Raw genomic sequence first — 144179 nt, forward strand, 5'->3', positions numbered from 1 at the left:
AAAGAGAAAGAAAACCACTTCCCCTGCCTACCATAAGTTCTCCAACTGGAACCCAGTAAATTAGACAGACAAAAGACAGATTAACAAGAGAAAAACAAACAGAAGTTTACTAACATGTATATTTCACATGTATCTGAGAGAAACTCAGGGATTAGTAACTCAAAGGGGTGGCTAGACCTTGGGTTTATATAGCATTATAACAATGCAATAATAATTTTTTTAGAGCAGCTGCAAGACAAAGGGAAAATACCTCGAGATTCTAGGGCTCAAATCATGGGAAGACAACTATCTGGGAAACTAATGGTAGATAAAGGCTGGTTAGTAAAGTTTGTTATGTAGATTCCTCAGGTGCTGTCTCCAGGCTGATAAGGGGCTAAAGTTGTTCTTTATGTGTTCTTCCTGGGGGAGGGGGAGGAAGGGCATCTTTGTAAATTTCTGTCTTGCTTTTAGATAAATAGGAGGAGAGCTTTTTATCATATTTGCTTTTTTTCGATTGCCTTCAGCTCAAAATCATCCTTATGCCAAAGTGGCATGTTTTGGGTGGCAAAGTCTTCTACCCTTCAAAGGACAAGATTTTGTTTATTCCTCCCCAAACTTAACAAAACTCTCTGCATTTGAAAATGTGAGAACAAGATAACTTTTTATGAGATATAAATAAACTTTTTCTAACTAATATCAAAAGCAAGTCCATTAGCCCATTAACCAAGGTAAAATCAAGACAATATTATCATATTATCAGGAATACTATAGGTGGGAAAATATCTTATTGGCCTATTAAAGAAGCTTCATATCAAAGATAGTTTCCAGGCTATACTAAGTGTCCTGAAAGATTAATTTTAACATAAATATCTTGAAGCTTAAGTATCCTTTATGTATTTCAATGTTAAAGAGAAACTATAAATTCTTTGTATTTGCTTTTTTCCCTTTTGAGATATCAAATGTGGCAAATAGATAACAATTTTAAGAAAGTCTTATGACTTCAAAAAGTTAAAATTTCAATGTGTACCCTAAATCTCTACCCAAGTATCTTAAAAAGACCTCATGTCCTCCTCTGCTTAAAACCTTCCAACAACTCCCTGCTGCATTTCCCTTAAGGTTCAAACTCATCAGCATGTCTTACACAGACATTTGAGGATCAGGTTTCCTCTTCACTCTCCATTTCTTACACCCAAATCTTCAACACTATTATCATCTCTCTGTGTACCGGTTCTGAGCACTTTATTCTCTCTTCTGACTCCCTGATTTGCAAATGCTGTTTCTATATCAGTGATGCCTTTCCAGCCTCATCTATTGGCAACCTAACAGTTAAAGCTTCAACCACCCAGAAATCCTGATCGTGTATCTTCAACCCTCTCCAGCTTACATTAAAAAGGAAAAATTGTGGTGGAGACCTCCTTTGTGCTTTACCTAGTTGTGCTGGTACTGCACTGAATTTTTGGGGTTTTTTGCACCGAATTTTAATGACTGATTTCCTCATATCTTCTCTCTACCAGAAGTCTAATTACTTGAGGCTGAGGACAGTTGGATTTTTTTGTTTGCTTGTTTGTTTTCAGTAGCTTGCACAGAGATTGAAACATGGTAGTTTTTTAATAAACACACATTAGATAACTTAATTTTCAAAAATTTTGAACAGCCACAGTGAATGTATTTCTGCATCTGTATGGGTCTGGATTACCAAGCCTACAGGCTCATTCTGCTATCTTTATCTTCTTTTAAGTCTCTGCTTAAATGTCATCTTATCAGAATGGCCTTTCCTAATCTCCCTATTGAAACATATCACTCAATTCTCATCTATTACCCTCGTTCTACCCTGCCTTGCTACATAGCAGTTATTATTTTCTGAAATACACATATATATATAATTTTTTTTCTGTCTCTACCCCTGGAATGTAAGTTCCTTGAGAGCAGAGTCTTTGTTTTGTTCTCTACTGTATCTCTAGTCCCCAAAATCATGTCTGAAACATAGAGAGTATAAATTTCATTCATTTAATAAATATTTATTGAGTGCCAGGTACTCTTCTAAGTGCTTAGGATACATTGGTGAACAAAGTAAGTTTTTTCCTTTGTGAGTTGCCAGCGGGAGGAAGTTGTGGGGGAAGAAAAAAAATAAAAAATCAACATAATAAATGAGGAAAATATTTCCTAGCTTGGAAGATGTTACGAGAAAATGAATGTAGAGTAAAAAGGATCAGGTGTGTGAAGGGGACAGTTTACGCTATTAAATAGGGTGGTCAAATAAATGTTTATGAATAAATAAATGTTTATTGAATAATACATATTTGTTCAATGAATGAATGAATATCTTATATTTCATATAGTAAGCTATATTATATATATGTTTAAACTAGGATTAGTTAAGTAACTTTAGCTCACTAACAACATGAATGAAAACCTTTGGAATAGAAAATTACTTTGTTTGAATGGGATATTTTACCTAATGTAAGAAAAAAAGTTAAATGATTCATCCTACTCAGTTTAGGCAGCTAGAGGAGGAGCAAACTCTCCTAAATTATCAGTCCATCGCTCTTTCCATTACATCAGACTGGTTCAAATCCAAACTTTCATTTCTGAGTTGACCTACTAGCCTTACAGAAACACAGCACATCTTGTGTATGTAGGTAAAGTCAACTTGTTTTTCTGTATGTCAGTCTTCCATGCTATGAAACAGGATAAGGAAGAACAGATTTGCCATCTGGTATGCAGGCATATCACTAGAAATATAGTGTTCCTAAATGAACTTTCTTCTAACTTCCCACTCTTGTTCATTTGTCTTATATATCTATGTAATTACTTATTCATATATTCAAACATTTTTATTGAATGCCAATTCTTGTCCAGGGACTGTGCTAAGCACTTAGGATGTAGAGACGATTGCCACTTGATTTAACAAAGTCTATCCATTAATTCATTCCATAATTATTTGTTGACTATGTACTTTGTGTCAGGCATTGTTCTAGGTGTTGGGAGGGCAGCAAAGAACAAAAAATGCAAATTCACTGCTCTCTTGTCAGTTGCATTTTGGGAGATGAGACAAATAATAATCAACTAAACATATAGATACACAATATGTTAGGCTGTTAATTCCTAAGAAGAGAAAATGAGGAAGGAAATGGAGTGATGGGATACAGCCGCCTATTTATTTATTTATTTATTTATTTATTTAGAGTTGGTATTTTAAATAGAACTCTCCAAGAGGCCTACCTGAGCAAGACTTGAATGAAGTCTTCTGAGCAAGACTTGAATGAAATAAAGGAGAAAACCCTGTAAAGATGTAAAGAAGAGGGGTGCTTGGGTGGCTCAGGTCATGATCTCACGGTTTGTGAGTTTAAGCCCTGCGTTGGGCTCTGTGCTGACAGCTCAGAGCCTGGAGCCTGCTTTAGAGTCTGTCTGTCTGTCTCTGTCTCTCTCTGTCTCTCTCTCTCTGCCCCTCCCCAACTTACACTCTTTGTCTCAAAAGTAAATAAACATTAAGTTAAAAAATGTGAAGAAGAGCATTCAAGACAGAAGGCACTGCCTGAGGCTGACTGTCTTTGGCAGTGGGTTCTAGATACAAGGCAGCCTATCTCAGTGGTGTGCTAGAGCCAGCTTAAACATGCCCTCAAGAGCCAACTATGCTCACTTTTTCCATGTTTAGTCACATTTGTAGCTTGAAATCGACCTTGTGGAAGTATTTATGTCATGAAAATCAACAAACATAACAAATCAGAGTTTTTCTCCCAAAGAGACTCTGTTCCCATGCACTGAGGGAGGGGAGACTGGTAGAGGTGAAACCATTTACTTAGGGGCCAAATCTGACTTCTGTGAGATCAGTTCTCTTGGTGGAGACCTAGCCAAAAGGTTCTAGTTGTTTCTTTATGTATCCCTTCCTGGACCCCAACACTTGAGGTGGGGGAGTAACCTTAGTAGTCACTGCTCCCAGTTATTGGTAAATGGCATCAATGAAAAAGCCCTTCCTCCCTACTCTTGCACTTATGTGTCACTCCCAGTTTTTTAAAATGTTTAGATAACACCTGTTTTATCATGTTCACAGTACCACCAACAGCCAAACCTGAAAGAATAAAAAAGCTAAGTAAAGGACAAGAACAGAAAATACTACCAAGTGAGTAGGGCATAATAATAGCAATAATAACGTTAAGGTACCCAAATAGAAATATACAGTGCATTTGTTAAGTCCCAAAATACTCAATATAATAGAACTGTTATCACAGTTTTTAAAGCTTTATGTCAAGTATTAACATGATAGAAATGATAGTTAGGCAACTGATACATTAAAAGAAATGTCATACAACTTGTTTTTTTCAATTAATTGAGTGTATGCAGTTTCAATTAATAAGTAATATGTATATGTATATACGTAATATGTAATAAGAGAGAATCTTATTTTTACCCATTTTATATAAATGATAGAAGATTTAGTTTATAAATGGGGATCCTGTACAGAGATACAGTAGTTAAAAACAAAATAAAGTGTTTACTGATTATAACCCTTTGGTTGCAAGTAATAGAAACAACTTGAATGGCTTACAGAAAAGAAAGAGAAAGAAAGTGAAAAGAGTTAGTTAGACTCATGGGTGAGAACATCATTACACCTTAGGAAGAACTGGACCTAGAAACTGGAAAGCCTGATAGACAGGCAATATAGCCTTTGTTAGTGTTGCTCTCTCTTTGTATCAGCTTCAATCTTTTATTCCTTCATGCAGACCAGTTATCTCCACTCCTAACTCACACGATAGAATATAGTTGTCCAGTACTTCTGAGTTAGGGTGTTGCCTTTCTAATCACTTAAGAACACTGAGAGTTTTTCCTCCTGTATCTAAGTTTCTAGGTGGAAGAATTTGATTGACATACTTTGCTAGGCTGCCCATTCTTGGCCTAATTAGCTATAACCATAGGAACTGGGCTCTCGCATTACAAATATGGCTGCTGAAAGCCCATCATGTGAAGAGAGTCAAGGAATTGAGAGAGAGAGTTCGTTCACAGAGAAAGAACATGTATTTTGGGGCTAAGCAAATATTCTATAAGTGCCCCCATCAAAACACTTCATACCAAATTCAATAGTAGAAAGGGACTCAAAAAAATCACCTAGTTCAATCCACTGCCCTGTGCAGTGATCTCTTACATCCTCTCTCTGATGGATACATTCAGCCTCTGCTTGAGCATATAACAGAGAGCTGACTAAAGCATGAGGCCGCTCATTCCACTGTGAGGCAGTTTTATTGTTAGAAGGTTCATTCTTGCACTGAGCTGAAATTTGCCTCTCTATAACTTTAATCCCTTCTACTTTGTGGAACAATAAATAATATGCTTAAGTCCTCTTTTTACATGACAGCCCTTCACTTATTTGAGGACGACTAACATGTTCTTCACTGGTTTTCCCCAGGGTCAACATCTCCAACTCCTTCAAACATTCTTTCTCTGATATGGATCCCCCATCCTTTGCTATTTTAATAGCTAGTTTGCTTTTGATTGTCTAAAAAAGACGTTCCTACTCTAAATGTATAAAGCAATAAAGGAATCACCCTGGCTCACATCACTGGCAAGTCTACTAGAGTCAGTCTTCAGAAACTAGGTGATCCAGCAGATCCCTTCCTCATTCATTCTTCAGCAAATGCTTGAGAAGCATCTACTCTGTGCCAGACATTTGTATTAGGTGCTTGAAATACATCAAGGCCAAAACAAACTGCCATTCTAGAGCTTATATTCCAATGAGAGGGGGACAGATGGTAAGCAATACATATAAAAAAATAAACTACATGGTACATTAGAATGTGGTAAGTGCCTTTAATAAAAAGAGTAGAGCAAGGAAAAGGGGACTGAGATGATTGGAGCAGGGTGGCAGGTGGCTGTATTTAGTAGTGTGATCAGGGTGCATCTCCCTGAGATTTGAATATAGGCTTAAAGAAGAGAGAATTGGGGGAGGCATGGGAAGTAGGCAAAAGTATTTGCAGGAAGAGCAGAGAAACAGTTTAAATGAAGGCCCTAAGGAAAGACAGTGCTTGGCATGTTCCAGGAACAGCAAAAAAGGCTAGCACATGGCAAAGAACGAGCGAAGGGGAAAGTCATCAGGATTGAAGACAGAGGACAGGGGACCAGATCATCTAGGATTATAAGTTTTTATAAGGATCCTGCCTTTTACTCAGAATGAAATCAGGTTCCATTTCAGGGGTCTGAGCACAAGAGTGACACGACCTTACCTACATTTAAAAAGAGTCTTCCTATCTCCTACTCAAAATAGATTGTTGGGAGGTAAAAGTTTCTTTCTGTCTTTCTGTATGTTTTACATTTAGGTAAGTTCATTTTGTGATTATAGTGTGGTTGTTTGCAATGATCAGAGCTGCATACCTCCGCATTTGTGTCCATCAAGAGGGAGATGATGATTATTACCCTCATCAAATGATAGCAAATTTCATGCTGATAGACCCACTCCTGAACCAATCCCTGGGCTCAAAGGAATGCCATATTCTGATTGGCCTTAACTAAGAATTACCCGAAACTATCACTATGGAAGGCCAATGATTACCTTGATTGGCTTCTCCATGAAGCTGGAAATAAAGGCTCAACTACTCCACAGTAGAGAATAGAACGAACATTGAGCTGCCAACAATAACGCCCTCCAGAAATATACCGGTCTAATGATTACTGTTTTCTTAGCACTTATTCTAAGTAAACATAATCTATGGGCAAAATTTGAGTAGAATACTTTCATTCCATTAACAAATCCTAAGATCGTAATTGTTTTTGCTCGATGCTTTATGATTTCTTTAGAGGTTCTGTCATCAAACCATATATCCCCTAATATGTAGAGTGTTTTGCAGCTGTTTATTTTTTTTAAGGTTTATTTATTTATTTTGAGAGAGACAGAGAGAGAATGCAAGCAGGGAAGGGGCAGAGAGAGAGGGAGAGAGAGAATCCCAAGCAGGCTCTGCGCTGTAAGTGCAGAGCCGCATGTGGGGCTTGAACTCATGAACCGTGAGATCAGGACCTGAGCCGAAACCGAGAGTCGGGCACTTAACTAACTGAGCCACCCAGGCACCCCTTTAGCTGTTTCTTTTAACCTAAATATGAGACCTTATATTCCTTTCAATATCATCTTGAATGTGGGTTCTATCTTCCTGACACAGGTTATCTGTCATTTGCAAATTTGATAAACATACTTCATTGTGAATATTAAATAAGGACAAAATCATATTCTTCTTTCTTTTCTTAAAAAGCCACTTTGTTTCTCTAATAGAAAGTGGGTGTAGGGGGTCCGGGGATCATGGACGGAGGTGACAATGCTCCAAGAGAGACATCTATTGTAAAATAATTAAGAGATTTAACCAAATCTGAACTATTTTCAGCTCTCATTTCTCGGTGTTTCATTTCCAGTGTTAAGGAGCAAATGTATCCAAACTACTTAGAAAACTTTAGAAATATTAAAAGATTTTGAAAAGGCCGATGGTTTCCATCTGTTATTTGGTTTCTTTCTTTGTGAAGTTATCAAAGAAGAATTTAGTCAGGAAGAGCTACTCATTCCAGGAATGAGCTGAAAACCTGCATTTTTATTTGCAAATCACTTGTCAGTTATCATTTATGTGGCTATTTACATAAAGCTACGTGAATCATAATGCAGATTTTATATTTATAACATTTCAGAGTTTACAATATTTTAAAGCAAAATGACGTTGTTTCCTTTGTATATAGCATGTTTTTTCACCTTTTACTTTTCTGTGTATTTTTCTTTACTTTTCTCATTCTCTTCCCTACTTTAGTTCTTTATGCATGATCATTCTAAAAACTGCTGATCCACTCAAACTATTGTGTTCTCTTCCAAGAATAATCTCTATTATATGCACAGTATAGGAAGGACAGCCAGCTATGCTGAGCTTTTTTCAGTGAGCATGTAGATAAGCAGTCACTTTTGCTGAATACAAAAGAGGCAATGTTTGTGCAAAGACAGTCCTTTGCTCACTGCCATCTAATCCTTTCGTTTTTTAATGTAAAATGTATTTTTATCAAAGTAACACATGCACAAAGCTTAACAAGTAAATAGTTCTGGAAGGTTTATCACAAAATAAACAAAACCAAAACTATACTCTTCTGTCTCACCCTTTCCTTATCCCCAAGTACCATGCCCCAGAAACAACCACTTTGAACTCTTTTCCCTGATTTTTCTGGTATTTACCTCTATGCTTCTGAATAATATACTCACTTGCTATTTTCTCACCTATCAATTCTAGACATTATCTGTTGACTTTCTACTTTGGAGTATGAGAATTCATATTCCCACCACACACACACACATACACACACGCACACATCCATACTTCTCTTCTATCCTCTCATGATAGTGTTTCATAATATTAATTTTCTTAATATTCAGTGCTCGCATTGTGTGAAGACATAGCTATTTTTTACAACTGATCCATAGAGTGCACTGTGACTTATTTCCTTACAACTTTTTATTTATCTGAGTTAATTTCTTACCCTATGCTTGCCAACAGCATTACAAAACTGCTCAATATAGTCAGACATTTTTGGTCTATATAAGTTCTTTGTTTTGTCTTAGAGACATCTTTCCTGGGGCCCTCTGGTCTCCTATCATATTGGAACCCAAGAACTGCTATATAGCTGTGTAGCTGTTGGCCTGAGTGTTCTTTGATCAATATCTAATTTATTTCTCCTCTCTTACACGTTGGATGTCTGGCTTCCAGGATACCATGTTTTCTTTACTGATATATTCCCTCATTGGGAAATACATCTTCCAGAAGATATCAAAGAAGAAATGCATAGGGAACAAACTTTTTGACATATAAATTTAGTGTATTTAGAAGCATGTTTAATCTATTTTCACACAGATTGATAGTTTTGAAAGGAATCCTTTTTCTCAGTAGTCAGGAAGCTTTGTGCTATGTTTCCTAGGGAAGGAGATAGATGGGCATTGACAGGTGAAAAGAGTACGTGAGTACAGTTTTATCTCTAATTTCTCTTATTGTAAGTGGGGCTGAGCATTTATTTTTGTTTTTATTTTTCTGTAATATTTGTTCAGATTCTATTTGTATGCTTTACTTATTTTTTCTATTTGGCTGTTGACTTTTTTATTTGTAGTAACTCCTTATATATTAAGGAAATCAGCCCTCTTTCTTACAATAGGAATTGCTAATATTTCCCCACAAGGGCTCACTAACCTGAAAGACAATTTGATAGTATTTTTTAAAATTTAAAAATGCATTCTACCCAGGAATTTAGTTTGTAGTATAAAATGACTTAGAAACACAAATATTGATTGCAGAATTATTTGTAAATACTAAAATTGGAGGCAACCTAAATGTTCATCAATGAGATCCAGTGAAATACATCATGATTTACTCATTTGGTGGAATATTATGCAGCCATATACAAAGAAAGAGACAGTTCTAAATGTACCAGTAACGAAAGATTTCTATGACATATTTTTAAAGTTGAAACATAAGTTGCAGAAATGTGTACTGTAGTTATTGCTTTGAAATAAAAACAGATACTATGTATCTAATCAATTTATGCATTAGAACATTATGCAATAAACTGGTAAGATGGGTTGCTTCTGTAACACAGCAGCTGGGGAGAAGAAATAGGTGCTTTTTCTTTTTGTAACAGCTTTATTGATATATAATTTATATGATATGAAATTCACCAATATTGAGTATATAATTCAATAAATTTTAGTATATTTGGTATATGTACAACTATCACTACAATCTAGTTTCAGAACATTTCCATCAGCCTAAAAAGAAACCTATGTTAATTTACAATTATTACCCATTTTGTCTGTAGGTATTTACCCTTTCTGGGCATTTTGTATATGCTTTTATACCTTTGGAATTTACTTTATCTATTTTGAATTTATATCACCTATTCAAAGATAAATATCAAAAAAATAAATGATCTAACTGATCACATTATTATTCTCTCTTCTCATAAGAAGAAACAGCTTTATGAAAACGTTAAAGGAAGTCTTTGGTACTATATGCAGATGAGAGGAGACAGGAATAAAATCAGAACATTATGAACAAGATCCTATTTCCTACTTTTATTGCATCCATATTAGACCTCGTTTTGTCTTAGCATACACTGAAATTTAGATTTAATCATTGTTCACATAAGTGTAAATCTCTGTAAAAGGTCAAAACATTTACCACTCAGAAGGGAAAGAACAAATTGTTACACTGAAAAAAGATATGGGTATGAAAATAATACTGTACAGGCACTCACTTTTTATTACCTTTTTTTTTTTTTAGGAATCCATAAACACTAATATAATCTTGTCATATATTACAAAGTTTGGCCATGTGCTAATGTTGAGATTAATAATCTGTCTCATGGTTAACTCATAAAAATCATGTAAATTTAGATTTGGATGAGGTTTCAAAACTTATCTATGACATTTTCCCAGATTTATTCCACTAGATACCAGCCAATCTAATTACTTCAATGACATCTTTAACCTTTGTGAAAATCTCTATATCGATTTATTTATATGAATACTGTTGATTGTTAACAATCCAAGAGCTAAATTTGTTACCGGTTTCTTGTCGAGTGAATAACAGATAATAAGTAAAAGATCTATGATGATAGCAGTCTTTATTGAATATTTACCATAACCCATCACTGAACTGGAGAGATACTTTACATACATTAAGGCATTTAGACCTCACAACCATCTAGGATGAAGTCCCTATTTTAAATCCCTTTTTCATTTTCAGTAATAAATCCCATATTTTCAGTAACAGAAACTTTTTCCTGGAGGAGTTAGTGAACATACCTAATGTCACACAGCTGCTAAATGAAAGAGCTCAAATCTGAAACTAGTTTTTAATCAACATGTTTTTGTGATATACATTGTTACATTAGCCTCTTTTTGACTCCATGTTATATTTTTGTCCATTTGTCTTACTCCTTCTTCTTTGACTTTGATATTTTGTCTAGTATTTTATATGTCTTGACTTGTAAAGAACTTTAAATCTTTTCTAGAAAGTGGAGGGTTTAAATAAACAATCATATTGAGTATTATTTGTTCATACTCTTGTACTTTATTAGGAGAAAAAATAGAGAAAAACGTGGTTTTGTGAATATTATAATATCTTTTGCCATTTAAAGACAAGCTTCCCCTCATGGAGACAGTTTGTCTTTGACCATGCATCAATATTGATTGAGTCAATATGGAGAATACAGAAAATTATGCTAGAGTTCCTGTCCTTTGGGAGCTTACATATTTAATTGTTGAGGGAAAATACATGTACAACACCACAAATATATGAAAAGTGATAGGACTGATAATGGGTCCTTTATATATTGTAAGTCAATGGTGAAGGCAAAGACATTGTTGGAAATAGATTTTTTTTTAAATATTTATTTATTTTTGAAGGAGAGAGAGAGAGAGAGAGAGAGAGAGAGAGAGACAGAACATGAGCGGGGGAAGAGCAGAGAGAGAGGGAGACACACAATTCAAAGCAGGGTCCAGGCTCTGGGCTGTCAGCACAGACCCCAATGCGGGGCTCAAACCCACAAACCGTGAGATCATGACCCCAACTTCACCGACTGAGCCACCCAGGCGCCCCCGAAATAGATTTTTTTTAAGGATTGCCAATCGCTGAGGTAAATAACATTTGTATACTTTTAAGAGTTCTATAGCAAAATATTTGGACAAGATGCTCTTTAAGGTCTGTCCACCTTAAAAATAGTATTATTTTATGAATTGTATAGAACGTACCGGTTAGTGCAGTGAAATACCAATCAATAAAGGAGTAACAGGGTTGCATGTAGGAGGTATAGACCCAGAGTGGGCACTGAGAGTAACTGGAGAAATACAGAGAATACTTGTCCTGTGTGTGTGTGTGTGTGTCTGTGTGTGTGTGTGTGTGTGTGTTGTAGTTCGGGGTGATGGATGGAGAAGACGGTAAGTTGCTGGCCAGAGTCATCCCACTAAGCACATTTCCCCAAAATGGATGCTTGTTCAAATTTTGTCGAGCCCCTGAAAAACATGTTAAAGGAAAGGTCCAATATACTATTAGAATTAAAATGAAGACTGTGAGATACACAGAAAAGGGAGTCAATTTGTGTGGCCCATTTCAATGTTCCTTCCATCCCTAACCAATGAAGACTGAGGCACCACTCTCATCCCCACTTTCCCTTTCGAGCTCCCAAATGGTAGATCCTAACTATCGCTGCATTTTTCATACCTACTCTTTATTACAAGGCTCCACCTGTGTTCTTTTCCATCCAAGGTACTGTGTTTCCTGTAAGTGCTCATTATCATTAGCTGAGGTGAGAATTACATTCTCTCCCAGTTGGCAGGGAACTAAAAGGGTCTGGAAGCAAAAATCTAGGTTCAGTCTGATTTGTACAAAGCAATGGTTTCATTTAGTGGGGTAAAGGTTTTGTGTGCGTGTGTGTGTGTGTGTTTGTTTGAGAGGATGGAGAGGGTCTGCAAATAAAAGATGGCGTAGGAGGACAGCTATAAAATGGTTTTTCCTTTGCCCAAGTAGGTCGAGGGTGGCCAAGTTGGGACCTGGTTTGGACTTAAAAGTGGAGGCTGCTTGGTGGCAGTCGTGCAGTTCTGGGACCACCCCCGTGAGATCCAGGGCAATGGGTGTGAAGGGTTGAGAGGTGTTCCATCCACGCTGCCCAAGAAAGACATCAGGGACTTCTCAGAGGCGCGTGCAAAAAGAAGCTAGGCCGCCCTGCTCCACCGCAGCAGGCCTGGGCCCACAGGGCGGAGGGCGGAGGGCCCCAGGCGCGCGACCGCGAGGAGGAAGAGGCGGCGGCGACGGCGCCCACTCCCCCTCGTCCCCGCGCCCCGCCGCTCGCCTCCCGCAGCCGGGCGCCGGCGCGCTCGGCTCTTTCCGCCGCCGCCGCTGCCGCGCGCTGCCCCGTGCGCTCCGACACCTTCGGCAATTTCCGTCGGGCCCTGGCCGCCATTTTCTAGCCGCTTGTGTGTCTCGCTGGCTGCGTGGCTCGGTTCTTGTGAGCGAAGCTTTGTCCGGTTCGGCAATGGACGGGTATGTAATGGGGCCGGGAAGGAAGTGTGTGAGAGGGGATTTGGACCCTCCTTCGGCCCGGTTCGGGGTCGGCCAGAAACCCTCCGGCGGCCCCTCCCAGGGCTGGGCTGCCGTTACCCAACCCCCGCCCCATCGCACACACCCCTCCCTTCGCTTCCCCCGGCGGGCTCTGGTCGAGAAAATGAGAAGAAAGCGGGCTCGTAGACTGGAGAGGCATTGGGGCGATGGCGGGGGCGACGACCCCGGAGAGGGAGCGGGCACGGACTTGGCGGCGGGGGATGGGGTGGGAACCCCAGAACGTCTGGCCCGTCCCTGCCCCCTCTAGGAGCCATTTCGATCCGTAACCTGGGACCCGAACCCTGGGTAGCCGCGCCTGTGGGAGCGAATGTTGTGGCCAAAGAGAGAGGCCTGTGTGGGGGTTGTTAGGGGATGGGAGAAAGGCGTCTGTGTGCACCCCAGCCGTCCTCCACCTGCCCGGCCTCGCCCGGCGGGCCCAGGCTGGGGGAGATGCCGGTGGCGGGAGCTCGGGGGAAAGCTAAGTGGGAGCCGCTGGGGAAGGGGGGGGGGGCGGGGAGGGCGTGCGGCGGCGGGAGGAAGGGGGAAGGCAGATGTCATACTCCTTTGTTTTCACTTGAGTCTGGTAGTGGGGGCGGGAGACCGAAAAAAATGCCTTTTTGTGGGGGCCTAAACGTTCAAGGCTTGGCAAAAGGGCCCAGAAATTAAATCATCTGAAAAACCCAAGTGTTTGTGGTCGGCATCAGTCACATGGGCAAAGGCCAACAGCCATGGCAGAAACAAGAGCAGATAGTCAACACAGGGCCATTTTTTTTAGCCACTTTGACCGGTTTCGGGAAAAACAAAAAGCCAGAACCGTGCTGCATCTTTGAGAGCCCTAGTGCAGATAGAATGCTGAGTGAGGTGAGGGCAAGGGCTTTGGGAAACGACCGGGACCGGGGTCTCCCTGGTACTTAATGCTCTACATCTGAAAAGACTCTTAATGATTTAATTGTTGGAAAGGAGGCACCCTTGAGGGCGAAAAGAGAGCTGTATTGGGCCCATTTGGGGGTATAAAAACGAATCATTTAAAAAGTACATCTATTAGAATCAGTGGCAGTATATGGAGAGTCCTGTAAGATATGAGTTTATTTTAATTAAGTGTTTGGAGTTCGGTGTTTTTAAAAGATATTAAGGGAAGACCATATCAAAGTGAACAAAGTCACCAAACTTAAGTTGTCCGAGAGGTTATCTAGAGATAATTTTCCACATGAAATCTAGATCTAAAGAAGTTTGCTATTTCCCCAGGTTAACATGAAAATTGACGGCAAAAGTTGGCACTGGAATTCATGTTTTCTGATTCTGTCAGGATAACTAAAGAATTGTTTGAAGTTTTAAACTATTAATCTAAGTATACTAGCTTTGTGGAAATGGCATTATAGTTTCTTCGGGTTTTGTTCTTTTTGGTATTTAATAGGTTATTAAAAAATACCAGGAGTTTAGTGATTTCATCTTAAGTTTGAAAGCAATTTTTAGAAAACTGAGTTTAAAATAGTACAAAGAATTGTCACTGACCATCTGTGTATCTGTTTTCCATTTGCATGGTTAGTGGAAGATTTATGAATGGTTAACTACCCTAAAGTTTTAGAGACCAACAGTGATCATTAAAAGAATAAGAGGTTGAAACTATTTTTTTTTTCTTTACAGAATTGTCACTGAGGTTGCAGTTGGCGTCAAGGTAGGAAAAAATTGTTTGCAACTAATGAAAACAGAATGGCTGAATCTACTATTACCATCAATGGAAATTTTTAAGTTAGCTTTTGAAAGTTAGAGTTAACAAAACCCAAGTGTAAAGTGTTTCATTTAATTTTAAAAGTTGGATTATATAATTTACAATCTAAATAGACAAAACTAAGTTTTTCTAGAAAGTCTGTGAGAACATTCTAAACTAGGTATGAATGGTGTTCAGGGAATGAAAAATGCTTTCAGACATGACTTGTGAATATAAAAATGATATCCCAATTTTCTGAGGGGAAGTTATGGTTTTAAGTGGGCAGATAAGTGATTTGACATAAATCATATAATTTTATTAATCTAAGTGTTTTTTAACTTTTGATTATGAAGACTAAAATGTGTCAGTAGTGAGCCACATTAGAAATCAGTTATCTTGATCTTTAAAACAAGCGAAACTTGTTTCAGTAATTAGCTTCAAATTAGAGTCAGAAGTTAAGAGCTGGTTTGTCTTTCTGTTAAAGGAAAATAGCTGTTATGGTACAGATCATTTGGAATCTTTCCCTCGCTTTTTGGCCAGGAAAACTACTCCTTTAGACCTTAGTTCTAATACTTAGGCCTTTGATTTCCTTGAATCGTTGCACATTTTAACAGCATAATATGTTAAAATTTTTGTTTGCAAACCTGTCTGCCATGTTTGGGCATGGTCCTTGTCTTCTGTCTTTTTAATTTTTCAAGCCTGGCACAACATACTCCAAACCTGATATACAAATACTTGTTGGATGCAGTAACATTTCCCCCTTTCAAATGTGAGTAGTCTTGAGAGGCTGTGTACTTAGTATAGTGATGGTGACTGTTCACAGTATTTTTTGTGATAGTCTTTAGAATACTTTAGGGAATATTTTGTATTTCCTTGCTTATTTTCTGTCCTCTGCCCTGTAGTACACTGGATACTTTTCCGTGCTTTAAATTTTTTTTTAATGTTTTATTTATTTTTGAGAGAGAGAGGGAGGGAGACAGAGCACCATTGGAGTGTGGGGCAGAGAGAGAGAGAGAGAGAGACAGACAGACAGACAGACAGACAATCTAAAGCAGGCTCCAGGCTCTGAGCTGTCAGCACAGAGCCTAACACGGGACTTGAACCTATGAACTATGAGATCATGACCTGAGCCTGAGGTTATGACCTGAGTAAAAGTTGGATGCTTAACCAACTAAGCCATCCAGGCTCCCCACTTATCATGCTTTAATATTTAGGCTTATTTGTTGAGTTTCTACTATGTACATTGGGGGGGAAAGAGCTTTTTCTGGGGAAGGCATTTTTATTTGGCAGTGTTATTTTGTAAGTTGAGGTAGTTGCAGGATTTGAAATTGGGAATAGCTGAAGAGTGCAAGATGTAAAATGTATAGTTAGGTATCCTGTGGAATTTTGTAAAAGAATGAATAACCCAAGTCTGAGTTGTTCACTGTCAGTGGGTGAGGAGAGAAGGAATTCAGACAGGAGCCACCATGAGTAGGCCCAGAGATAGGAGGAGACTCAGGATTGGATGTCCAGGTATGGTTTATTGGTTCTACCAGTTTCTGTATTAGTGGTTTGAGGAGAAAAAAATGGAAAATGATGTAAAAATAATTGCCAACCATTTTTTTTATCCTTTGTTTAATATAAATTTTGAATAACCGAAGTTTTGTTTTATGAACTTTTCTGAGGCAGTGGTTAAGAATTTTTGCTTTGGAGTCATGCATATGTACAAGTAGTTAAGTTCTCATTGTATATATATTTCTATGTGCCCTTAAAAAAATTCAAAGTGGAAGGTATGTCTCCCCAAATCCCAGTCCTGTTTCTCAGGTGTAGGTAATTATGTTAAATTTTTCTTGGTGCTTTTTTTTCCTCTGAGGTGTTACCATTTTGTATATTATCAAACATTAGCATCCTTGCTTACTTACACAGATGGATTCATAACACATGTACTGGCCCACATCTTGCCTTTTAAAAACATAACTTTATTGAGATTCAATTTGATACAAAATAAACTGGACATAATTTAAGTATACAGCATCTATGAGACCATTATCACAATCAAGATAATGAACATATCATTTTGCCCTTTTGTAACCCTTCCTTCTCTGCCTTTCTTTCTCCAACCAGTGATCTGCTTTCTGTCACTATAGGTTGTTGGCATTTTATAGAATTTTAAATGAATCCGTATGTACTTCCCTTTTATTTGGTCTTATTTCACTGTGATTATTTTGAAATTTACCCGTGTTGTCTGTCAATAGTCCATTCCTTTTTATTGCTTACTAGTATTACATTTTATGGATATACAGCAATTTATCATTCAACTCTTGATGGACATTTGGTTTTTTTCCAGTTTTTGACTATTGTAAATAAAGCTGTGAACATTCCTGTAAAAGTCTTTGTGTGAACTTTTCGTTTGTCTTGGGGAAATACCTTTGATGGGAATGGTTAGATCATATGATACACATATGTTCTTAACTTTTTAAGAAACTGCAGACTATTTTCCAAAGTGGTTGTATCATTTTACATTGCCACCAATAGGGTATGAGATTTCCAGTCCTTCTGCATCCTTTCCAATGCTTGTCTTTCTGATTCTAGACATTCTAGAGGGGGTGAAGTGGTAATCTTGTGGTTTTAATTTGCATTTCATTAATGTCTGTTATGTTAAATATCTTTTCATGTGTTTTCTTTTGCCAGCTGCATATCATCTTTGTTGAAGTATCTCTTGAGATTGCCTGCCCACTTTTTAAATTGGGTTACTATTGAGTTTTGAGAAGCCTTCATTCTGGTTATAAGTCCTTTATCAGATATGTGGTTCATAGATTTTTTTTTTTTTTTTTGCCATTTGTAATTTCATTCTCTCAGTAGTGTCTTTTAAAGAACAGCAATTTTTAATTCTGATGACCTTTACCATTTTTGTCTTATGGCTTGTGCTTTTCATGTCTTGTCTAAGCCATCTTTGCCTAACCCAAGGTCACAAAGATTTTTTTCCTTTGATTTGTAATAGAAGTTTTATAGTTTTGGGTTTTGCATTTGAGTTTTTTTTTTTCTTTCTTTTCTTTTTTTAATATGGTGCATTTCTTTTTTGGGGGGTATGGAGTTAAACTTTTTCCAGCACTGTTGAAAAGGCTGTCTTTTGTTCATTGAATTGCTTTGCACCTTTGTCAAAAATCAGCTATCTGTATGAGTGGTTCTATTTCTGTACTGTATCCTTTTCCATTGACCCATTTTTGTCCATGTAGATGCCAAAAACATACTGTCTTAATTACTGTGACTTTATGTTAAGGCTTGACATCAAGCAATCATGGTTTTCTTTATTTTTTTTTTAAAGTTGTTTTGGCTCTTCTATGTCCTTCATGTTTTTATAGGAGTCAGTTTCTACAGAAAAGCTTGCTGGGATTTTATTGGAAGTAACTTGAATGTAAAAAGCAATTTGAGGTAAATTGACATCATGACAATGTTGAAGTTTCCCACTCATGAACACAATTTATCCATTTACTTAGATCTTCTTTAATTTCTTTTAGCAGTGTTTAGGTTTTTTAAAATTTATTTTGAGAGTGAGAGTGCACATGTGTGCAGGAATGAGGGAGGGGCAGAGGGAAGGGGGGAGAGAGAATCCCAAGCAGGCTCTGTACTGACAGAAGCCCGATGCAGGGCTCGAACCCACAAACCGTGAGATCATGATCTGAGCCGAAATCAGGCACTGGATGCTTAACCCACTGAGCCACCCAGGCGCCCCAGCAGTGTTTAGTTTTCATTGTACAGTTTTTGTACATTTTTGTCAGATTTATTCCTATTTCAGTGTTTTTTGGTGCTGTTATAAATGGTATTTTTAAAATCTCAGTTTCTAGTTAGTAGTGGAGAAAAATACAAATATTTTGTGTATTGTTCTTGTATTATTCACTCTTGCCAAACTCACTTGTTAAGATATAATAGTTTTTTTTGTAGACGCTATCAGGTTTTCTACATAGACCGTCTTACTTTTTCCTTTCCTATCTGGATGCCGTTTTTTTTCCTGTGGTATCTTAGTACAGTGCTGAATAGAAGTGATGATATTAGGGTGAACACCTAAATGCTATTCTTTCTTAAATGTTTGGGCAGTTCACCAGTGAAGTTGTGTGGGCCTGATGTTGTTTTCTTTGTGGAGGTTTTAAATGACACATTTAGTTTATTTAATAGATCCAGGACTACTCAGGTTATCTATTTCTTCTTAAGTGAACTTTGGTGATTTGTGCCTTCCGTGTGAATTAGTCCATTTCATCCAAGTTACTGAGTGTATTTGCATAGAGTTGTTTATGATAATTACCTTTTTATACTGTTGATGTCTGTAGAATCTGTAGTGCTGTCACTTTTTTCATTCCTGATATTGATCATTTGTGTCTTTTCTCTTTTTTTCATTGTCAGTCTAGCTAGAGATTATTGATTTTATTAGTCTCCGAAAATCAGCTTTTGGTTTCATTGAGTTTTCTATTTCCTATTTTATTGATAACTACTGTTTTAATTTTCTTCTGCTTTGCATTTAGTTCTTTTTCAACTTAGTTATGTTGAAGCTGGTATTGTTGACGTGATACTTTTCTAACATAGAGGTTTAGTGCTATATATTTTCCTTTTTTTATTTAATTAAAATTTTGGAGAGACAGAGCGTGAGCAGGGGAGGGGCAGAGAGAGGGAGACACAGAATCTGAAGCAGGCTCCAGGTTTTGAGCTGTTAGCACAGCTGGGCTTGAACTTGTGAACTGAAAGATCATGACCTGAGCCAAAGTCGGACGCTTCACTGACTAAGCCATCGAGGTGCCCCTATATATTGCCCTCCTAAGTACGGCTTTCGTGGCCTCTCTCAGATTTTTTTTTTTTTAAGTTTATTCATTTCGAGAGAAAGAGAGAGAACTCCAGGCAGGCTCTGCACTGTCAGTGCGGAGCCGGATGCGGAGCTGGAACTTGGGAACTGTGAAATCATGACCTGAGCTGAAATCAAGAGATGCATACTTAACTGACTGAGCTACCCAAGCTGAGTTACCTAAGCACCCCTGCATCTCTCTAATTTTGACATGCATACTTTTTATTCAGTTCAAAATGCATTGTAATACATTTTTCTGCCCCATGTGTTATGAGAAGTATGTTATTTATTTAATTGCCAAATATTATGAGTGTTCCATAGATCTTTGTTACTTTTCTCGTTTAATTTTTTTTTTCGTTTGTTTTTGAGAGAGCTAGAGCCCTCGCGCACTCGTGCACACGTGCACACGCACGTGGGAGAGGGGCAGAGAGGGAGACACACTCTGAAACAGGCTCCAAGCTCCAAGTTGTCAGCACAGAACCTGATACGGGGCTTGAATCCATGAACTGTGAGATAATGACCTGGGCCGAAGTTGGGTGCTTAACCTACAGATGCCCCAATGTGTCTATTATTTTAATTCAATTCCATTGTGGCTAAAGAACATATTGTAAGACTTGAATCTTTGTAAATTTGTTGAGACTTGTTTTATGATCCAAATATCATATATCTTAAGTTTTATGGGCACTTGATAGAGATGTGTATTCTGCTCTTGGGTAGTGTTTTATAAATGTCATTTGTTTATTGATAATGTTGTTGAAGTGATCTCTGTCTTTGATTTTCTGTGTATTGTGCTATCACATTGAGAGAAGGATATTGAAATTTCCTCTTTTACCTGTGCATGTCTAAGTTTCTCCTTGCAGTTCCAGTTTTTATTTATTTATTTATTTATTTATTTATTTATTTATTTATGTTTTTTAAGTTTATGATTAGTACATGAATGTTTAGGATTACTATGTCTTCTTTGTGCATTGACTCCTTTTTTATTATGTAGTGACCATTTTATTCTTGGTAATACTCTTTGCTTTAAAATCTACTTTTATGATATAGCCATTCTGGCTTTCTTTTGAATAGGGTTCACATGGTATATCTTTTTCCATTCTTTTACTTTCAACCTATTTGTGTCCTTAGATTTAAAATGTGTTTTTTGTAGATAGCATAAAGTTGGAATTCCATTTTTACATCCAACTTACACTCTCTTGTTTTGACTAATAAGATTAGTTTTAAAACTACTACTTTGCTGTTTTTCTGTTTGTGCTTTGTGTTCTTTGTTCCCTTTTTCTGCTATCTTTTGGATGGATACTGTTTTAATTCCATTATATCTCTTGTTAACTGATTAGCTTATAACTCTGGTTATATTGGTGGCTGGTTTTAGGAGTTGTATCATACATCTCTAACTTACAGTCTTCCTTCAAGACTTATTTCTTCTCTCTTGGCCTCTGTACTATTGGTATCATATATTTTACTTTTGTATATGTTACAAGTCATATATTATTTGTTGAAACAGCCAATTATCTTTTAAATACTACTTAAACAATAAGAAAAATATTTTCTATATTACGCACAACACAGTTGTGTGCATGCATTGAATATTCGGGGGGATTTTCCACAGATTCCCAGAGCTGCCTCTGTGCAACTCTCTTTGGTACTTTGCTGCAGAAACCCTACTTGCTTTGGTCTCCATGGATTCATGTCCTCTTAGGGAGTTTTGAAGTTTGGCCATTTTCTCCACCTGGGCTGTGCCATGGCCTGGTCTTTCAAGATAGTAAGCTGGGGCAATCATGGACTGACCTTACTTGTTTTCTGAATTTCAGGGATCATTGTCCATCATTGTCTGGTTCTTGAAAACCATTGTTACACATGTCTTGTGTAATTTTTTTTTTTTTTTTTTTTTTTTTTTTTTAAGTTTCAGTGGGAAACTCGTGCATATTACACCGTCTTGCCTGGAAGTACAAGTCCACCTACTTTTTCCTTTTTTCAAAAAAAATTACATAATGTGGTCTGTAGTTCTAGATCTGCCTCATTCTTTGTTATATGGCTACACCACAATGTCGTTTCTATGTTGATGACATAGTTTGATTCTAGTTTGCAGTTAAAGAGTATGTGGAAATATTTACAATGGAAGTAAAAATCCTGTGTCAAATGAAATTTACAGTTTAAAAGTTTATGAAAACCAGAATGCCAAAAGGATTCTTTCCACAACTATGTATGGGAATGCCTGTTTCTCCACACCCTTATTAATTCTGGGTTTTGAACAATTTAGAGTATCACCTAATTTTAGGCTAAAAAATTGTTTTACAATTTATATTTTGAAATGGGTGATATTTTGAGAATTTGACTTTATATATCTTGTCTTGTGAACTGCCTTTTTGTATACCTGACCTATTTTAATGATCATCTTTGTTACATTTCTGTGTAAAATTCATTTCCTGTACACATTGTAGGTACATTTTCTTACAGATTATTACTTTGAATTTCTTCATGTAGTGTTGGACATATAGATTTATTTGTATTATTAAGGAGTATAGTTTTTTTTTTATTTGATCTTAATGTTTTTAGCTTCAGGTCCTTTACTTTTTAGATGAGATTATAATAGTTTTGAAGATTCAATGTGATTATGCATAAAAAGTATTTTTCATAAACCAGGTCCTTAGTTAATATTAACTGATTTGCACTACATATAGAATATCTGAATTTTATAACTTTAGGGTTTGTTGAAATTTCATTTTTCATTACCCTTATAAATTTGATGTAGCTACTCAGTTGATTTTAGACTTCTTTTTGGTTAGCTTAGTGAGAGTATAAAAAGAAATATGTGAGTTTTTTTTAAAGATTTTTTAAAAAATTTATTTATTTATTCTGAGTGGGGGCAGAAAGAGAGGGAGAGAGAATTCTTAGCAGGCTCCACACTCAGCACAGAGTCTGGCAAGGGGCTTAATCTCATGATCAGGAGATCACGATCTGAGCTGAAATCACAAGTTGGGTGCTTAACCAACTGAGCCACCCAGGCGCCTCAGAAATTTGTGAATTTTTAATGAACAGATTTGTTGCATTTCTGTAAAATGGTTTTTTTGTTCTTTGTAATTTGTAATTAACTTCATGGTTTCATTTCTATACTCTTAACCATTTTGCCACTGAAATCGCAGTATAATCGGCCTTTTACTGAGGAAAACAGAAATGAATGAAGTGATTGCACAGTAATTCAAGATTATACTCCTTGTGGTAAAATGTTAACTTTTTGGATGGATATTTTAAACAGTGAAATTGGTGCTAGCTCTCATACTAAATTAACTACTAAATGAAGCCTTTAAAACTGGACAATAGAGGACATATTTGTTAAAATAAGTTATTAGCATTTTCCATGTTGGATCTCACTGGTATTTAGAAAGCACTGTTTGTAAATTGCTGAACTTAACTGTTTGAGATGTGAATTCACCAACATGGGCTTTTTAGATAATTGCAATGAAATAATGCTAGATGTTACTTTTTGTAACGATTGAATATAACTGGTTGTTTATAGTAAGTATGTTATTAAAAACTTCTGTTTGGGCTTTTAGAGTGTGATTTTTCTTAAAATGCTACATATGCATGCTTAGGTGTTTATATTTGAATTGCAAGTTACAGACATTTATAGTGTGTCTACAAAATGCCAACACTGTTAACTGGCAATTCAGAAACACTGAGAATATGTGCTCTTTGAGGGTAGAGGTAGGGACCTTATTTGTTTTATTGCTCTTCCATCATCAGTAGTATGTGTTAAGTAGTACATACACACTAAATATTTAACAACTCCTAATGGGTCTGGCTTCAGTATGCTTATCATCTCAAGCCACTTACCAGTGAAAAGGTAAACATCAATTTTATTTCATAACATTCTTCCTTTTTGCTGGAGATCCAAAAGAGCTGTGTCTTCTAGGACCTCATCTGGTTAAAGAGATAACACAAGGTTTAAGCAAGTGCCTATGGCTGTTATAAAAGAGATTAGTCTGGTTTGGTAGGATCAGAGTAGACCTCACGAAAGTAGTGAGTTGTGACCTGTACATTAAAAATAGTTGGGGAGAGGAGGTGAGTAGTGTATGTTGAGGGAATGACATGGCCAGAGTTGTGTTGATGGGCTGGCACAAATTGAGAACCACTGAATAGCTTTTGTGTCAGTAGATTTGTATATGAATTTGAGAGAAAGATGGCACATAGGTTGTAGAAGGTCTCAAGTGCAGGTTATGAAATCTGTACTTCATCTGGTAGGCACTATTCTGCAAATACTGGTAAGTTCCCATATGTAAAAAGTAGCTCATTATTATCCTCTTGTTAGAATTTGGAGAATTAACTCCAAGAAGACTGGCTTTGGTATTACGTGGGGTGCTATAAATTAGAATCATGAGTCTCTATAAATTTAGAATTTAAACTCTTATGTGGTCTCTTTGTGTTGCTAAAGTGTAATATTTAGTTTTGGACATACTGCATTAGGGGCTTAAGGTGGTTAAGTAATATTTTTACTTTAGAAGTGGTAAAAGTATCACAGAAACTTATCATGAAAGATGTGTTTTTGAGCAATGATTTTTTTATACCTATTGTGAAATTTGAACATAGAAAAAGACCTGATAGTTATGAACCACTATTTGTCACTTAGTCCCAATAATCAATAAACCATTGCTAGAATTTGTGATATTCACTGTACTTTTCTCCTATGTTATTTAAAAAAAATTTTTTTTTATGTTTATTCATTTTTGAAAGACAGAGAGAAAGAGCACAAGCAGGGGTGGGGCGGAGAGAAAGGGGGACACAGAAACTGAAACAGGCTCCAGGCTCTGAGCTGTCAGCACAGAGCCCGACGTGGGGCTCGAACTCACGAACTGCGAGATCATGACCTGAGCCGAAGTCGGATGCTTAACTGACTGAGCCTCCCAGGCGCCCCTCTTCTATGTTATTTTGAGATGAGTAGCAGATACAGTATTTTACTTGTAATGTTTTGGTGTGTCTCATAAAGATAAGAATTTTTTTTTTTTTTTATCTAACCAGAATACTGTTAAGGACAGAAAAAAAAACATTCCTTAATGTTATCAAGTGCCAAATTAATGTTAAAATTTTTAATTTTGGGGGTGCCTGGGTGGCTCAGTCAGTTGAGCATCCGACTTTAGCTTAGGTCATGATCTCATGGTCTGTGAGTTCGAGTCATGTGTCCGGTTCTGTGCTGACAGCTCAGAGCCTGAGGTCTGCTTCTGATTCTGTGGATCCCCCTCTCTCTGCCCCTCCACCTCTTGTGCTCTGTGTCTCTCTCTCAAAAACTAAATAAAAACATAAAAAGAAAATTGAATAAAAAAACATTTTAATTGTCTCATAAACGTCAAAGTATTTGTTACAGGGTTTTTTGTTGGTTTTTTTTTTTGTTTGTTTTTTTTGGTGAGAAGGAGAGATCAGGATGAAACAAGATGAGCAAATTCAATAGGTTGATAAGCCTTTTTTTAGTTTTTTTTTAATCTGCATGTTATCCTTTCGTGAAGTTTGTTTTTTTTAACATTGCATTTTATTAAACATTTTTTTCCATGTTTTATTTTATTTTTGAGAGAGAGAGAGACAGAGAGAGACAGAGAGGGAGCAGGGGAGGGACAAAGAATCTGAATCAGGCTTCAGGCTCTGAGCTATCAGTACAGAGCGCTGCACAGAGCCTGATGCGGGGCTGGAAATCACAGGCAGTAATATCATGACCTGAGATGAAGTCGGATGCTTAACCAGCTAAGCCACCCAGGCGTCTCATTGCATTTTATTTTTGAAGAAAACTTGTTGATTCCACAGAATTGCCCCCCGAGTCTGCATCTACTAATTGTTTTCTGATGTTACAATTTAAAATGTTCATGTATCTGTCAATTGGTGTTGGATCTATCATATTCTTTTTGTTTTTGGTAATATTTTATAAGTGGTGGTATGTTTTTACATTAGAAGACATATTTGATTTTTGTGTGTGTCTGTAATGTTATTCCCAATAATATTTCTTAAAATAACTTCTTTCACCTTTTTTGTGTTCATCATTGTCTGGTCAGCATAGTTCAGTAGACATCTGTTATCAGTATTCTTAAAGGATATGTAAAAGAAATGTATCTTAAAGTTCACTTAAAATTTATATGATGGAAAGACAGTATTAAAGTTCAAGTTAAATTGTAGTTATTGATGGTAGACAAGAATTTTTTAGTGGAGGTCTTGTCAAGAGTATGTGATTTAGAATTTGCTAGCAGGCTAGAGTATGGCCTCTCTATAACATTGAAGGTAATCTCTGAGCTTTAGTTTAACAAATTTTTAAATGGTCTTAATAGGACTTACCTCAAAAGTTGTTTTGGAGATTAAATGAAATAACATGTAAGATTTAGCACAGAATGGCACATAAGTGCTCAAATGAGGATCATGGTTGTTACTGTAGCTCTTTACTCTGTACACCTCTGATTTGGGAGGAACACCACAGTGGACTCCAGATATGAACTTTTTTAACTGGCTGTTAGAGACAAAATTTTTTCTTTAAAAATTAAAATTAAAATTTTTAAAAAGTTTATTTATTTTTGAGAGAGAGTGTATGCACACATGTGCCAGGTAGGGGAGGGGCAGAGAGAGAGGGAGATGAGGATCTGAAGCCAGCTCCCCGCTGACAGCAGAGTCTCTGATGCAGGCTCAAACTCATGAGCCACAAGATCATTATCTGAGCTGAAGTCAAATGCTTAACTGACTGAACCACACTGGTGCCCCCAAATTAAATTTTTTATTGAAGTATAGTTGACATACATAGTATTAGTTTCAGGTGTACATAATTTTTTTCAATAGCTTACTAATTTTTTTTAGTAATCTCTGTAATCTCAAGTAATCTTTAGTAATCTCAAGACCCTGAAATCAAAGGAGTCGCATGCTTTTCCAAGCTGAGCCAGCCAGGTATCCCCTCAAGTGTACATAAGTTTTTTTGTTTTTGTTTTTTTTAACATTTATTTATCTTTGAGAGAGAGAGAGCATGAACAGGGGAGGGTCAGAGGAAGAGGGAGACACAGAATCTGAAACAGGCTCCAGGCTCTGAGCTGTCAGCACAGAGCCCGACGCGGGGCTCGAACCCACAGACTGCGAGATCATGACCTGAGCCGAAGTTGGACGCTTAACCGACTGAGCCACCCAGGCGCCCCTGTACATAAGTTTTTAAGAGAGCTTTGAGTCCAGGTTAAAAATAGCTGGGCAGATAACCCTACAGAGAGAATTAGTAAATTAAAACATAAAAATTACTCAGAATTTAACACAGAGCAACAAAAAAGCAGAGGTTAAAAGAGGAAAGGAAGAGAAATTCTAATAACAAATTATCTAGACTACCAGATTGCAGGGAAGTGGAATATGAAAGTTTAAAAACCTTCTAATTTACCAAAATTGATGAGCTTCATGAATTCTTAGATTTAGGAAGCACAAGAAAACCTAGCCACATCACAGTGAAAGAGCAAGCCATTAGACACACGGAAGAGCTTTAAAGCAGCCATAGAAAAACCCGATTTCCCAAGAAGGAGTAACAACTGTAAAGATACAATATGCTTCTTCAGCAACATGGGGGTCCAGAAGATGGTGAAATAGTATCTTCAAGGTGTTGAATGAAAATAACTACCTACCTGTTATTTTGTAGTCCGCTAAATTATCACTTAAAGAGAAGAACAAAATAGTTATTTCAGAAACCCCTTTTCCCTTCACCCTCCCCCAAAAAAGGCAATTGAGGAAATTTATCAACAGACTCAGTGAAGAATTTCTAGAGTTTATGCTGTAGGAAGAAAGCTGATGACTCCAGAAAGGAGGTTTGGGGTAGGTAACGTAAGGTTAACCAAGAAGTTGGTAGGCCTGTGGGTAAATATAATTATTGACAGTATGAGAAAGTGATAGCAGTGATTGTTTGATTTGGGGTTTAAAAAGTTGAACTAAAAATATTATAACAACGTGTAAGAGAGTAGTTGAGCAACTGATGTTTAAGTTCTGATGCTTCTAATATTGTTTTGAGCTATGGTGTCCATTATAGTAGCCACTAGTCATACGTAGTCATTGAGCACTTGACATATGGCTAGTCTAAATTGATCTCCAGTTGTAAAATGTACATAAACTTCCAAGACTTAGTATGATAAAAAAAATGTAATTTTATATTTATTACATGTTAGTATTATTTTGTGTTCAATAAAATTGTGTTTTTTGTCTTTTAAAAATATGGTTATTAGAACATTTAAAAGATCGTCTTACATTATAAGATCATCCTATATGCTCATCTTACATTTCTTTTGGACTGTACCAGTCTGGAGGGTGGAAATTTTAAGACTAAAGTGAATCAGATAAATTTGTATTTTAAAATTGTAAGGGTCAACACAGTAAACATAGGGATAGAATATATAACTTCTAAAATAATTGGAGAATGGGGGTGACTAAAATTAAAGACATTTAATCCAAAAGAATTCAGGGGGGAAAAAAGTAAAAAAGGTCACAAAGTGAACTCATTTTAATGGTGTTAGGAAAGGTTCATTGGAGGGTTCCTTTCAGCCTTTAAATGTAGAATTTTGAAGGTATGCAGTTGGACTTAATTTAACCCTCATTATCTCCCAAAGTCTCCATTTTCAAATACCATCACATTGGGAATTACAATTTGAATGTATGAATTTTGGTGGTCATTAACATTCAGTTCGTTGCATCCTATATTTCCCTCCACTTCCACCCCAGGTAACCACTATCTTTTTGGTGTTTGCCATTCCTGTGAATGTCTGTACTTTCCCTGTGTGTGTTATTTATGTTTTGTGTCATAAGCAATATATGGTTTTGTTCTACATGTTTAAACTATGTATATGTGCCACATGCTGCTTGTATTCTCTAACTTGTTCTTTTTGTTCAATGTTATTATTTTTTAATTTTTTAACATTTGTTTACTTTTGAGAGCACAAACAGGGGAGGGGCAGAGAGAGAGGGAGAAACAGAATCTGAAGCAGGCTCCAGGTTCTGAGCTGTCAGCACAGAACCTGATGCAGGGCTCGAACTGTGACTGTGAGATAGGTCATGACCTGAGCCAAAGTCAGACGCTTAACCAACTGAGCCACCCAGGTCCCCATTTTTGTTTTTTTTAACCCAGGTTTACACGTGGCTCTAATTCATTTTCATTGCCATATGGTATATGATTATGTGAATGTACCTTACCCTACTGACAAATATCGAGGTTGTTTCTAGTTTTTTCATGTTATAAATTACTGCTGTGACTATTCTTGTGCATGCATTAATAAATGCCACTATTCAGGTTTCTCTGGAAGTGGAATTGCTGGATTATATTGTGTGTCTGTTTGCAAGTTGATATTGACATGTTGCATTCCTAAATGGTTGTGCTAATTTATACTTTACTAGCAATGTATGAGGATTCTTGTTTCTGTACGTCTTCTCTGATAATTGGCGTTGGAATTTTTAATTGTCAGACTGAGGAACATGTGAATAGATCTCTTGTTTTAGTTTGAATTTCCTGAGAATGGATACATTTTCTTATTTATAGGCCATTCTTGTTAAATACCTGTTCATGGATATAGTCTATCCACTTTCTTTTTAATGTAGTTTTTATCCTTTTTTTAAATTGTTTCCTAGGAGTTTTATACATTATGGGTCCTAAAGCCATGTTACTTACATACATTAACTCCTGTCTGTGGCTTGTGTTTTGTTTTTTTTTTTTTTATTGAATAGAATTTGGAAATTTTAATGTCACATTTATGTTTTAGTTCTAAGAAATTTTTCTTTAACTCAAGATCTTATATATAGTGGTTTTTATCATGAAAGTTTTGAAATTTTGGTTTTCACATTTAGGGCCTCAGTCTACCTGGAATTTAACTTTAGTATATGATAAAGGTTTAATGATTTTTTCCCCCCTTATGAATAACCCATTTAGTACCAACTTAATTGAATAGTTCATGTTTTTTCCCCACTGATCTGCAGTGTCAGCTGTCAGATTTCCATAGATGGATGGAACTGTTTCTGGGCTATCTGTTCTGTTTCATTGTTTGTCTGTCCTGTACCAGTACCACAGTGTCTTAATTTAGTGTAGCGTCACAGTAAGTCTTGGAACCTTGTAGAGTGAATTTCACAACTTTGTTCTTCAAAATTGTCTTGGCACTTTCTTTACCATGTGTATTTTAAGATCAGTCGGCTGAGTTCCATGAAGACTTTTTGGTTTTGATTAAATTGCACTAAGTTTGGGGAGCTTGACTGGTTCAGTCGGTTAAGCATCTGACTCTTGATTCGGCTCAGGTCATGATCTCATGGTTCGTGAGATGGAGCCCTGTGCAAGGCTCTGCACTGACTGCACAGCGTGCTTGGGATTCTCTTTCTGCCCCTCCCCTGCTCCCGTGCATGCTCTCCCTCTGTCTCTCAAACATTTAAAGAAGTTTATAGGATAATTGTAATACTATATTTACATTATCAATAAAATAAGATGGCAGTGCTTGAGCTCAAAGGTAGGAAACTGTAACATTTGAAAAATTTACCTTTCTTCCCCATAATATTTTCTGCAATTATAGAGGTTATGCTTAATGCGTTAGCCAAAAAGGAAAGTAAATTAAATCACCAGTGATTTTACCAAAGTTAATCAGCACTGTATGTACTTCCCATCATTTCCTCTATATATTGCAAAGATTTTAAGCAGCCTATATATAAAGGGTGAGGAAAGAGGGACACGTCTTTGATAAATAATTCAATTTCTTCCAAAGTTACTAGTTTATTTACTGCTTTCTTAGAAAATTATATTTTACTGGGTTTCAGATATCTCAGAATTCTATAGCATTTTTAAATTCCTTTTTATTGCTAATTTTGATCATTTGTATTCTGTTTATTTCTCTTGTCAGAGACCTTATTTTACTGGTCTGTAAAAAGAATCAGCTTTTCTTTTTTTTTTTTTTTTGTTTCTGTAATTGATTAATCTGTGCTTTTATCCTTATTTTTCTGCCTCACATGAAATTTATTTTATTGTCTTTTAGTCCACTTGAGATCCTGAACTCATTGACTTTCTTGTTTAAAAATGGATTCAGGGGGCGCTTAGTCTGTTGAGCGTACGATTTTGGCTCAGGTCATGATCTCACGGTTCATGAGTTCAAGCCCTATGTCAGGCTCTGTGTTGACAGCTCAGAACCTGGAACCTGCTTCAGATTCTGTGTCTCCTCTCTTTGCCCCTTCTCTGCGTGCGTGCTCTGTCTCTAAACTAAATAAACATTAAAAAATTTTTTTTCTCAGACTGTCTTATAGTACTGTACTCACCCTTGTGATGAAATAATGGCTATGCGAGGAGATGAAGTGAGGTGAATGACATAGGTGCATTGTGATGTAGGATGAGGATGCTCTTGACCTTCTGACAATACCTCAGAAGAAGGATCATCTACTTCCAGGCTATGGTTGGCCATGAGTAACTGAAATTATAGGTAAGGGGGGACAACTGTATATGACTTGAAAATATTTTCTCCCATTCTGTAGGTCCTCAGATTGCCTTTGGTGTCAAATCCAAAATATCATTGCCTAGACTCTTGTTAAGGAGCTTAGCACCTATGTTTTCTTTGAGTTTTATACTTTCAGATCTTATATTCAAGTATTTAATTCATTTTGAGTTAGTTTTTGTGTATAGTTTGAGATAGTAGTCTAGTTTCATTCTTTTTATATGTGGCTGTTCAGTTTTCCCAGCACCATTTATTGAAGAGACTGTTTCCCCATTGTATATTTTTGGCTCCTTTGTCATAAATTAATTGACCATATATGTGTGTGTGTGTATGTATGTATGGTTGCATTTCTTTTCTATTGATATATGTATCTAGTTTTTAGGCCAGTACCATCGTGTTTTGATTACTAGTTTGAAATCAGGGAGTGTGATGCCTTCAGCTTTGTTCTTCTTTATCAAGATTGCTTTAACTCTTCAGGGTCCTTTGTGGTTCTGTACAAATAGTAGGATTGTGTGTTCTATTTCTGTGAAAAATGCTGTTGGAATTTTGTTTTTTTTTTTAATTTTTTTTTCAACGTTTTTTATTTATTTTTGGGACAGAGAGAGACAGAGCATGAATGGGGGAGGGGCAGAGAGAGAGGGAGACACGGAATCGGAAACAGGCTCCAGGCTCCGAGCCATCAGCCCAGAGCCTGACGCGGGGCTGGAACTCAAGGACCCGCGAGATCGTGACCTGGCTGAAGTCGGACGCTCAACTGACTGCGCCACCCAGGCGCCCCGCTGTTGGTATTTTGATAGGGATTGCATTGAATTTGTAGATTGCTTTGGGTAGTATGAACATTTTAATGATACTGATTTTTTTCCAAACCAGGAGCACAGAATGTCTTTCCATTTATTTGTGTCAATTTTTTTCCCTTTTTAAATTTTTTTAAAACTTCATTATTAAACTTTCAAGATACATAAAAAGTAGTGTGAATGGTAATGGTACAGTAATACACAAATCCTTCCTGTTGGAGAATATTAAAGTAAATCTCAGAGATCATTTCATGTCCTCACTAAATACTTTATCTTGTGTCTCTAACATAATAATCTCCTAAGGATGATATTGATACCATTATTATACCTTAATAAAATTTAAAATAATTTCTTAATATCTAATTTCCAGCAGTAAGAATTTTCCATTTGCCTCAGAAATGTCTTGGCGCCTGGGTGGCTCATTCAGTTAAGTGTCTGACTTTGGCTCAGGTCATGATCGCACAGTTTGTGGGTTTGAGCCCCGTGTCAGGCTCTGCGCAGACAGCTCAGAACCTAGAACCTGCTTCAGATTCTGTGTCTCCCTCTCTCTCTCTGCCCCTTTCCTGCTTGTGCTGTCTCTCTGAATAAATAAACATTTAAAAAAAAATGTCTTTTTTTCCTCTTTCAAATCAGGATCCAAGGAAAGTCAGTATGCTGGTTTGGTTAATGTCTTTTAAGTCTCTATAAAGATAACTATGAATCAGTTTACCTTCCATTCCCTTTATTGCTTCTTCTTTTATTGCTTATTAGAGAAACTGGGTCACCTATTCTGTACGGTTTTCCACTTTGTTGATTTTGGTGATTATACTTCCATGTCATTGTTTTACATGTTCCTCATGTCCTATTTCCTGAGGTGAGGCTTGATCAGATTCAGGTTTAATTTTTAGCAGGAATATTTTGTAGATGCACTGTGTGTTTTTCCTGTTGTATCACACCAGGAGGAACATATCTCATTATCTTTTTGTGACGTTAACATTTATCAGGAGGTTCAGGTTTGGTTAGCATGATGTATCCAGTATAGTGCTCCCATTATCCTTTCATACCTTCTTGATTTTATTAGTTAATAATTGCAGTTTCGTTGGGTATTGCAAAAATGGTGATCCACTCCTCCCCCCGCCCCCGCCTATTTTAGATTTTTCTGTTAACTTTTTACGTCAGTATTTTGTCATACTGGAATTCCCTTTTTATAAGAAAACAGGCTTCTACATTTATTTCCCAGTCTTATTGCAATGATCATTCTTTAAGAAGTCTTTAATTTTTCATTTCGAGCTATTGAGAGCTTATAACACCAGTAGCTATGATACTTACTTGCTTGAAGTATCATTTCTTGTTCTAGATCTTAGCCATTTCTTTAAAAAAAATCCTGGTTTCTTTGGGTGAGTAGTGGTCCTTAAGAGACCACAGTAACGTGGGTGCAAAGGTGCTAATTGCTGTTAGGTGGTCATTACTTCAAAGCCCTTTTAGTGAACAGAGCTAGCAAATAATTTGGAGACATAATATTGTGAGCTCATTTGTTATTTCCAATTTAACTTTACAGTTTTTACTTTTCTGATTTTATATTTCTACCTCTTGTATAAATTGAATAATTTTGCTTGCTAACATTAAAATTGTAATATATGTACATATATATACACTAGTTAAAAAGGAACATCAGTATTACACTGACATTATAATTACTGAATACAGTTTAAACTTTCTTTGCAGTTATTTTTGTCCTTATAGTATAAAAACAGAATATCAAAGTTTATTGAAAGAATTCTGTGTGTGGTTCTACTACCAAGCTGATAGGTTTCATGTTTTCATTTGGTTTTGATTTTTAGGGATTTTTTTCCCCCTAACATTTTTGGCTAAATTTTCCCAAATCAAAAGTAAAATAAACTACATTTATAGAAGTCTGGTTAATACTTCCTGTCCACTCTCCTTTGCTTTGTCTATCCCATTATAGGTGTCATTTTCATCAATTTTTGGCTTATCCTTCTTTAGTGTAATGTAAACAAATGTGAATTGCTTCCTACATTCTCCTTCCCATCACCCTAGAGAGAGTGACAGTGTATACAGGTTATAACAGCTACAACTTCCTTTTTAATGATAAGTTTATCCTGGAGATCACTCCATGGCTGTACAGGGAAATTTTTGTCTTTTTTTTTTTTTTTGTACTGCTGTATAGAAAATATATGAGTGCCTCCATTCCCGATAGCTTGTTGAATAGAGTATATTGTTTAGTGATTGGGGTTTTGCCAGTCTGATAAATGAGGTGGCACCTAAATGTAGTATTAATTTGAATTTGTTTTTTTCTATGATCAGGGTTAAACAGCTTTTCATATTAATCTTTTGCCCAGTTTTTTAAATGGGGTAACTAGTCTTTCTAAAATTTTATAATCGTCTGCATTTGAAGTTTATATTCTCATTTTGATCCAAGTTATATAGGAATTATTTCAAAATTTCATCTGATTAAAACATTGAATTTTCAGAGTGCTGCCTGGGTAGCTCAGCTGGTTAAGTGTCTGACTCTTTGATTTCAGCTCAGGTCATGATCTCAGGGTCCGGAGATCAAGCCTCTTTCTGCCCCTTACCCACTGTATCTCTCTCTATTTAAAAAAAAAAAAAAAAAAAAAAGTAAAATAAAACAATTGAATTTTGTTCAATTTTTTTCCCCTCAAAATATCTTATTCTGTTTGAGCAAATATGGTTTGCACAATTTCTTCTTTATGGAATTTATTGAGTTACTCATTACATAGATTATGATCTGCTTTTGAGACTTTCACAGGTATTTAAATACAAGGATGAATTGCACATAACTGAAACATATCAGTTGGAGAATTTAAAAAACCGTAGTATACTAATATACTAGAATGCTACGAAGCTGTTGATAAAATGAACTAGATTAGTAGCGTTGATCTTTTTTTAAAAAAATCTCTAAGCTGTTTTATTAAATGAAAGGAGAATGGTGTTAAGCAGCAGGTATGGTGTGATTCTGTTTTGTATGAATATTAAAAATGTAGATATATATACATTTTTGGAAAGGAATTGTATTGAATTTAAGGACAAATTTTGGACTGTGGAGAACTTTACGTTTGCATCATTTTGGACTTGAAGTTTCTAAATTAATATTTGGAATTAATTAATATGGAATGTTTTCAGTGCTGTTTTATATGCTTATGTGTTCCTTTTAATATCCCTCTACCCTGCTATGAGTAGTGACTGCCCAGAATTATTTTATCTTTTTCATATTTTGTCATGTAAATGACAAAAATGTATTGTTTTATATTTTTAGTTTTGTGAAAATGGTATGCCTATTTTCTGTTTCTCTCACTTGTGTTTTACTTTAACAGTGTTTTTAATTATTAGTCATGCTTTTGTATATAGTTATGTAGTAACTCTTTGCAATGTAGTATTCATCTGTTAAAATACCCTGATCTATCTCTTTTCTTGTTGGAATTCCTCTGGGTCATTTACTGTTTTTGACTTTAAGAATAATGCTGCTCTGAACATATTTGTACTACTTGGTTCATGTGTGCAAAAGTTTTTGAGGGTACATATCTAAGGACAAGTATTGCTAGGATGTACAGTGTGTTAAACTTCATAAGGTAGTACAGATTATTTGTCGGTGTTTTGCTCCAGTTAATGTTAACAGTAGTATACAAGAGTTCTTACTGTTTCAGATTCTCATCAGCACTTGGTCAAGTGTTAAATTCCTTGGTTTTTGCCATCTTGGTATGTAATAATTTCTTTGGTCTTTCTTTATATTTCCCTAATTATTAATGAGGCGTTACATCTTTATTTTCTCCCGACATATTTATGGTCATTAGTGTTTCTTTTGTGAAATTTTATGAAATATCTATTTATGTCTTTGTCTAATAAAAATTTGAATTTAACCAACTTTATAGTTTTTTATGTATTGCTATTGATTCTGTTATTTATGTTACTCATATCATTTCCTAGTTTGTAGATTTCCTTTTCACTTAATACTGTGTTTTGATGAATAAAAACTGCTAATTTTAATGTATAGAGTTTTAATATGGCCATGAATTCCCATTGCCATCATAATTAAAATTATTTATGTGTTCTTTTTCCACTATTTGAATCTTTGCCTTGTTCTTATTGATATCTTTGCTGTTGATTGTTGGAAATCTTTAAAGCCATCTCTAGTAATAGTTTTTATGTTTTCATCTGTTGTTGGGATACAGTTTCTTTTAGAGAAATTTTGTGGCCACTCTGTAGGAGTATTTTCTCACATGGTTCATTTTCTTGTGTTATAACTTAAAAAGTCCTTACATGACCTGAGGGTCATAAAGATATCTTCATACGTTACAGAAATTTTTAAATTAACGCCTCTTACATTTGTCTGTAACCCATCAGAAAATTACTATTTTTTGTGTATTGTATTAGATAGGGATCCAATTTCAATTTTTGTGACCTTATAGAGATAACCAGTTAAATAAAAATGGCAGTGCCATTTCTTCACATTACAGGTAAATGTGTGTTAGGGTGAAGGCTAAGTTACTGTAATAAAATGCAGAACATAGTGGCAGAAATAGGCAAGTTTATTTCTCATAAGCCAAAGTCCTGCTGGCTTAAAATGGTATCAGTTTGTTCCATAAAGGTTATTCACTAGGCCAGCTTCATCTTGTGGCTTCATTATTTCCTAAGCTTTTGTTCTTGTCTGCATGGTTTGGTGATGTATAATTGTGCTGTCTTGTTTCATTTTTTTCCTTTGATCATTCTCAATCTGAGGTTTGTCAAGGACACCAGGAATAGGCATGTGAGTGAGTTCCTTCCTTTCTGAAAATCTAGTTTTTCTCAGGAACTTGATGTTGGCATCCTTGCCCCATGACTTTCTATCGTGGTTCCTTCTTCTCCAGAAAAGAAAGTCTTCGGGCAGTTCTTAGTCCTGAAACCTGGCAGAGCCCAGGACTCTTGTCAGTCTCAGCCTCCGGTTACTGCTTGCCTTCCTGGTAGTTTCAGCAGCTCTTCCACCTGGGAGTGATGGATGGTACTTGGATTGTACTATTATGATGAACATAATATCTAATAATAAAATAAAAAAAATTTCAAATACTGGAATGATTGTAAAATGTCATTTAAATGTGCTTTTATACTTATCCTATATGTTTACGCTTATTTTTTCTTTGACGTATAAGTTGTATCTTTCCATGTTAGCATTTTTCTGATTGTTTTTGTGGGATACTAATTTCTCATGAAATGGCCATTATACAGGAAAAAGTTTCTGTGGTCAGATTTTAAAAAGCACGTCAATGCATATCTTAACACTTCATTTCTTTTTTTAACGGAATCTAAAATCAATTGACATCCATCTTAGATGAATTAATTATAAAAATATGTATTTTTAGTAGAGATTGTTATTCCGAATTTAAGTTCTAATTTAGTTTGTTTCCATAGCCAGTATTGTGGAACAACCATCAATCATGATTCTGTTGAGTCATTTGATTTTATATCTTTTCCAAGTTAAGCATCAGTGTCAAGATATAGCAAATAAAATTGTCCTATCAGTTAGTGTGGAAACATTAACGTTATTAGTACTATTAGAATCACTTATTTTGGGCATAGTAGTGGTAAGCTTTATATTCAGTGGAAAAGCCAACATAACTTTAAAAAAAAATTTTTTTTTTTAATGTTTATTTTTAACAGAGCGTGAGCGAGCATGAGCGGGGGAGGGGCAGAGAGAGAGGGAGACACAGAATCTGAAGCAGGCTCCAGGCTCTGAGCTGTCAGCATGGAGCCCAACGCGGAGCCTGAACTCACAGACTGTGAGATCATGACCTGGGTCCAAGTCAGACGCTCAACCGACTGAGCCACCCAGGCACCCCATAACTTTTTTTAAAAATAATGTTTATAAACATATTTTCAGTAATTTTGGTAAAAATATCAAGAATTGCAAATAATTTTATATTCTGCTGACTCTGTTATGAAGGCTGTTAAACCTACTGTATTTTAGCAGCATGTGTGAAATCATTTGAGGGAGAAACAAGACCACAAATAGAATGTTAAAAAAAAAATTAATTCATTAATGAACATATATTGTAGGAAGGAGAGTGTTCTGCACACCACACATCAGAATTACAGGCTTTTATACTTCAGAAGACCTAAGATTCCTCACCCCTTATCTCCAGAGTTACTTATGAACCCCCACTGGTATGGAAGGATTATGACTCCCGCAAACATCTAAAAAGTAAACCAATAATATATATATACGTGAAAACAGGTCAAGTATACTTTTGAAAAGTATGGGAGTCTGTGTTTTCTGAGAACTTGGGCAACTGTTAATAATAATCAGCATTCATTCATTAGTCAACAGTTACATATGGACCCTGTGCTTGGTTGACACTTCGGAATATTATAGTGAACACTGCTGCGGTGGGCTAGGCACACTGTCTGGTAACCACTGTTTGTGTGTTACAGCATTTAATCCCAAGGATTTTAATGTAAATACTTTCTCCATATTACAAATGAGGAAGTTAAAACTTAGGATAGTTATTTACTAGTTACATAGCTGGTAGGTGGAAACTAGACTACAGAGCCCCTTTTCTTAATGCAATATTGCATACTTGTCATAAAAACAATGAAAACTAGGTTAATCTATTACATCAGTAGACTGAAAAAAGAAAAATCACATTTGACAAATCTAATATCCACTTATGACAAAGGCTAGAAATAGATGAGAACTTCCTCAACTTGATGAAAAATATCTACAAAAAATAAAAAACCTACAGGTAACATCGTACTTAATGGTGAGAAACTCAACACTTTGTAAGATTAGGTACAAGGAAAGGACTTTCCATCTCATCACTTCCTTTCAACATCCTATTGGAAGCTTTTGCTAATGTGGTAGGGCAAGAAAAGAGAAAAGGTACACAGATCAAGAAAGAAGAGATAAAATTGTTCACAGGTGACATGGTATATGTAGAAAATCTGAAAGAACTGAAAAAAATCTAGAACTAAGAAGCAATAATTGCACTGTTGCAGGATTCAAGGTTCATATACAAACATCGGCTGCTTTCCTATATATCAGTGGTGAACAAGTGCAATTTGAGATTAAAAACACAGTATCACTGACAGAACCGCAGAAAGTGAAATACCTAGGTATAAATCTGACAAAATATGTAGAAGATCTATGTGAGGAAAACTGCAAAACTCTGATTAATGAACCAAAAACCAAAATGAGAGATATTCCATGTTTGTGGATAGTAAGACTCAGTATTGTCACGATACCGGTTCTTTCCAGGTTGACGTACAGATTTAGTGCAATCCTAGTCCAAATTACAGCAAGTTATTTTATGGATATCAACAAACAGATTCTAAAGTTTCTGTGGAGAGGCAGAAGACCCCAGAATAGTCAACACAATATTGAAGAACAACAGAATCGGAGGACTGATCCTGCCCAATTTCAGCACTTACTGTGAAGCTACCGTAATTGAGACAGTGTGGTTTTGGTGAAAGAATAGACATATAGGTCAGTGGAACAGAATAGAGATCCTAGTATAGAGCCCCCTGTAACCATAGCTTATCTTTGATGACAGAGCAAAGGCAAGACAGTGGAGCAAATAATGGCGTTTTAACAAATGCTGCTGGAATAATTGGACATCTACTTGCAAAAGAATGAATCCAGACGCAGTTAACACTCTTCTGAAAAATTAACTCAAAGTATATCATAAACCTAAATGTAAAATGCAAAACTGTAAAATTCTTAGAATATAGGAGAAAACCTATATGATCTTGGGTATGATGATGCCTTTTTAGATATAACACCAACGACACAGTCCATGAAAATATAATTGATATGCTGGACCACATTAAAATTAAAAACTTCTCTTTAAAAGACAGTATCAAGAGAATTAGAAGCTAAGCCCCAGACTGGAGAAGGCATTTGCAAAAGATACATCTGATAAAGGACAAAACAGACCAAGAACTCTTAGAACTTAACAGTGGGAAAACAATTAGAAAATGGACCAAAGATCGTAATAGTCACTTCACCAAAGACGACGTACAGATGGCAAATAAGCATATGAAAAGATATTCCACAAAATATGTCATTGAGGAAATGTAAACTAAAACAAGATACACACCTATCAGAATTGCCAAAATGTGGAGCACTGACAGTCTTTAATGCTGACGAGGATGTGAAGCAACAGGAATTTTCATATGTTGTTAGTGGGAATGCAAAATGGTATAATCACTTTGAAAAACAGTTTGGCAGTTTTATAAAACTAAATGTACTCTTACCACACAATCCAGCAATTGTGCATCTTGGTATTTACCCAGAGGAGTTGAAAACTTAATGTACACACAAAACCCTGCACACATATTTATAGCAGCCTTATAGTCAAAACTTGGGAGCATCCAAAAGTGTTTGTGGTATGTCTAGACACTGGGATAATTTTCAGAAGTAAAAGAAAATGACCTGTCAAGCCAAGAAAAGATAAGGGGGAGCCTTAAATCCATGTTACTAAATGAAAGAAGCCATCCTAAGAAGTCTACATACTGTATGATTCTAACTATATGACGTCCTGGAAAAGGCAGAACTCTAGAGACCGTAAAAGCTTAAGTGGTCACCAGGGATGGGGTTGGGGAAGGATGAATAAAGCAGAGCACAGAGAATTTCTTAGGTCAGTGAAAATCCTCTATATGATATTATAATGATAGAAATACATCCTAACACATTTGTTCAAACCTGCTGAATGTACAACATCAATACCCTCCGGTAGACTGTAGACTTTCAGTGATTATGATGTGTCCATGCGGGTTGATCCTTGGTAAAAACTGTACCACTGTTGTGGGAGTTGTTGATCATGAGGGAGGCTATGTATGTATGGGGGAAGGGAGTAAATAGAAGTCTCTGTTGGCTGCCTTCTCAATTTTCTTGCAAACCTAAAGCTGCTCTTAAAAATTAAAAGAAAAAAAAGAAAGCTTGGAAACATTTTTATTATTGGTAGTGAGCCAATACTTAGGTGAAAGGAAGAAAGGAAGCCCTGTTGGCTTTGTGGAAAAGAGAGATTGACAAGAAAGTTAATTTTCTATTTTAGTGGTTAAACTTTTAAAATATTTTAAAATACTGCCAATAGTGTATGTAACACCTGACATTTGTTTTTCAGTGAATACTTGGAAAATACAGATAAGTGATGGATTAATATTTTTAAATTTAAAGATAACTTATGTTAATGTGTTTGTTTTTTCTAGAGAGGATCTGACGAACTACTCTCAGGCAGTGTTCTCAGTAGTCCAAACTCTAATATGAGCAGCATGGTGGTTACAGGTAAGTGTTACTCTCTTAACAGTGTTTAATTTAATTATTTGCCATTTTATGGGTCAGAATATTAAAACTAATATTTAGTGTGCTTTACCAGAATAGCCTTTTATAATTTATGTTAAATGTTTTAAATGTTCCTGTTGGAGAAAAAAAATGTTTCTGTTGAAACACTACAGAGGAAGTTTTATTAGAATATATATGTGTCAAGTAAAATACCTAAAATTGGTGACTTTTGTGGACAAGTAGTCAGTGTTTTTGCCCTTTCTTTAATCACAAAAATATAACCTTTTCCTTTCATGTTAAAAGTCCCCTCATTGTTGCCCCTTTTATCCTTTTGTTTTTAGTTTTTGTGTTTGAGTGTCTTACAGAAAAATTTTTTATAATAGTTCCCCCCACTGCCCTAGGCATGTGTTCCAAGATGTGCAGTGGATGCCTGAAACTGTAGATGGTACAAAACCCTATATATACAGTGTTTTTTCCTGTACATACATATCTATGAAGCTTAATTTATAAATTAGGCACATTAAGAGATTAACGAAAACTAAAAATAGGACAGTGATAACAATAAACTGTAATAAAAGCTATGTGAATGTGCATACTCTCTCCGTCTCTCAAAATAATTGTATTGTACTCACCCTTTGTCTTCCTGTGATGGTGTGAGATTATAAAATGGCTGTGTGATGAGATGAAGCAAGGTGAATGATGTATAGGCATTGTGATACAGTGTTAGGGTACTGTTGGCCTTTTGACAGTATTTTAGAAGGAGGATCATCTGCTTCTGGATCATGGTTGACTACTGGTACCTGAAACCATAGAAAGTGAAACAGCAGATAAAGGGAATTACTATATTTGAAGTATTCTCTATCCCACAAGCTCTAAAGCCCAACTAAATAAAAGTCAAAAGATTGAGCTAGATAGTTTTCTTTTCTGTGTGCTTTCAACCTTTTTTTCTTTGCTATAACAATATTTTAATTCTTTGAATTGGGTTTTTTAATGTTTTCTCCATATTATCTTCATAGGGTATTTTTCTTAAATTGTATATATGTCTGAAATAAAGTTGGTTGTTTGTAAGGTCTGTCTAAACAAATATAAACTAATTTTTAGACTCTTGTTTTATGGAACAAAATTTGATATGGGGATAATGATGATGATAATGACAAATTAATTATTCTGCCTATACCCCTGCATTTTACACTGTTTACCTAAAACCGAAGTTCCTTTTTTCTGAACCCTTTCCTGAATTACTTGCTTGAGGAATTAATTGTTTTGGGTAGTAAAAGGATTGTAAAAAACCAGAAGCATTTTGATTTATTTCAGGTAGCCATTGCTTATGTATAGGTGCACCTTGGCACACACATACATATGCCTGGCAGTTCAGTTAAGTAAAAACTATAATGAAGTACTTAACATAGTCATAATGATGTGATAATGAATTTGCCCACACATCATTATTATTGACTTTTCCGTGATTACAAAACAAAATCACTAGGCCATGATTTTGATAGTCAAAATACTGTGTACAAATAATTGAACAAATAGGTTCAAATGTCTAACGCTGCTTTGCCACTTTGATTTTTTTAAAACAATTCATATAGTGATGAATAGTTGAAATGTTTTAAAAATTAGTATGTAGGGCTATGACAGAATAACTGATAGTACCCTTTCCTTCTCCTTCCATGTGCCCTCCAAAAAAAAATAATAACTACAAAACTGTATAAAATATATTCTCTTGAATTGATGAGCAGACAGTACCAGATAAAGATCCCTGAGAGAACGGAAATCCATGAGGGGAGTCGCATGATCACTTTGGCTTTCTGCCATGGGCTACCCTATTCTTGTAGCACAGGAAAGGAGAATCTAAGCAGAGCATGGAGGTCTCACTGAGCTGGAAAGACAGACTGGAATTCAAAGCTGCTCAGACATCTGGGATTTGCGAAGGGTCCTGAAAAAGGAAGCTCTCCAGGGGTTTGGGCATTTTGCAGGGGTCAGAATTCAGTATGGTGATTCACCTGATTCAGAATTTTGAATAATAGCTGGGCTGCCTGTATACAGGTTGAGAACTCTGCATGATCTGTCAGAATGGACCTGTTCTGGGGTTGAGAGCTAAAGTGGTGATTCCAAGGTTCTGTAGTGCTCTGAGATCTTGGGAGTTCTGGGAAGTCAGAATGCAGACATCTTGGGGAGAACCTCAGGCATTCAATTTAGACTACAGAAAGCCCAGTCCTTAAGAGAATGGATCACCCATTACACTAAGCACCAACCTTAAAACGAAGAGTGAAGAAGCTAGATAGTTTGGCCTGACAAGACAATAAGGATCACCAGTAATTTAATGTCTTGCCTAAACAAAACCACACCCCCTAAGGAAGACATGACTCAGTCTTTTTTTGTGAACTATCATTCATAATATCCCCCGTACCATCAAAAATTACAAATTATGGAAAGAAGCATGAAAACATTCCATCTAATAGAGAAGCATTCAACAGGAGCGGACACCAAAATGACCTAGATAGTGGAATTAACACACAAGGATTATAGATATTTTTAAAGCTATAAAGGAAAATATTAGTGAGTGAACACACAGACTGTGTGTTGATGTTTATATGACAACAGCACTAAGTGAAGATAAATAGAATTTTACAGTTGTAAGGTTTTTATTTACATGAAGTGATAGAATATTAACTCTAACTTAAAGTAGATTCTATTAAGGTTGCATACTGAAATAATTAAAAAAAATACAAGGAAGTACAGTTAAAAGTGAATAGAGAAAAGGTTGGGAGGACTGATTCCCTGTTTTCAAGTTACAATAAAGCTGAGTAATCAAAACAGTATCATTGTGGTATAAAGAAAGATAAATCGATGAATAGAACAGAATAGAATCCAGAAATAAACCTACATAATTATGGACAATTGGTTTTTGACTAAGGTATCTGTATGCAAAAACCAAAAACAAAACACCAAAACACACTTGGATGTGTACCTCATACCATATTGAAGAATTAACTCTGAGTGGACCTAGAAGAAACATAGTAAAAAAATTTTGTGACCTTGGATTAGGCAGACGTTTCTTTGATAGGACCCCAAAAGTACTATAAAAGAACAAGTGGGATTTCATCAGCTTTTAGACTCTAAGTTCTTTTGCAGATACTGATAGTAGAATGAAAACACAAACCATAGAGTAGCAGAATATCTTTACAGAGCATATGGAACTTTGATCCCGAATATATATAAATTCAGACTGTATAAATGCTAAAACTTAAGGCAACAAACAACCTAGTGTAATAAATTGGCAAAAATACTTGATAGTTCAGCAAAAATATATGACAAATAAGTACATGAAAAAGATGCTCTATGTCATTAATCATTAGATGCAAATTGAAGTGAGATAACATTACGCACCTGTTATAATGGCTAATATTTAAGAGATTGACCATACTAAGTGTTGGAAAGGATGTGGATGAACTGTAACTCTCATGTTGGTGAGAATGTAAACTTGAAGAACTACTTGGACAAAATAATCTTGCAGATTCTTAAAAAGTTAAACTACCAAATGACGTTTGTCAGCTGTTTATCTCTTAGGCATTTATGCATGAAAAATGAAGGCATATGTTCATTTAAAAAAAACCCAAAAAACTAAAAAACTCAGTTGAATGTTCATAATAGCTTGTTTGTAATAAGCAAAGCCATAAACAATCCACATGTCCATCAACAGATGAATGGATAAATAGATTGCAATTTTGGCCTCGTATTCCTTTGGATACAATGAAATACTACTCAGACATGTAGAATAAGCTGTTTTTCTTTTATGAAAGCTGTCTGCCCAATGTGGGGCTTGAATTCATGACCCCAACATCAAGAGTCTTATGCTGTACTGAGCCGCCCCTCCTGGAATAAGATATTGATGCATGTAATAGCAGGGATAAATACCCAAATAATGCTACTGTGTAAAAGAAATCGGCGGGGGAGGGGGAGTACATTCTGTACGAATTCATTTATATAAAACCCAAGGAGATACAAACTGAAGCAGATTGGATTTGGGGGTGGGGAGGAGCCAGGGGGATGGGTTGCAAAGGGTACAAGGAAATTTAGGGGTGAATGATATATATACTCTCTTAGGGTGAAGATTTCGTGGATGTTTGCATATGTCAGAACATGTCAAATTGTATACTTTAAATGTATGCAGCTTATTGCATGTGAATAATACCTCAGAAAGGCTGTTTAAAAGGAAAAAGCCCATGGAGGAATTAAAATGGAATATTATCAAATATTCTGTTAGTGCAGTGCAAGAGAAGAACACCACGAAAACACCAGGCAATAAGAAAATAAACAGATGTTAAACATAAATGTGTAAATGTAAATTAGCAAAAAAAAGCCAAAAAACAAAAAAACCCAAAAAACCCTTTAATCTGCTGTAGTAACCACTAGCTGTATGAGGCCATGAACTGTGCTGTTCCTAATGGAGATGTATGTGTGGAGATGTATGCCTTTGTGTTTCAAAAACATAGTATCAAAAGTAATAATGTAAAATATTTCATTTTTTAAAATATTGACTATATGTTGATATGGTAATATTTCAGATATATTGATCTAAAATCTATTCTTAAAATTAATTTCACTCATTTTTTGATGTGGTTAATAGAATATTTAAAATTACATGACTTGCAGAATATTTCCTTTGGACATTAGTGGTCTAAGAAGTCCAATTAAAAGGCAAAGATTGTCAGACTGGGTTAAAAAGCAAGGTCTAACTGCAGTATCTTCTAGAGTCAGGTTGAAGTACACAGATAGGCTGAAAGTAAAGAGGATTGAAAATAATATTCTGTGCAAACAACAAGCACAAGAAAGTTCATCTGATTATATTAGCCTCAGAATAAAATTCAAGACAGGAGTATTACCAGATATAAAAATATCATATTTTGTAGTGCTTAAAGGGCACTACACTTTATACCAGTAATAACAGAGCTTCATAGTTTATGAAAAAATACATGTATGTGTAAAACTAAAGAGAGAAACCAGTCTATAATCATTGTTGGATATTTTAACATTTCTTACAGTAATTGATAAGACAGATCTTTAAAATAAATAGAGGATTTGAACAGTGCTGAACATTCAGCTGGGCTTAACTCACATTCACAAAACTATACCCTAACTGCAGAAAAACTTCTCAAGTGTATATAGCACCATGATTGACTATATATTAGGACATAAAATAATAGATTTCAAATGACTGAAAGCTTATATAGTATCTGATCATAGTAGAATTTAAGTAAGAATCACCAAATATTTGAAAATTGAACTACACAATTCTGAATAATACATGAAGATATAAAGGGCATCTGACTGAATGAAAGTGAAAATATATTAAAATTTGTTGGCTCATTTGAGAAAGTACATGGGGAAAATATGTCTATGTATATACCCATATTAGAAAATACCTACTTTAGAAAAAGCTTTAGAGGTGCCTGAGTGGCTCAGTCAGTTAAGCATCAAACTCTTGATTTTGGCTAAGGTCAGGATCTCATGGTTCAGGAGTTCAAGCCTTGTGTCAGGTTCTACGTTGACAGTGTGGATGGAGCTTGCTTGAGATTCTCTCTCTCCCTGTCTGTCTGCCCCTCCGCTGCTTGTACATATGTATGCTCTCCTTGTCTCTCTCAAATAAGCATTTTTTAAAAAAGTTTAATCTGTCAAGAAAAGAAAGCTATATTACCAATATCAGGAATGAAAGTAGAGGTACCACTACAGATCCTACAGAAACTAACAGGAAAATAAGGCAGTACTACAAAGAGTAGTAATGCCAATAAATTCAGCAACCTAGGTGATATAGACAAGATCCTTCACAAACCTAAGTTAGCAAAACACTGACATAAACTGTTACTCCATAATATATACAGATTAGCTCTATGTCTATTATAAAAATTAGATTAGTAATCTTCTCACAAAGATTACTCCAGGCATAGGTGATTTCACTCATAGGTGAGTTTACTCAGATATGGGTGGTTTCACTGTTGTATTTTATGAAACTTCAAAGTAGGAAATAATAGCCATCTTCAGTATACTGCTTTTAGAAAAAGAGAAGCAGAGAATACTCCAAATTCACTTTGTGATGCTGCTATGACTGATACCAAAACCTAACAAAGAGGATATAAGAAATCGAGATTTCAAACCAGTATTTTTCATTAACATAAATGCAGATATTCTTAACAAAATGTTAGATTATCATATCTAGCAGTTTCTAAATGATAATTCATGATTAATTGAGGCGGACCCAAGGATTGTAAGGTTTAACATTTCAAAGTGAACTCAGTGTAAATTATCACAATAATAGAATGAAGGGGAAAAAATGTCAATAGAATAGGACAGATACAATAGGACAGATACAGCATTCATTCATGATAAAACTCAGAAAACTGGTAAGGGAACTTCCACAGATTGAGTGAGGGACATCCAGTAAGAGCCTAAAACAAATTCCATTCTTTAATGGTGAAATATTGAATGTTTTCTCTTTAAAAGCAGGAATGAAGTAATGTCTGTTTTCACATTTTCTCCTGCTTTTTGTTTACATAGGGCAAATAAAATAGCATAAAGATTAGAAAGGAAGAAGTAAAACTATCTTCTGCTCAATAAACATAATTTTTAAAATAAAAAACCCAAAGGAATCTAAAAAATGGTGCATAGAACTGATCAGTGAATTTAGAATGGTTATATGATGCCAGTTCAGTATACAAAAATTGTTTCCTGATACTATTAGCAAATTACTGGAAAATGAAATGAAAAAAATCCATTTACAAAAATACCAGAAACACAAATATCAAGGAATACATTTAACAAATAATTTGGGAGACAAGTATACCAGTAACTATATAAGATGCTACAAAGAGATATTAAAGACCTGAATGAGGAAGAAACCATACCATGTTCATGAATTAGAAGGCTCAATATGTTAAAATGTCATTTTCCCCCAAATTGGATGGAATTGAATCTATAAGTCAGTCAAGCTCAACAGGCTTTTACATTGAAATTGACAAGTTGATTCTAAAATTTATGTGGAAATAAAAAAGGACCTAGATTAAAACCATTTTCCAAAAGAAAAAAAAAGTGACACTATCTGATTTCAAGATTCACTGTAAATTTGTGGTAATCAAACAGTTTAATATTAGCAGGATTAGTATTTCTAGAATAGTGTGCAGAAAGAAGCTCCTATATTTATGATCAACTGAGTATTTACAAAGGTGCCTTGGTCATTCATTTGGGGAAATGGTGCCAGAAAACAGAAACACATATGAAAAAAAAGAAACAAACTACCTGATACTGTGCAGAAAAGTTAGATGGATGTATATCTAAACCTAAAAAACTAAACACATAAAGCATTTTGAAAAAATATAGAGTATATATCTAACCTTCAGGTAAATGAAGATTTTTTTTAGAGAACACACAAAAACCACTACCCATAAAAGAATAATTTATAAACTAGACATTTCATCTAAATGAAAAACTCATCAAAAGTCACTGTTAAGACAATGAACAGGCAAGGCACGGGTTGGGAAAAGATCCTAATATTCACATATTTGTGCATATATCTGACAAAGGACTTGTATCCAAAATAGCTTAAGAATTCTTTCACATGTGTAAGCACAAACAGCCTAATTTTTTTTGAAATAGACCAAAGAAGGTATATGAATGGTTGATAAATGCACGAAAATAATATATTTGTCATCAGGAAAACACAAGTTATAACTGCTGTGAGGTATGTCACACCTACTGGAATGTAAGCTAAAATTAAACCGATTGGCATTGTAAATGTTGATGAAGAACGATGTGGAGCAATTGGAACAACTTGCCATTGCTGGTGAAAGTGTAAAATAGTTTGGAAAACAACTTTGGCAGTATTTTATAAAGTTAAACATGAACACAGCTTATGACCTCGTACTTTCTGGTCTAGGTTTTTACCCAGTGTAAACATGTTCACTGTAAGACTTGTACAAATGTGTATAAAAAACTTGATTTATGATGGTCCCAAACTTGGAATTACCCAAATGTCTGTAAATAGGAAAATGTCAGTGAATTGTAGTATAATCAAACAGTAGATTACTACTTACTCATAACAAAAGAATGATTATTAACACAAAAACATGAGTGAATGTTAGTAGACCTTCTATGAACCAAAAGAAGCTAGACACAAGAGTACTCACTGTGTGATTCCATTTTTATAAAGAACAGATAATCAAGTTTTAGTATAGTAGCCAGAATAAGGGTTGACTGTGGGTGTTCGGATGAACAGGAAGTACAAGGGAATTAATTCTCTGGTGTTGGACATGTTCTATATGGATTTACAGAGTTTTCAAACAAGTCCAGAATTCGTTTGAAACTGTAGAATACTTCTTGGAACCATGAGCTGGTCCTAGTTTTATCTTGCTGGAATGTGAAATATGAGACGGGAGTGACTAAAGTTGAGTTCTGATAGGTAGAGGTTTGCATATAAGATTTGATTTGTTATGTTAGGGAGCTTGGACTTTACCACATTTACATTTTAGAAAAGATTTTTCTTCCATGTGTGTTTCGTGGGGTATGGAGTGAGGGTTACTACTGTACACAGGGTAGACAAACACTGTACTGTCATCTCCAGAGATATTAAGGTGTTCTGAATTTTAGGTTCTTAGAATATGGAAGAAATAATGTATCAAGAAATTAGAACTTCTGAGTTATTTGGAAGTAGACTGGTTTGGGAGAAGTATTCGTTTGGGTTTAGATAATCACTAGATTGATGGATGATAGTCCCATTAACAAAAGGAAAATCATGGAAAAGGAGATTGGGTTTTGGTGGAAAGAAACAATAATTTGTTACTATCTTTTTAAAAGTATCTTTAGGAAAGACAATGTACTTCTTGTGTTCTGATGGAATAAAATTCCTTAAAGCCTTGTTTTAACATAAGAAATTTACATGCTTTCAATTTATTTTACCTTCATTCACATTGGAAACCCTGAGTTTTAAGATGTTTTTTCCTTAACAAAAAAGATGAGAGTCTGTATATGATCTCACAGACCCCAATTTGAATATGATTGCTTATAGGAGCAAACAGCATTAAAGACCTTTAAAAACTTGTGATTCTACTTGCCTGGAAAAATATGCCATTGTCAGGGCACCTGGGTGACTCAGTTAAGCAACTGACTTCAGTTCAGGTCATGATCTCACGGTTCGTGGGTTCTTGCCCCGCATTGGGTTCTGTGCTGACAGCTCTGAGCCTAGAGCCTGCTTGGGATTCTGTGTCTCCCTCTCTTTCTGCCCCTCCCCACTCATGCTGTCCCTCCCTCCCTCACTCTCTCAAAAATAAATAAAACATTAAAAAAGTTTATTAAAAAAATGCCATTGTCATCCAAGTGTCTCAAAAAGGTACTTTTACAGACAGTATTACAAGGAAACTTTTATGATTATCAGATACAGAAGAGGATTTCATTCTTCTATTCCAGCTTTATCCAAAATGTTTCCTCAAAATCACTTTACTATAGAATTCTGTTTCTAAAAATGTCTGTTCAGTGGCCTTTCCCTCATCTGTCCAGACTTTCTTTCTATATACATGCCAGTTTTTTGTGTCAGAAAAAAAAAATTTAGAAGTGAGAAAAGTTAAAGTCATTAGAATTTTAGTCTCAGGTAAATAAGAAGTCCGTGCATTAAGAATATTTTGTAATAGAGGCACCTGGGTGGCTCAGTCAGTTAAGCGGCCGACTTCAGCTCAGGTCATGATCTCACGGTGCGTGAGTTTGAGCCCCGCGTCGGGCTCTGTGCTGACAGCTCAGAACCTGGAGCCTGTTTCAGATTCTGTGTCTCCCTCTCTCTCTCTGACCCTCCCCCGTTCATGCTCTGTCTCTCTCTTTCTCAAAAATAAATAAATGTTAAAATTTTTTTAAAAAAAAGAATATTTTGTAATATATTCCTTCAGAAATAAAAGTGAAACATTAAAAAAATAAAAAAACCCTAGCTCTGACTAGTATTGGATTTGGCTTTTATTGAAAGGAATAACTAGTTTTTCATTGGAGAGGAGGTTTGACAATTGTAAAATATGGTCTCTTTAATTTTTTGAGTCATTTCTTCATAGCTCTGGATATGGACTGTCCCTTTAAAGTATACATATTTCTGCCAGTAATCCTGATTGTTATTCTATAATAGTAGGATTTAAATATTGTTAAAAGTGTGATATTTTGCTTTATGTGAAAAAACTGAAATCATCCCATAGATTCTGGTATATGTTACTCAGAATTCTTTGAGATTTTAATTTTTATGTGAAGACATTTTTATATAATGCCATTTCATTTTGCTATAATGCTTTGAAGTATTCCAGCACATGAGTCTTCTAGTTTAGCCTTCTATTTTTTCCTAGCTCATGCGTAAGGTACTTCTGGCAAGTAGGCTGTGCAGTGCAGCTTCTTGAAAATGCAGAGTTATAGCCAGTTTTTACATTAAATCTAAGATTTTTTGTGTGGTGGCTGTTGGACCTGACTAAACAGCTAGCAGAATAACAGAAGTGTCTTTCTGTATATACCTGCATTTCTGGTTAATTCTTCTTTGGGTTTTCTGTTTTCCCAGATAGGAATGTAAAGAATATGAGCATTCATTTTTTGTAACTCAGGTTTATTTTTATTTTTTATTTTTCTAAAGCCAACAGCTTTTATAACATGCTTTGCCCTGAAGCCTTAACTAAAACTGATTGGAATTGAAACTGCTTTTCCTCTCAGTTTCACATTTGATAAGGATGCTACCAATGCTTTTTTATACATGGTTGGGTCTGAAAGACTTCAGAGAATGAGAATGTACTTATCTTTTGTTAAATAGTTTCTACTGTATAAATAAGTGGAAGTATAAAGTTTTGTAATGTTGCACTTCAGGCTGATGCAGTTGAAAGTATAGAATTAGAAAATTGGTGAATGAGTGGGACTAAGGTAATAGATTTACAAATTAAATGAGCAGGTGGTTTTTGAGACCCAGGTTTTACATGAGCAAGTAAAGATAGGACTTTGGGGCCAGTACAGCTTGAGGAATTCCCACCATTACTGGGAATGCGTGCTTAACAGAAAGTTCAAACAACTATACAGTGAGTCAGGGAAGTAAAAAAACTAGATGTGAATTGTTAGGGGTGCTGTGAGAACAGAGATATGGTAAGTATGAGAGGGCTTACAGTATTTTGGCCATGGATGGATTTAACAAATTACCCAGAATCTTGGTGAGACTGTTACGTGAAAACTGTGATAAACACCAGTAAAAAGCAAAGGTCAGTCAAGGGAAAAAAGAGACTGATTAAAGGTGAATGAACATGGTCACTTTAGAATTGTGGTAGAAAACCACTTTTGAATTTGGCAGAGGAAGTATTCAAATAGAAACAGTTTTTGCATATTTTTACATATTGTTTTGTTTCAAATTTGAGAAGAACATCTTAAGCAAAAGGCTTTAAGAAGGCTGAATAATATATGGAAAATAATATTAAAGGTTTCTGCAATTTATATACAACCTGTATGCATAAATAAAAGTATTACTATATTGTTGTTGCCTAAGTTCTTAGAAATCATTTTAATTGTTACTGGTTTTACATACACAAACCAGAAGTTTCTGGATTTACCTGAGGAGTGGAAGGGAAAAGATCATGGAAAGAGGTTCAAATTATTCTTTGCCTTTGAAGAATCCTAGATCTGTAACCCAGAGAGACCCAATCTTCCTTACTTCTCTGATAGGGTAATAAATGGCCTATGTGTTTTATAAGCTAAGGGCTATATATTTTCTTGTGCCCTTTTTCTTTTCTAGGGCTGGAGTGTTTTTATAGATGAAAGTATGCTTTAGTCATATGATTAAAGAAGTTCTTATTTCCCAATTTCATGTTCTCATAGTCTTATTATCTAAAATGAAAACTTTAATAATATTTCACACCAAAATATGAATATTTAGTACTAAAGTATGAATATTTAGTAGCTACCCCTTCTAAACTATTAACTAACTGAGGGAATATCAGAGTGTGACAAAAGTTTAAGTTTTGATGTTACATGGTCTTTGGAAGAAAAGGACAGATCCTCTCTTGGCAATTGTGTATAATGCAATATTTGTCTTCGGGATCCTTGTATAGTGTGGTGGGTTAAAACCACAGGCCATGGAGTCCTCTATTTCCTGAGTTTCAGTCTTTTTCTATTACTTCTTGTCTTTTACTACTTAATGTCTGACCTTGGTCGACTTAACTAGCTCTTATCCATAAATGGGATTGTACTATACAGTTGTACAGTGTTTGGCATATAGTTAATTTGCAGGGAATATTAAATATTGATGTAGAAGAAAAGTAGCTTCAAAAAATAAGGTTATTTATTTTCCTTGACTTTTCAAAATGATTCCAACCTTTCCATATTATTTAACTGTTTTACTAACGTTCACAATTCACATTGCCCAGGAATTACCCAACACAAATCCAGAACAACAAACTATCCTATTTTCTTTATAATGGGAAAATGCAGGCTGTTAACCTTTTGAGGATCATATTCTAAAAATAATTTAAAAAGGGAAGCCTTTATGTATGCAGTAATAGATAGTATCTTTATTGTGATGTACTTTTTTTTGCTTTTTTTTCCCCAGAAAGAAAAGGACAGACTAAATTAGGAAAAAACTGAAATTTACTGATACCATAACCTATAACTCCTGGGGCTCTAGATTGGATTATGAAGTATTCGTTCTTGTTATTCCAACAAATGAACAAATGAGAACACAAACTATCAGGATTCGGTACTCCGTTTGCTTTGCCAAGAAATGGCTGTAGTCTTACATAAGAGTATATGTTTGTATGCCAATTATAAGTCTTAAAGTATACATGTATCCTTAAATTCCTGCTTTACTTACATTTTCGGCTAACAGACCCAGTCATGATTTTGTTTAATAAAATGCCACAAAAGAGAAAATTCAGCCTCTTTCTTCTTTCTAATATATTCAGATGCTTGTGCGTGTACAAACCATCCTTAGTTATGAAGTATAGAGGGCTTCCTTTAGTTTTTCTTATTTCTGGAGTGATTAGGAGCTAGCCAGCAAGATTTTCATGGTAATATATCCAGAGGCCAGAGCCTACTACTTTTCTGTACAAAGCCATCCAAAGGGGATTTCTAAAGGCATTGGCTGGCCATTCCTGTATATAAACTTCAGTAAAGCTCTTAGCATAAAATATGACTTAAATTTAACTTAATAAGTTAATTATCGAGTGAGTTCACATATTATTTCCTAGAGATATTCTTTAATCATCCAATAAAGTCACTATCACACCACCTTCTTCTAGTTCTCTGCTAAGTCCATTTTAATCAACAACATTTTGCTTTGCTTTATTCATAGCAGTTAATCACTATAAGAGATATTTTGTTCATGTAAGTTAGTCCACCTCTCCTACTAGACTGTAAGAGAGCATTGGGGATCTTACTGATCATTTTGTTCACTGCTGTATCCCCCAGAGCCTCAAACAGTGCTAAACATGTTCTTGACACTCAGTAACTGGTTTTTTTTGATACTCAGTAACTCTTAAAGAATCAGTGTGTAAGTGAATTTTAAAGCCACTTAGAGATCAAGTTGATCTTAGAATTTTATAGATATTGTTGAATATATATACATACACAACACACACATATAATGTTTATGGGTAGTGTTGATTTGGGGAGTACCATGAAGTACCTAAAATTATACACAAGTGGAGTATACATATTTCTCAGTGGATTGAGGATCCTTCATTTTAGTTAGTTTCAGAAATATCCCTTAGTCTTTAGATAATTAGGAACTACTCTTGTGGAATATTGGATAGATAGCAAGTCCTTCAGTTTTACATAAAATATCACCAATTTTGGGTCTTTAGTAGGACTTATTTTTGGTGAGGCTTTGGAATAAAGGCAGGTAACTAATTTGTTGGATAAAAATATATCAGTTTATTTTAAAGGTCAGAATAACAGTAAGTTAATGAAGTCCATGAGTGTTTTATATAGATGTTGATAGTGACAAAATACTTAGGTGGATTAAGTGATAATATTAGTAAATTAGGAGAGACTCATTGTAGTTAAGCTGTCATGTGGATTGACTGCATGATTATTTTTACAGCATTGCCTTCTTTGATTCCACTTTTTGAGTACAATATTTTCCAAATTAAACCATTAATAATTTCTTATCACCCTAATTTTTGCTAAGTCAATATTTCACACTTTTTGTATTTCTGTTAGTCTGTAATAAGATGATTAAATTGTAAGATAATTGTGTTCTTTAGCCATTGGAAAATTTCTTTCTGAAATTGCATTTTAATTTTTGCTTGTCATTTATTACTCTTTACGTGTGTGTGTGGGTGTGTGTATACATACACACACTCTGTTCAGAAACATTTACCCAGTAGTTACCTTAATTGGTAACATAATTTTATTTGATAATAATTGGTGGATATGATTTTTCTCTCTCCCTTTGAAAGCCCAGTTTTTTAATTTTTAGAAATTATTCAGGTATGCTCAGCTATGTTTTTTAATAAAAAAAAAATTTTTTTTTAAATGTTTATTTTTGAGAGACAGAGACACAGCAGGGGAGGGGTAGAGAGAGAGAGGGAGAACAGAATCCAAAGCAGGCTCCAAGGCTCTGAGCTCTGAGCACAGAGCCCGACATGGGGCTCAAACCCACGAACTGTGAGATCATGACCTGAACTGAAGTCGGATGCTCAACGGACGGAGCCACCCAGGCGCCCCTTTAAAAATTTTTTTTTTAATGTTTATGTTTATTTTTGAGACAGAGAGAGACAGATCATGAGCGGGGGAAGGGCGGAGAAAGAGGGAGACACAAAGCGAAGCAGGCTCCAGGCTCTGAGCTGTGAGCACAGAGCCCAATGTGACCCAGGGCTCAATTAAGTTCTTTTTTAAACTTTGTTTTGTGGGGTTTTTTTTACACAAATGGGGAAAATTAATAAGCTATTTTTTTAAATGTCTTTCAGCCAATGGTAATGATAGTAAAAAATTTAAAGGAGAAGATAAAATGGATGGTGCTCCTTCTCGTGTACTTCATATTCGAAAGTTACCTGGTGAAGTGACAGAAACTGAAGTTATTGCTTTAGGCTTACCTTTTGGTAAAGTGACCAACATCCTTATGCTGAAAGGAAAAAATCAGGTATGCTTCTTTCAAGACTTACAAAACTGTTAAGCCCCAAGCTATCCTGTGTGTGTGAATTAGCTATCTCCTAATAAAAGGGTAGAATATAGTAGGTCCTGACTTTTGTAAAAGAGCATGACAGAAGTTCTTGACTTTTCCTGGTAATGGTGTTTGGGAAATTAATACTAGGGAGCCAAAATGAATGAGTTACTGTAGTTTTAAATTTCGCCCTTTGAATTCACTTTTGGACTCTAATTGAACAGTTGTTATAATGAGATTGTGGAAAATACAAATGAAATATTTCTTTTATTGTGGCTTTGATATCAGAAAACAGTGTGGATACTAGTAGCATCTTCTTTAAGTTTATCTCATGGAAGTGTTTATCTGATAGCATTAGAAGAAAATAGTCATTAATCCTAGATAACTCTTCATTTAATAAATGTATCTGTTGCAGAGGTGCCCTGGCATATTAAAATTTTGCTTTAAAATTTCTAATGATATCATTTAGAAGAACTTATGAAATTTAACATGCTCATAAATATAATGAATGTCACTAATCTGATATTTAATTCTTAATTTTTTTCTTTCTCTCTTGAGTTATACTGCTTTAAAAATGACTGAGATTTCTTATGTCTCTAAGAGTGGTAAAATTCTGATGTTAGAAAACGTTTAGATTTTATTTTCTTTAGCTTTTGTTGGGGGACTATATTTGTGGTATATGGAAAATAAGGATAAGTAAGGATAACTTATTGAATATCTAAATGGAACTGGGAAGGTTATAGTCTTGTACTGATTTTTCTCATTAACTGAATATATTACACAGATACTTACATTTATTTGAATATAATTCATGGTATTAAAATATTTGCTATTTAAATTTTCAGGCATTTTTGGAACTAGCAACAGAGGAAGCCGCTATTACTATGGTTAATTACTATTCTGCTGTGACACCTCATCTCCGTAACCAACCAATTTATATCCAGTACTCCAATCACAAAGAACTAAAAACAGATAATACATTAAACCAAGTGAGTATGTGTAGGTATACAAATAAAATGGCCTAGGACATATTAAGAGTCTGAAACATATTAACAGAAAGTAAAAATTTTTAACCATTCAGAAGCTTATGGGCATTTTCTTGTTTTAAAGACATTTTCTTGCAGTATGTCCCTAAGTATTAAATATTATGTTAATTTACAAAATGTATGTGAAGTCTATTATGTGCATGTTTTAAATTGGTACTTGATGAAGTAAATAATATTTTTTCAAAGCTTTAAGGTTCTAGTCAAAATGTTCATTTTCATGTTGCAAGTTCAAATTTTTGTATAGAAACTGTACATGAGATTGGGCTTACTATTAGTGTAAACTGTATAGGTCTGTTGCTTAGAGTTTTAAGGTATGTTTAATACCTTTAGTTATTAATAATTAAAATTAGAAATAAAAATGTTAGAAATAAAAATATTTCTATAAGAAACTTAAGACCTATAGGTCTTATGGAAATATTTTTATTGAAGATGTGTGAATGGTTTTCTGGTGGGAGTGGGGGTGTTTGGGAATGTAAGAATTGAGAATATATGAATATATTGAATTTTTTTAAGTGTGATGTAGCAGATACCAATTATTTAAAATTAATATGTATATATTTTTTAAATAGTATAGGAATGATTTTAGACCTAAAAACATAGCATTTAAGGAACGGTCTTTTAGCTCTTTTAATACAGTTTTTAGCTAATTATATGTTTTATGTTTCAGTAAAATATAAACTATCTGGCTGTTTGTCTTACTGAAAATGTAATGGAAAATAATTCCTCATATATTTTAACCTTCATAAAAACTGACGTTTCCATATCATTTTGATAGTTGATAAATAAATATTTAAAATTTTTTGTCTAAAGACAAGGCTGAATTTTCAGCTGGGTTTTGTTTTAATTTGGTAATAATTTTCATTCCTTTTGAACCAGAAATTGTACTTCTAGGAATTTATCAGGAAATATGCCAAAGGAAGATATTCTATATTTATTTTACTCAGAATTTAAAATGGCATTCAGTATTTCAATTTTATTTATATATTAGTATTTTTAGTAAAGTAATTTGTGAATGCATTCTCATTTTAAAAGATTCCATTGCAGGGAACATGAAAAAAGATAAGGCATCTATAGACAAATGCATGTAAGGGAAGGGGATTTATAATTTTAAATAGAATACTTAGTGAAAACCCCATGAACAGGTGACATTTCAGTAACAAACTTCAAAGTGATTTGGAAATAAATACACTTATTCTGGCCTGGACTATTCCAGACATAGGGAACAATCATGCAACAGTTGCCTGTGTTGGGAAAACAAAACAAAACAATTGTTTTTGTAGCCGTATTTTTAATTTTCAGAAGCCCTTTAATCTTTTTTGATAATCCTTTTTAGGTTACAATTGGTCAGTGTTTTGTGATTTCACAATTTTTTAAGGATACTACTAATTAATAGTATTTTTAAAAATACCTCACTCTATCTAAATTATCTCATTCTTTCAGTGTTAGCTGTTATGTTTATCTTCTGTCCATCTGTCTGTCTTCCTCCCCCCAGTTGTGTTTATATATTTTAGAATGGACAATTAGGTTTTATTGGACAGGTATGCTTTCCTCTAGAGTAAAATAAGGAATTTGGACACTGAGCTGGGATCCCATAAATACCAAAGAGGTCCTTACTCTGGGCCTGTAAAACTCTCTTTAGAATTTCTTTCTTTTAAGGGAGGAATTTTTTTTTTTTTTTTTTTTTTAATGATAAGGGAGAGAGATGATGAGGAAATGGGAGAAAGAGGAATTTGTTCATTACACAGACTTTCCATTAACCGTTTGATTTTCGTCCTAGGACTCTGCCAGTTTCTAATCTGACATAATGTGGCGGTTAACAGTGCAAACCCTGTTTGTTCTGTGTTCACTAAGCTTTCTTTGTTCCCATTTGTTTCCATTTATTTTCTGCATTCCAGGAATTTCAGTAAAAGTATTCTATGCTAATGAGGACATTCTCTCTATTCAGTGTTTGGGTTTATTCCATGTTGTATTAATTTATAGGCATTTTTATTTTTAATTTTAATTCCAGTGTAGGTAACACAGTGTTAATTAGTTTTAGGTGTACAATATAGTGATTCAGCAATTCTGTATGTTACTCAGTGCTTATCATGATAAGGGTACTCTTTAATCCCCATCACCTCATTTATATGCATTTTTCTGGGCTTTCATAAATAGAAGAGAGTCCAATAAATATGAGTCAACCTTGAATTCTTCCATGATCCTTCCTCAAGTTACCAAGTCTTACCAGTTCACTCTTGTTAATATCTGCCTAGTTTTCATCATCTTTCTTGCTACTTTAGTAGCTCAGACACAGTTACCTTTTGGCTGTACTGTGATAACAGCTCTCTTATTGATCTGCTTTTTTGCTTTCCCCTCTTGAATTCTTTCTCCCTCCCTACTTCCTCTCCCCTTCCCCTACACTTCCCCCTCTCCCCTTCCCTATTAATCTCTTTCCCCCCACTCCATCCCTCTCTCTAAATATATATATTTATATCTTTTTTTTAATAGTTGGTTTATTTATTTTGAGAGTGGGGGAGAGTGTGTGCAAGTAGGGGAGGGACGGGGGGGGGGGAGAGAGAGAGAGAGAGATAATGAATGAATGAATGAATGAATATATATCCCAACCAGGCTCCACACTGGCAGTGCAGAGCTCCATGTGGTGCTCGAAATCATGAACTGTGAGATCATGACCTGAGACGAAATCAAGAGTCAGGTATTTAACCAGCTGAGCCGCCCAGGTGCCCCTAAGTATGTATATACCTTTGTAAAACAGACAAATCTGATTTTAGTTACTCTCCTGCAGCCATATCCTTTTCATGCTCAGGATAAAGCCCTTCAGAAGAGATGGTTACTATTTCTGTCTTACGGCTGTATGTTTCCCTGTGCTTCTACCCAAAAGTAATTGTAAATCCTCACCTGGCATGCTTTCTCTTATTTCCAGTCTTTTGAGGCCACTATGTTTCTGTGATGTCACTCTTGCCTGGAATATTAAGGCCTGCCTTGTGCCACTTTTCCAACCCACACTTCACATGGCCGGTTGGTAGACATCTTCAGGTCTCCCTTTAGTTTCCTCTAGAAAGCCATCTTTTGATCCACAGTGTGGGTGAGGTTTGCATTAAGAAACTTTGACACTGGCGCCTGGGTGGCTCAGTCAGTTAAGCATCCAACTCTTGGTTTTGGCTTAGGATCTGATTTCACAGTTCAGGAGTTTGAGCCCCATGTTGGGCTTTGCACTGCCAGTGGAGAGCCTGCTTGAGATTCTCGCCCTCTCTCTCTGCCCCTTCCCTGCTAGCATGTGAATGTGTATGCTCTTTCTCTCTTTCTCTCTCTCTCAATAAATAAATAAACTTAAAAAAAAAAAAAGAAACTTTGACATAAATTAAAACCACATTGAGCTACTACCATGTACTGTGTCAGATTGCCTATGATTAAGATGGGTAATGCCAGATGTTGGTAACAAGGTTGGGAAGCTGGAACTTTCATATATACATGCTAAGAATGTAAATTAGTAGACTTATGTTTAAAAACTTGAAATATGTAGTAAAGCTGAGCATATACATAATCTTTGTCTTAGTAAATCTATCCTAGTTACATACCTGAGAAAATATGTAATATGTGCATCAGAAGATATGTATGAGAAAGTTCATGGAACACTAATACATAATAGTCCCAAACTAGAAATCATCTACATGTTCAGCAGCAGTAGAATATGTTGTGGCATATTCATTTGTTGGAATTTCTTAGAATACAAAAAGAATGATCAAGCTACTTATACTTGCAAAACATGGATGTATATCATAAAAATAATGTTTAGTGAAAGAAGCCAGACCAAAGTAGAACACATATGATGCCATTTTATATAACTGGGAGAAAGCATGAATGTGGCCTCTAGGGTTTTGACAATGCTCTATTTTTATCTAGTCATTTTACAGATATGTCCAATTTGTGATGTTTTATTGAGCTGTATACTCTTAGGATCTGTGTCCTTTTATATGTATATGTAATAGTTCACTAAGTTCAGTTAAAATCTTTGTTGGCAAGCCAACTCTGTTTCATCAGTTAAAAAAAATATGGAAAGTTATTTGTTAATGATAGTAGAAAACCTAATTGTTAAGCTAAAAAGAGAAGATGGAGAAAAGTGAATAGTACTGGGGGGAAAGGTATGTAATAGACATATCACACACACACACCTAGGTGATATATGGAAGGGTACCCATGATAATATCGGTATGGAATGGGTATGAGAAAGGATACAGGGTGACAGTGTTGCAGAGGAAACTTTTAACCTTTTGTTCCATTTGGATAGTATATCATGTGATTCCTATTTTAAAAAGACATTCCATTATTTGAAGTAGGAGATGTTAGTATTTTCCTAAGTTGTGATATTTCCATGCTTGCAATAACATAAATATATGTAAGGACATGCTTCACTAGTGAAGGAAGTAATATTGCAGTACACTACTTAAAATACTTGAAGTCACCTCAGCCAATATATAGATCTGTAGGTCATATTATTGTTTAATTAGCATTTAAATAATGAGGTTTTTGACCAGATGGGCATGTGGTCTCTGAATTCCAAACTGGGTGATCTCCTGGTTATGGGACATGTCAATGAAATGACTTTTTTTTTTGTTTGTTTCCAGCTTTGTTGAGATAAAAATTGATATATTGTGTAAGTTTAAGGTATATATTGTGTTGATTTGACACACGGATTGCAGAATTATTTCTACCATAGTATATGTGCTTTCAAAGTTACCAGTTTTGTTTATTCTCCTATCTTTTGTGTTCGCCTTCCTTTTCATTTATCATGCTCAGTTTATATTCCTGTTCATCTGCCAGTACAGCTTTTTCAAACTGTAAAACAATGTAGTACTATTTGTTGTTGTTACTTAACAATTATTTGCCTTTATGTAGGTTTTTTGACCCCAGATAGGTAGAAATACTATTTCCTTACTGGTGAATCTATCATAGTAGTAATACTCTAGTATGTATATTTTTTCACATTTTAAAATCTCAGAAATTAAGATGTGTCTTAAGTGTCGTTGATTTGTCTGGTTTAATTAGTAGTATTTTAGAAGTTATGCTACTATGAAAAAGACTTAATATATGTCCTGAATATTCCTCCTTTAAGATTGTATTAGAAATAATAAACTTTACAGGAGTTCTTTTGGATAATCTGGTAATCCCCTTGCTGAGGTTTACTGGGTACCTTTTTTATGGAGTGAATAGTGTTAAGTTGAAGTTTTATTCTCTAAAAGTTTCTGTTTAAAACATTTTCTGATGTTATGAATCTGCCAAACTATATTTTGTTCTTTTGAAAATAAATTACGTTGCCTTTCTTCGTTTGTTCAATTATCTAGGTCCCAAACCTTAGATAATTGTTTTGAAGTAAATACCAGTAGGATACTTGAATTATAAACCGATAATACCTGGCTCATGGTAGGAGCTCCAAAGTATTTATTGAATGATTGTTAAATTTTGTTTAATCTGTGTGTGTTGTAGAAAAAAATGAACTAATAGTGTAACATGTAGCAAAGTTTAAATGAAAATACGGAGTGTGTTTCTAAAGTGCTTATCTTTTAATTTTCAGCGTGCTCAAGCAGTTCTTCAAGCTGTGACAGCTGTCCAGACAGCAAATACGCCTCTTAGTGGCACCACAGTTAGTGAGAGTGCAGTGACTCCAGCCCAGAGTCCAGTGCTTAGAATAATTATTGACAATATGTACTACCCTGTAACACTTGATGTTCTTCACCAAGTAAGTTTAACTTAATTTTCGTGTTTACCTATAAATTGGAGAATTAAAGATAACAGTAGATAAATAATATTTTGATTTTAATTTTTTAACAGATATTTTCAAAGTTTGGTGCTGTATTAAAGATCATCACATTTACAAAAAATAACCAGTTTCAGGCTCTTCTCCAGTATGGTGATCCAGTAAATGCTCAACAAGCAAAACTAGTAAGTCTGGAGCTTGCTTTTTTTTTTTTTTTTTTATAGATAGTGATCTTTTTCAGTGGTGGGTACACATAAACACATATATTGCTGACGTTACTAATATGGACATAACTTGGCAGTACCATGTAGCATTGTAGATGGCACAAATTGGTGTCATTTAGGTACAATTAGAAAAGCTTAGTATTTGTGATGGAAATGTTTATTTCTAAGGATAGTTCTATTTATAGTTATCTATAATATTGATTTCTATTACTGTCCATTTTTGATTTAGGTCCAAAGTTTTATGCTCCTGAGGATATGGCAGGATATATTGTGCATGAACACCAGTAAAGATTTTGAGTGTTTTCCAGTGGGAGTTTCACAGTAATTAATTTAGCTATCAAGACACTTGGGCTGAAATAATCATCACACATGTGGTTCAGATATTATGATAAGCTCTCAGTGTATTTAAGACTACAGTATATTTAATACTCTCTTTAAAGCCTTTTTTTTTAAGACTGCTTTTTTGAATAGATTCCTGATCTGCTTTTTATTCACATCATTTACGTTTTTTTGTTGTTATATATGGAGGATAAGAAACTACTAAAAGAAGTAAAATATCTTCCCATATCATGACCACTATTGAAAACTGCATATCATATCTTTGCTACCAACTGCCTTAATCTTCTATTTGTGTATCGTATTTAAGTCTACCTTTGCTCTAGCTCTTTAACGTCTTGTGCCGTGTTATCTCATTGTGATTATTATTCTGTTGTTAAACGATTAAATATTCATTATTAAACCATTACATCAGCTGTCTTCTCTTTACCTTCTGTCTTACCTCTTTTTTTTCCCTTTTACTCATACTTTCAAATAATTATGGTTTGTAATACTTCAGTGCTTCCTCTAGATCAAGATAGATTGTATTGAACCCAGACCATTTTTGATTGTTTCATTGTGTTTCCAACTTCAGCATGTCATTTGGGGAGCAAAAATAGCTTCAGATATTTTTGCTATACCATTTATATTGGCATAATTGAAATGTTTACCAAGTGCTGTTATCTCGTTTTTTTCCTAATATGTAGTCAACAGAACAGGAATTATTCTTGTGTTACAAGGGGATGCTAATATTTAAAGAGGTAAATTACTTACAATGTTCACTATATGTAAGGTAGACATATTTTCAGCCTGATTTTCTCCAGTATGTTGCTACTCACTTGTTCTTAAGTTACATGATCTAATCTTATTATATTTTCCTTTTCAGGCATACATTAACACTTGGAATTCTTTTTTCCAAAAATACTGATTTCTCTTTACATGTCCCTGACCTCTAACTTTGGAGATATTTTATATTTAAAGAGTAACCAAAATCCATGTGGTATGAGGTTTGATCAGTAGCAGACGGTCTAGAAGCCAGGATGTTTATGGCACTTCTCACAGCTTCCAAATATTTAAATATAGTGCATGTTTTTCTTAATGTGGAATATTTTTTGTCATCCTTTCTGATGGAGAGGGGAGAGTATTTGGTAGAAGGCAATGGAATGGAATTTAATTTGAAATTACACTGCATTTGGGGTATAATCCAATGGGGAAAGTAGTTTATGTGTTTTGTCTGAGGTAGTCTATAGTAATGAGAACAAAAGATTCTACTTTAATTATGTTATCAGATATTTGAGGTTTAAATTTAACCAGTCGTCTGTGTAGGATAATAAGCATCAAGTATTTGTGAGGGTTACACTCAATCATGTCTTCTCTACAAAGATCTACAGTTGTAATTCCGAGGGAGTTATTAGGTAATTATTTAATATTCATTATTTAACTATTCTGGTATCTGAACTGAACATTGTTTCACTTATTAGAGAAGGAAAAAAGAGGTCGTTACCCGAACTTGCTTGCCCCATTATCTTGTAATCCAGATTCCTTGTTAAAACATATACTTTTGATGACTCTAGTAATCTTTCTTCATGCCTGTATCCAGACTGTTGGGTGTACCTAGAGAATATCCTGTAATCTAGCAGTTGATACCATTTGAAGTTTATCAGCATTAATTACAAATAGGCCCTCTATTCTGCTTGACAAATGTCACCACATTTCTCCAGCATGCTGTCCCATTTTTCACAAAGACTGTATCAGAAAATTAGTGTACCAACTCTCTTCACTCCTCCTTATGAGCTTGCCTACTATTTCTCAGAAAAAATAGAAAGTATCAGATGGAAACTCCCATCAGCTTTTCTCACAAAATCCACTTATACCACACCTATCGTTCTCTTCTAATAAAAGGCATAGATAACTTTAGGACAAGTAAACACCAGATCCTGTCTTCTTCACCCCTTCACGAGACTTTGCACTATCGTTCATCCCCTCTTTCTCTTACATTTTTCTCTGTGTTGGCTACTTGTCACCAGTGTCACAAGCATCATTAAATTTCTCTCATTTGAGTGAATTTACCCTGAACTCCACATATGTATCACCCTTTCTTCTCCCTTTTCATTTATAGCCAGACCTACTAAATAAGCTCTCTTTGTTTGCTGTGTATACTTTTTCCCTTTTTATTTCCTCACCTACTATAATTTGGTTTCAGCCCCGATTTACTCAAATTATTCTTCCCAGTGTCCCCAGGATCACTACAGTAGGTAAATCTCACCAGCCTTATTCAGTCCTTTCCCTCTAGGTACCTTTGATACAGCGTGAGCCATTCTCTTTCTTAAAATCTTCTCTTCTCCTGGTCTCAACACTTCTTGCCTAGATATGTTCCACCTCTCTTTGTCTCATCATATCCTTTCCCTTCTTTCTGCCTGGGGGACTTCACCTGTTCCCATAGCTCAGTTATACCTTCATGACTCTGACTTGCCCACGTGGCTCTTTCTAGCTCAGATCTCTTCTGAGAGACCCAGACTAGGAACTTAGTGGACCATTAAGCACCTTCAGACTTAGTGTGATCAGTTCAGCTCCTGTCACCTACCCACTCAGCCTTTCTTCCCACCCCCCCCCCCAAAAAAAAAAAAACCAAACCCTTCCTCACCTGTGTCAGTAAAAAGCTTAGGGTATCGAATTCCATGTCAGTAACAACCCAGAAAACATGTCTTTTATTCCTCTTCCTTTCATCCTACCACCAAATCTTATTCTCATCCTAAATTTCTGTTGAATCTATCCTTTTGTCTCCCAGCTCTCTTGCACACCACCCTCGTCTAAACCAGGTGTTATTCAAAGTGCTGGTCTCTGATGGTACCAGGAGCGTTTGCCAAAATACAAGTCAGTATACTTCTAGTAGTGTGTTTAGTACGCTGTTAATACAGATTCTGACACACTCCTTTTCATGCAGAGTGATTTGGACAGCTAGTCCAAGAATCCCAGAAGACCTCTGACTCACCTCACCACTTTGAGTTCTTCCCCTACACTTATTTTTCTCCCGAGCACTAAGGATGATTCAACATAAAGTCCTATTACTTCCATTCTCAGTGCCCTTCAGTGACTGGCTTTTGTCCTTAGTATAAACTTCTCAGCCCTTAACATGGCTTACAGAACTTTAAAGCAATCCTCAGTGTTTGTCTTTCCAATCTCATCTCTCCTCTTTTAACTAAATTGGAATTTTTTTTAAGGTTTTTCCTTTTATTTGTTTTAGAGAGAGTGCGTAGGTGGGGGGGTGGGACAGAGGAGGAGGAGAAGGAGGAGGAGGAGACAGAGAATCCTAAGCAGGCTCCATGCTCAGCACAGAGCTCAACACGGGACTCATTTCCACAACCCTGGGATCATGACCCAAGCTGAAATCAAGAGTTGGACACTCAAGTAACTGAGCCACCCAGGCACCCCAACTATATTGGACTTTGTAAAATAGCTTGCATATGCTGTATTTTCTCTGATTTCTCAGGCTTAGAACCTGATGTTTCATTTGCTTCTACTGCTTTCTCTTTGTCTTTTTATGTCCACCTCTACCTGTCTTCCTCTTTCAGGTTTAGAAGTCTCTGAGAAGTCTTCTGTAAACTTCCAGCTACATCACATCCCTTCCTTTATTCTCACTACCACACATCAAATTTGTAATTACTTGTGAGATATCTATATTTTGTTTTCCTATAAGTTATATAAGAGTGGGTGGCTCTTCTGCTTTGTTCCTAGAATATATATTCCTAGAACATAGCACGGTGTATAGTACATTGTAGGTATTAGAACTTTCATACTGTGTCACAACTTTCCTAGCACTTGCGGGGAACATTACCTGCTGTGCTACAGATCTCTTCCTGTTTTGCAGTCATCCTTGTATATCTCAGTATACTACAAAATGAATTCGTTCTAAACTTTGTAGTTCAGTTGCCACATTTTTAAAAAAGTTTTTTTAATGTTTATTTATTTTTGAGGAAGACAGAGTGTGAGCAGGGGAGGGGCAGGGAGAGAGCGAGAGACACAGAATTTGAAGCAGGCTCCAAGCTCTGAGCTGTCAGCACAGAGCCCAACATGGGGCTTGAACTCATGAACTATGAGATCATGACCTGATCCGATGTCAGGCACTCAATGGACTGAGTCACCCAGGCGCCCCTCAGATGCTACATTTTTATGCTTATTAAGACAATGAAGGCTATATAAAAAAACAGATTAACAGTGGAGCATTAGTGAGTGTTGGAAAAATTCAACAATCTCTTGAATTTGTCCCAAGGTTCATATATATTTCAGTCCAGTCTTCAAAAGTCTGCAAAAAAAAAAAAAAAAAATGCTGGTCTACTACTAAAGTACTATAGTTCTAGATGTATACATACAATGGATCTTGGTCTATGTAAACATCAGGCTTACTCTATTGATCTATTATCAGAAGAACTTGTTTCATTTTCATGGTGATTTAGCTAAACATTCTTCATTTCTGAACTATTGTTTTATACAGTAAATGTTTATTCTTCTAATGAAAAATTAATATATTCCCTTGTTCTTTAGTTTCTTCTAGGCTTACATCCAGCTGGAGTAGCAATTGTGATTATATAGGAGCAGGAAAAAAAAACATAATAATCATAACAGCAGCATGGTCTTTTATAACTCACATTATACTTACACATATGTGGTCTTTTGTTTAATCCTCAAAGTAACCTGTGAGGATCATGGCAGCCATTACCATCTTTGTTTTCCAGATTAAGAAAGATCCTGATACTCAGAGAGGTTAAGTAACTTGCTCAGTATGACGTAATTGAATGTAGACTTTCAGCTCTAGAGCCTGTACTCTTCTATTCCAGAGCTTTCCTGGGATGATGTTGGATTTTCTAATTCAAGTTATTTTGATTCAGGTTGAACACCTCAAGTTACGGAAATAATAGTTTTTGCCCCGTTTTATGGGACTTGCTATTATGCCGTGTAGTGATACTTACTTGGCTTGAGGCACTTCATAAAATGTGTCATCAAACGAAAGTTACCTTACAAAATTCTAACAATTCTTCTAAGTACTGCCATCCAGCAAAAAATGTGTATAATAAAATTAAAATATTATGCAGACTATTATGGTATGACTTTGACAGGACTGTCATCCTTGTTTATTTTTTTAAATTATTTGCAGATATTTTGAATTAAAAGCATTAGCAAATGTGTTCAACTGGTTGTATTTTAGATTTAAGTAGCACTTTCTATTTAAAGAAGATAGTATTTGTGGAAACAAATAATGTACAGCTGGGATAACGAAGAATGATGCATGATACTTGGTCCCTTTCCTGGTGGCTTTTATGTACAGGTCTTCAATATTGGGTTTTATTGTCGAAATCCTATTTCTTGCTAATTTTCATTCCTTAAGACTGCTGATATACTTTATTCACTTTTACAGGCCCTAGATGGTCAGAATATTTATAATGCTTGCTGTACACTAAGGATTGATTTTTCCAAACTTGTGAATTTGAATGTAAAATACAACAATGATAAAAGTAGGGATTATACTCGACCTGATCTTCCATCTGGGGATGGACAACCTGCATTGGACCCAGCTATTGCTGCAGCATTTGCCAAGGAGACCTCTCTCTTAGGTATGATTTTTATTGTCTATACCACTTTTCTCCCATTTTGCCAAATGGGAAAGTGCCTATTAAAACTACAGTAAGTATAATAAATCCTCCATTTTGGAATTTAAGAAATTGGGTTAGGTTATTATTTTTTTTTTATGATGTATATGAATGCTGTTGGGAGAAAAGCTTAAAGTGTTAATTACAGTTCTGTCAGCTATATTCCTTTCATCATCCTCAGTTTCTCTGTCAAAATAAAAGAAGAGCTCTAATAAAGAAATACTGTTGAGTTATTTACACGTTAAACTTGATTACACACTGTCTTGGTCTATGTCTAGAGTCTTTGTGCATATTCTTTAGTCTTTAGCAATTCTGATTGCTTTAATTTAGCACTGCACAGAAACGGTGAAAAGTGAACAGGTGAAACATGTAATGGGATTAGTCATATGGGTTTTTTCAATGATATTATAATCTGTCTCTTAAAAAACAATTTAAACGAAGAATTCGCTATGAAAATTTATTCTGGTATTCACATTTTGTCTCAATCATTTATATTTCATCTTGTTCTACAATGGATTTGAGTCACCTCCCATAAATAAAAAAAACCGCAAAAATTTGCAACAACTAGTTGATGGAGTAAAGATGAAGATAATAGGGAATGAAGAATAAGGGAAAATGTTACTTTGTAAGTAAAATGAGTGATTTATAACTTAGGATGAAATTTTAGTTTTATTTGCTGTGTTTCAGAAATTCTTGACATTTGATATTTGTAAGATTTTCTTTAAATCAGAGTGTGTCCATATGGAACCCAAGATTGAGGAGTTAAAAACTAGCTCTTACAGTTTAGTTTGTGTCCCTCAGTCAGAAAAAGCATATTATAATGAAGTAATTCTTATAAATAGATTTATATTTATTGTGGATATGTAACAGTGGTGTTTTCCATTGAAAGTGCAGTGTAAGTGATACATCTGTGAACAGAGACACCCTAATGCACAAGAGAAGCAGTTGACATTTGAAATTAATTCTGGTGACTTCAGACCAAACTGACCCTTTATTCTAATGTTCTAACACATCTAGCACAAGCCCTAACTGTCTGTCATGACTTTAACAGAGTCTTAAGGTTGGTAATATTTTTTTCTGACAGAATCTCTATCACAGTGTGGGCCTACTTTAAGCCTTTACTCCCTTAACTTGGCTTCTTAAATTGATTATTTCGTAATGTACTATTTTAAAGGTAAAGGCAAGAGTGAGACAATGAGTGATACATGATCTTTGATTTAATCCTTACTGTAGATTCTTCAATTCTTTACTGATAGAAATTATATGATTTTTACAGAAGAGAAAACCTCAACATTTATCGAGTAGCTTCTAGGTCCTAGGCATTCTACTAGGCGCACTGTACAGTCACATTATTTAATCCTTAAAATAACCAAAGCAGATGACGTCTCTTTTTTGAGAAGTTTAAAAATTTACATGGAACTCGTTGAACAATTTAAGGGTAAAATACCAAGAAATTCCAGCTAGTGACAAGCATAGGACCATAACAATCAGTTCCTTGGACTCTTAAGGAGTTTGTGTGTGTGCTCATTTGGGTATAGTTAGATGTGCCTCTGTGTGTTTGGATTCTGGATGGAATACAGGTTAGAAGTCATGAAGATTCTTCTAGGGAGTTCATCACTGTTTTCCTTGTAACCTCATAGCCCTGATGAAATTTTTTTTTAAGTAATAGTAAAACATTTTTCTCATAAAAAATATGAAGCACTGGCATAATTAACTTGTGTCTTCCTCTGTACTTTCATTATCCATTTTTCAGGTATTGTGTATTTTTGCACTAAAAGCATATGAGTAAAGTTCACTCCTTAATAAATGTGGCTAGTGTCATCTCCTTCGCTCTGTTTTGACTATTTTAATATATCTTTGTTTCTGCACTCTTGCTTGATAAGGAAAAAGGAAATGTTTTGTAGTGGAAATATGTGAATTCACCTTTTACTAAATGATTTCATCGTTTATCTATTTCAGTGGTTTTGCATTTTGTTATAACTGGGTTTTGTTTAAGTATCCCCAGATATTTTTTGAATGTTAGGGGAGTTACAAGATTCAAAAATCAGATAATGGAATGGACTCTGATAGTTTTGATCATTTACAAGAGGTAACCACTGTTAATATTTTTGCTTTTATTTTCTATGTAAATATGTATTTTTGTACAAAATTAAAATCACACTGCAGCTTTGTGATATGTTCTAATTGTTATTTTGTAAGAATTTTTTTGAGAACTAATTTTAATATTTTTGAAAGTACCTTTGTTGGACATTGAATCTTCTTCTATACTTTTTATTAGTATATATGGCATGTGACAGATACCCTGTACATAACTTTTTGTCTTTCAAATTATTCCCTTAAACTAGATGCCTAGAGCTACAATTACTAAATCAAAAAAAGTGTTAAAGACTCCTGATTCTTACTGCAAATTTCTTTCTAGAAAGGTGATATTAAACTAATATGAATGGTACATGAGGCTGGCTATTCCACTTTTTTTTTAATTGAGTATTATTTTTTTGATTTACTGGATATTAATTTGATAAGAATGTGTCAGGTTATTTTAATTTTTTATTATGAGCTAGCTTGTAATTTTTAAATGCTTACTAGACAGAAGTCTCTGAATTGGTTTCTTTCTATTGGGATGTACATGTAAAATGTGTTTTAAGGTTATCCATATTTCATATAAGCTGAGTCTTCAACTTGATTCACACAGTATTTTACACTAGCCAGTTTATAGAAAAATTATTTTTAAATTTATCTCAATCCAAAGTTATCTATTTATCGGACATGAAGTTAATTTTTTCCCCCACATTGGTGGATATTGTCATCTTTATAAGGAGCCACTTACTATTTTGCCTTTTATAGTAGCTTTCAGGCACCCTTTATAGCAACATCCAATATTACTTTAGTAAGGTCATGCCCTCTGGAATGGTAACTAAATCTTTTCTATGTTTATTTGCCTGCAATGATATTTAATGTCAGGTGACTTCAACATACAACAAACTGGTATTGATGGTATTGATCCATTTCCTGCTGAGACTTCCTCAAGCAGTACTTGTTCAAAATGAAATAATTGATAGATGACCCTTTATTTCGAAGATTCTGTAAGAACACAAGTACTAAATATTTTCTGCAAATATTTAGGGAATTCACTTTACCTCGTATAATTTTATATCTAAGGATTTGGCTGAATTTGGAATCAATACTATACATTTTAGTTGGTTTATTTTACATAATGGTTTATTAAGACTAGCATTTATACTTGGCTTCTCTTTTTCTTTTAGTGCTAGGGCTTACAGTGTCTCAGTGTCTCAGAAAATGTACTTCTTTCAAGAAGGGAGACCTAGTGCTTTGTAAATAATTAGAAATCTGACATCTAAATACATAATCACAAATCCAGCAGACTATTAGTTATTCACGTATTCTACTTCAAAGAACAAGGTGATAAAAATCCTTGAGATTATAAATTGAGACGTCGTTACTATGATCATTTTATCATGTTTAAGAAGTGTATTTAATTTATTAAGGGGCGGATCACTTTTAGAAAAATTGCTAGAAGTAATTTTTCATGATCATGTTGTCTACATTTAAAAATTTAGGGAAGGTACTGTGTACAAAGTACTTTAGAGCTTTCCATGCGTTTTGAGTTGAATAAAGTAATTGTCATCCATTTCTTCATATGGCCTTAACAAAAGGCAATACAAAACTTTTTATAGGAAATCTGTTGATGTCAAAATAATTGATAATTGAGGACCGATCTAACATTTGTTCATAAAGGTAAATCTGTAGTTCTGTATGACAGTGTCTCTCAAATTTTTCTGCATGTCGAAATCACCAAGCCCTACCCTTACACTGAAAATAATGAGGAGTGTGTCCCAGTAGTTTGTAGTTTTTCAAGATCCCAAGATGGTTTTACTGTGTAGTGGAGTTGATAAATACAGAGAAAAGTTAGTAATTTTTAGATGCTAAATTTACTTTTTAGCAAAGTTAACAGAATTCTCAAAAAAAATTCTTTATAGCTATTGAACAGTATTTTAATACTTTGTTTATTCATGCCAAATAAATATATTTTGGCATTTTTCTGATAGAATGTTGTCTAGCTGTTAAATTGAGGTTTTTTTCCTGTTTGTGATGCATAAAATCAACAAGTAAACTTTAAAATATTCTTTTAAAATTATTTTTAAGTAATTTCTGAAAGCTTTTGTTATTTTCGAATGGGTTATTCATATGGTAGGTTTTAAAAACTTTTTACTATCAAAGATTTCAGTCATCATATACCAGTATAGTGAATCCTACATTCCCATCATCTTGATTCAATAGTTTCCACACTTGTTTTATCTGTTCATCATTTTTTCTATTGTATTTTGAAGCAAATCCTTGACATCATGTCATGTCATCTCAAACATTACCATAATATCTTTAAAATAATGACATTTTCTTACCAAACCATAATATGATTATCACACCCATCAAATTTGACAGTGACTTCTTAATGTCATTGAGTACTCAATCCATCTTCAAATTTCCCCGGTTTTCTCAAAAAATGTATTTTAAGAGTTGCTTTGTTCAGAATATCCTCTCAGGGGCCATACATGACATCTGGTTATTTCTCTTAAGACCCTGGTAATCTGTAGTAGTACTCTCCCTTCATGCCCACCCTCAGATCCATTGACTTAATGAGGAAACCTAATTATTTTGAGAAAGTCCTACAGTCTGGATTGGTGTGGCTCTTTTTTGTAGTGTCATCTTAACTTGTTTCCATGTGAACCAGAAGTTAACTCCAAAAGCTTGATTAAATTTAGATTCTGTTATTTCTATTTCTCAAGAATATTCATAGGAATACTTTATAGGTGTTCTTGTTTCATGTTGTATGTCTATTGGAAGCATAAAACATCTGGTTATCCCACTTTTAGTCATGTTTTAAAATAGATTGTAGTTTAGGTGTTATGATCCTTCATTATATTGATCTAATGGTTTGAGAATCTACCAGTGATTGCTGCCTTAATTTATTCTATATGGGGGTTGCAAATGTTGCCTTCCTCCTCCCCATTCACATATCCCTTTCCATTAGTTAGTTGAAAATCTTTGTAGAATTTTCCTTCATCAACTAAGGCTGTTTACCTTATAATTGGTTTGTTCTAGACAGTTAAATTCTTGCATTTATTTACTAGTTTTAGGTGGAAGAAATTGATGCCCAGCTTTTGTTTTTTGTTAATTATTTAAACCAGTTTATGAATGGGTACAACCTAGATTCTTCCCAACTGCTTTAAACTTCAGAAACTGTAGGTTGCTTCTGCTTTAAACTTCAGAAACTGTAGGTTCTGGTAGCCCCAGAGTGGTTTGAGATAATGGCCTTAGCCCAGAGGTGAGCAGTTTTATTTATGTAATAATAATTTTTTATTTTGGTCGTAGCCAGTGGCCCAAAAAAAGAAAAGGGTGGTGGTGGATAAGGACTAAACAGAGCTAATTAAAATTTAAATGTTTCTCCCCAAAAATAATACATCACCCTAAAATAAAGAACTGGGAAGCATTAGTGTTTCCTTACTAAATACCAAAAGAATATAAATCACTTCTCCTGCAGCTACTTACGAGGGAAAAAAGACCCGCAGATATGAGTGTGAGTTGTTTTCTCAAAGGATTAACATCCCTTAGGTGTTCTTTTCCTTGTATCTGTGGGTATGTGCAGTCTGTCTGTTTATACATTTTTAATATGGTTCTATAAGATATGCAGTAAAAACAAACATCTTTTATGCAACATTGCAATATGCTGTTTCATTAGGGTGATGAGGGGGAAAACTACAAATCCAGACAAATTGGAAATTAATTAGTATGTCGCAATGAGCAATAGACCAATACTCATCTATTTTCTTATAATATATTTAAGTGATGCCCATGTTTTCCCGTGTGTGGTTTTAAAATAAGATACTCATTATTGTCTTTTAGATATTAATAAATTTAGGTTGTTACAGTATCCTCCAAAGTTGAATGCTATTTAGAAATTCTTGTGTGTGTGTGTTTTTTTTTTTTCTGAACCATTCAGTAGCCTCAGAGCTTAGTCTGATTTCATTTAATTATTATGATGTAGGCCATTAAGTAGACTTTTTTAAAAAGATCCTTGTGGAAAGGAGTCTTTAGGATACTTTATACCACTTTCTAAGAAGTGGGGTCTTTTTGGATGATGGGTATTGACAGAAGAGATCAGCTGTTTTTTTCCTAACACTATTTGCTTTCCCTAGAAAAATAGGGCTCCACTGTCAAAATGCCTAGATCTTTTGCGTAATTCCCATGATAGGAATAAATATTTAGAAAATTATTAGTTTAAAAGTAGTTACTTAGATTCCACCTATATTGCTGCAGTTCATTTATTTTGTAGCAAAAATATTTGAAATACTATGGCTTAGAATGAAATTGTCTGATGCATATGGATACTAATCACTAGCCATTAATTGAATATGCGTTATGTGCCAGGCATTGTTAACCCTTAACTGTCCGCCTGCTCTATCGATTTAGAAACTGGAATACAAAAAGATGAGCAGTTTGCTCAGATTCTTATAATTAGTGGGTGGCTGAGGTATTCAGGGATGCTGGCAGTCTGGCTCCAGAGTTCATACTCCTAACAGACAATTGAATAAAATATGCAGTAGATTAGTTGGGCCTCTTAGTCTGACTAAACTCCCCCCATGGAGTTAGAATAGAATAATGTCATACATATAGTAAATATGTAAGTCCTATAGTTTTAATTTCCTTTTTGTCCCTCCTATACTAAGGTGTTTTGTGTTGCCAAGACATTGGCTTTTTGTTGCCCAGCCCATTAGGTGTTGAACCTGGTTATTATATGATTGCAAAAACAAAAGTATTGTTCATATATCCGTTCAAAAGTGGATCCAAAATATAGCAAACTGAATTTCTATTTTTATGTTTTTACAAAATACACATTAAAACTTAAATACCAAAATCTTAATTTTAGCAAAGCCTGTCTATAATATTCCATTATAAGACTGAATTATAGCAAAGAAGATTCTGGTCATAAAATCAAGCCAAATAACTCATTTACTGCAGACACATTTGCAAGTCATCACCCAACAAAGACTAAGATAATTACAAGTACACACACATTCTAGAAATATTTCCCAGAAATATGAAACTACATAAATCTTTAAAGTATCGGTGAATATCATGACATCAAAATTTTTTTAAAAACCATATAATTAGAAAAGCAGTATTTTATCATATTAGACATAAATCATAAATCACACGAGAATATCTGTTCTAATTCACTGTCCCATATCTTTGGCTTTCTCATTTCATTTCTGTCTTAACATCTAAGAAGTAAGAAACTACGGTTGAACATACCTATCTCCCTATGTGTGCATTCTTAGAAAATGATCCTGAGTCTTTGGATTATTGAACTATCCTCTATTTTCTCAGGGCTGAATTTTTGAAATATTAATTTCTCAGTCTTTAAGGTGTTTCTTTTAGAAAAGAAGTAATGAGAGCTGAGATAGAATTAAGTCCCAGAATTGATTGTAGTGTATTGGCTCAAGATTATAGTGAAAATGCTGGATCCTAAAAAATAAAGAGGTACTTGTTTAGATCACTGTGAGAACTACAAGGGATTATTGTCAAGCTCACACAGAAATGGGGGGGCAGGGAACAATGTAGGGGCAGAGCTAGAGCCAGAACTGAAGTCGTCATTTGTGTAGTCTATATTCTTCCCTCTCACCATTGTGTTTTTATGAAAAAAAGGAAAAGGGGAAACAGATGAAGGAAGGGAGGACTTCTGAAATTGGTTGGAAAACCCGAGGGGATTCTGATCTCAATTTTAGACTTTCTGAACTTAAGTCTAGTGGATTTGTAGAGAACTCTTGAAAATAGATGAGGAAGTCGGCTGATGTTAAATAACAAAATGTTTGTGAATCAGTTTTGGGGTATGTTATGTGTTTTGTGTTCACTCTAATACTTAACCACATGAAAGTTTAGCCAGAGTACAAGATTGGATTTATCCAAGTCTGGCATTGAAGAATATCAAAGAAATTTAGGCTACATTGTGAAGTCAAGTCCAGGAAGAATAGAAAGGGCTAAAATAAATAAAGGCCACAAGTGGATTCAGTGGTTGTATGGGGTAGAATTGAGAAAGATGGAAGAATGAAGTCGGGAAAGGAGATTTAAATGTTAGAAATGGATGGCAAAACAAAAAGAAAAAAAGATGTAGCAAGAGAAGTTGCTGAAATGGATTGATGTAAAAATTATCAAAGTGGAAGTTTTAAAGAAATTGTGAGACCAGAGTGTTTGACATATCACAGGATGATAATAGGGGCTGAGAGAGGAGGAGGAATAAAGCCAGGTGCTTAAAAAGTCTATATAATGAGTGAAAATGTCCCAGTAACCTGATGGTTGTTTTGATGAGAAATGATTTCATGCAGAAGCTGTCTTAATTGATGGTGGTGGGACAGCAGTCTGAAAGAAACACTGGGTGGTGGGGTAGAATGATGAAGATGAATAATACATCCTTTCTCTTTCCTTTGGGGCAGGGTTTAGGGAGGTAAAAATGACTTTTTGAAAGGGTTATAAGAGAAATTCCATGAGGACAAAGCAAGCTTTTAATTAAAAAGTTTCTCTAAGGAACACGTTGAAAAAGAAAAATTTGATTGTTAATGATAGAAAAGAATGGATTCCATCAGGCACAATAAGGAATTGAAGGGTAGGTTTGTAGAAGAGGAGGCATGGATTGAGGATAGAATAGCGTTTCTCATTTTTGTCAAAAGCAAAATTTTTAGTTTCAAATCAGGAAATAAAATGTTCTAAAACCTCCCTCCCCACCGAAAACCCAATACTTTATGAATTAGAAGGCCCTTCCAATATACTGTGTTCAGTAGTATGTGAGACTTAAAACTACCAGATGTCCTAAACAGGGTAAAGAAGTAAGACCAAGAGAAATAATTTAATGGACTTTGGATATAAGTTTTAGAATGGGAAATGAAGGGATAAAACAAATTGTGCATCCTTAAGAATCATGGGTAAAATAATCCTAAGGACAAGTCAAGAGAATCCTAAGGGGATGAGACATGACTAAATGTATTAGAGGATCTTGGAACAAAAAAGAATATTAGATGCACACCAAGGAAATCTGACAAAGTATGGACTTCAGTTGATGATAATATATCAGTATTAGTTGATTAATTGCAATAATTATACTAACGTAAAATGTTAATGGGAAAAGGAAGTGTGCAGGTTATATAGGAACTCTGTAGAAGCTTCAGTTTTTCTGTAAATCTAAAACTGTTCTAAAATAAAAACCTTATTAAAAACCATGGATAAATTTGTAAATGATTTAAAGGAAGTTAACAAAAAGGTTAGTTTTTTTGGGGCAGCTGGGTGGTTCAGTCAGTAAGCATCCGACTTCAGCTCAGGTCATGATCTCACAGTTCGTGAGTTCAAGCCCCACATCAGGCTCTGTGCTTACAACTCAGAGCCTGGAGCCTGCTTCAGATTCTGTGTCTCCCTCTCTCTCTGCCCCTACCGCACTCACACACTGTCTCTCTCATAAATACATACATACATACATATATACTAAATATAAAAAATAAAAAAATAAATGAGGTTTTTTAATTCTTCTGGGCAAGATTGAGGATGTCTGTGTGACCTTAAGATAAATAAGTAATATCACTTCATCCCACTGGACTTTGAACCTGTATCATATACATGGCTGTGTGTTCATCCATTTCAGTGGTGGAAGGGTTAGTAATGTGTCAGAACTAACATGAGAAATCTATAAAATTGCTGAGTCAACTCAAAATATCTGGGTGACCCACCTGATGAAGATCACTTTATATGAAAAGGATTCCTGTTACACCTTTGTGTGGCAGTTTATGAAGCTCTTTGACATTATTTTATCCTTATAACAATCCTAGAAGTAGAACAGGCATTTTTATGTCTCATCATGAACATGTGTCAATATTTTTTTCCAGCATACCTGCTGCCATAGCTAAAGATGTACATTATTAAAATTAAAAGTATTTCTACAACTAGAAATAATTTGCTGGAGCCAATGTATATAACATGTTTTATGTAATTTTTATGAAGGGGAGATTGTAAATTTGTTGATTTACAACTAGGAGTTAACATTAATATAAATATACAGAATTATTTTTCAGAATTTATTATGGTGTAAATAAATAGTGCATCATGAAATATTTTGTAGGTTTTATTTATTTTATTTTTATTTTTACTTTTTTTAACGTTTTATTTTTTTTATTTATTTTTGAGACCGAGAGAGACAGAGCATGAACGGGGGAGGGTCAGAGAGAGGGAGACACAGAATCTGAAACAGGCTCCAGGCTCTGAGCTGTCAGCACAGAGCCCATTGTGGGGGTCGAACTCACAGACCGCGAGATCATGACCTGAGCCGAAGTCAGCCGCTCAACCGACTGAGCCACCCAGGCGCCCCAATGTAGGTTGTTTTTAATGTAGAAGACATTTAGGTTAAACCGAAATTTTTTTTTTCCTGACTGATAGTAATTTTTCAGAGAAGAGTGTACTGAGAAATTAATTGTAGAATCTGTCGTTAGAGACTTTAAAAGTCCAGTAAAAACTCAAGACTAATTCCAGTGATTTTAGAGCTATGTAAAGATGGCTTAAGTAAGCTTTTGTATCAGCCTGGGGGAGGATATAGTGGAAGAGAACTACTTGCTGGTGGCATTAAAGACAGACTGCCCTCATCTCTTAAAGTACTCTTAGGCCATACCCTGGGCTACCTAAAATGAAGAAAGATGATTTGGCAGAATAACGTTATCACCTGCCATAGCACAGTGGCCCAGATGGGTGATAAATAGAAAAGTGGGGAGACGTATATCATTTGGATAGTAGTAACAGCAGTGAAGATCTCAGCAGCTTACATTCCACTTTTTGTTTCCCGTTACCTCCGTACTAGAAGGAGGTAGTTGCATCTCCTTTGAGCCCGTTTTCTCACTAGAAAATTAGCAGTCTTATTTTTACCAAAGTGTAATGTTGTTTGTTAAAAGATGGCATTCCCTGGCATTTAAAAAGTCTCTCAGATCTGTCACACTAAAAAAAGACTAGACTTTTTTTTTTTCAATTTCCATTTTAAATTAATTTCCGTTCTCTTTTAATTCTCAGTGATCATTTTTCCATGATAAGTCTTCATGTTTTAAATAATGTGCCACCCAAGTTACTCCATTATAACATCCAGATTTCAATAAGAAATGTATTTCAAAAACCATTATGTCTTGAATGAAGTTTCTTTGAACAAATTTTCTATCACCTTTGAGTATATTGGTGAAGTTTTCATTAGATCATGAATTGTATATTGACATTGTAGAGGTGTATTTCAGAAGAAGCTTTTTTGAAAAAATGAAATATTAAGCTTAGACTGTCATGTTTAGATTTATATATTGAATTTAGGTAGATATTTTATATTTCATGAATTAATAATATTGCTTGAAATGTCAACAAGGAAAGATGAGTAATAGATGACTTCAAACTTAATCCTGGAAGTGTCAGTACTGTGTAATCTATTGCATGTCTCATTCTTTTGTGTGTGTGTGTGTGTGTGTGTGTGTGTGTCCGTCTATCATATGTTACAGCATTTTCTTTTTTGGAAGTGAATTCTTTTTTTTTTTTTTTTTCCAATTCCTTATTTATTGATAACCACAGATGTACAAAGCATCATACCAAGAATACATGGCAGTGGTTCACAAAATGTTTAGAGATCTCTGGAGGCCTCTTAGGGTTTCTAACAAAGTCCAAACTATATATCCATAACACTACTAAAATGTTGTCTTTTGACTTATTCTCACTAGCATACATTGCTTTAAAGGATAATAGAATATGTGATCATGTATACTTGTTCTTTTTAAAACAGTTCTTGGCTTTAGTTTCTGATATGTTAAATACAACTCATTTAAAAGCTGTTTGTATTCTTCAGTAAATTTTACGAGTATAAAGGGGTCCTGAGACTAAAAGAACATTTTCATTGTGGGATACAAAGTTCAAGACTATTCTAGTAGATAAATAGGAGTATTTTAATGAACAAGATGGCAGTGAAGAGTAGAGATGTACAGGGAAGATGCTAGGGATTAGGTCATTTTTATATTAATGTTGGTAACTAATTCTTCAGTTAAATTTTTCTGGCTTAGTGGGCCCTGAAAATTGTTTCTTGTCTGGTAGAATTGAAAAACCAGAAATTTAGGTGATATAACTTTTTGTGAAAGGAGCTGCTTTCAGATGTCTTTGATGGATTTAAAAAAAAAGTCTTTTATTCCTAAAAGGGAATTTGAGGGTTGATATTGACCTCTTCTGCATACCATGTATTTTCGATAGTATTTGTTTTGGGCCATGGACTGGATCCCATTAAGACCAAGAATCTTAACAGAATTTTAAGTTACTTTTTCCCCTGAAAAGTAGCCAATTAAAGTCAGGGAAATGAGGAAATAATTTGACAGTGTAATGCCTGCATCTGGAGTTTCTGCCAGTGTGAAATAATTGTGTTGTCAACTTTAGTTGAATGGTATGTACATTCAGCCACAGCTATCTGAAAATACTTAAGGAATACTATATTTAAAGAAAGGATGAGGGGTCACTTTCTAACAGTATTCAAAAACAAAATTACTGTCAGTGCATATCTAAGAATTGGGAATGTATCCTCATACTTGCCTTTGGCAGCAAATTAAGATATCTATTGAATGTTAAATGGAAACAACCTATGAAGTGTAATCAGAGGGCTATAGTATTTGACATGGGGAAGTTTGTAACACTTTAGAATAATTGGTTAAAAAGATTCACACCGATGGATCCAAAAAGGCATCAAAGAACATGAGAAGCTTCTATTTTAAAAGTAAAATGGGTGAATGGATGGAACAAGATTGGCCATAAGTTGGTAATTGGTAAACCAGTGTGATGGGTATATAGGATTTGTTATTGTAGACTCTTTTTTCTATGTGTTGGATATTTTCCATCACAAAAAGTAGAATCTAAAAAATAAGATGGAGAAATAAAAAAGGGGGAAATCTCAAAAAATGGGCAAAAAGCACTAAAATAAGCTTATCCACAGAAAGACTGAGAAAAATATCTTTCCACTGTTGGAGTGCTTAGAGAGAAGAGATACAAAGAAATTGGAGGGAAAAATTAGAAGTCAGAAACTGAAGAGATTAAGAATTGTGAATCTTAACCTTTTAGACTGTCAGTGAAAGGCCATCATAGTTTCTATAACGTAAAAAGACTTTAAAAAAAAAAAACTTGGCTAAAATATTGAGAGATCTGAAACCAAAGGCAACAGCACATCCTTATGACATAGACAAGAAGGCTGATGGAAAGAGAAAAGGAGAAATAAAACATGAACTTTTGGGACAACAGTACAAAGGGCCATTTTGATCCAGGTATGTCACGGATTAACTTCATGTAGGTTGGATGTTTCCTTTTTCATGGGAAGAATAAAAGTAACATACAATTTACTTCATTAGTGAACTAATATGTATTGAGGAATCAGCTGGTATGTAAGAATTTCAGGGATGAAAGGATTTAGAGTTCATTCTTTTAATTGGAACGTGGATAAAAGATGCTGAGACAGAAGAGAATTCTCTCTAGAGTGAAGACTGGCATATCTTAAAGATGATAGAACAACAGTAAGACTGGAAAATAGAACAATAGAAATGAGAAGGAAATGTTAAAACTGGTAGGCAAAATGTGGGAAAATACTGAAGGAGAAAGCCTGTGTGGATATGGTGACGTTTTCTCATTCCTTCTACTGGGGAAATGTGTTTGAGAAATTTGTTGTGTTCATTATGACTGCTTGAGTATGGAATTAAGGCAAACAAACTTCTGTAAGATTTTCTTTAAGTCATTTGAATGAAATAATGATGTTCAGGGTGATAGGTCTCCAAGAACTGAAGGACTTAACGGTTTGTTTCATAAGCTGTAGCTGTCCGGTTTCAAGTAGGAGTTTATGAAGATGATAGCACTTGTAGAAAAAAGTGTGAGTTACTGTTTTGTTGAAGATGATATTTATTTTAGATGTGGCTTCTTGCTATAAACCGTGGAAGTGAATTTTTCAAATCTCTGATTTAGAAATATTACATCCTTTATGCTTTGTTTGCTTTTTCATAGGAGATGGAATATGGTATATTTAATTTTTTAACATACAGGTATGTACCTTAGCCCTAATATTTAATGATTTCGTTGAAACCAGTTAATTTTCTCTGATGCATTATCAGTAAACCATTTTTCTAAATGTTATAAAACTTAACTTTCAGGAACCATTTGGAATGGTCAGCCGTAAGCCATGCAGCCATCGTGCTTAAATTGGTTTTTGTAAACGACTTGTGTGTGTTTCGTAAAATATGCTTTATTTTAAAATTAGGGCTTCCTGTTGCAGCTGTTCCAGGAGCTCTGAGTCCTTTGGCTATTCCAAATGCTGCTGCAGCAGCTGCTGCAGCTGCTGCTGGCCGAGTGGGTATGCCTGGAGTCTCAGCTGGTGGCAATACAGTCCTGTTGGTTAGCAATTTAAATGAAGAGGTTAGTAAAATAATTTTGTAATGTTTATTCTTTAACTCCATTTCATTTGTGAAAGTTTCTCATGTTTATTTCATTTTGCACTTGCCTTTCTTTTTATGTACATTCATTAGTCAAAGTATTTTCTGTACGTTTCTATTTCTGAATAAAATCTATGTATTTGTTTAGGTAATATTTCCCTAGGCAGTCATATCTCTTTATATATATATATATATATTTATTATTATATTATTATTATTTTAACCTAACTACCTATTTTTCCTAAGAAAAATATGGTGAAGTACTGTAGTATGGCTTTTTCTTTCTGTTGTTCTCAAAGGCAAATGTGATCTAATTTGCAGATTTAACTGTAAAACAATTTTGTTCTTTGCCTTTTCTAATTATTTGCTTGTTCATTTCATGCTTATGTGTCATTGCATTTTTTTAAATCTTATTTTATGTGAACTACTCTAATACATTTTTCTTTGAAGGTTCTTCCAAAGATCTTGACGAGGCACTCTTCCAGTCTTTCTTAGTAATTTTTTCTTTGCAGTTATTAGTCATTGTCTTCTAAAAATATTTTCCAACTTTATTCCCCCTCCCCCTTGTTAAATAAAATTTATTGCTGAGTTATTTTCTTTAGTTGTACATTTTATGTCTGGTATATTTTATTTTGATTGCTATGAAAGCTGGTATGAAATGTGGGAAGCTCAGTGTATCAGTTTACAATGTCTAATTTGAATATTTGTTTCATTTTTAATTGGCCTCTGTTAATACGAACATTAAGCTTATTTTATCATTTGATACTATTGTCATTCACAGTTCTGCATGCTAAAATGTTTGAATCAGAGTGCCTTTGTTTTTCTTTTAAGAATTTTGCCTGCATTTCATAACCAGCCATGCTTATGCAGTTAAAGTTCAAAGTTTAAAATTCCTGTGCATGCTTTCCTTCCCTATGTTGAGATGAAATGCTGTAATTTACTCTTTGATATAGATGTACTTTACCCATATTTGTCTTGGATGACTACATTTTACTCAGTTTTTCTTGTACAGTACATAAACCAACCATTTTCTGACCAAATTCCTGCATTTCCTATGTACTGACCTATATTTTATTTTTTTTTTGTTCCCCAATTCCTTATTTTTTTCTTCTGCATTGCTGTTTCCCTTCCCCATTTCATCCTTTTCCTTGTGTGTTCACCTTCCCTTTCCTTGTCTTTTCCCAAATGCCCATTCCCTTCCCTGTCTTATCCTATATTTTCCTTGTCCTTGTCTTCATTCCCTGTCTCCATTCCCTATGTTCATGCTTCTGTGCTTGAACAAATGTTCCTCGGACCAACTTGCCCCAATTAACCGCCTTGAACCATGATCCATGACCACCTCACCATTCTGCGGGAACCACCCTTCGTTATGGATGATCTGTTCATCTCCGCTCTTCCTCGACTCTTCTCTCTTCTTGTCTTACGCTGCTTGCTCTTCTCTCCTTCTAAAGATGGTTACGCCCCAAAGTCTGTTTACCCTCTTCGGTATGTTATTGTTAGCACTATACTTTTATTATTGATTTGATTTTTGTTTCACCTTAATTCTTATTTGTAGCTAGCACTTTGGCTTAAAGTTGAATAGTAAATCTTTTGCTATTTTTCTTTGCTATTTAAAACTCTCCATAGACACAAAATTTGTTTTAATGCATGCTGATTTATTTTGCATGGTCTTTAATTTAATATCATTCACATAGCTTTGAGGGTTTATCAAAAATTATTCTTTTCAAAATTCACTGTTCAAAATCTTGATCTTCTTTATTCATTTGTGAGAATGATGAGTTTGAATGAGTGATCATGTTGATGTCTGAATGTTTCATTAATATGTCAGAAAGATAATCTTCAGCTGACTTGCATGTAACATTAATTCCATTTTTGGATTACCTCTCTGTGGCTCCAAAAAAGGTGTTTATGGAGATGTGCAGCGTGTGAAGATTTTGTACAATAAGAAAGACAGTGCTCTGATACAGATGGCTGATGGAAACCAATCACAGCTTGGTAAGGTTAAACAGTTACCCATACATCTATAAATCTGAATCTGTTAATAAAATCAAACCCCTTTATGGCAGTAAGAACCTTTATTTACTGATTCATTCATTCATTTATTTATTATTTGGGATAGCCAAGGCTCAAAATGGCACGTTAATTTTCGTATTTTAATGCATGATGAATATGTTTGTGGTTTTCTGCTGTCCTCTTACCATTCCTCAAGTACAATCCAGTGGAAAAAGGTTTAGGCTCCAGAATTGCAATAATAATTTCACATAAGAATTATGACATTTGTATTAAAGATCCCTAGTGTTTTTCATTCCTACTTACTCCCTGTGATAGAAGTTAACTACTGTGCTAAATATAGTCCATGGAGTCCTCATTAATGTGGTGTTATCTTAATTCTCCTAGATTTTTGCTAAACTTAATAGAAAGAGTCACATGGAAAACATTTTAGGGGTACTAGGTTTTTACAAAATGAAAACCCTGTGCTACATACAATACACCATTGTTAATCCCTTTTGGAATCTTAAAATGTACTGTAGTCAAATTACACTTACATTCTTAACTTAGGTAAGTATTTTAATTAAATTAATACATCATTTGCCTTCATACACAAAGTCAGATCACAAATCTGGAATACAACTACACATTCACAGTGTGATAAGACTGTAAATATCAGTATGATCTTTAGCTTGTAATTCTGTTTATTGACATTCGGTGCCTCAGGTTGGTTGTTTTCACGTTGTTAATTTCGAAATTTGTCACTTATGACGTAATGACTAGTGTATTTTTGCTCTTATGCCCAGTGAAGGTCATAAACTTGAACATGACATATGGACCTTTTGGCATTTGGTATCAGATAGAAGTAAATTTGAGTTTTATTATTTCTTACCAGCTTTCATGGTAGTTCAGACAACGTATAAAACTAGACCTCTGGCTCTCTGCTTTTAAAAATGGAGATACCCGTCTTTAATGAAAGATCTGTAAAAAAGTGCTAATCAGGTTCTGGGTGTCCTCGTAAATCTTTTTTTCTCCCTCTGCTGTGTATACTTCTGTACTCTGGTAAGGGTAGTCATGGGCATTGCTTTTATGTACATTGTAAGTAGCATTTAAAAAAATATTTCTCAAATGTTTCATTTTTTTCTCATCACTGTGTGAGCTGTGGATGACATTACCCTCATGTAAAGGATTTACAGTTATGGTTAAGAAGTACCTCAGGTAGAATTTAATCAAATTCTTCTGGATATTTTATATATATATATATATATATATATATATATATATATATATAATGACTACTTTAAATAAGTGGCATTTTAGTTTTTACTATACTTACATCAGTTTGTGCTGCTAAAACAATACCACAGAGTGGCTTAAACAACAGAAATTTTTTTTCTCAGGTGCCAGTAGATTGAGTTTCTGATAAGGGCTTTCTTCCTGGCTTGCAAATGGCCACCTTCTCTGCATCTCCTTACATAGCCTTTCCTCTGAGCTCTCTGGGTTTCTCTTCCTCTTCTTCTAAGGACACTGGTCTTACTGGATCAGGGCCTCATCCTTGTGACCTTATTTAACCTTCACTATCTCCTTAGAGCTTCAATATACGAATTTTGGGAGAATACAGCTCAGTGCGTAACAGTACTTATATTTTACTAGAGCCTTCACTGTCTAATAGCATGATTTGTAGTTTTTAAACCATATGTAATAGCAAATAATTTATTTTTTCTCATTGCTTTTAGGGTAGATTTTGAAGTATATGACCAGAAAAATATGTATTCACACCATTAATGCCTTTAAAATACACACCCACATACTCAAATCCCACAGAAAACTAAGGTGTGCTATTGAAAGAAATTAGTGAGAATTTAAAAAATTTAGTATGCTTTGTTTTGGGGCCCTGTTCTCCCTTTGGTTTTCATAGGACTCTATTTGGAAACACTCATTGTTTTATGGTATAGGCAGATATATTTTTTTTTTTAATTTTTTTTTAACATTTATTTATTTTTGAGACAGAGCATGAGCAGGGGAGGGTCAGAGAGAGAGGGAGACACAGAATCTGAAACAGGCTCCAGACTCTGAGCTGTCAGCCCAGAGCCCGATGCGGGTCTCGAACTCAGGGACCGCAAGATCATGACCTGAGCCGAAGTCGCGCACCCAACTGACTGAGCCACCCAGGCGCCCCTAGGCAGATATTTTTATGTTTAGGAAGTAGTATGGGGGAAATAAAGAACATTAAGAGATAGTAGTGTTTAAATGTGAACGAGATTGCTGCAAATCTCAGAGGCCATGCTAAATCATTTTAGACCAGAGTTTTAAAATTTGCAAACTTTAAGGTGTTTCTTTAATAATCTTTCTACCATGGCTTATTTAATTTAGCGTTTTCTTAAATTGTTGTTTTAAGAGTAACGTGTTATCCTAAATGAACTTTAACAGAATTTTAACAAAATACCAAAGAGTATTTTTATATAACTGCCATCTCAAAAGTAAACTTATTTAGTTCTTTATAACAGACCTTTAGCCACTATATTACATCTGTCAAAGTGTGCTGTAAAGTGCGTGGAAATCCTGTAACTCTAGTGTTAATGATATTTGAGCAATTTTTAAGTGTATGTCTATATTGGCTTTCACAGAGGAACTGTCATGCATAGTGAAGAACTCTAAGTCACACTTAGAGGTATTGCTGAGATTTCAAGAGATTCCCCCCATCCAATGGAGGGAAATAGCAAATGGTATGGAGTATAATGGGGGAAAATATAAATTTTAAAATTATGATAGAATCTAAGTCTCTATACATCAATAATAACAGCAACAGCAAATGTAGTAAATGCATCAGTCGAAAGATAGGTCGTCAGATCTGATTTTTAAAAAGTTCTTTACAAGAAGCATATAAAGCACAAGAATGTGGAAAGATTGAAAGTAAAGGGATATAGAAAATATAGATTAATTTAGATCACCAGGAAAACAAAACAGTTTTATGTGGGTGTGCCCCTAATGAAATATCCTCAAAATATGTAAATCATAAATGAATAGAACTGGAGGAAGAATTGTCAACACACCTTTCTGAATTATTTCAGGCATACAAAATGATGATCAACAAGGATACAAATGGTACAACACAAATGACACATGTATAGAATTATACATGTAACACATTCTTTTTAAGTACATAGGGAACATTTACTAAAGCAGCCCTCCATAAGGCAAAGAGGAAGTATCATGTAGACCATATTCACTGTTGCACAGTCAAGTTAGAGCTAATAACAAAAAGATATACTTATATTTCCCAGTATTTCATGGATCAAAGAAGTTACTTTAATAAGAATTTAGAATACTTTAAAATAGTGAAACTACTATACTAAAATTAGGTATGTGTAGTACAGTGAAAGCAGTGTTGTGACAGGAGTTTAACTTTAAGAATGATGGTGTAAACCCAAGGAAAGAAGAAGATAAAGACCAGACTAGAAATCACTGGTATAGAAGACAGTTGAGAGAAAGAAAGAAAAGCTAGAAGCTGGGTTTTTGAATAGATTAATAAAATAGACAAGTAGATGTTAAGATTCATTTTTTGGAATAACGAGAGAGGCAACACACCTAAGTTTTTTGAATTATAAAGGGTATAATTGTTGACATAGCTCTATTTCCACATATAAACTTGTCCTGTGGCACGCGCGCGCTCTCTCTCGCTCTCTCTATATATATAACTTTTTTTTTAACCATCTTAACTTCTCATTGTTCATTAATATCTTCTTCAGAGATTAAGAGAAAAGTAGAAAATTATACTCAACCCAAAGTTCCATTTCCACTGTGCGACATTGGCTTTTTTCTCTTTTATCGTTCATTGATTGTTTTGTCCATTTGTGCCATATTTCTTGTAACAGGCTTCAAGATATCAGAGTCCCAATATTTAAGCTTGATTCATCTTAAATTAGTAATTCAAGTACTCTTCTGCTTTTTGCTTAATCATTATGTATGCCTTAGTATTTGACAAGGTTTTCTTTTCTTTTTTTTTTGAATACTTAAAAACCCTGATATTCTACCCCTCAACTTCGGCCCTCATCCACTTCATATTCTTTTGTCAGGTCAGCTGACTCGACATACTTCTCATTACCTGACTACTTCTAGAGATAGCTTTTTGGTTATTTTGCTTTATTTTAATCCCATTAGTCTATTATCCATCTCCTCTTGATGCAGGTGCTATTCCTAGGACTTTTTATTGTTTTCTTATATCTGCTTTTCAGTATCTCAAAGCTCAGCTGTTTATGCCGTCTTTTCATGACTTTTCGAAGATGAACAAAGATAGCTTTCTTATAACAACCTTAGTCTACTCATTCCCAGATTCATTCCTTATAACCCATGCCGTATATGATGTAGCAGCACTTTTTCATAAGCAAAGTACTGTTCACTTAAAACAATAGAATTCTAGAACTTTGAAAATATTTTATAAATCAAATAAGTTTTATAAAAGGAGTTTATGTACCATCTCTGAATAATGCAGTTGATTTTGTAAGTGAAAATTTAGAAGTATATGTGAAATGCAGTAAAACAAGTGAGAAAGAATTCAGGCCTGAGATTTTTTTTTTTTTTCTGTTCGCCTCAGTTGCAAATCTAAAGAAAATTACAAATACATAACACCACAGTAAAATAATTGGGAAGAGTAAACTTGTTTTTACAAATTAGGGAAGCTGTAAGGGAAATAAGAATTTACTTTTGAATCTTTTCTGAATGGTACCTTAACACTTCTACAGCATTTTCCTTTTCAGAACTGTTTTATATTTAACTGGTTTAACTGGTTTATATTCTATGTGAGTAAGTAGTAAAAGATGCTTGAATTTAATAAATTGGGCATATCTCTGGTGTCAGACTGTGTACGTACTGTTGTGAGTAGGATTTTGTCCTCATTTCCCTTTTCTTCCACCTTGCCTTTATCTCTCTGCTGTTAATACACAAACTTGGAATAGTCAAATCAGACCTTCAGTTTAAAGTATATGACTTATAAAATGGTCGTAAGTTGTTGTGGCTAGTGAGTAAAACATAAAACATGTAACTTATCTGTAACCTCAGACCAGTTCGCTTAGTTTAAAAATAACCCAACTGCTACCACAGAAAGTAGGCATGTAATAATGTTCTGTGTTAGGCACTGTGCTGGGATAGAGACCGGGGTTCCTACCTTCATGTCCTTTGCAGTCGGAAGGAGGAGTAGTTAGATAATTAAAATAAATTGTGATGAATTTAAGAAGAAGAAAAGAGTGCTGCATGGGGAATATGAACCTTTCCAGAGAAGAACAGTGAGAAAGACTAGGAGGGATAATGACCAGATGAAAAATTATTGTAGCTAGAACAGCATGCACACAGGGCTAAAAGGTAAGAAAAATTGGCTCTTCAAGGAAGATAGGGTTTTGTATAGCTGGAGGGTAAAGTTCAAAGAGTACAGTACTAAAATACTGTAATTCCATGAGGGATGAGGTGGTTCTTGTCTTACCACTTGATTCTCAGCACTAACAAAGTAATTGGTTTTGTATATCATCAATAAATATGTTCAGAGACGCTGGGGAGATCAGGATATAGTCCAAATTCATTTCTTCAACATGGCTTTATACCTTTCCTAGTCTGACCCTAAGGAGTTTAAGCAGGTAATAACAAGAGATTTGCAATTTATAGAGGTCATCCAGCTGCTCTGTGTAATAGGATGCATTTGAAAAAAGTAGGGAAAAATCCCAACAGGAAGACAAATTGGGAGACAGAGTTATTAGCAGATCAAAAAATTGTGACCGTGAAAAGTAGAGAATTGAGAGATAATTAGGAAGAAAAGATTATGGTGGGACTTGGCAGTTAGGTTATGGGGCAGGAGAGAGAAGTTGTTACAGATGAGTACTAAGTTTCTTTCTGTGGCATCTAAGTATATGATTTATCAGGATTGACAAGGAAGAGAAGATTCATAATGAGGATTTGCATTCTGTGAAAGAGGCTGGCTTTTTTGCCAAAATGGTCTAGGGCAAATAAATTCAAATCATCTTGTCACCAGTGACTGTTGAAAACTCAAGATTTATTTAAAAATCATGGGGCGCCTAGGTGGCTCAGTAGGTTAAGTGTCCAAGTCTTGATTTTGATTCAGGTTGTGATCTCACGGTTCGTGAGTCCCAGCCCCTCACTGTCAGCATGGAGCCAGCCTCTCTTTGCCCCTCACCCTTTCATGTTCTCTCTCAACATAAATAAGCTTAACCAAAAAAAAAAAAAAAAAAAGATTTATTTAAAAATCATGGAATTCAGTTATTTCAGCTATTCCAAAAGAAGAATTCTTTTTGTTTTGAACTTTGTTAATATTGTTTTTTAATAGGCATTTTTTTTTCTTTTTATAGCCATGAACCATCTTAATGGACAGAAAATGTATGGCAAAATTATTCGTGTTACTCTGTCTAAACATCAGACTGTACAACTACCTCGAGAGGGACTTGATGATCAAGGGCTAACAAAGGATTTTGGTAATTCCCCATTGCATCGTTTTAAGAAACCTGGTTCCAAAAATTTTCAGAACATTTTTCCTCCTTCTGCAACCCTACACCTATCCAATATCCCGTAAGTATTACAGCTGGAGATTTTTAAATGGGTATACATTTTAGAAATAAAATTTGAAAATTATTATTAATCTTTACTTTTTTCCATCCAATTTTCCTAGTCCTTCAGTAGCAGAAGAGGATCTACGAACACTGTTTGCTAACACTGGGGGCACTGTGAAAGCATTTAAGTTTTTTCAGTAAGCAAGCTTTCTTATCTTTAAATTAGTGACTTGATAGAAGTTAAAAATTTTCTTCAAGTAGTTTTTATTCTTTTTGTTTATGGAAATTTTTGATTCTGTAGTGGGCAAAAATTCAAGTATTTAAGCCCTTCCTAATTTTTATGAAGTATCTAATTTTATAATTTTGTTTCAGAAGAGATCACAAAATGGCTCTTCTTCAGATGGCAACAGTGGAAGAAGCTATCCAGGCCTTGATTGATCTTCATAATTATAACCTTGGTGAAAACCATCATCTGAGAGTGTCTTTCTCCAAGTCAACAATTTAAAAAGGGGGAGGTGAAGATGGAGGGTGTATCACATTGTTTGGTGTCATCACCTATTGACTGTTCAGAAAAGTGGGGACCAGAGTTTGATTTTTTTTTTGTTTCCTTTTTTTTTTTTCATGCTGTTATCATTCCTTGGTTATAAAATGAAATGGCATACATAAAGGCAGAGTGTTAACTGCTATATTTCATCTGTTCTATAGGGAAGCCATTATTTTTGTCTGTTTAAATTTTTAGTTTAATTATACTTTCCTTTTTCAACTTAGTTGACATACGTGCCTTAAAAAGGAAAACTAGTGTTGCTATTGTGCATTTACTAGGAAAAAGGAATTGGTTGTCTAGGGCACATTGTTATATGGGAATTACCATATGTTTAGGCAGGGGTGTGTAAAAAGGTTAAGTTTTTGTTTCTCCTGCTTGGAACTTATTTTGAATTATTGGCTTGTCACATTTCTTTCTATTTACTCAAATAAGATACATGATACTGAGAGAATTAAAGCAGCATTTTTTAGTTTTTACTACCTTAGGCTTTATTGCTTTAAAAAAACATTGGCCTTTTGTATCTCACAATTCTGGTCTAGATTCAGTTATGAATGTAGGCATTAGTTAAAATTAACAAGATGCAGAGTATTAATTTCTTAAGACAACAAAGTGATTTCTGTAAGTTTGAGCCCTATGTGGAAAGCATTGTGGAATCTTAACCTTTTTGTACACACTCTTGTGGGACGTATCATATAAATGTCAGCACTAAGTAATGTCTTGTTTGTGGCTGAATATTTTTCGTAGATGTTTTTGAAGTTGACATGACTTACGTGCATTTAAATATATATTGCCATCCTTAGTTTGTAATTAAGATTTGGAATATGGTTGTGGATTTCTGAGCATGTGCAGACTGGTCTAGCTAGTTCAGGAACTGGTGCATGTATTTTTCAAAGATAAAGAAAGTGTACTGCGAAAATTTGCAGGAAGATTAATTTTGTGGCAGTTTTCTAAAACTGACAACCAGGTGGGACCAAAGTTTATGTGCCTTTAGTCTTAATTTACCTTGCATTGTAATATTCAGTTTTAATAAATCTTCAAAATATTTTGTATTTAGGAATAGATCTGACTTTAATAAAAACATGGCTCAGAATCTACAGGTCAAATTAATTTGAACAGTTCTTGTCAATCTGAATTGTTGATTCTGTTTAAATGACCAATACTTTTTGAAATTGATGTACTTAGTTTCAAGATTCATAGATTCTGTTATCTATGTAGACAGAATGGTCATGTATATTTTCTATTAGTTGAGTTTTTACATCTTTAGAAATGTAAAATTCAGTATAGTTTGAAAGCGGCACAATTAAAAATTAATTTTCTAACAAAGTTGGGAGGTTTGATGGTTGTTTAATTTCCTTTTGTGTGTACTCTGCTTACCTCTGTAGCATGCTCAATAAACACTTCTGTAGCTCTGTATTCACCTTTTCTGTCTTTCTCTGCTGCCTTTTCTCTCTCCTCTTCTTTGTTTTCACTCCACTGTGCTTCTGAATTCATGTTTATTCTCTGCCAGGGTGGGAAAGGAGTAATAATATTACAATTCTATGGCTTTATACCATAAATAAATCTAGATGCTGTGAAAATATACCAGCTGTTTTTTTTTTTTTTTAATTTAAAAGATAGTAACTGCTTTTCAGGAGGACACATATTAAACATTTCCCACCCTGTTATAATCTGCTTTAAAGACATAACTTTTATTATTGTATCTTGTTAATTCTCTCTATCTCTTTTGTTGTTGTTGTTTTTTTTCCAGTAGATTTATGCACTACTAGACCTTTTGGATTTGCCATGCTCTCTCGCTGCAGTTTCATCTCTCATCTTTTGTGTCTGCTAAAGATTTCCTACTAATTTTAGATTACCTTGTGAGATTTTAACAAAAGGTACTAGATATTGTTGGGAAAAATAGTAACATATAGTCTACTTTTGCCCGGTTATTTAAAAACTTCAGGGTAATTTGTGATGTTACAATTTTCACTTTTTAAAGGAGTCCAGTTAGGGTGCTATTTGTATTACCCAGCATATTTTTGGCCACTTTTAAAAAGTAGGTATGTTGGTGTCAGGTAACTTTGGAGTTATACATGTTGCATAGATTTGTTTTGTTATAAAGTAACTGAGAAAACTCCTACTTTAGGAGAATAAACAACAATTGGAGTAGGAGGAAACTTTAAATGTGCTATATTAATACAACAATTCACTCCTCTCCAAGAAATAAGAATATAGTAAATAAAAATAATTGTTACATGTGAGTCAGCAACATTGAGGTTATTTAGAAGCTAGATGATCTCCTTCGTGTCTTTTCTTCCTAAAATAGGATTGTGTTACCAAAGCACTCTGAGCAACAGATGTGCCTAAAGTGTATAAAAAACCCAACGCCATGGTTAATGAATCGTAATTGAACAAAGTTTCTCTGAACTTTTTCTCAGAAATATTGGGTGGTGGTCGAAACAGCTGATAGTAAGTACTTGCCACGTTTCAAGTAGTTTTCTGTGGTTTGAGAAGAGAAGTTTGAGTTGGAAGAAGAAAGAGAAGTCCTGAAATGCACGTAGGAACTGGGTTGCTCCAGTTGCCGAGCTGGGGGAGTTCACAATACCTCTGATCAGGCATGACTAGCAACCAAGGTTCTTCCCACCCAGGGAGTGGCAGATTCTTCAGTCTCTTAAGAGTACACTGTGATCCATGCTTCCTTCCAAAGCACCAAGTCCGTGAAGTGGTAATTTTGACATTCTAGAATATTTAAAATTTGGTACATTAAATTAACCCCAGTCATCGTCATCATTAGTAGTACCACTATATGCTGCAGTCTTTTACAGCGAACTGGCTAACAGGGAAGTGTTCTTAAGACTTAGCTGCTTGTTAATATAGAGGCCTTACCTTGAAGATTTAGGAAGAGAATTTTTTTCTGTAACTGAGCTAGAAAAACTTGGTTTTGACATTAATATTTATTTGGAAATGGATTTCAAAGGAATGGATTCATATGTATATCTAATGTTATATTTAACCGATAGAAATGGAATTTAGCATTTGAAAGTCGCTAAGAATAGTTTGACTTAACCAGGAAGGGTAACAAATCATTCTATTAGTTACGTTAGGAATATATTAACTGATGCTTCTTTGAGGCAGTTTAAGATTTAAGGTTAGTCTAATCAAATTATAATAAACTGAATTTGTTCCTGTAGTTCTATTTGGATCACCATATAGTTTCTAGAGGGACAAGTTACTTTCTAAGCCTCAGTAGCCTTTATAAAGTGGAGACTGTAATTCTGCTCTGCCCACCTCACCAGGGTTATTGTGAAGTTCAAACAAAAGCAGAAATACTGTGTAATTGGTAAACTGCTTATATAGGAGAAAATGTAACACCACCAGAGTTTTAGGACTGCCAGATTTGCCAGTAGTAAACTTTATCCACAATAAATCTTACCCTACTGCCTTTTTTTTTGCCACAGGGAAGTATCTTTAATGATCTAAAATTATTTTTTAAGTGTCAGCCTGGTAAAACAAAAGGATGGAGAATGGAAATATATAATGCATCCCAAAGCCAAATGAAAGGAGACTGGATTTATTATTATTAGCCTTGTATTTTGTTTGAACTATTTAATATCCCAGTAATATTATTATTACTATAATAATATCTATGTAATTGAACATAGATATGTAGGGGTACCTGGGTGGCTCATTTGGTTAAGCGTCTAACTCGATTTCAGCTCAGGTCATGATCTCACAGTTTGAGTTCGAGCACTGCATTGGGTGCTGCACTGACAGTGTGGAATCTTTGGGATTCTCTTCTCTCTCACATTCCCTATTCACATCCCCCCTCTCTCTCTCTTGCAAAAATAAATGAACATTAAAAAAAAACATAGATATGTATTTATAATTACAGGCTCCGCTTAAAACATTTTTTTTTATGTGTACAACTTTAAACGTTGCTGTGAAACGTGGAGGTAATTGTAACACGTAAAGCCTATGAAAGGAAGAAAGGATATTCTCATGAGTAGCATAGGACTTTAAAGTTTCCTCACTGATTTAATATTTTAAATAGAACATAAATCTGAAAACATGTTCATTCAGGAAAAGAGGGTATAGTATTGAGTGTTTTGGTTTGGATTTTTTAAAGCTTATTTATTTTGAGGGAGGGAGAGAACGGGATGGGCAGAGAGGAAGAGAAAATCCCAAGCAGGCTCTGTGCTTTCAGTGCAAAGCCCAACTCGGGGGTCTTGATCTCACGAATCCTGAGTATTGTTTAGTGAAATTGAGTATACATTGTATACTATTGTAGTTAAATGTTTCTAGAAAATCTGGATTTTAAGCCACAGTATTGGAATCTGTGTATCAGTTAATTAGAAAAAATTTTTCTTAAATGTTTATTTTTGAGAGAGCACACACACGCAAGTGGGGGAGGGGCAGAGAGAGGGAGACACAGAAACCAAAGGCTCCAGGCTTTTGAGCTGTCAGCACAGAGCCCGATGCAGGGCTCAAACCCATGAACCGCAAGATCATGACCTGAGCTGAAGTTGGCCGTTTGAGCCACCCAGGCGCCCCATCAAAAAAATCTTAAGTTTACAGTTTATTCTCCTAAATATACACCTTTTCAGGTTTTTTTTTTTTCATTTTAGGTTTTGCAAATAAAAGCATAAATGTTGAAGTGTCAGATTATTCACATTAAGGACAAACAAGTGTTCAAATCTGCAGAAGAATACAGACAAAATGTATTGAACACCTATGCACTTAGCACTTGATTCTTTTGACAACATTTTCCATACTTTATGTATAATTTTAATATTTGAGATAAAACATTACAGATTGAACTACCTCTTCTTGATCTAGTCCCTACCCAACATAATTCAATTACACAAGGTAATTCAATCATTACCTTGAATTTAGTGGTGTTTTTTTATTCAGTGGTTGCTTTTCAAAGGGAATTTGTTGTGTATTCTATAGCCTATATTTATTTTTCTATCTAAATACTGCAAATACTCCCATTATTCATGATGTTGGGATGATATTTTGTTGTCTAACACATAAACTATAATTTTTTAAGATTCAGATACTCCCCTTATAAAATCTCATGACATTTAACCAGTTTTGAAGGCTTTTAAATCACTTCTTTTTCAATAAATGTTGAGTAAGCTGTTAGAGTTTCAACTTTCTCTTAATGTAAAGATGTAAAAAGTAAACTATTGTTAGTATCTTAAAGGCTGAAATTAGGTGTAAGAGTTTTAAACACAAATGCATCCTTTCTAGCTTCCCATTATAGCTACCCTTGCAGCTTCCTGCCTTCCTCCTGTTTCAACGGAAAGAGTACTTGGCATCTTTGTTTTCATTCCCTTAATTGGCATTAGTGTCGTTATATAAGATTTTTTAGTCCAGGAATTTTAACTCTTTATTGTGAAACATTTCAAATGTACAAACAAAAGAAGACTACCCCCATCATTGAGCTTCATTTGCCAACTTAGCCTTTCTTGTTCCTCCACAACTTCTCACCTTCCATACTAATACAAATCCCATATCTATATCATCATGAGACTCTCTGGTATATTTTCCTTGTAGTGTTTGATTCCTGGTCATAGTTGCTAGTCTATAATACCTGGGCTAGCCTCACTAGTCAGCATTACAGTTTCTTCAGATCCTAGAACCTTGCCATTCAAAATGCAGTCCCCAGACCAGCAACAATTAGTATCACCTGGGAGCTTATTAGAAACTGTCTCTGGCCCTGTCCCTGACCCGCTGAATACATTTTGACAAGATTGGCAGGTGAGATCCATTTGGACATTAAAGTTTGAGAAGCACTCTAGAATATACTTTTTCAGTCATAAAAATCAGCTTAAAATATGTGGTTTTTATTCTGATGTGAAAATTGTTGAACATTTTTAGTATTTTAAGTTGCTGAAAGATACATATTGTTAGTAACACTAAGGAATAATTGTAAAACTGAAAAGGACTGTGTGTGCGCGTATATAGTACACATGTAGTATACATATATCTATATGTAGAGATACAAATGTATATAGTTTCTAACCTTGTTTTAAATACAAACTTATAGAGCGGTCAAATGAATCGTTTAGCAACATATTTATATTGACTTACCTGTACTTAGAATACAGGTCCTTGGGTTCCCAGTCCAGTCCTCCAGTGTGTCCTAACAATTAAAAGACATAGAGGCCTGCTAATTAAAACTATAATGTACAAGTTAATAGCTAATAAAAGGTAATAGTAGAAATCAATATAATTTTTTAAATTTAGTACTAAACATCAAACTTAGCTGGACAGGGAAAGAAACTCCATGTGAATTGATTTTAAATGATTAGAAAGTAACACTTTTAAGTGTTGACCCTATTAAAATAATGGTAAAATAAAATGATGCCCTTGGGTCATTTCAGTAAATAGACAGCTTTTCTACTCAGTGAATGCTGCTTCAATCCATTTCCCGACTCCCAATTGGATAGCAGTTTCATAGTTGAAATACCTAACACTCATTGAGTGATATTGCTGGTACTCTCCATAGTTAGAGCTGTGGTACAAACAGAGATTTAGCTTTGTCATAGCATGCCCTCGGGGACTATTACCCTTAGTATAGTTTTTAGTGTTCTTTTGGCTAGCTGTTTTCTCCAGTGTCCTGTCTTGCTAAATATTTCCTGCTTACCACCCCTTGCTGTCTCTAAACCTTGTTGCTGCTTTAGCTGTCATTTACACTGTTCATTTCTCTGATTTTTCATCCCTCCTCTCTTTGTGATTAAGCTTCTTGCTCCTGTGACTTTCATTTTTATAACCATAACCAACCAATTAACATTACTCCTTTTTCTGATTAATGAACGACAAATGATAGTGCATTGTATATAATATTTAGATGTTTTCCTATTTTTGTCTGGTTCAGCTTAAACTCCTTTTGCTCCTAAAACTAATTTTATTTTGCTTTTTTAGTTTTTGGGATCGTAACAATTCCAGATGATTCAAATCACTAGGAAGTCTTCCAGAAACACGAAGGAAGCATTGGTGTGTTTATCACTGTTCAGTTCTGGTGGAGGGGAATTTGTCAATTGTTGTTAAAAGAGTTCTTTTAAGGAGACTTGTAAAATTCTAAAAGGTGATTCCAGTTCATTTAGTCATGATACCTAGAAAGTAAAACATGTATGTTCAAAGGCATAATTACTTATATTTTTTAAAGATGTAAGTGAAAGAGCTCCAGGGGAGATAATAACATTACTGTAGTTCTCTCATAAGTTTGGAATTTTATAATGTGAGTATTTATATTTTATTATTCTGGGAAAGGTGTAGGCATTGATGTTCAGTTAAACTGTATTCAAGCTATCTTCTGCTACCCAGTAGCAGTGAGACCTTTAAAAGCCTTAACTGTCCCATCTGTAAAGTGGGGATAATATATACCTCAGATGTTCACTGTGGGGATGTATGTGGAATACAGTTCCATCCTATTGATAGTTTTTCTTTTCCATTGCTTGGGAAAGACTTTTTGCATTCCATTTATGGAAGTTTTTTCCCTAAATATTACATTGGACTTCTTATTCAAAAGACATTTATTGGACACTTGCTATGTGCATTACAGGGAATTAAAAAATAAATAGAACCACAATACAGTCAGTTCTATAACAACTTTCCAACATATTTGATAAGTGTTAGGGAATAATTTAAGCATTACGTGAATTTCACATTTACATGTGTGCAATTTCATCATGGGAAACATTGATGAAAGCAAAAAGCTGCACCCAGCTAAACCATCTGTGTAGAAATTTATACAAAATGTGTTTATGTACACTCCTCAGATATCTATCTATTGGATACCTCAGTTCTCCACATGTATTAGGTACCACACTTAACCCATATCTGGTGTCAGCCTTTTGTCCAATTCGAGGTAACCAACACTGTACAATAATAACTCACGAGCTCCAAACTGCTTGCCATCCCCACTTGAACAAAAGCAATGTAAAGTCTTTTTCAAAATAAAGCCCTATTTATAACAGTATATATTTTTTAATCACTTACCATATGTGAAACTGCCATTTTTCTGGCAAAGTTTCTGATGAAGTTTTTGAGTATTGTTCTCCAAACCCATTTTTTCCCATAGCCCTGTAGTTTTTATTTTGTGATTTTGCATGATGTGGAAGTTTCTGGAAATGTTTATGCTATGTTATAGTAGAACTATCTACTTTCAAGGAGCTTCTAGTCTAATTCACATTATGACAAGACACTGTATGGCAAAATATTAGACAATAGACATTGGAAAACAGGACTTGATGTTGGGCGTCACCATTTACTGATCATGGTAGCTTGAGCAAGGCCAGTTAGTTATCTGAGCCCATTTTCTCATCTATATTCTTTCTGTTTCAGGGGGTTATTTTTAGTTCCAACCAAGATAATTTATGCAAGCACTTTATAAAATACCAATTCCTGTAGAAATAGAGCTTTGGGAATGTCTTATGGTACAAAGATTACCAAAGGGGCCAATTTTAAGGTGTTGTGATTATAAAAAATTTTCTGAGCTAATGGAGATATTTTTTAACCTCAAAGCCCATGCTCTTTACTTTACACTACAGTGAGTAATAACACAATGTATGTAAGTTTCTGTGGTTATTACCACTTGTGTGTTTTTAAATAACTGAATTTATTTATCTTTAACTACAGGAGAGCACCTGAAAAGAGAGATTCCAGTTTTAAAGATTGTCAGTATGAAACATCCAGTATTGTGCTTTCAAATGAAATACTAGCCCCCAAAACTATGATTTCTACCAACTAGAAATATAAGTCAATTTTAGAAGGATTTTCTACTTTATCTGCTAACATCTTTTTGCCTCTTGAGAATTCATTTATTTGTTTCATTCAACAAATACTACATGCTAACCATGTGCCATCTTAGATGCTGTGAAACAGCACATAAAACACAGTTCCTTCATATCATGGGGCTTTCAATCTGGTGTGAGATGAGTAAATAAGCACTTACATAGTTTAATGAGTTTTATGGAGAAACTACTGGGTGCTATCATATATATCGTACTCAACTTTTATCAGGTAAGGATTCTTGGAGGTAATTATACTTAAGAGCTGGGTTGGAGGGAGGAATGAGGAAGGGAAGGGTTGAAGACAAAATAGTGTGTTTAAAAGAAAGACACCTGAATCAAGGTTATGGCACCCTAGAGAAATTATAAATTTAACATGACTAGTTTGTAGATTATGAGACAGAAGAAGTAGAGAAACGCGTTATGATAGTAAGAGGCCAGATTATGGGCCATGGTAAATAAAGCATTTGGAATCTAAGACCAGTGATTTTTAAACACAATTATTGGTAAAATGGATTTGAGAGAGGAGAGAGGGTTGATGTGATAAAACTGGTAAATTTACCCTGCTTATTAAAAAATACTTCTTTTAAATATGAAGTTTTTTTTTTCTGATTCTAAAAAAGTCACACAGAAACTGAGTTTATTTAAACCGTTCCATCTAAGAATCTCAAACAAAATGATACTGAATTAAAGAATACAAAAGTTAAGGCTTCCAAAAGTATTTTTTGTTGAATATCATAAATTAAAAAGACGCTTACTCTAATGCATTATCCTGACAGTTTAAACCCTATGCCCATGCTTTTCTATATAATAAGGATTAGACAAAGCCATGGGATGCTGCAAGTTTTTGGATTGTCTTTTTAAATGGTAATTAAAAATATTTTCCCATTAAACATGGACATATCATGTTCTGTCATTAGAAGAATGCAAATATAAAGCTTATAAATTACAACATAAGATTTAAAATTAAATTTCAAAGCAACCATGGTATCTTAGCCACCATGCTTTAAGGACCATTTTAGGTTGTGCATCACGATAATCCAGGAGTATCGGTTCACTCTCCTTTGCTGTTTAGACTGCTATTTGGTTTGAAGAACTCTGAGAATCCCTACTCTTAAGTGATATAGAAGTTTTAAATCTGAAATGCCAATTTTGTTGAGTCAAGAGAATTGGTGTAGACAAATACCCCTTAATAAAAGTGTTTTAATCAAAAAGGAATTGAAGTCTCACAGAAAATTTAAATATTATTTCCTAATAGAAGTATGTTAACCATACTTTATCTTTTAACTAGTTCAAGTAAAATTATACTTGCATTATATTCTTGAGTTTACAACCATACTCAAAGCCAGTATAATGATTGAAAATTCAACATACTTTTCTTTACCACCTGTGCCTCTGAATTTGCTATCTACTCTGGCTTATCATTTTGTATACAAAAGCTGTATGTAATTGAGTTTAATGAAAATTATTTGAAATCAAGAAAACAAGATGTCTATGGGAATATTGAGCTTCATGATAAAGAGAATTGCCAGAAATACTTGTGTTAGCATTTGCTTGCTTTTATTTTTTTAACATTTATTCACCCTTGAGGGAGAGCAAAATGCAGTATCTAAGGCAGGCCCCAGGCTCTGAGCTGTCAGCACAGAGCCTGATGCGGGACTCGAACACACAACTGCAAGATGATGACTTGAGCCAAAGTTGGAGGCTTAACCGACCTAGCCACCCAAGTGCCCCAGCATTTGCTTTCTTTCTGATCACTGAGTTACCATACTTAACCTGGAACTCTGTAGAGAGGTTCCTTACTACTATATGCTCTCTCCCTCAAGTATCTTTTTCTCTTTGTTTTTATTATTTATTTTATTATTTATTTGTTGTATTATTTATTTTATTCCTAATTGGGATGGTGTATAGAGTTGATATCCAGGCCAAATTCCAGTTTAGAAACTCCAAAAGACTGTCAAACTTTTGATATATATTTTAAATGACTTCATACTGAACAGATGTAATTTAGTTGTAAATAGTTTAATAGTGTTTCACCTAAGGAGAAGTTAGACCATCTTGGTCTAATATGTGGCCTAGTAAATGCATAATAACTGGCAAAATTAATCCAAATTTTGTTTTCATTTGCCATCTCACTTTTTATTAAATTCTAAATCTGAACATGATATACACAAGTACTATATGCTAGCACAAGAATTTTTTGTTTTTTCAAGAGTTAGAATCTTGTCTTATGATGGGTTTGGAGAGCTGAAGTACATGGTTCCTTATAAATTCAGTGAGCAAGCAAATGACAGGAAATCCAACTTATAAAGATACAGAGGCAGCAGTCATACAACGTGTAACAGAACTTCTGAAAGAATACAAACATGGTTAGGTATGTCTTTTTCCAGTTTTGTATCTATGCACAACAATCAACACTTCACTGCATGGAGATCTGAAATCAGTGTGAGCCTTTTCTTGCCCTTTCTTCCTTTGGGGGAAGGGAGAAAATGTTATGTATTCTTTAAGAACCTGTGACAAAGACATGGTCAGAGCTAACCATGGACCTAATCTAACTGCTAGATTCACAGCACCAAAAGAAGACAAATTTCTTTAATTTGTCTATACAACCATAACTAAAAAGCAAATTATCTGTATGATAGCTCTTCAAAGAAAGATGAAGAAAAGATCTTTATTGAATCTACCCATCTTGATTATTTATCTGTATAACTCTTACCCCTGACACATTAACATTTTTTATGTCCTTTGGATGTAAATCTTTTTATCATAGGGTCTAACTGAATTTTTGCACTAGATAGCCTGAACTTTCCCTCAGCTGTCCTCCATCTTTTTCCCACAGGTCAAGCATGAGAACATTCTGTTTTCCCTTTTCAGATAATGGAGGATTTTAGGAAATAGTACACATTTAGGAAATGTTGGAGCAGTGGTGACAGAAAACACAATTCTAACGTCCAATAGGTCTAGATTTGTGGTCCTGTAGTAAATCATCGGCAGAATTCAAAAAAGATTTTCTAGTAACATTTACATATGAAATGATTTTTATACATTTGTACATTTGATTCCTATGGTAGCAGTGTGAAGTAAATAATTTCCACATTAGAGAAAGTGAGGATCAGATGTTACTACCAAAATCACATAGTAAATGGCAAAGCCTGAGCCACTGTTTTAAATGCTAATCCACCGTCATCTCGGCCTACAGACCTTGATGATAACTATCATATGCCTTCATAAATATGAATCGTTTCAACCCATATACTTTTAACCCTGTCTTGTCACTGTGCTACCTCAGGCTCTAGAGTTCAGAGGCAGGTGATGGGGCAAATAAACCCAAAACTAGGCTCACTTTTCAGTGAGAGTGTGTTAAGAGTCCAGGTGATGGGATTCTTTGCTACTAAGTTTTGAAGCTGGCTATTTCTGTTTTTACTGACATCAGTGTACTGAGGCCTCAAGTCTTCTGTGAGTTTCTCAAGACCCTTGCCTCCATTTCCACCAGGGACCTTAGATTGATTTCAGCGTCTGTTGACATTGATCAGACCTTTGTTTTCTAGGGCCTCAGCCTATACCAGTTATAAAACAGGCCTGTGACTATATCACACACTAACCTCCCACAACTTCCTCAGGCTTCAGAACACTAATAATAGCTAATAATTAAGACTTGCTCTGTGTAAGCTCTACATAATGTATATAATTTCCAAAGTCATATAGAGTTTATTATATACAAGTGGTAAAGCTAGAAATCTAACTTAGGAAGTCTCTGTCTAGCACCTAGACTCAACCTATCGTACCTATGCTTTTTGAAACACTTGAGTCTGCTAGGGCCATCCTTTGAACACTGCCCAAAGTGAAAGTCCTCATGTCATTTATCGTTTGCAATGCACTCATCCTCATAGTTTTCTGCGCTTGCTCTTTTCAGTGCGAACCCTCACTTCACTCAATCCATGGTCAACAAGCCTTGGAGAGTTCATATAATGCTTTTTCCACTTCCTTAATTAAAACCTGATTCTTCTCATTTTACATGTATTCCACAGGGCCAGAAGGTAGGGCATGCTCTTTTCTCTCAACCTCCACTTCTCTCCATGTTCTACTTTCAAGTAAACATGACTACTCTAATGAAACTTCTGCATCTCACTGTGCCTTCTGCCTGTTTCCATCTCTACAGTGTAGCAGCCTCCTGTTAACTCCTTCACATTCATTGAAGACTTGGCACCTGGCTTTTTTTCTTACCTCCCAAGTGCTGACTTGTCCTGATTGATTTCCTATCCATGTTTATAACGTATGGAATATATTTTCCTTAGAGTTTCTTGCTCCCCTAAACTCTAGTGACTCAGACCACAACATTTCAGTCATCCCTTCCCATGATGTGTCTGATCTTTAAATCTTCAAAACTACTTTACCTCTGAAAATTTGAACTTCAACAAATATTTTGGGATTGTTGTCTTTTTAAAAATCTGCTGTATCTCCAGTACCTGAAATAGTATTTGGCACATAGTAAATGCTTAATAAATATCTATTAGATCCATAAATTGCAACTTTTAATTTCTTAGTCCCTGTATATGTGATTTTTGAAAACAGCCTGTGTGCCTTGATTCTTCCCAGTTCTACCTCATCTGAAACCAAGAACTGTCATCTGAACTGCTCTCACTAAAATCTTCATTTTCCTTATACTTGTCTACTTATGCCATACCTGCCCAAATCCCAGTTCATATCCATATCAAAATCTAAATTGCTCTATTCACCAAGTATAGTTGAACAAAATCATACACCTTTAAATAATAGCTCAACTTATGAGTCCTTTGCAACATCTTTTAATCATTTTATGGATCAAGGTCAATTCTCTTTTTCTGCATATTTCCAACTTTGCCTCCAGCAAATACTGAGAGATCATTTAACATAACTTCACTTTTGGTACACATTTGTCCTGTCATGATATTCTAACTTTCTTTGTTCCTAGCCTGGACTTGTGTTTATTTTTTAAAGTAATCTCTATGCCCAATGTGGGGCTCAGACTGATGACCCTGAAATCAAGAGTCACATGCTCTACTGACTGAGCCAGCCAGACTCCCTGACTTGTATTTATTCTTAAAACTGAATTGTACTACTGAAATCCTTACCTGATTTCTCAGCCCATACTTGTATTTTGTCTCTCCTAACCAACTGTTTATCACTGCACATGCCAGATTTGTTCTATTTAAGCAAAAATTACAAAAATGACCCACACTCTAATGAAGAAGAAACAACCATATTGCCATGGTTATAATAGAGATGTATATATAATTGTGCTGTGAGAACACATGGGAAAGATAAGTTAATGTCACAAGGGATGTGACATTTGACTAGAGAATTAAAGGGTAAGTAAGCATTTGCCAGGAGAAATGAATAAAGAAGGAATCCTAGGTATGATGAAAGATTTGTGCAGAGGCACAGAGTAATGCAAAGACATGCTATTTTCCACGTATGTGAATAGTGCAGTATTGATGAAACAGTATGAGAGATGGGGAGTAGTGAGAGATAAGTCTAGGAAAGTTGGTAAGTTTCTGCTTTCATGCTGAAGATTTTAATCTTCCCTATAGATAGAAATTGTGAATATTTAAATAGGGGCTCTGTGGCCTCAGGGAGCCCTGTCTTGTACCCAGTTAAGCTTCAGCTGTCCTGCCAGGTTGCCTTCTTCACAGAAAGCCTTAGGAGCACCCCAGCCCATGTCCCCTTAACCTTCAGTTGTCCTTCTAGGGCCCCCTCTGTATGAAGAGCCACAGGATCCCTCCCTCACCTTGTACCCAATTCAGCTTCAGCTGTCCTGCCAGTGTGTCCCCTGCATAGAGAGTGCCACAACCCATGCCTGCTTCAGCTGCAGCCATTCCACCAGGAAAACTCCAGCACAAAGTGCCCTAGGACACCCAACCCATGTCAGCCACATCTCCCCAAAGTCACCAGGCACATATAGTCTACTCATGGGACGACCATACACAGGATCATTCCTTCAAGCTTAGGAGACATAGCTGTTCCACATAATTCATAGAAACAAACACAAAGTCAAGCAAAATGGGTAGATAGAGAACTATGCTCTATGAAAGAATAAGATATGCAAATGAAAGAATAAGAACTCAGAAAAAAAAAAAAAAAGAACCAGACAAAACTAAGATAAGCAATCTACCTGATAAATAGTTCAAAGTGATGGTCATATAGATGCTCACCAGACTGGAGAGAAAAGTGGATGAACTTCAACAAAGAGAAAAAACTATCAGAGTTGAAGAATACAATAACCAAAATTAAAAATACACTAGAAAAGATCTATAGTATGTTAGGAAATGCAGAACCTTGGATCAACGATATGGAAAACAAGATAATGGGAAGCACCCAATCTGAACAGCAAAAAGAAGAATTTTTTTAAAATGAGAATAAAATAAGGGATCTCTTGGACAACATCAATCAAGCAAACATTCACATTATAGAGATCCCAGAAGGAGAAAAGAGAAAGGGGCAGAAAACTTGCTTGAAGAAATAATAACTGAAAACTCTAATCTGGGGAAGGAAACACATATCCAGGCTCAGAAAACACAGAAAGCTCCAAACAAGATGAACTCAAGAAGGTCCACATACCACATAATCATTAAAATGTCAAAGATTAAACATAGTTTTTAAAGGAGCAAGAGAGAAGCAACTAGTTACATACAAGGGAATCTCATAAAAAATAATCTGATTTTTCAGTAGAAACTGCAGCCCAGAAGAGAGTTCTGTGGTATTTTCAAAGTGCTGTAGGAAAAACTAAAAGCAAGAATATTCTACCTGGTACGGTTATCATTCAGAATTAAAGATGAGTTGAAGAGTTTCCCAGACAAAAAAAGTTAAAGGAGTTTATTATCACTAAACCATTATTGCAAGAAATATTAAAGGAACTTCCTAAAATAGAAAAGAAAAGGCCATAATTAGAAATAAGAAAATTAGGAAAGGAAAAAATGTCATAAGTACAAGCAAACACACAGGAAAGGTAGTGTAGCACTTATAAAGTTAGTATGAAGGTTAGAAAAAGCAGTAAAAGCAATTATATCTAAAAAGTTACTTAAGGGGACTCAAAAAATACAAATATGTAAAATATGACAACATATATATAAAATGTGGAGGGGAAAATAAAAATCAAGTTCTTTTAGAATGTTTGAAACTCAATGACTGTCAATACAGACGGCTATATATTTAGGATGTTATATATGAACCTCATGGTGAGCAAAATCCAAAAATCCATAATATACAAACAATAAAGAGAAAGGAATACAAATATAACACTAAAAAAGGCCATCGAATAATAAGAGAATAGCAAAAGAAAGGAATAGAGATGAACAACAAAAACAAGCAGAAAACAATGACAGATGTGGCAATAAAAACATACCTATCAATAATTACTTTAAATATCAATGGTCTAATCACAAAATAGAGGATGACAGATTGGATTAAAAAAACCAAGACCCATTTATATGCTACCTATAAGAGACTGACTTGTGACCTAAAGACACATATAGACTGAAATTGAATGAAGAGAAAAAGATATTCCACATAAATAGGAAGAAAGAAAAAAGCCAGAGTTGCAATACTTGTATCAGACAAAATAGACTTAAAAAAAAAATGTATAGTTAACATATAGTGCCATACGAGTTTCAGGAGTAGGATTCATTGATTCTTCACTTACACACAACACCCAGTACTCATCACAAGTGCCCTCCTTAATATCCCTCACCCCTCTAGCCTATCTCCCAAACACCTCTCTCTACCAACAGTTTGTTCTCTATCACTAATGTCTTTTGTGGTTTGTTTCCCTTTCTTCTCTCTTTTCCCCCTCTTCCAATATGTTCATCTGTTTGGTTTCTTAAAATCCACATGAATGAAATCATATGGTATTTTTCTTTCTCTAATTGACTTATTTCATTTAGTACAGTACATTCTCACTCCATCCACGTCCTTGCAAATGACAAAATTTCATTCTTTTTGATGGCTGAATAATATTCCATTATACACACACACCACTTCTTCTTTACCCATTCCTCAGTCAGTGGACATTTGGGCTCTTTCCATAGTTTGATTACTGTTGATAATGCTGCTCTACACATTGGGGTGCACATGCGCCTTCTAATCAGTATTTTGTATCTTTTGGGTAAATAGTAGTGCAGTTGCTGGATCATAGGGCAGTTCTATTTTTAACTTTTTGAGGAACCTCCCTACTGTTTTCCAGAGTGGCTGCACCAGTTTGCATTCCCACCAAAAGTGCAAGAAGTGTCCTTTCTCCACATCCTCACCAACATCTGTTGTTTCCTGTGTTGTTAATTTTAGCCATTCTGACAGGTTTAAGGTGGTATCTCATCATGGTTTGATTTGTATTTTCCTGATGATGAGTGATGTTGAGCATCTTTTCATGTGTTTGTTAGCCACTGTAGGTCTTCTTTGCAAAAATGTCTATTCATGACTTATTTCTTATCTGAATTATTTGGTTTTGGGGTGTTGAGTTTGATAAGTTCTTTATAGATTTTGGATGTTAGCCCTTTATCAAATATGTCATTTGTAAATATATTTTCCCATTCTGTATGCTGCCTTTTAGTTATGTTTATTGTTTCCTTTGCTGTGCAGAAGCTTTTTATCTTGATGAAGTCCCAATAGTTTATTGTCGCTTTTGTTTCCCTTGCCTCAGGCGACATGTCTAGTAAGAATTTGCTACAGCCAAGGTCAGAGAGGTTGCTGCCCATGTTCTCCTCTCCTCACCTTTAGGTCTTTCATCCATTTTGAATTTATTTTTGTGTATGGTGTAAGAAAGTGGTCCAGGTTCATTCTTCTGCATGTCATTGTCCAATTTCCCCAACACCATTTGTTGAAGAAACTCTTTTTGCCATTAGATATTCCTTCCTGCATTGTTGAAGATTAGTTGACCATATACTTGTGGGTCCGTTTCTGGGTTTTCTATTCTGTTCCATGATCTACGTGTCTGTTTTTGTGCCAGTACCATACTGTCTTGATGACTACAGCTCTTTAATACAGCTTGAAATTCAGAATTGTGATGCCTCCATTTTTTTTTTCTTTTTCAGGATTGCTTTGCCTATTTGGGGTTTTTTTGTGGTTAAATAAAAATTTTAGAATTGTTTATTCTAGCTTTGTGAAAAAATGCTGGTATTATTTTCACAGGGATTGCGTTGAATGTGTAGATTATTTGGTTAGTGTAGGCATTTTAGCAATGTTTCTTCTTCCAATCTATGAATGCTTTTCCATTTCTTTGTGTCCTCTTCAATTTCTTTCATAAGTGTTCTATAGTTTTCAGAGTACAGATCTTTTGCCTCTTTGGTTAGATTTATTGCTAGGTATCTGTTTTCGGTGCAATAATAAGTGTAATCGATTCCTTGATTTCTTTTTCTGCTGCTTCATTATTGGTGTATAGAAATGCAACAGGTTTATGCACATTAATTCTATATCATGCAACTTTTCTGAACTCACATATTCATTCTAGCAACTTTTTGGTGTAGTCTTCGAGTTTTGTACATAGAGTAGCATGTCATCTGCAAATAGGAAATTTGACTTGTTCCTTGACAATTTATGCCTTTTATTCCTTTTGGTTGTCTGATTGCTGTGGCTAGGACTTCCAGTACTATGTCAAATAGTCGTGGTGAGAGTAGACATCCTTGTCTTGCTTCTGATCACATGGGAAAGGCTCTCAGTTTTTCCCAATTGTGGATGATACTTGCTATGAGTCTTATTATATGGCCTTTGTGATTTTGAGGTATGTTCCATCTATCCCTACCTTGTTGAGGGTTTTTTATCAAGCATGGATGCTTGTCAGATGCTTCTTCTGCACCTATTAAGAGTATCATATAGTCCTTATCCTTTCTTTTGTTAATGTGGTGTATCACGTTGATTGATTTGCAAATATTAATCCAGTCCTGCTGCCCAGGAATAAATCCCGCTTGATCATGGTGAGTAATTCTTTAATGTAGTGTTGATTTTGATTTGTTTGTATCTTGTTGAGAATTTTTACATCTATGTTCATCAGGGATATTGGCGTATAATTTTCATTTTTAGTGCGGTCTTGTCTGGTTTTTGAATCACGGTAATGATGTTTTCATAGAATGAGTTTGGAGATTTTCCTTCCATTTCTTTCTTTTTTTTTTTTCCAACAATTTGAGAAGAATAGGTATTAACTCTTCTTTATTTGTCTGGTAGAATTCCTCTGGAAAGCCATCTGGCTCAGTACTCTTGTTTCTAGGGAGACTTTTGATTACTGATTTTTTTTTTTTTTTTTTTTTTTGTGATCATGGATCTGTGCCAATTTTCTATTTATTCCTGTTTCAGTTTTGGTAGTGCGTGAGTTTCTAGGAATTTGTCCATTTCTTCCAGATTGTCCAATTTGTTGGCATAGAATTTTTTATACTATTCTCTTATAATTGTATTTCTGTGGTGTTGGTTGTGATCTCTCCTTTTTCCTACATGATTTTATCTATTTTGGTCCTCTCCCTTTTCTTTTTGAGAAGTCTGACTAGGGGTTTATCAATTTTGTTTATTATTTCAAAGAACCAGCTCTTAGTTTCATTAATCTGTTCTACTCGTTTTGGTTTTTGTTTTCCTATCATTTATTTCTGCTCTAGTCTTTATTATTTCCCTTTTGCTAGCTTTAGGCTTTTTTTTTACTGCTCCTTTTCTAGCTCCTTTAGGTGTAAGATTAGGTTGTGTATTTGGGACCTTTCCTGCTTCAGATAGGCCTGAGATGCAATATACTTGCCTCTTAGGACTGCCTTTGCTGCATTCCAAAGAGTTTAGACTGTCCTGTTTTTATTTTCATTTGCTTCTATGTATTTTTTTAATGTCTTCTTTAATTTCCTGGCTTAACCTCCATGAATTTGAGGATTTCCAAATTTTTTCTCGTTGTTGACTTCAAGTTTCATAGCATTACGATCCAAAAATATGCACGGTATGATCTCGATATTTTTGTACCTGTTGAGGGCTGATTTATGACCCAGTATGCGATCTATTCTGGAGAATGTTCCATGTGCACTTAAGAAGAATGTATATCCTGCTGCTTAGGATAATGTGTTCTGCATATATCTGTTAAGTCCATCCGGTCCATTGTGTCATTCAAAGCCATTGTTTCCTTGGTGATTTTTTGCTTAGATGATCTTTCCATTGTTGTAAGTGGTGTATTAAAGTCTCTGACTGTTACGGTATTCTTATCAATGAGTTTCTTTATGTTTGTTATTAACTGATGTATATATTAGTTTCTTTCAAGTTGGGGGCATAAGTATTTACAATTGTTAGATATTATTAATGACTAGACCACTTAATTATAATATAATGTTCTGCATCTCTTGTTACAGTCTTTGGTGTAAAATCTAGTTTGTCTGAAATAAGTGTGGCTACTCCAGCTTTCTTTTGATATCCATTAGCATGATAGATAGTTCTCCATCCCTCACTGTCAGTCTGCAGGTGTCTTATGTCTAAAATGAATCTCTCGTAGGCAGCATATCGATGGATCTTGCTTTTTCGGCATTCTGATTCCCTATGTCTTTTGATTGGAGCATTTAGTCTGTTTACATTCAGAGTGATTACTGAAAGATATGAATTTAGTGACTTTGTGTTTTTTGTAAAGTTGGTGTTTCTGGTGATGTTCTCTGGTCCTTTGTAGTCTTTGCTGCTTTGGCCTTCTTTTTTTCCCTCAGTTAAAGAGTACCACTTACATTTTTGCAGGGCTGGCTTAGTGGTCACGAACTCCTTTAGTTTTTATTTCTCTGGGAAACCCTTGATCTCTCCTTCTACTCTGAATGACAGCCTTGCTGGATAAAGAATTCTTGGCTGCATATTTTTCCCCATTCAGCACATTGATTATTTCCCGCCACTCCCTTCTGGCCTACCAAGTTTCAGTGGACAGGTCTGCTGCTAACCTTATGTGTCTACCCTTGTAGGCTAAGGACTTTTGTCCCCAGGCACTTTCAGAATTCTCTCTTTATCTTTGTGTTTGGCAAGTTTCATTATGATATGTTGTAGTGTTGACCTATTTTTGTTCATTTTGAGGGGAGTTCTCTGTGCCTCTTAGACTTGAATGTCTGTTTCTTTCCCCAGATTAGGGAAGTTCTCAGCTTTAATTTGTTCAAATAAACCTTCTGCCCTTTTTCCCACTCTTCTTCTCTCTGGGACTCCTATGATATCGACATTGTTCCACTTTATGGAAGGCTGAGTTCCCTAAGTCTACTTTCATTATCTAATAGTTTCCTTTCCCTCCTTTTTTCAGCTTCATTATTTTCCATAATTTTATTTTCTATATCACCTATTCTTTCCCCTGCTTCTTCAGTCCTTGTTGTGATGTATCCAGTCAGTTTTGCATTTCAGTTATGGGATATTTTCAGCCCGACTAGGGTTTAGGTCTTTGATCTGCTCAACAAGGGGTTCTCTGGTTTCTTATATACTTTTTTAAAGCCCAGATAGTAGTTCGAAATTGTTGCTCTAAATTTTTATTCAGATATATTGCTTTTATCTGTTTTGAACAAGTTTCTGGCGATGATTTCTTCTTGACTTTTCTTTTGAGGAGAATCCCTGCATGCTGTGTGCACTCTGCTGTTGTGTTTTGGCTGCTCTTTCTCACTGATCAGTACTCTGCAGATTTTCTCCTTGCTTGCAGTGGGAAATATTTGAGCCTTTAACTAGGTTAGCTTTTATTTGTTTTTAAAGTATGCCTGGAAATAAAGGAAAAAGAAAGCCTGATCAAAAGAGAGTGAGAGAGAGAGAGAGAGAGAGAGGAAAGGGAAAGGAACAACAACAAAAACCCAAACAATCAAGCAACTATAAGCCTTATTCCAAAGAAAAAAAAAGGAAGAAAAAGGAAAAAAAAAAAAAAGAAAAAGAAAAGAAAAGAAAAAAGAAACCTGGTCTTAGAAAAAAAAGCGAAAATGAAATGTAAAAACTAACAAAAAACTATAATCCTATTCCAAAGTAAAAGAAGAAGGAGGAAGAGGAGGAGGAGGAGTGGATGGAGAAGGAGAAAGGAATGAGGAAGGAGGAAGAAGAAAGAAGAATAAAAGTAAGCCCAGTCCTATTCATACCAGAACTGCATGTGACACTTTGAAGCATTCTACGATCAGTATGCTTGGTGCATGCAGTGTGCTGCCATTTCTGGTCTTCTGGAGGAGACACCCATTGTACTGGCTCAGTCAGTCCTGCCCCAGTAAATATGCAGTTGCCAGGCACAGCGTGTGGGTTTGGTATAAGCAGGTCCCACCTCCACTGGAGGCCTCTGTGTTGCTTTCTGAAGTCCCACCATGTTAGTATTGAGGAGCAAAATGGGATCTCACACCCCTTGCTGTTCTGGAAGCCCTCACAGAAAAGTAGGGTTGCCAGTCCACCCTGTACCACAGTTCCCCTAAGTTTTATCTTCAGCACTCTGGTAGGATTCAAACCTTGAAATCTTAGTGGACCTGGCAGACCTGCCCCCTCCCAATATTAGAGACTTTTCTGTGCTGTTTCTTATGTGCTTTGTCCCAGAAAAACAGTCCTACACTTGAAAGGTTCATGGAATCTATAGTGAGGCACTGAAAAAGGGAGCAACCAGGTTTCTGCCCTCTGTATCTCTGTCCCCTGCCAATGAAAGGCCTTTTGCTGGTGCCTGCAGGGTCTTTTGTCCTTGGAGAGGCATTATACTCTCTTCCAAATGTATTCCAGAAGGGGAATGTTCTCTCCCAGTGTGACTCAGGAGATTCCTACACTACACTATGTACTTCAGGGCCAGTGCCCTCCTTCTCCCCAAGAGTGGGAGCCATAGCTCAGCTCTGGAGAAAGTGGTACACTTCCAAAACCTCAGAGTTTGAGCTCCACATGCTGTTTGCCAAAAACCTGTGACACTCGATACCTTCACTCCCTAGTCCATGGTCCAGAGAGGTTTTCTTCTTGTGCAAGCCTGATGCCACAGTCTCTAGACTCCTCTTACTCTCCCTTTCATATCTCCATGGAAAAGCTTCCTTCCCTCTGCTTCACCACTATTTTTCTCTCCCCCAATTCATTTCCACACCTTGCACCTGCCACTCTGTCTCCCTCCAGCTGTGGATATCCTTCTCCAGTCCTCAGATCAATTTCCTGGGTGTTCCAAGTGATCTGACATTAATACAGCTATATTTGAGGGATGAGGAAAGCCCAGGATCCCCTTACTTCTCTGCCATCTTAACTCCTCCCCAGACAAAAGAGACCTTAAAACATGGCTATGAAGCACCTAGGTGGCCCAGTCGGTTGAGCATCCAACTCTTGATTTCAACTCAGGTCATGATCCCTAGGTTGTGGGATCTAGCCCTCTATCAGGCTCTGTGTTAAGCATTGGATTCTTTTTCTCTGTCCCTCTCCCCCGCCCATGCATGCATTCTCTAAAACAATAAAAATAAATAAATAAGAATTGTAATAAGAGACAAAGAATGGCATTACAAGATGATAAAGGGATCACTTCAATAAGATGGAACAATTGTACATATATATGTATCCAAAATTGAAGCACCTAAATGCACAAAGCAAATATTAACAGACATAAAGGGACAAATGGAAAATAACACAATGATAGTACTTTAACACCCCACTTACATGAATGGATAAATCACCCAGGCAAAAACAATCAATAAGGAAACAGTGTCTTTGGATGATGCACTGGACAAATGGACATAAGATATATATACAGAACATTCCACCCAAAAACAACAGAATACACATTTTCAAGTGCACACAGAACATTCTCCAGGATAGATCACATGTTAGGCCACAGTGTCAGTCTCAATAAATTTGAGAAGATAGAAACCATATCAAGTATCTTTCTGACCACAATGGTATAAACCTAGAAAATCAATTATAAGAGAAAAAAACTGGAAAAATACAAACACATGGAGCTACACAACATGCTACAAAACAATCATTGGGCCAACCAATAAATAAAAGAAAAAAAATACATGGAAGCAAATGAAAATGAAAACACAGTTGTCCAAAATATAGGGGCATAGCAAAATCAGTTCTAAGAAGGAAATTTATAGCATTATAGGCCTACATAAAGAAAAAAGAAAAATATTGATTAAATAATATAATCTTACACCTAAAGGAACTAAAAAAAGAAAAACAAAGAAAACCCAAAGTTAATAGGAGAATGAAATTGCGAATATCAGATCAGAAAAATGACACAGAGAATAAAAAAGTAGAAAAGATTAATGAAACCAAGGTCTCATTCTCTGAAAACAAAACAAAATGAAACAAAAAACAAAATTGGTAAAACTTTAGCCAGACGTATCAAGAAAAAAAAAAAAGAGAGAGAGAGAGAAACTAAATAGATTAAATTAGAAAGGAAAGAGGAGAAGTAAAAACCAACACCACAGAAATACAAAAGATTATGACACTACTATGAAAAATTATGTGCCAACTAATTGGAAAACCTAGAAGAAATGGATAAATTCCTAGAAAAATATAATTTTCCAAAATTGAATCAGGAATAAATAGAAAATCTGAGCAGAACAATTACTAGTAACAAAATTGAATCAGTAATAAAAATAATTCCCAAAAAACAAAATTCCAGGACCAGATGGATTCACAGGTGAATTCTAACAAACATTTGAAGAAGAGTTAATACCTATTGTCACCAAACTATTAAAAATATACATAGAAGAGGAAGGAAAATTTTCATATATATTCTACAAGGACAGAATTACTCTGCTACCAAACCCAGACAATGATACCACAAAAAAAGAAAATCATAGGCCAATATACCTGATAAACAAGACGCAGGGATCATCAACAAAATATTACTAAACCGCATTCAACAATACATTGAAAGGATCATTTACCATAATACCACAATCCAGTGGAATTTGTTCTGAGGATGCAAGGATGCAAATTCAATCAACATAATACATTAACCCATATGAAGGATAAAAATTATATGATCATCTCAATAGATGCAGCAAAAGCATTTCACAAAATTCAACATCCATTTGTAATAAAAACTCTCAACAAATATTTTTAGAGGGAATGCACCTCAACATAATGAAGTCCATATATGATGAACACCCAGCTTACATCATTTTCAAAGGTAAAAAACTAAGAGCTGTTCTTCTAAGGTCAGGAAATACACAAGGATGTCAACTCTCACCACTTTTATTCAACATAGTACTTGAAGTCCTAGCCACAGTAGTCAGACAAGTAAAACAAATAAACATAATGAACTTTACAAGAAAGAAATAAAACTGTCACTATATGTAAATGACATGATATATACATAGAAAATCCTAAAGACTCTACCCAACAACTGATGGAAGTAATAAATAAATTCAGTACAGTTGCCAGATGCAAAATTAATATTCAGAAATCTGTTGTGTTTCTATACACTAATAACAAGGTAGCAGAAAGAAAAATTTAGAAAACAACTGCATTTACAATTGTACTGAGAATAAAGTATCTAGGAATAAACTTAACCAAGAAGGTGAAAGACCTGTACTCTGAAAACTATAAAACACTGATGAAAGAAATTGAAGATAGCACTAACAAATGGAAAGATACACCATGCTCTTGGGTTGGAAGTATTCATATTGTTAAGATTAACACATCACCCAAAGCAATATACAGATTCAATGCAATCCCTTTCATAATTCCAATAAGATTTTTTGCAAAACCAGAAAAAATAACCCTAAATTTTGTATGGAACCACCAAAGACCTCAAACAGCCAACGCAATCTTGAAAAGAACAAAGTGGGAAGTATTATAATCTCTGAATTCAAGATACACTACAAAGCTATAGTAATCAAAACAGTATTGTATTGACACAAAGACATGTAGATGAACTGAACAGAATAATGAGCCCAGAAATAATCTGATGCTTATATTTCAATTACTCTACAACAAATGAGGCAAGAATATACAATAGGGAAAATACAGTCTCAACAAATGGTGTGGGAAAAACTGGAGAGCTACATGCAAAAGAATGAATCTGGGACCACTTTAAGTGGATTAAAGACTAAATGTGAAATCTGAAGCCATAAAACTCCTCAGGGAAAACATAGGCAGTAATCTCTTTGACAACAGTCTTAGCAACATTTTTTCTAAGTATGTCTCTTTAGGCAAGGGAAATAAAAACAAAAATAAACTATTGACACTAAACCAAAATAAAAAGCTTTTGCTCAGCAAAGGAAACCATCAACAAAATGAAAAGGCAACCTGATGAATACAGAAGATATTTGCAAATCATATATCTGATAAAGGATTAATATTGAAAATGTATAAAGAATTTATACAACTCTACACAAAAAAACCCAAATAATCCAATTAAAAAATAGGTAGAGGATCTGAACAGACATTTTTCTATAGAAGACATACAGTTGGCCAACACATGAAAAGATGCTCGATATCACTAATCCTCGATATCACAAATCAAAACCACAATGAGTCATAGCCAAATTATGGAAAGAACCCAAATGTCCCTTGACTGATGAATAAAGAAGATGTGAGATACATATATATATAACTATATAATACAATTATGTAATATAGTATCACATTAAAATATAATGGAATATTACTCAGCCATCAAAAAGGATGAAATCTTGCCATTTGCAATGATGTGGATAGAGCTAGAGTGTATTATGCTAAGCAAAATAGGTGAGTCAGAGAAATACAAATACCATATGATTTTACTTACATGTGAAATTTAAGAAAAAAAACAGATGAATCATAGGGGAAAGGGAAAAAAGGAGAGAAGAGAGGGAAAGAGAGAGAGAGAGAGAGAAAGGCAAACCATAAGAGATTCTTGACTATAGAGAACAAACTGAGGGTTGCTGGAGAGGAGTGGGGTGGTGATGGGCTAAACTCGTGATGGATATTAAGGTGCACACTTGTGATGAGCATTGGGTGTTATATGTAAGTGATGATCACTAAATTCTACTCCTGAAGCTAATGTTACAATATATATTAACTATAATTTAAATAAAAACTTAAATAAAAAAACCACAATGACATATCATCTTACACCTGTCAGAATGGATAGTATCAAAAAGACAAGAAATAACAAGTGTTGGTGAAGATGTGGAGAGATAGGAACTATTGTGAATTATTGCGAATGTAAACTGGTGCAACCACTGTGGAAAACAGTAGGAAGTTCCCCCCCAAAATAAACATAGAAATATATAAAAAATAAACATAGAAATACATAATTCAGCAATTCTACTACTGAGTTTTTACTCAAGGAAATGCAAACACTATTTTGAAAATGTGTATGTGCCCCTGTGTTTACTGAAGCAGTATTTATAATAACCAAGGTATGGAAGCAACATAAGTATCCATGGATAGATGAGTGAACAAGGAAGATGTGATATATATATATATATATATATATATATATATATATATATATGGAGTAATTGAGATCAGTTGGGAAAATTCTTAGAACATTGTAAGCCAAAGATTATGCTGTGACCCCTGACAGTGTAAGTAGAGAGAATTTGAAGATATTTTCAGAGATGGGCTAGGGAACCAATTAAATGAAAGGATGTGAAGGAAAAGGAAGAGTTGACAACCAGTGTGTTGTGCTATTATTTGTATTAAGAAAAAAGTAGGAAACGAATTAGCTCTTGTATTATGGTTTTATTGGTTGAAAGAACTGTTGAAATGCCCACTTAGGTTGTAAAAGCGTATAAGAAGCACGGGAGTATAGATACTATTCTGGAGGTCTTTTGGCCATACCCTATATATAACAGTTTAAGCAATAGGAGTGGATAAGATCATGTACAGAGAGTTGAAAGAGATTTTTATTTTTATTTGTTCTATTGGTCCTCTTGTCCAAGCAAATCATGTGCCCACTGGGGGTTGGGATTAAGTCAAATTTCATATGCTTCTGAGAGCCCAGCAGAAGAAAACAGTATGAGTATTCACTTAAGAAGTTTTCCCCCTTTTTGATCTTTTATCTTGGAAGAACTTATCTTGCTTTGCTTATGTACTCTCTGTTCAATTCAGCACAGAGAGTAATTTGGAAAGTAATTTCTGGCAAGGTGTATAATATAATGAAATTCCACCACAGGGAAAAATTTGAATGCTCTGTAGAACTTACTATACAATGCTAGATACAGTTATACCTTAGAGGCTTTTCAAGAACATTGAAAAATTACTAGTTTTTTTGGAAAGCAATATTAATGATGTATTGTTACTTCTATTGTTCTTCTTTGAGACTTAAATATATCCTAATCAAAAAGGCTAAAAAATACAAATAGGCTTATGTACTATATGGTTTGCACCAACTGTATGAAAAAGGGCTTCGACTACCAGTGTTTACTCTGTAGTGATGTAAATTACAGATATTCTACCATAAAGAAATTACACAATTCTAATCTATACCTACATTCTGTGTAGATAGGTTGAATCTATATTTGCTGATACTTAACATTTTATTCCTGTAGATTTGGTATTTTTCCCTTTATATTTTCCTCTTATCTGGTTTGGTGGGGTTGTTTTTTTTCTTCTTTTATTTTTCCCCCACACCCTCCTTGTTCCATTAGAATCTTAGAGTTAAATAAACAATTTTCTAAGATGTCCTTGTCAGGAGATATTATGGAAATTATTTGAATATCATTGCTAAGCCAGGTGAGCCATTTAAAAATGTAAATAATTTTCAATACCATGAATCTAGCTGATGAAGAGCAACCTTAATGCTGATTGATTTATTAGAATCTTTTCCTGATTAGTAATTGCTTCAAAATCTCTTTTCTATGTTTCAGTTTATCATTTTTGTGCCAGTTCTTAATATATACCTGTATAACTATCAGGTTTGTAATAAGCATTTCACCATTAGTTACTGCATACTTTTCAAACCAATAAAGAGGGCCAGTAACTGTGCATTTCTTACCATTATTGACTACTCACAGTGCGTATTTGATATTAATAGTGATTTGATTTATAAAATATTTGAAAACTTTGTAGTTGTCCTACTCAGCATTCTGTTTTTCTGAGGATAGTATATTTTAAGATATATATTATGGCATCAAAACAACATTCAGATTATAGACTTTCAGGTTTTCATGCAATCTTTAAAATTACTTTAAAGGAAAAGATATAATCATGACCTTGAGGCATTTTCAACATGAGCTTTGTTTGAAATTCACAAACATGATTATAATTTCAAGAAGCACTGTCTTAAAGTTGTCTTATTGCTATAATGAAGCTGCTGGAAATTTCATTTATTCTCAAGTTAAATCTCAGGAAACCTATTTTATCAGAGGAAATCATTCAGTGCTAAAATCCTGCTCTGACTTTGGGTTTCAAATTTATTCACATTACTCTTGGGGAATGCCTATCAGTCAATCACAGAAGTTTTATTGCCTATATATTTATTTTTAATATAAATTTCAATTAACATTCTCTGAGGCTAAGTACTCTGTGTATTGCTACTTTTATCATATGTTTATCTTCATTTATTTAACTATAGATACATCAGGAAGTTTACCACATCCTGCATATCACACATTTTGGTTGTGCTGTGGTAGTAAAAAGATTTGAATATAATACATATTAACTAAAAAATCTGTGGTTATGGATGATTTTCAGCCATTTAATGGAAGTAAGAGATAATATTATATTCAGTATAAAAATGTTTTCCAGTGTGGAATTAACTTCATTATCATAACAACCATGATTTACTGATGCCAAGTCTAATACTTGATATATCCATGAAAATGTTAGGACAAATATTTACTAAAATAAGAACAAACACATATCTCTTTTAAAACTGTTCACTGGTAGCTCAAAATCTTATATACTGTTTTGTTTAAAAAAAGAAATTCTTTTGTATACACCAAATCTCTTCATTTCTGTTAATTTCTCAAACTGAAACAACTTTTCAAAAAAAAGCATGATTATATAAACAATTTACATGCTGCTATTTATTACTACTAAAGTACTTTTCTTAAATGGAAGAATCTGACCTGTTTCAAAAATATGCACCAAAATACTGAAAATAAAACAGGATTTCTCTGTGCATTTATCTAACTGGTGTGTGTGTGTGTGTGTGTGTGTGTGTGTGTGTGTTTTAAGTTATTTACTTATTTGTTTTGAGAGAGAAAGAGTGTGCATGAGTGGGGAGGGCCACAGGGAGAGAGGGGGAGAGAGAGAGAGAGAGAGAGAGAGAGAGAGAGAGAGAGAGAATCCCAAGCAGGCTCCATGCTGTCAGCACACAGTCCAATGAGGGGCTCAATCTCACAAACTGTGAGATCATGACCTGAGTTGAAATCAAGAGTTGGACGCTTAACCTACTGAGACACCCAGGCACCCCTAAATGTTGTTTTTGTTCCTAGAAGCCTGTGCAAGTTCTTTTGTCAAATTCTAAACCTTTTCTTATGAAGTATAGGTTAGTTCCATTACATTTATATTTGATGTAGCAAAATTTTGTGAGGCCTAAAAAGACTACTTGTTTGAAATAACAGAGTTTAAAATGAACATATAATTTCTAAAATCAATGGGGAAGAAAGGACAAACTGGAAGGATTTTACTTAGTGTAAAAACGTAGGGCATTTTTCTCCCATAGATAATTGTATTAAACTAAACTCTTTTTTTTTACTGATTAAATAAGATATAATTAAAAATGATTAATTGAACCTAAAAGTAAATAAATACTTCCTAACTAAATGCTTATTTATTGAGATGTTTAATTCTATACTGAAGTCTATTTATATAAACTGAAGACTTTGTGGCTTTTAATTTACTACATTTATTTATTTCAATTATATTTTTTTTCCATCTACAAAATGTTTGTTCTATCAGGAAAAATTCTTAGATTTAAAACTGGAACTTGATATATGTGTATATATCATATATTATATGTGTGTATATATGTGTATATACATGTGTATAATACATATTATATTAATATATTATACATATTAAATATACACACACATTTAAAAATCCTGGAGAGTGAGCTAGTATTGCCACTGATTTAAGTCTGACTTTGAATAGATCATTTAACCATTTAAGAGATCTATTTTCTTATGAATACAATTACTATAATTAACTCATGCAGTTGCCAAGAAGCTAAAACATCACTCTATCTTAGAAAAATAAGAAATGCTGCTCAGTTTTAAAAACTTTGTGAAAACAAATAATGCTTTTAATTATTTGGAGATTTGATCTCTGGGAAGAAAAAAGCGCTAAAAAGATTCAGTAAATAGAAGAAAGCAATTACAATATCATGGGAAAAATACTGATCTAGATTGGAAGAACTGAGTCCCTAAAATGGGCTCTACACTTAACTAGCTAATGACTCTGAGAATTTATGCTTTTATCTCTAAAATCATGATTGGCCTAAGGAAAAAAAAAACCAAAAAACAAAAAAACCCAAAAAACAAGAATCACCTCTACAGGACTTTAAGATCTAACATCTATAACTTAATATCATCAGAGGCCTAGAATACATTAAATACAAAATGATGATAGAGAGCTCCTTGAAACATTACTACACAGTTGTTTCAGAGACATGGGATTCTTTAAAGAGTATATTAGACAGAATCCAAATGGCAAGTCTCTCCAAAACTTACTGTAAATATCCATTGTTTAATAGTGTGTTTTCCTACACTGTTAATGAAGTCTTATAATCATATTTCTCTATTCACACAGCTGGGCTGAGGATTTAAAGATGAAGACAGGCTTACAACTATCAGATTGCGGCCTTCACAATTTTTAGCTTTCTGGACTCACTTTGGTCCTTAATGCTCCCTATCAGTCATTTTAATTGACCTTGATGAACTCTTCCTCCCCTTGTCCTCAACACATTTTACTCAAGCCCCCACTTAATAAATAAATAAATGTATATATATACACATACACAGCCCTAATACATGTGCTATTTCACTCAATAAGTGATCTTACGATACCTCTCCCATTTCCTATCCCAACTTTATAATCAAAATAGAAATCACTTACTGAAAATTCTCAATTCCCTGCCTATGTATCATCACATATGCCCTTCTCTGCAGCCTCAGAGAAATCCATTCTATTTAAGGATAATTCTTCATACTCTTTTTCATGCCCTTTTAGAAACTCCTCTATGAAGTATCTTCTTTCCTCTATCTCCTAGTTTTCTGTTTGGATTTCAAGCTTTTTTGAAAAATAAAAGATGAAGAATCCCTTCCAACCTCATTTTATGAGGCCAGCATTATCTGGTAATGAAACTTGGTAAGGACACTACAAGAAAAGAAAATTACAGGCCAATATCCTTGATGAATATACATGCAAAAATCTTCAACAAAATATTAGCAAATGATATTCAACAATATATTAAAAGAATCAAGCACCATGATCAAGTGGGATTTATTCCAGGGATGGAAGGGTGGTTCAGCATTTGCAAGTCAACCAATGTGACACACCACATTAACCAAAGGATACAAATTATATCATCTCAATATATGCAGAATAAGCATTTGACAAAATTTAATATCCAATCATAATATATACTCTCAACAAATTGGGTATAAAGGGAACATACCTCTGTATAACAAGGCCATATATAACAAACACATGGTTAACATAATACTCAATGGTGAAAAGCTGAAAGCTTTTCCTCTAAGATTAGGAACTAGCAAAGATGTCCACTCTCACCAGTTTTATTCAACATTATATTAGAAGTCCTGGATAAAGCAATTAGGCAAGAAAAAAGAAACAGAAGGCATTCATATTGGAAAGGAAGAAGTAAAACTGTCTCTATTTGCAGGTGACATGACATTATATAGAGAAAACCCTAAGGCCTCCACCAAAAACAAAAACAAAAACAAAACGGTTAGAAATAATAAATTCAGTAAAGGATAGAAAATCAATATACAAAAATCAGTTGTGCTTCTAAACAGTAACAATGAACTATAAGAAAGAGATATTAAGAAAACTATCCCATTCACAACTTATTCAAAAAGAATAAAGTGCACGGGGTACCTGGCTGGCTCAGTTGGCAGAGCATGTGATTCTTGATCTTGGGGTGTAAGTCTCAGCCTTACACTGGGTGTAGAGATTACTTAAAAATAAAATCTTTAGTAGAGGAGTTAAGATGGTGAAGTAGGCGGCCCTGGGCTTTCCTCCTCCCTCAAAAACAGCTATATTGAGGTCAGATCACTTGGAATACCCAGGAAATTGATCTGAAGACTGGAAGAAGGATCTCCATGGCTAGAGGGAGACAACTGGTGTCGGTGGGCGGAAGTGAATTGGGGAGAGAAAAACGGTGGTGCTGTGAAGGGGAGGGAACCCTTTCCATGGAGAGACAAAAAGGAGAGAAAGAGGAAGGGGTTAAAAGATGTGCCACTGAGTTCACACAAGAGGAAAACCTCTCTGGACCATGGACTGGGAGCAAGAAATACTGCCATCGGTTTTTTGTTTGCTTGCTTTTGTAGTTCAAACTCTGAGGTTTTGGCAGTGTGTGACTTTCCTGGAGTGGAGCTGTGGTGTGCACTCCTTGGGAGGAGGTAGCTGGCTTTAGAGTGCACAGCATGGTGTAGGGATACACGGAGCACACTGGGAGAGAACATTACCCTTCTTGGTGTTTTTAGAAGAAGGTATATTGCCTCCCAAGGACAAAAGATCATGCAGGTGACACCAATAGGCCTTTCATCAGCATGGAACAAAGTTGCACTCAGAGGGACTATAACATTTGCTGATTATAGTGGTGCTATACCATAGATTCCATCCACTATGCATGTGTAAAACTGTTTTTCAGACACAGTATGGAGGGGCTATATTCTAGAAGAGGGGAACAGATCCATGCAGTGCTGGGTTTTAAGACTTCAGGTTTTGAATCCCTACTGTGCGTCAAAGAAAAAATTCAGAAGAGTTGTGGTGCAGGGTGAGCTGACTGCCCTTGCTATTCTGTGGGGCCAGTGAGGGGTGTGAGATCCCTGGTCCAGGGAGGAGAGAGTGGGTGGTCCCATTTCACCCTGAATACAAGCAAGGTGGGATTTCTGAGAGCAAAACAGTGACCCCCAGTGGAGGCAGGACCCACTCACACCAAACCCCACACCCCCATGCCTGGCAATTGCTTATTTACTGGAGCAAGACTGACTCTGAGCCAATGCAAGAGGCCTCTCCTCCAGAAGACCAGCACAGCCAGCACGCCAATGTACCAAGTGCACTGAAAATCGAGTGCTTCAAAATGACACCTGAAGTTCTTTCTTTCTTTCTCTTTCTTTCTTTCTTTCTTCTTTTCTTTTGGAATCAAGCTTATAGTTTCTTATTTTTTTGCTTTGTTTGTTTTGGGTTTTTTTGTTTGTTTTTCATTTCCATATCTCTCTTTCTGGATCAGCCTTTTTTATTCTTTTACTTTTCTTTCTTTCTTCCTTTTTTCCCTTTCTTTTCCTTTGGAATCAGGCTCTTTGTTTTTTGATTCTCTGTTTTTATTGTTCCCTTTACTTTTTTCGGGATCAGGTTCCCACCCCCACTTTTTTCCAGGGTTACTTTAAAACAAACAAATCAGAACACAACAAGTTAAAGGTCAACTTTCCTTCCCCCTCCCCCACTGCAAACAAGGAAGAGATCTGCAGAGGACTGACCAGTGGGAAAGAGCAGCCAAAACCACAACAGCAGAATGTACACAGTATACACCAAAAACACTTGCTGAAGTGCCAGGTCCTGGACAGTGTATGACCCCTTTTTAATATAGGATGACTCTCAGATACAGGGAACATAAGCTTTCAAAATACGCAAAGGACAGAAACTTAGCCAAAATGACAAGATGGAGGGATTCTTCCCAAAAGAAAGGTCAAGAAAGTATTACATCCAGAGACTTGCTCAAAACAGATACAAGCAATATATCTGATTAAGAATTTAGAAAAACAGTCATAAGACTACTGGCTGGGGTTGAAAAAAGTATAGAAGACACCACAAAAAAACCCTTACTGCAGAGATCAAAGACCTAAAAACCAGTCAAGAAGAAATGAAAAATGCCATGACTGAGATGCAAAACCGACTGGATACAGTCACAGAAAGGATTGAAGAAGCAGAGGAGAGAATAGGTGATATAGGAGATAAAATTATGGAAAATAATGACGCTGAAAAAGGAGGGAAAGGAAACTATTAGATCATGAATTATTAGGGAATTTAGTGATTCTGTGAAATGAAACAATATCTGTATCATAGGAATCCCAGAGAAGAAGAGTGGGAAAAAGGGGCAGAAGGTTTATTTGAACAAATTAAAGCTGAGAACTTCCCTAATCTGGGGAAAGAAACAGACATTCAAGTCTAAGAGGCACAGAGAACTCCCCTCAAAATGAACAAAAATAGGTCAACACTACAACATATCATAATGAAACTTGCCAAACACAAAGATAAAGAGAGAATTCTGAAAGTGCCTGGGGACAAAAGTCCTTAGCCTACAAGGGTAGACACATAAGGTTAGCAGCAGACCTGTCCACTGAAACTTGGTAGGCCAGAAGGGAGTGGCGGGAAATAATCAATGTGCTGAATGGGGAAAAATATGCAGCCAAGAATTCTTTATCCAGCAAGGCTGTCATTCAGAGTAGAAGGAGAGATCAAGGGTTTCCCAGAGAAATAAAAACTAAAGGAGTTCGTGACCACTAAGCCAGCCCTGCAAAAATGTAAGTGGTACTCTTTAACTGAGGGAAAAAAAGAAGGCCAAAGCAGCAAAGACTACAAAGGACCAGAGAACATCACCAGAAACACCACCTTGCAAAAAACACAAAGTCACTAAATTCATATCTTTCAGTAATCACTCTGAATGTAAACAGACTAAATGTTCCAATCAAAAGACATAGGGAATCAGAATGCCGAAAAAGCAAGATCCATCGATATGCTGCCTACAAGAGACTCATTTAATTTTTTTTAATGTTTATTTATTTATTTTTATTTTTGAGAGAGAAAGAGAGAGAGAGTGGGGGTAGGGGTAGAGAGAGAGACAGAGACACGGAATCTGCAGCAGGCTCCAGGCTCTGAGCTATCCACACAGAGCCTGATACGGGGCTCAAACTTATAAACTATGAGATCATGCCCTGAGCTGAATTTGGACGCTCAACCAACTGAGCCACGCAGGCACCCCAAGACTCATTTTAGATACAAGAAACCTGCAGATTGAAAGTGAGGGGATGGAGAACCATCTATCATGCTAATTGATGTCAAAAGGAAGCCAAAGTAACTGCACTTATTCAGACAAACTAGATTTTAAAGCAAAGACTGTAACATTAAATGAAGAGCATTATATCATAATTAAGGAGTCTATCCATTAAGAATATCTAAAAATTGTAAATATTTATGCCCCCAACTTGAAAGAAACTAATATATACATCAATTAATAACAAACATAAAGAAACTCATTGATAAAAATACCATAATAGTAGGGGACTTTAATACCCCACTTACAACAATGGGCAGATCATCTAAGCAGAGAATATACCAGGAAACAATAGCTTTGAATGATACACTGGACCAGATGGACTTAACAGATACATGCAGAACATTTCATCCTAATGTAGCAGAATACATATTCTGCTTGAGTGCACATGGAATATTCTCTAGAATAGATTATATACTGGGTCACAAATCAGCCCTCAACAGGTACAAAAAGATCAAGATCATACCATGCATATTTTTGGATCATAATGCTATGAAACTTGAAGTCAACCATGAGAAAAAATTTGAAAACCCTCAAATACATGGAGGTTAAGTAACAGCCAGTAAATAATGAATGGGTTAACAAGAAAATTAAAGAAGAAATTTTAATGGAAGCAAATTAAAATGAAAACATGACGGTCCAAACCCTTTGGGCTACAGCAAAGGCTTTTCTAAGAGGAAAGTATATATTTAGGCCTGTCTCAAGAAGCAAGAAAGGTTCCAAATACACAACCTAACCTTACACCTAAAGAAACTAGAAAAGGAACAGCAAATAAAGCCTAAAGCCAGCAGAAAGGAAATAATAAAGATTAGAGCAGAAATAAATGATACCGAAATAAAAAAGTAACAGTAGAATAGATCAATGAAATTAAATGGTGGTTCTTGGAAAAATACACAAAATCGATAAACCCTTATCCCTATTGGGATACTCAATTGCCTGAGCCACCCATGCATCCCACCACCTCACCTTTTCAAGATGTCATGAGAAAGACAAGAGATATAAGTGTTGACGAGATTGTGGAGAAAAGGGAACACTAGTGCATTATTGATGGAAATGTAAATTGGTGCAACCACTATGGAAAGCAATATGGAGCTTCCTGAAATTATTAAAAATAGAAATCCCATATAATCCTGTAATTTAATTTCTGGGTATATATCCAGAGAAAACAAATATAGGGTATTGAAGAGGTATCTTCACTCCTATGTTCAGCATTATTCAGTATAGACAAAATACAAAAACAATCTAAGTGTCTATCAACATATGAATTGATAAAACAGATGTGATACACCTATGCATACGTGTGTGTGTGTGTGTGTGTGCGTGTGAGAGACAGAGAGAGAGTGGTAAATGATACAAAATTTTAGCTATAAGATGAATAAGGTCTGAGGATCTAATATAAAGCATGGTTAGTTGACAACATTGTATTGTATAATAGAAATTTGCAAAGGGAATAGAACTTAAATGTTCTCACCAGAAGGAGGAGGAGAAGTATAAGAAGAGGAGAAAAGAAGAAAAAAGAAAAATGTGAGGTAATGGAAGTATTAACTAGGCGGGGTGAATCTTGTCAAAATGTATAAGTATATTAAGTTACCACAATGTACACTTTAAATACCATACAATTTTTTCACTTACACTTTATTTAAACTTAAATTAAAAGGATATTTTTAAATAAAATATTTATTGAATTAGAGGGAAAAAATGATCTTGTGCTACCCCTCCCCCTTCCAAACACTTAATAATCAAAATTCAAATTGTCAAGTGAAAACTTTCAACCTCTCTCTGACAACATAACAATCACAGATAGCCTTCTCTTCTGTCTCAGAAAATGAGTCCATCTTATTCAAGAATAATTCCTCTCAATGTCCTTCTTCCTCCCTTTTAGAAACTCCTCTATGAATTACTCTCTCTTCTCTATCTCTAGATCGTGCCTTTGGATTCTGTCTCAGCCTATACACATATGCAAATTGTATAAAATAATCACAAATACACACACATATATACTTTCTTTGATCACATGTTTTCTTCTAACTGATTTAATCTCATCTTCTCTTCATGTTCACACTACTTGCAGGTGTCATTTATACTATTTCACATGACTTATTCTTTTTTAGTCAACTGCAATCTGACTTTTGCCACCAACATTCCACAGAAACTTCTCTTACTAAATGATTAATGGTCGCTATTAATGACCTTCTAACTGCCAACTTTACTTAACATGTATCATTGCATTTTATCTGCTAACATCCTAAGTGTATAGTCTTATCCCAGTTTTTCAGACAAGGAACTTCATTTCCTGGTAATTATTCAAGTCTCAGAAGTTAGCCTGATAGGATCAACTTGATTCACATGCTGACTCATGAGTTAAACACCATGGCCAGAGGATAGAATTTCTTTGCCTGGGCAAATTGAGGTTGTGTGTTTATCTTGGAAACAATCACAGTAGACAGGAATTTGATGCTTTGATCCATCAAGATTGAATAACTTTCTCCACCCCTGGAATCCTCAACACATAGAATAGTAAAAGGTGTTATCCCAAAAGAAATTCTACCACCTTTACAACTGTTATGATTTTTTAATGCTATGAACTTTTTTATACCAAAAAAAAAAGAATAAAAATTGAGAATAAGTTAGGAAAACTCTGTGATATTTTCAAGTGTAATACATTCACATTATAAGGGCCCCAGAAAATGAGAGAGAGAGAGAGAGAGAGAGAGAGAGAGAGAGAGGAGGGTAGAAAACTTATTTGAAGAAATAATAGATAAAAACTTCCCTAAACCGGGAAAGGAAATTGACATGTCAATCCAGGAAGCACAGAGAGCCCCTAACAAGATGATCAAAAGGAGCTTCACACCATGACATATAATAATTAAAGTGGTAAAAAGTAACAATAGAGAATTTTAAAAGCAGCAGGAGAAAATAAAACAGCTACATACAAAAAGGAAACCCCATAAGGCTATCATCTAATTTTTCAGCATAAATTTTGCAGGCCAGAAGGGAGTGGCATGATATATTTCAAGTGCTGAAAGAAAAAACAAACAAACAAACAAACAAACCCCTCAGCACCAAGAATACCCAGAAAGATTATCATTGAGAATAGGAGAGACAAAGTTTCCTAAACAAAAGCAGGAGTTCATCACCACTAAACCAGCCTACAGGAAAGGTTAAAGTGAATTCTTTAAGTGGAAAAAAAAAGGTCATAGCTAGAATTAAGAAAATTTTGAAAAAAAATTCAGTTAAAAGAAGACAAATAGTAAAAGTAGTAGACTAATCACTTGGAAATTCAGTAATGGATGGGGGTTAAAACACAAAAGTAATATCATGTATATCTATAAAAATTAGGCAAGAAACATACAAAATAAAAAAGGTGTAAAATATGACATCTACATAAAATGTGGAACAGGGAGTAAAAATTTACTGAATGTGTTTGAGTGTAAGGAACCATCAACTTGCTATATACACTGCTATACCCATAAGATATTATATATTAACCCAATGGTAATCCCAAATGAAAAACTTATGATGGATGCATAAAAAATAAAGATGAAGGAATACAAGCACAACACTTAAAAATAAAAATCTATCAAATGATAATGGAAGAATGCAAGAGAAGAAAAAATAGAAAGAGTTTTTAAAAAAACAAGCAGAAAACAATGAACAAAATGCTGATAAGTACATACCTATAAATAACTACTTTAAATAAAAATGAACTAAATGCTCCAAACAAAAGAATAGTGACTGAATGAATCAAAAAGAAAGACCTGTATACTGCCTGCAAGAGACTCACTTTATGCCTAAAGATACATATAGATTGAAAGTGAAGGGATGGAAAAACATACCATGCAAATGGAAGCAAAAAAAAAAAAAGGTCAAGGTAGCAATATTTATATTGGACAAAACAGGTTTTAAAGCAAAGACTGTGACAATTAACAAAGAAGGGCACTACATAACGATAAAGAGATCAATCCAACAAGAGAATATAACACTTATAAATATCTATGCCCCCAACATAGGACAATCTAAATACATAAAGTAAATATTAGCAGACATAGAGAGGAAATGGACAATAATACAATAATAGTAGGGTACTTTAACACCACACTTACATCAATAGATAGATCATCCAGATGAAAATCAAAAAAGAAACAGTGGCTTTGAATGATATACTAGACCAGATGTACCTAGCAGCTATATACAGAACATTCCATCCAAAAAGAGCAGAATACATATTCTTTTCAAGTGTATAGGGAATATTCTCTTGGATAGATCACATGTCAGGACACAAAACAAGTGTTAATAACTTTAAGAAGCTTGAAATAGTGTTAAACATTTTTTTTTCTCACCACATGGTATAAAATTAGAAATAAATTACAAGAAAAAATCTGGAAAGAACACAAGCACATGCAGATTAAACATGCTACTAAAAAACCAGTGGGTCAATCAAAAAATTAAGAAATTTTAAAAAATACATGGAAACAAATGAAAATAAAGACACAATGGTACAATTCTTTGGGATGTAGGAAAGGCCAGTTCTAAGAGGGAAGTTTCTAGAGATATAGGCCTATATCAAGAAACCAGAAAAATCTCAGACAACCTAAACTTACACTTACAGGTGATAAAAACAAAACAACAAAGAAAAAAGAAACAATTCACAAAGCTAGAAGAAAATAAATTAAAAAGATTACAGCGCAAAAAATAAAATGGAGACTAAAACATAATAGAAAAGGTCAATGAAACCATGAGCTGCTTGTTTGAAAAGATAAACAAAATGGATAAATCTTTAGCCAGACTCACCAAGAAAACAAGAAGAGCTAAAGTAAAATCAGAAATGACAAGGAAGAATAATAACTGACACCACAGAAATATTAAGGATTATAAGAGAATACTATGAAAAAGTATATGCGAACAAACTGGACAACAGAGAAGTCGATAAATTCCTAGAAACATAATCTCCCAAATCTGAATCAGGAATAAGTAGAAAATTAGAACAGACCTATTATTAGTAATGTAACTGAATCAGTAATAATAATAATAATAATAAACCTTCCAACAAACAAAAGTCCAGGACCAGACAGCTTCACAGGTGCATTCTAACAAATATTTAAAGAAGAGTTAATACCTATTCTCTTAAAACTATTGTAAAAAATATAATGAAAGAAAAACTTCCAAAAAATACATTCTATGAGTATTACTCTAATACCAAAACCACAAGAATACATTACCAAAAAAGAAAGAAAGAAAAGAAAACTATAGGCCAATATTTCTGATCAACAAAGATACAAAAATCCTCAACAAAGTATTAGCAAACCAAATTAAACAATACATTGAAAAAATCATTCACTGGGGACTTCCTGGGAAGATGGCACAGTATGAGGGTTCTAAGCTTACCTCATACTGTAAATACACCTAGATAACACACTTATCACTGTGAATAACCCAGAAAATGACTCAAAGCCTGGCAGAACAGATTCGTCACAGCTAAGCATAAGGAAGAGGCCATATCAAAGAGGGTAGGAAGATCAGAGACATGGATGGGAGCTAAACAGATCCATGGGACTGTCCATAGGAGGGAGGGATGCCACAGGCACATAGAAGGGAGAGAAATAGACCCTCAAACCTAGCACCCCAGGCAAGGGGAACCTGCATAGGGAAGACAAATCCCCATAACATGTGGCTGTGAAAACCAGAGGGGCCTAATTTCATGAGTACTTATAATCATTCCGGGGCTTACCACCTGGAACTTTAGAAATCAGCAGGCTCAGCTCAGGGAGAGCTAGAGGGTGAGAGGAAACTGAGTCCTTGCCCTTAAAGAGACAGTACAACAAACCATCCCACAGAGATACAGAATAGAAATAGGTTTGGAAAACACCCGGGGTATAGGGAAAGGAGACTTACTTACTAATCTCCGATCATGTACTGGATAGGCAGAAATCCTTAGGAGACTTCTACAAGAATAAGGGAGCTGGAAGGCTCCATTTCCCTCCCCTGTCTCCCAGCCTAGACACACTGACACTTGTAGGAAGCAGTACATAGCCTACTTTCTCCACCTAACTTGCTAACAGTGCACGTTGCCCTCACATTCTCTTGTGGACATGTCTCTTCCAGCCAGCTTCAGTTCCAGGTGTCCTCCTACAGCCGACTCCTGTAAACTTTGTGAACACCCCCCGCGCTCCTCCCCCCTCTTCTGCAGATCAACCCCCTTCAGCCTCACTGCAGTTTTCTAAAGCAGCTCCAGGTCTCTTCCCACAACAGACCTGCAAAACCTTAATAACACACATACTCCATTTCGACATTCTCCTGCAGACTTACCTCTCTAATACGTCCTTGGCTGGAGCCCATCCAAATGGAGCCACAAATTTGGCAGTGTGCAAGCAGCCCTGATAGGAGTCCACACCACTTCTGGGGAGAGGGAAAGATAATAACACATACCAGTCCAACTGTGATGCCAGCAGTGGGCTTGGACCAGACACCTGGTCTGACTACAGGTCCTGTCCACCAATGAAATCTTCTCAGGGGACATCCCTGGGAAAGTGCCCTGTAGTTCAGTGCTATTGTATCTCTGACAAATGCCTGATCTGATTCAATTCAAGCCCAGGGTAGCCTCAGACTGGCCATTAACAACACGGGGATAAAATCCTGCCCACAACAGGCAAAGAGAGCCATAGCAGATGACTGGACAAAATGTAAACACAGCTCAGCCACCACAGTAGAGTGAACACAATACACAGAAGAGACATCCCTCAAACACCATGTTCTAGTGAACAGAGAACATTACACTTCAGGGCACTGCAGGAACTCTTCTTCATGAGACCACTACTTTTAAGAGCAGGAGACATAGCTGACTTTCCTAACACATAGAAAAAGACACAGAGATTACAAAAAACGAGGACACAGAGGAACATGTCTCAAAGGAAAGAATAGGACAAAATCACAGCAAGAGAGCTAAAACACAGATATGCACTATGACTGATAGAATATTTAAAGTAATGATAGATACTATGATATGATATTTAGTAAAGTAATAAAAACACTCACCGGACTTGAGAAAAGAGTGGAAGACCTCAGTGAGACCCTCAACAGAGAGAAAACATAAAAAGAACCAATCAGAGATGAAGAGTTCAATAATTAAATTAAAAATACACTAGAGAGAATATATGGTAGACTAGAGGAAGCAAAACAAAGATAAACAACCTGTAGGACAGGGTAATGTAAAGCAATCAAGATGAACAGGAGATAGGAAAAATAATAATAAAAAAAATGAAAATAGACTTAGGGGACTCAGTGACAGCAAGTCAATGACATTTGCATTATAGAGATCCCAGAAGGAGAAGACAGAGAAAAGGGGGGGATAAAATGTACTTAAAGAAATAATAGCTGGAAACTTCCCAAATCTGGGGAAGGAAACAGAAATCCAGATCTAGAAGGCACAGAGCCCACAATAAAATAAACCCAAGGAGGTCCACACTACGACACATAGTAATTAAAAGGGCAAGGAATGGTGATAAAGAGAGTATTGCAAAGCAGCAAGAAAAAAAGAAATCACCTACAAGGCAAACCCCATAAGGCTCTCGGTTGATGTTTTCAGCAGAAACATTGCAGGCCACAAGGGAGTGGTACAATATATTGAAAGTGATGAAAGAAAAAACCCTGCAACCAAGAATACTCTATCCAGCAAGGTTATCTTTGAGAATAAAAGGAAAGATAAAGAATTTCTCAGATAAACAAAAGTTAAAGGAATTAATGACCATTAAACCAGCCCTACAAGTAATGTTAAAGGGGATATTTTGGGTAGAAATGAAAGACCATAAATAGAAAGTTGTAGGAAGCACAAAAACAATAAAATTAAATGTATCTATAAACATCAGTCAAGGGATTCACAAAATAAAATGAAGTATGACACCTTATACCTAAAACCTCCTACCTTCAGTGGGAGGGAATAAAGAATTGGTAAACTTAAGGAACAATCAACTTAATACAGACTTCTCTAGGCATTAGATGATGTATATAAACCTAATGGTAACCACAAATCAAACACTAGTAACAAATATGTAAAACTAAAAAGAAAGAAATCCAAGTATAAGTCTAAAGAAAGCAAGCAAATCATGAGAAAAGAGAGCAAGAGAAGAACAGAGAACTACAAAACTACAAAAAAAACCCCAAAACCGTACAAAAGCAAGTGTAAAACAAGTAAAAAAGCCAATAAGTACATACCTATCAATAATTATTGTGAATGTAAATGGAAAAATGTTCCAAAAAAAAAAAAAAGACATAGGATGACCAAATAGAGAAAAGGGCAAACCCATCTATAAGCTGCCTACAAGACACTCATTTTAGACCTAAGGACACAAGCAGATTGAAAGTGAGGGGATAGAAAGCATTTATCATGCAAATGGAAGTGAAAAGAAAGCCCTTGTAGCTATACTTATATTGTACAAAATAGACCTTAAAACAAAGACTGTAGCAAGAGACAAAGAAGTACACTGTATAAAAATAAAGTGGACAATCCAACAAGATATAACAATTGTAAATATTTATGCACCCAACAAGAAAACACCCAAATGCATAAATCAGTTAATAACACACATAAAGGAAGTAATTAATAGTAATACAATAATAGTAGGGGACTTTAACACCCAACGTACATCAATGGATAGATCGCCCAAACAAAAAAATCAATAAAGAAACAATGGCTTTGAATGACACATTGGACCAGATGGATTTAATAGATACATTCAGGACATTCATCCAAAAAGAGCAGAATACACACATTCATGGAACATTCTCCAGAATATATCATATAATAGGCCACAAAAAAATCTCTACAAATTCAAAAAGACTGGTCATACTATCATGCATCTTTTCTGAGCACAGCACTATGGAACTAGAAATCAACCACAAGAAAATATCTGGAAAGAGAACAAATACATGGAAGTTAAATAACATGTTAATACACAATGAATGGGTCAACCAAGAAATCAAAGAGGAAGTAAAAAATACATGGAGACAAGTGAAAATGAAAACCCAATGATCCAAGATCTTCAAGATGCAGGAAAAACTGTTCTAAGGGGAAAGTTTATAGTGATACAGGCTTACCTCAAGACGCAAGAAAAATCTCAAATAAACAGCCTAACCTTACATCTAAAGGAGGTTAAAAAAAAAACAAAACAATAAAAAAGAACAAAACCCAAAACCAGTGGAAGGAGGGAAATAATAAAGATCAGAGCAAAAATAAATGAAAAGAAACAAACAAAAAAATAGAGTAGATCAAAGAAACCAGGAGCTGGTTCTTTGAAAAGATTAACAATAAACCTTTAGCCAGATGCATCAAAGTGAGAGAGAGAGAGAGGACTCAAAATCATAAATGACAGAGGAAAAATAACAATTGACACCACAGAAATACAAAGGAATATAAGAGAATATTAAAAAGTATATGCCAACAAATTAGACAAGGAGAAATATATATATTCCTAGAAACATATAACCTAAAAATGAATCAGAAATAAATAGAAAATTTGTACAGACTGATTACTAGCAATGAAATTCAATCAGTGATCAAAAAATTTCCCAGGGCGCCTGGGTGGCTCAGTCAGTTAAGGTCAGGTCATGATCTCATGCTTTCTGAGTTTGAGCCCTGCATCGGGCTCCATGCTGACAGCTCAGTGCCTGAAGCCTGTTTCAGACTCTGTCTCTCTCTCTCTCTCTTTATCTGCCCCTTCCCTGCTTATTCTCTGTCTCTCTCTTGCAAAAATAAATAAACATAAACAAAATTCCCAACAAACAAAAGTCCAGGACTAGATGGCTTCACAGGTAAAATTCTACCAAACATTTAAAGAAGAGTTAATATCTATTCTCAAACTATTTCAAAAAATAAAAGAGGAAGGAAAGCTTCCAAATTCATCCTATGAGGTCAGGATTACCCTGATACAAAAACTAGATAAAGACATTACAAAAAAAGGGGGGGGGAGGGGGAATTACAGTCCAATATCCCTGATGAACACAGATGCAAAAATTCTCAAGAAAATACTAGCAAACTGAATATAACAATACATTTAAAAAAGAATTCACCATGATCAAGTGGAATTTATTCCTATGATGCAAGCGTGTTTCAAATTTCTCCATTTTGAGAATTCCTTCATTCTCACCAATATGATACATCATATCAGCAAGACAAATAGTAAAAACCATATATTTTTCAAAAGATGCAGAAAAAGCATTTGACAACATACAACATGCATTCATGTTAAAAACACTGAAAAAGTAGGTTTGGAGGAAACATACCTCAACATAATAAAGGCTTTAAATGAAAAATCCACAGCTAGCATCATACTTAATGGTTGAAAAACAGAGCTTCTCCCCCAAGATCAGGAACAAGACAAGAAAGTCCACTCTCACTACATTTATTCAACATAGTACTCGAAGTCCTAGCCACAGCAATCAGACAAGAAAAAGTTATAAAAGGCATCCAAATAGGTAAGAAAGAAGTAAAGCTTTCACTATTTGCAGATGACATGAATGTAGAAAAACCAGACTCCACCAAAAACTACTAGAACTAATAAATAAATTCATTAAGTTTTCAGGATACAAAATTAACATAAAGAAATCCACTGAATTTCTATACACTAATAATGAAGTATCAGAAAGAGAAATTAAGAAAATAATCACATTTACATTTGTACCAAAAATAAGAAAATAGCTGGGGTGCCTGGGTGGCTCAGTTGGTTAAGTGTCCAACTTTGGCTCAGGTCATGATCTCATGGCTTGTGAGTTTGAGCCTCATGTTGGGTTCTGTGCTGACAGTTTGAAGCCTGGAGCCTATTTTGGATTCTGTGTCTCTATCTCTCTCTGTGTCCCTCCCATACTTGTGCTCTCTCTCTCAAAACAAACACATAAACATTTAAAAAATAGCTAAGAATAAGCTTAACCAAGGAGGTTAAACACCTGTATTCTGAAAACTATAAAACATTGATAAAAAATACCTGAAGACAACAAAGATATTCCATACTCATGGATCGGAAGAATCAATGTTGTTAAAATGTCCATACTGCCCAAAGCAATGTACAGATATTTATTTATTTATTTATTTATTTATTTGGGAGAGTGAAAGCAGGGGAGGGGCAGAGAGAGGGGGACAGAGGATCTGAAGTAGGCTTTGTGTTGACATGCTGACACTAGGGAGCCCAATGTGGGGTTCGAACTCATGAACCACGAGGTCATCACCTGAACCAAAGTTGGTTGCTCAAACAACTGAGCCATCCAGATGCCCCTGCAATGTACAGATTTAATGCCGTCTTTATCAAAATACCACCAGAATATTTCACAGAACTTGAACAAATAATCCTAATTTTTCTATGGAATCACAAAAGACCCCAAGAACCTAAGCAATCTTGAAAAAGAACAAAGCTGGAAGTATCACAACCCCAGGTTTTAAGATATACTACAAAGCTCCAGCAATCAAAACAGTATGATATCAGCATGGAAACAGACACAGAAATCAATGGAATAGAGATCCCAGAAATAAACCCATGATTATATGGTTAATTAATCTTTAACAAAGGAGTCAAGAATATACAAGGGGAAAAGATAGTCTCTTCAATAAATGGTGATGGGAAAACTGGACAGCCATATGCAAAAGAATGAAACTGGACCACTTTCTTACACCATGCACATACACAAAAACTAAAAATGGATTAAACACCTAAATGTGAGACCTGAACGCATAAAAGTCCTTAGAAGAGAGCATAGGCAGTAATTTCTCTGAAATCAGTCATAGCAACATTTTTCTAGATAATTCTTCCGAGACAATGGAAACAAAAGCAAAAATAAACTATTGGGCCTACATGAAAATAAAAAGCTTCTGTACAGCAAAGGAAACAATCAACAAAATAACAAGACAACCTACTGAATGGCAGAAGGTATTTGCAAATGACATATTCGATAAAGGGTTAGTGTCCAAGATACATAAAAAAGTACACAATACCAAATAACCCAATTAAAAATGGGAAAAGTTCATGAACAGATATTTCTCTAAAGAAGAGATACAGATAGCCAACAGAACCATGAAAAGATGCTCAACATGACTCATCAGGGGAATGCAAATCAAAACCATAATGAGATGTCACCTTACACTTGTCAGAATTGGTAAAATAAAAAAAGACAAGAAATAGCAAGGGTTGGCAAAGATGTGGAGAGAAAGGAACTATCACACATTATTAGTGGGACATGTAAATTGGTGCAACCACTGTGGGAAACAATATGGAGGCTTTTCCCCCAAATGAGCCTAGAAATATGTGATCCAGTAATTCCACTAGGCACTTACCAAATGAAATGCAAACACTATTTTATTTTTTTATTCTTTATGTATTTATTTTGAGAAAGTGAGAAAAAGAGAGTGGGGGAAGGGCAGAGAAATAAGAATCTCAAGCTAACGCTACAGAGCCTGTATCATCAGCACAGAGCCTGATGTGGGGCTTGATCTCAAAACCATGAGATCAAAACCTGAGTTGAAATCAAGAGGCAGTCCTCCACAGACACAAAAAGATTGAGATCATACCATGCATATTTTCAGATCACTATGCTATGTAACTTGAAGTCAACCACAAGAAAAAATTTGGGAAGACTACACATACAAGAAGATTAAAAAAACAGCCTACTAAATAATGAATAGGTTAACTAGGAAATTAAAAATAAATTTAAAAAATACATGGAAGCAAGTGAAAATGAAAACATGACAGTCCAAATCCTTTGGGATGCAGCAAAAGCGGTTCTAAGAAGGAAGTACATTGTAATACAGGCCACCTCAAGAAGCAAGAAAAGTCTCAAGTATACAACCTAATCTTACACCTTAAAGAGCTAGGAAAGGAAGAGAGAATACAGCATAAAGCCAGAAGAAGAAGGGAAATAATAAAGATTAGAGCATAAATAAACTATATGGAACCAACAACAACAATAACAACAACAGCAGCAGCAGCAGCAGCAATAACAAAAACAAGTAGAACAGATCAAAAAAACTAAGAGCTGATTCTTTGAAAGAATTAATAAAATTGATAGATCCCTAGCCAGACTTATCAAAAAGAAAAGAGAGAGGACACAAATAGATAAAATCACATAGGAAAGAGGAGAGATCACAATTAATACCACAGAAATACAATTATAAGAGAATACTGTGAAAAATTATATGCCAAGAAACGGGGCAATCTGGAAGAAATGGACAAATTCCTAGAAACACACAAACTACCAAAACTGAAAAAGGAAGAAATAGAAATTTGAAAAGACCCATAACCAGCAAAGAAATTGAATCAGTAATCAAAAATCTCTAAGCAGTGTTGCCTGGGTGGCTCAGTCAGTTAAGCCTCCAACTCTTGATTTCACTGTTTGTGAGTTTGAGCCCTGCATCAGGCTTTGTGCTGACAGCACGGAGCCTGCTTGGGATCCTCTCTCTCCTCTCTCTGCCCTTCCCCTTCTCACTCGTTTGCTGTCTTTCTCAAAATAAACAAGATTAATAAAAACTTATAAAAAACTACAAAAAAATCTCCAAACAAACAAAAGTCCAGGGCCAGATGGGTTCCCAGGGGAATCCTACCAGACATTTAAAGAAGAGTTAACATCTATTCTCTCAAACTGCTATTCCCCAAAAAATAGAAATGGAAGGAGAGCATTTTATGAGGCCAGCATTGCCTTGATTCTGAAGCCAGACTAAGATCCCATTAAAAAGGAGAATACAGACCAGTATCTCTGATGAACATGGATGCAAAAATTCTCAACAAGATCCCATCAAATCAAATCCAACAGTACAAAAAAGAATTATTCACCATGATCAAGTGGGATTTATTCTTGTGCTATGGGACTGGTTCAATATTTGCAAATCAATCACCACGATATACTACATTAATAAAAGAAAGGATAAAAATCCAAATGACCTTCTCAATAGATGCAAAAAAAGCATTTCACAATTATAGCATCCACTCTTGATTTAAAAAAAACCCTCAACAAAGGAAGTATAGATGATACGCCAGCATCATAAAAGCCCTACACATAGGACCCACATTTAATATCATCCTTAACTGGGAAAAACTGAGATCTTTTCCTCTATGGTCAGAAACAAGACAGGGATGTACAATTTCTCCATTACAATTTAATATACTACTAGAAGTCTTAGTCTCAGCAATCAGACAACAAAAAGAAACAAAAGGCATCCAAATTGGCAAGGGGAAAGTCAAATTCGCACTATTTGCAGACAACATGATATTCTATGTAGAAAACCTGAAAGACTCCACTAATAATTTTCTAGAACTAATATATGAATTCAGCAAAGTTGCAGGATATAAAATCATTGTACAGAAATCTGTTGCATTTCTGTACACAAAATGAAGAATTAGAAAAAGAAATCAAGGAATCAATACCATTTGCAATTGGAACAAAAACAATAAGATACCTAGCAATAAACCTAATCAAAGAAGCAAAGGATTTGTGTACTCTGAAAACCATAGAAAACTTATGAAAGAAATTGAAGAGGGCATAAAGAAATGGGAAAAAGTTCCATGCTCATGGATTGGAAAAAGATTGTTAAAATATATATACTATCCAAAGCAATATATATATTCAATGCAACCCCTTTCAAAATACCACCAGCATTTTTCACAGAGCTAGAACAAACAATTCTAACATTTGTATGGAACCACAAAAGACCCCAAATAGACAAATTAATCATGAAAAAGAAAGCAAGTCTGGAGGCATCACGATTCCAGACTTTAAGCTACATTACAAAGCTGTAGTCATCAAAATAGTATGGCACTGGCACAAAAAACAGACACATAGATCAATGGAATAGAATAGAAAACTAGAAATAGACCCACAAGTATATGGTCAACTAATCTTTGACAAATCAGGAAAGAATATCCAATGGAAAAAAGACAGTCTCTCCAAAAAATGATGTTGGGGAAACTGGACAACCACAGGCAAGAGAATGAACCTGTACCACTTTCTTACACCATACACAAAAATAAATTCAAAATGGATGAAAGATGTAAAGGTGAGACAGGAAACCATCAAAATTGTAGAGGAGAACACAGGCAGCAACTTCTCTGACCTCAGCTGTAGCAATTTCTTACTACATGTGTCACCAAAGGCAAGGGAAACAAAAGCAACAATGAACTTTTGGGACTTCATCAAGATAAAAAGCTTCTGCACAGCAAAGGAAATAACCAACAAAACTGAAAGGCAGCATACAAAATGGGAGAAGATATTTGCAAATGACATATCTGATGCAGGGTTAGTTTAAAATATACACACATATATAGTATGTATATTAATCTAATATATTAAAGTATAGTTTAATAAAGAACTTATTAAACTCAACATCCAAAAGCCAAATAATCCAGTTAAGAAATGAGCAGAGGACATGAATAGATATTTTGCCAAAGAAGACATCCAGATGGCTAATGGACACATGGGAAGATGCTCAACATCACAGAAA

The 144179-nt window shown here is 35.0% G+C and overlaps 1 protein-coding gene and 1 long non-coding RNA gene across 8 annotated transcripts; one reads left to right on the forward strand and one right to left on the reverse strand.

Moving 5' to 3' along the window:
- Positions 1-12914: 12914 nt before the first annotated feature.
- On the forward strand, positions 12915-94240 carry PTBP2 (polypyrimidine tract binding protein 2). Of its 7 annotated transcripts, none has more exons than XM_027058526.2 (14): positions 12915-13016; positions 14718-14748; positions 41016-41091; positions 56043-56215; positions 57082-57225; positions 62852-63016; positions 63109-63219; positions 68987-69182; positions 83572-83726; positions 85195-85228; positions 85646-85738; positions 92086-92302; positions 92403-92480; positions 92656-94240. In XM_027058526.2, the coding sequence occupies exons 1-14, from the start codon at positions 13009-13011 to the stop codon at positions 92786-92788; spliced, it is 1614 nt and encodes a 537-aa protein (XP_026914327.1). In that variant the 5' UTR covers positions 12915-13008; the 3' UTR covers positions 92789-94240. The 7 variants fall into 7 exon arrangements, with proteins under 7 accessions (XP_026914327.1, XP_026914328.1, XP_026914329.1 ...); XM_027058527.2 differs by having other exon boundaries at positions 92659-94240; XM_027058528.2 differs by having other exon boundaries at positions 83587-83726.
- Positions 36346-42518, reverse strand: LOC128313935 (uncharacterized). Its single transcript, XR_008295068.1, has 2 exons — positions 41721-42518; positions 36346-36848 (listed from the first exon to the last, which is right to left on the reverse strand). It is a non-coding gene; the product is annotated as an uncharacterized LOC128313935 (long non-coding RNA).
- Positions 94241-144179: the final 49939 nt, after the last annotated feature.

The sequence above is a fragment of the Acinonyx jubatus genome, chromosome C1, assembly GCF_027475565.1.
Source record: "Acinonyx jubatus isolate Ajub_Pintada_27869175 chromosome C1, VMU_Ajub_asm_v1.0, whole genome shotgun sequence".
NCBI lineage: Eukaryota > Metazoa > Chordata > Mammalia > Carnivora > Felidae > Acinonyx > Acinonyx jubatus.

What these genes read in the sequence shown, in the direction of transcription:
- PTBP2 (XM_027058526.2), top strand. An exon ending in TGCTGAAAGGAAAAAATCAG is followed by an intron (nt 56,216 to 57,081) that starts GTATGCTTCTTT and finishes TTAAATTTTCAG; the next exon opens with GCATTTTTGGAACTAGCAAC. An exon ending in CACTTGATGTTCTTCACCAA is followed by an intron (nt 63,017 to 63,108) that starts GTAAGTTTAACT and finishes ATTTTTTAACAG; the next exon opens with ATATTTTCAAAGTTTGGTGC.